This window comes from Leuciscus leuciscus (assembly GCF_965113295.1).
Source record: "Leuciscus leuciscus genome assembly, chromosome: 8".
NCBI lineage: Eukaryota > Metazoa > Chordata > Actinopteri > Cypriniformes > Leuciscidae > Leuciscus > Leuciscus leuciscus.
The window spans coordinates 8654257-8764424 of NC_138732.1; the positions used below are offsets into that span (position 1 = coordinate 8654257).

Here is a 110168-nt window from a genome sequence, read left to right on the forward strand (position 1 = left end):
ATACAGATTGTTTCAAAGCAGCTTTACAGTGTTAACAGGTAAGTTATGCATTTCTGCTGTTTTTTAGCTGAAGACAGCTCAGTTTTGATTCATTTCCGTTGCAAAGTTTAGTTAATAAATCACTTCATCCATCATCTATAATCTATAAAATCTTTATATATAAAGCAGTTCTGCAAAAAAAGATGTCATTGTTTAGCTCAGTTCAGTTCTCATACAACAGTGTCCGTACAGTCAGATCAATAATATTTTTGAATATTAAGTGTCCCCTGCTAAGCAAGCCAGTGGGTGACAGTGACAAGGAACCCAAACTCCATCAGGTGACAGAATGGAGTAAAAAACCTTGGGAGAAACCAGGCTCAGTTGGGGGACCAGTTCTCCTCTGGCCAAAAATGAGGTACCTCAGATGAACAACACCACATGTCATGTCATGGTTTAACAAAAACTAGGCCAAAATGGATAATCCATGTATGACAAACTACACCCTTACTGTTTCTATAGGAATTAAAAGAGTAGCAGTCAGGTGCTTCTAATCAAATGTCTTTGATTAATTGATCAATAGCGAGTGTGATCACCTCTATAAAAGCAGAAGTTTTGTCTGTTTGCTGGTCAGGATCATGCATGTGTGTCTTAACAATGCCAAGGAGGAAAGACGCCGTGATCTTAGAGAAGCAATTGTTGTGGCCATCAATCTGGGAAGGGTTATATGGCCATTTCCAAACAATTTGAAGTCCATTATTCTACAGTGAGGAAGATTATTCACAAGTGGCAGCACAGCTTAGGTTTGCAAAGTTGCATCTGAACACATCTCAAGACTTCTGGAAGAACGTCCTTTGGACAGACGAGACCAATGTGGAGATGTTTGGGCCATAATTTACAGTGCCACGTTAGGCGAAAACCAAATATATCAGCACAAACACCTCATACCAACTGTGAAGCACTGTGGTGGAGGGGTGATGATTTGGGCTTGTTTTGCAGCCACAGGACCTCGCAATCTTTGAGTCGACCATGAACTCCTTTGTATACTAAAGTATTCTAGAGTAAAATGTGAAGCCATCTCTCTGACAGATAAATCTTGGCCAAAATTGGACTTTGCAACAGGACAATGATCCCAAGCACTCCAGCAAATCTACAAAAGAATGGCTGAAAAAGAAAAACATCAAGGTGTTTCAGTGGCCTAGTCAAAGTCCAGACCTCAACTCGATTGAAATGCTGTGGCAGGACCTTAAGAGAGTGTGAGAGACTGATAAAGTCATATGGAAAATGATTACTTCAAGCTATTGCTGCTAAAGGTGGTTCTAAAAGCAATTAAATCATAGGGTGTACTTAGTTTGTCACACATGGCTTCTCCATTATGGCCTATAGTTTTAGTTAAATAAATAATGACACAGTGTAATATGGCATGTGTTGTGTTCATCTGAGGTTGTTTTACCTAATTTTAAGACCTGCTAAAGACCAAATTATTTTTTCTATTATGCCTGATAATTAAAACCATAGAATTCAAAAGGGTGTACTTTCTTTTTCACATGACTATATTTGGGAGAACATGTCTTCTCAATTTCTATGCTCTATCTATGATCTTCTAGCTATTTTATTCTCTCAGTACAAGAATGTAAATAAAACTGTACAATAAATGAGGTCAGACTAGACCTATTTGATGTATTGACCTATTTGACACTTAAAATGATTGAGTGTATGTTCTTAATCCTTTAATCCTTATCTGGAAAATATTTTTTTCCCATAGACCATTTAAGTAATCTCAGCTCTTCAGGTACAAACAAAGCAACAATATTGTGCCATGGCATATGCCAAGAAAGATGTCATTTGTGTGTGTTTGGTGTTTGTCGTGGTGTTGCAATACAGAAGCAACCGATATTGTGAAATTCCGGGAAATCATGGCCTTGTTCTCAAGCCAGATCCCGTATTCTAGCATTGTGAGAAACACAAACACTGTCATCTGAATTCCCCAAAATACTGCACAGCTCATTATCCAAATGAACCTATTAATGATATCTTAATGGACCGTATTTTACAATTTCATAATACTGGCAGAACAAAACAGACTATATTGAAGTTCGCCTAGTGACAACATCAAGCTTTTTAAAGAAGACACAACAGTATCACTGACTGATCTCATGTGACATGTGCTGTATATTCCAGGTGTTCTGAGGCTGTATGATAGGGTTTAGTGGAAAAAAAACGAAATTGAATGTATTATTTAACAAAATTCTTGACCTTGGCCGTTGGTCTTCTGTGCACGGCTATGCGATGTCCGTTCATGAGACTCATTAGCGCCACAGTTCACTACATCTCGCCCAAAGAGAGCACACAAGCTGTGACATGAAATACAACGCATAGAAATCCCCAAAACATTATCAGTCTTCACTGAGTCAAATATCACCAGTCCGGATCTCCTGTTTGTCTAATGACAGTTGACAGATGTGAACGCGATAACCCAAAGACACGAACACACAAGGTAGGCTATTCACCTCAGAGATAAAGGTACATTTTATGTCGCGTTTTCGTAAATCTTGATTCTCACAACTTGTGTGTTTTTTCTGGGTGAGACGGACTGAACCGTTGGACGTCGTGCAGCCGTGCACACAAGACCAACAATAGGCCTACATTAAAAATGTTGTTTGTTTTTCACTAAACCCTGTCATAAACCACCCGCAGAACACTTGGAATATACTGCACATGTCACATGGGATAATTCTGTGATATTTTGCATATTTTTTAAAAGCTTGATGCTGATCACTATGGATGAGCACGAGCGCCCAGCAAACACAGAACGTTGGCACAACGTACCCAACCTACTAACAACGTTTTATCAACATGGCCAAAAGGTTGCTATAACTACGTTGTGTGGTGAAGGTTGTTACAGCGTTGTGCCGTTGTCACAATGTTGACATTGAACCACCGTTCAGGGCCATTGCTTAAAGTTGTGCCTAGGGTGTCTGGACAACCACTGGACGACATAGCCTACTTTTCACTGCCCTGAAGCGCGAAAATCAGCCTTTTAAATTTCAACTGACCATTGGGCCGTCTCTCATTCTTCATCGAGCAATCCTTACGTGAGAATTGCGTTTAATTTACCTCAGCTAAATAAGATACGTAATTATTCAAACGCACAGAGACATTTTTTTTTGTGTATCTGCTCGCACAACTGTTTATTTTTTCCTTTAATTTCTCATCTCATTCGTTTCTTTGCTAAATTTTCTCATGTCTGCTCATGATAGTTAACGTTAACCCACTCCCTGTTTTGTTTTCTCACAAATGTATGACTTTTGGAAGTGCAATTTGATTACCATGTGCAATTTTAATAAAGTTGAATTAGGTAACCATCTATGCCATTTTTACTCTTCAAAGTGTTTTGGCGCGTCTTCTTACAATTCTACGTTGTTACAATGTTGCGAGCACGTAGACAGCGACGTTGCCATTGCAGAAATGCAACGTGCCACAGACGTTGCCACAACGCAAATGTGTTTGCTGGGCGGGACATTTAAAAAACAAAACAAAAAAACAAACTCCTTTTGTGGTCCATAAAAGAAAGAAGGGCTGACGGCAGTAAAACAACACCAGGTTGAGTAAATGATAAGGTTCATTTTAGGGTGAACTATCCCTTTAAGTAACCTGTGTGTGATCTCACTATCTGGAGGAAGGGTCAGCTGATATTACCGGTTCATGTATTGCATCTTCTGCAGTACAACTGTTGGCACGTACAACACACACCGATGTCTGCTCCTCTGCTACGGGAAGCTGCGTAATATTTCTGTCATTTTTAGTGGAAGAGGGTGATGAAATAATGGAATACATTCCCAGAAACTCAGGCAAAACATGTTCTACACTATCTCATTTTAGGCTATGTGAAGTTTCCTAGCAATTGCTAAGTGAAAATTGTTTCAAAGTATGTAAATGCAACACACAAACAAATTCAGTGAACATTTGAGTAATTGAAATCAGATTTTTGGGTAGCCTATACACCTTCGGCGCGCTCTCGTACGGTTTCACGTCCATAAAGAGCAGGACTTATGCTTTCTAGAAGAAGAAACATGGAATGCTATAGATGCACAGAGCTGGTATATGAAACAAATATCACATTCCTCTTTGTCAGAAATAGAGTAAAGGCTCTTGTGGAACAATAATAAAGCTGAGAATGGACTGATAAACAAGGAAAACTGCAAACCTGCTGAATAAGGAAGTGTGTGACAGACACGTCAATGCTGTTTTATCACATTTAAGGGGAAAGTTCAGGCTTCATGGGTTTAAGGAGTAATAGGGCTGATATGTTTATAAGAGCAAAGCAAAATAGCCTCGTTGCAGAGACTTCAAAATCTCTTCTAAAAATGTGTTGAGGCATTCTCTAAAACTGCTGAAGATTGCACATAAACATGAAGTAGGAAAGCAAATTGAATGTTCCACCCAGCTGTGAGAGATAATTTTGGTTATATGGCCCTTGTATTTACTGTGCCACGCACTTAGAGAGAGAAAATAATACCTTCACATACTGACTTTGACTACCCGAAAAAATAAATAATGAATACAAAAATAAAAACCTGAGGTTTAAGAAAACTCTGAATTGTATTATTTTATAATGTACAAAATACTTCATGATATACAATACATCCTAGGTAGGTCCAAAAGTCTAAGATCACACCAAATTTTTTGAAAATCTGGAAATAAACAGAACGCAATGCATGCTATTTTTTCCCACATTTTAAAAACTTTATGATATAAAATGATTAAATATGTAAGATTCTGCACTGTTAAAAGGTTTTTTTTAATGTTTGCTAAAAAATACAGTAAAATTGTGAAATATTAATTTGAAATAACTGTCTTCCATTATATCATATTTATAAATGTAATTTATTCCTGTGATGCAAAGCTGATTTTTCAGCATTATTACTCCAGTCTTCAGTGTCACATGATCCTTCAGAAATCATTCTTATATGCTGATTTACTGCTAAAGAAACAATTTGTGCTGCATATATTATTTTTTATTTTTTGTGAAAACCGTGATACATGTGTACAGGATCTTTAGAGTAATAAAAAGGTAACATAAAGAACAGCATAATCTGAAATCTAAATCGTAACATAAATGTATTTAACGTCTCTTTTAATCAATTTAATACATGCTTGCTGAAAAAAAGATCTTTGTGATCTTAAACTTTTGAACTTTTGTATAAATCTGAAATATAATGATACATGATACAATTATATCTTGAAAGCAATACAGTAGAATTGGTCCGTTTTGACTCATACTGTATTTGTTGTGTCTGAGCTCCCTCTAGTGGACAGACACATTAAAGTACAGTCCGTTTCGACAACCAAATAAATTATGTTGTTTACAGTAATCTGTGAGGAGTTTCCCCCTCCTCTTTCTTTGTCTTTTCTCCCTATCTCTCTCTGTGACACACACACACACACACACACACACACACACACACACACACACACACACACACACACACACACACACACACACACACACACACACACACACACACACACACACACACACACACACACACACACACACACACACACAATAAGTCACTATGTTCACTCTCTCCCTGGTACTACAGAGAACAATGGAACAATGCAGCTGTTCTGTGGCTGAGGCTTTACCCCTCAGACAGAGCGCTGTGATGAGCGAGGTGAGACGGTCAACATCCAGCTCCTATCGCCCGAGCTCCAGCTGGAGGATAAAGGTGGGACAAAGTTGTTATGATTGACCAGTTTAGAACTTCTAAGATTATTAAAACTTCCAAGATTAATAGAGCTTCGAAACAAATAGTTCCTCTCTGTTTTGCACTCGTTTCTTCTAGGGGGAAGGTCTGTCACACAGCAATACAAATGAATATGTATTTGTTTATCTATCTGTTAATCCTGTCACAATAATTTATGTCAGTTCTACTCGATTACGGAATCAATTCAAAGTTGTCAAAAAAGTGTAATGAACTTTCAAAGCATGTTGTGACTTGCATCACTTAGATTTAGTAGAAATTAAGGCAGCAATTTAAAGTGTTGGGAAACTTTGGAAGTTTATATAAAACTTTATTGGCTTTACATTTTCACAACATTAAGAGTTGTGTTTTCAGGAATTCTCAAACTATTCTTAAAAATACTATCAATTATTGCAGTAGGCTAATGGTAATTTACTATTATTCTAATCATGTTTATTGGTGTTCAAAGCCAAAATTGTGATAGGCAGATAATCTCCAGTTAAAGTGTATGAAGAGTTTGGGTGTTAATAGAGTGCCTGTATAAATGTGTGTGTTTTAGGGTAGTTTCTACAGTGACTAGCACACTGAGAGGCAGCAGTGACGCAGATTCCCAACCGGGTGGTGATGATGACCATATGGACTGACGTTTGTGCTTTTGTGCTGCTCATAGTGGTCAAGCAGCAATGAGCTTTTGCTCCTGTTTTTATAGCAATCTGTAGGAAAATGCATTGAGGGTTGGGGCCACAGCCAAATCTTTTTTTCTTTTTTAATTTTCAGCCAAAGAGAAATGTTTATATCACCAGAACCAGAAGATATGAATTCTTATGATTACAGTTTATTTTATTTTTTTGCTTACACTATGGCTCATTTTCTCTAAACTGCAAAAGCAAACACTCCATTCAAAACTATTTTATATCGTCTAAAAGTTTCTTCTAAAACATTGAGTTTTGATTTCTAAGAGATCAATTTATGTTCAAGTGTTTTCACACGTGATCATTGGGTGTAGGTAATCGGGAAATTATTTTGCCATTTAAATGGCAGTGTTTCCTGAATGAAACACAAGAGCTGCTAGTTTTGAATCAGAATCAGAATTGGCTTTATTCGCCAAGTATGCGCAAACACACAGGGAATTTGTTGTGTTTTTCAGGAGCTCTTGGTTCAAAAATACATACATACGTACATATACATAAATGTATGACATGAGAACAGAAAATAAAATAAGATAAGGAAAATAAGAAATAAATAAGAGATAATATATATATATATATATATATATATATATATATAAATAATATATAGAATAATAGAAATAATATATAAAAAATATTGTAATGTGGTATAAATCTGGAACAGAAGACTTATGTACAGATTTGTGCATTATGTACTTTAAATACAGCTGTATAACTAAAAGTGTTTTTCAAAATGATTTATCAGAGATTGCGCTCAAAGATCTGATAGAAATTTTGGTTGCACTTTATTTTACAGTACGTGTACTTACAGTGTACTTACCTAAGGAAGTAATATAAAGTAACAGCATGGGTTAAGGTTAGGGGTACGTTCAGGGTTAGTAGTTATTACCCAGTTATTGTAATTACTATAAGTACATAGCATATACATATACATTTATTTTTCCATATAAAATAAAGTGCTACCGAAATTACAATACCTTTAAATTTCTAAAAAAATGTCCATGAAGAAACCCCTCTATTACCAGGTTTTCAATGTGAGAACCTGTAGTAACTTAACTATAGGCTATTGGAAACATAATTAAAAAGGATGAACAATAATTCTGAATTCATTCTGATATTTTAGTTGTGCTTAAGGTCAGAAATGTTGGCATACAGTTTTGCATAATGTTGAATTATTATTTCTTAAAACTAAGCAGTGAAGCTGTTTTAAAATATGATTAAGCTATTATGTGAATAAGACACCATTAAATAAAAGATTATTAATAAAATACAAATAGCCTACATAAATTTAAAAGCCCATACATTTTTTTCTTTTGTATTCCCGAATGAAAGCAGAGCGGTTTAAAGTTCCCGGGTTCCTCCAGCATCCCTTCATTCAGCGCGCGATCCGCCTCATCCAGCTCGTGCTGTGAATGGACGGCAGCCGTTCTTTTCCGGCTACACCTGCTCAACCCACCAGGAAGTGCTGGGCGATAAATCCTAAAGTAATAATCCCTTTTACCTGGAGCGAGAGGAGCGAACAAACATTATTATGCAGTGTATCCGGGGAAAGCCCTCCGATTAGATTCATGTGATCGACGCGCGCGATTAATGCAGGGTAAAAAACACCGTCAACTCCCTGCAAGTTGGGGTTATTGTTTTCCTGCGGTGTAGCGTTTAGTTTTTTTGCGGTCCTAACCTCCCTCCGGCAATGGGATGCTGTGAAAGCGCAGAGGTAAGCGATGCTGGCCGCGACAATACGCGATACAGTGTGTCGAATCTCGAGAGGATGTGTGGATACATTGTTCCATTGTTTCACGGCTGATCGCCTTTGACGGGCTAGTGAAGTGCTGGACTGTCTCTTGCGCTGCATGTAATCCTATTATTATGTCCTATGCGGCCGCACATAGCGATGAATACATTTGACCATGGCAGTTATATGTTGATATCGCCTGTGCATGAAAAGACGAACCGTTAGACCTTTGTCAGCAGCACACTGATGGTCTTCATGACACTGTGTGTAGTGTGTTAGTAAACATGTTTACAGGGACTGCTGTCCTTTACAACACACTGCTTACACAAAGGTACTTATAATTGGATATATGGCCGAAGCTCGTTTTGTGAAAATGATTTTTGAATATGTACGTTTTGACAGGTTACATTTGTAACGTTTGTTACATTCATATGAAATTACTAATTAACATTTGCAGCGTGTTAAATAGTTAGGTAAAGAAGAGATTTTTTTATGATTCATTTTACGTTTAAATGTTTCATAACCGATATATAATACAGGTTTTATTTATTGTTCTATTATTGTTTTTTGATACAAATATTATTCATTACTAATCTCTGAAGTATAGACAATAATAAGATAATAATAATAATCAAATAATACAATTATTATTAATCCTAAAATAAAAATGTTCTTCCCAGTTTGGTAATGTTTTTTTTTTTTTTTTAAAGACTTACCAAAAGGCATGATTTATTAGTAAACACAATTTTTAAAAACCAATTAATTTAAAGAAATATAAAAAAAATCAGTAGACATTCTTAATCACCTTATGTTTATAATTTATGTGAAGGCATTTCATTTGAATCATATGATAATCAGTTTAAGCGTGACTGAACATGAAGCACTGTGTTTTTGTATTGCAGAGGACAAAAAGAGAATGGAAACCTTTGGAGGACCGAAGCTGCACGGATCTGCCGTGGTTCCTGTTATTTACATTGTTCCTTGTGGGAATGGTAAATCAACAATTCACTTTATTCATAATTTATATACAATATTATGTTCGTATTATGCATGTTATGAAGGTGCTTCTGGTCACACGTGTTCATGTTACTGTGTATTTACGTATATGGGTACTAGTGCTGCACAATTAATAATTAAAAGATTGTGATCTCAATTTAAACACCCACCCAATGTAATTCATAAACGCCAATGATTCGGCTGTTTATTAAACCTTTGACATATAAAACTTTATGTCTATGGTAGCGAGCAAAATGGAGTAAATCACCTTAAAGTAACCTGACGTTTCAAATACAGATTGCATCAATAAAGTTGTTACACCAGTAAGTGGCGACAAGTGGCTGTTAAAAATGCATCTGTCATTGAATCATTCATTCCAAAATGCCGATTCATCCAGTAATGAATCAAGTCTTGATGAGTGACTCATTGAATCATGCATTCAAACCTTCAATCCCAAAAAAATAAAAAATAAAATCAAATGATTTAAATATGTTTTGAATAGACTTCAGCAATTAAGATTTTGTCAGAACCTCAACCTATGTCATTTTGTTTTGGGAGAATCGTGATCTCTATTTTAAACAAAAAAAATCGTTGAACAGTTTAATAGAATAGTTCAACTAGACGGTGTTTTCTGAAGCCACAGTTCCAACGAACATTCTCAAACAGCATTGGTGTGGTTGGAAGTTGGAGTTTCTTGTTTTATGACATGTAATCTTAATAAATCCTTATTCTGAAGCAAAATAAGCAAGCTGAAATTCAGTACAATCTATCTTTCATTTCGAATATACACAAATTTAAATTACGTCTTTTAGTTTGTCAAGAGATTTAAAGAGCCGTTTTTGAATGGTATTAACCTGCGTGACATTATTAACCAACGTGGTTGAACGAAAAAAAATATTGCGACAGTCCGGTTTCGGGAAACAGTCATGACTAGTTGATTTCTTCAACGATGCATCATACTATGGTAGTTAAGCAGCGAGTTACGTCGTTGCACAGGAACCCCTGAATGGCCCTGATCAGTTAGTCATGGCATTCAACAGTCAGATGTTAATGACAGGTGTCCATGGGCAACACTGTATAACTGTATTTTAGAGCTGCATGATTCTGGATAAATTGAGAATCAATTTTTCCAGATTAAAAATAGAGATCACGATTCTCCCACAATTCTGAATAGACAACTAAAAATAACGTAGTTTATTAGAGATTCTGACAAAATGTTAATTGCTGCAGTCTATTTAATAAATGTTAAATTTGTTTTAAATTGATTATTTAAAAAAAAAAATCAGGTTGAATGAATGATTCAATGACTCACTCATAAAGACTTCACTTGTTTCATTGCTAGATGAATCAGTGTTTTTTTATGAATCTCTTGAATGAATAATTCAATGATGAATAAAAATGTTAACAGTAACATGTCGCCACCTACTGGTGTAACAATGTAATCGACAAAATCTTTATTTCAAGCTTCAAGTTTCTTTCAAATGGTCATTTGGTCTATTTTGCCCACTGCCGTAGACATCAGTGTTTATATACAAACTATTCACTTTTATCCCAGTACTTCTGTGATAATGTTTGTTAGACAGAAACAATGAGACTGTGTGGTTGAAAAAACTGTTTGTGAAGCTGTTTCATACCGATATATGTCAACTGTTCTCTCTGGGTCAGCAGCAGCAAACGCAGATTTGAATGTTTGCTGTGATCGTACTTGTCAAAGGTTTAATAGACACAGGCGAATTGTTGTCAATTATAATATCGCGTGGGTGTTTGAATCGAGATTGCAATCTTTTAACAAATAATCGTGCAGTTCTACAGTTCTTATTATTTTTGATATAAGCAGGACAGTGTACAAGCAGATGGTCATTGTAACATAATCAGACAGACAAATCAGGACTATGATGTGAAGCAGAAGTGGAGTTAAATGTTCTTGGACACTGACTCGACAGTCTCTTTCTTCTCTTATAATAAAACAATAAAATTACTTAAAAATAGAATAAATAACTGAAAGCAATAATTAATGGCAATTCATTTATTTAGTAAATAGCCATATAATACAACATTCTACCATACTAATTCATTCAAGACTTTGTTTTCAGGATGGCGCTGCGTAAATATTTAATGGCCCAGCTTTTTTGCTTTAAAAGACCTTTTTGATATGTAGCGTTTTGTCACCTTGTGATTTTTCTTTTTTAATTCATCTGGCCTTGACAAACAATTGGTAACATTATGGAAATTCATTGGGTTAATAGTATGGGAACATTTAGTTTAGCTCTACACGTCCCACATTGACACCGAACTAGATGTCCTAACCAGTGCAATGCAATAAAGCTATTAACGCAACATCTCTTCAAATGAAAATCTTGAGTTTTCATCCAAACCAGCCACGATGAGCGTCACTTGGTTTCTATTTTTGTGGTGTTTTGCAGGGTACCTCCACCCAGTGTGAAATCTCACTGCTTCAAAATCTTGTTCCACATTACTGTATAGTACATCAAATATTTTCTGATTGGTTGCTGACTTTTGACCAAATGAAGAAACTCACTGGAATCTCTTTATTTAGGGGTGAAACTTTTTGTAGGTTTTGATGAATCCTGTACATTTTTTAGCCTTTGTTGCAAAGGAGCTTTTCCCACATCTTTGCCTGTAGTTATTTTAAACAGTCACTTTCCATGATTCCTGCTAATTCACTCTCATTCCAGTGTGGCATCTGTGGGTTTACCATCGCAACTGGAGGGGCGGCGCGGCTTGTCTTCGGATATGACAGCTACGGGAACACGTGCGGCCAACGCAACGAGCCCATCGAAGGGGTCCGGCTGAGCGGTCTCGACCATCTTGACAGAAAGTGAGTCAGCTTGCCTTTCATCCCTCTCTCACCTGTTTTGTACACTTAGCCCGCACACACCATCCCCTCACCTCCTCCTCATCCTCATTGCACAACCGTTTTTCTCCGTCGTAAAGTGGTCAGCATTGAAATCAGAGCGCTCCAGCTCCTTGCCCTTTGATTATCACATCAATGCAAATGTCAAATGGCTGGCGTTTCACCTCGAGATGGCTGAGGACTATCTGAGCTACACACACAGTGCCTTGAATAATTCAGTACTGGCCCTGAGGACGGCTACTGTCACAGTGTGCAGCCCTTAATGGGTGCTAGCCTGCAGGAAAGACAGGTATTGCAGGCTATTTCATTTGTAGAGCTGTCAAATTACGTTTTTTTGGCTCTCCAGTGTGGTTGAACTGAATTGTATGTAGTTTTTTAGAGATGGGTCTGAGATCTGACTCATCACAAGGCAGAGTGATTCATTTGCTGGAGTATTCAGTGGCTTGTCAGAGAAGACGTGAAGTTAATAATGGCTTGAAAATGTCTTGCTGGAGCTGTCAGAGAGATGGCTGTGCTGGTGGAGGGCATGCGGTTTACCTTTGTATTATAAGACGTCAGATGAAATAATTCAATTGTCAACATAAACTTCTATTCAAAAGTTTGGGGTCATCAAGATTTTATTTTATTTTTTATACTTTGTATTATTCAGCAAGGATGCAGTAAAATGTACTTTATTCATGTGATGGCAAATCAGAATTTTCAGCATCATTACTCCAGTCTTCAGTGTCACATGATTCTTCGGAAATCAAAATTCTGAATTCCTTGATGTATAAAAAGTTCAAAAGAACAGCATTTTTTTTAAATCGAATTGTTTTGTAACATTATAAATGTATTTACGGTCACTTTTGATCAATTTAACACATTCTTGCTGAATAAAAGTATTACTTTATTCAAAGAAATAAATCTCACTAACCCCAAACTTTATGAAAACCAAGTTGCAAAAAGTGCTCGTTTTATCATAACTATACCCATATTAACATGTCTTCCCATGTTTACATATTCAGACACTTGGCCCGATATAATGAACTAAAGTGTGGACCGTGCTACACTGGAATTTGCTAACCAGAGGTCTTTTACATATACACTCACCTAAAGGATTATTAGGAACACCTGTTCAATTTCTCATTAATGCAATTATCTAATCAACCAATCACATGGCAGTTGCTTCAATGCATTTAGGGGTGTGGTCCTGGTCAAGACAATCTCCTGAACTCCAAACTGAATGTCAGAATGGGAAAGAAAGGTGATTTAGGCAATTTTGAGCGTGCCATGGTTGTTGGTGCCAGACGGGCCGGTCTGAGTATTTCACAATCTGCCCAGTTACTGGGATTTTCACGTACAACCATTTCTAGGGTTTACAAAGAATGGTGTGAAAAGGGAAAAACATCCAGTATGCGGCAGTCCTGTGGGTGAAAATGCCTTGTTGATGCTAGAGGTCAGAGGAGAATGGGCCGACTGATTCAAGCTGATAGAAGAGCAACTTTGACTGAAATAACCACTCGTTACAACCGAGGTATGCAGCAAAGCATTTGTGAAGCCACAACACGCACAACCTTGAGGCGGATGGGCTACAACAGCAGAAGACCCCACCGGGTACCACTCATCTCCACTACAAATAGGAAAAAGAGGCTACAATTTGCACAAGCTCACCAAAACTGGACAGTTGAAGACTGGAAAAATGTTGCCTGGTCTGATGAGTCTCGATTTCTGTTGAGACATTCAGATGGTAGAGTCAGAATTTAGCGTAAACAGAATGAGAACATGGATCCATCATGCCTTGTTACCACTGTGCAGGCTGGTGGTGGTGGTGTAATGGTGTGGGGGATGTTTTCTTGGCACACTTTAGGCCCCTTAGTGCCAATTGGGCATCGTTTAAATGCCACGGCCTACCTGAGCATTGTTTCTGACCATGTCCATCCCTTTATGACCACCATGTACCCATCCTCTGATGGCTACTTCCAGCAGGATAATGCACCATGTTACAAAGCTCGAATCATTTCAAATTGGTTTCTTGAACATGACAATGAGTTCACTGTACTAAAATGGCCCCCACAGTCACCAGATCTCCAGATCAGATAGAGCATCTTTGGGATGTGGTGGAACGGGAGCTTCGTGCCCTGGATGTGCATCCCACAAATCTCCATCAACTGCAAGATGCTATCCTATCAATATGGGCCAACATTTCTAAAGAATGCTTTCAGCACCTTGTTGAATCAATGCCACGTAGAATTAAGGCAGTTCTGAAGGCGAAAGGGGGTCAAACACAGTATTAGTATGGTGTTTCTAATAATCCTTTAGGTGAGTGTATAAGGCTTATGTACAATTTTTTTTTTTTTTTACTGTACTAAAGCAGAAATGTATCATAATTTGTATGAGATTTAGGAAACATGCTAAGTTCACATACTTGTTTCTCCGAAAAACAATTCAACAGCCAGTTATTCTACTTCGAAATGTGCGTTCCGTGTCGGAATGTCTGTTTTATTTTGAATTGTGTGATCGCTTGTTTCTGCTTCTCTTTCACCTGTGTTTTGACCAGAGATTCTGTACTCTTACTGTTTCACTGCGGTGTAACAGTAAAAACACAGATTGCCAGAAATTTCCGTCAATGGCGGGGAAAGAATGTGTCATAAATTATGGAAGATTCCATAAATGGCGAGAAAGAGCCACTGTGTTACCACACACTATACTTGAGTGCTAGACAGTTGGAACAGTGTAATAAGCAGACTTCCGGGATAAGTACAAAATAGTAGGCCTGTAAAACATATAATTTTCACGTAGACAACATAGGAAACGAAAATAACCACTGAACCTAATCTAACCCAATGCTTGCTGCACAAAAACTACTGACAACCTTTACAGCATGCAATAAACACAATGCGATACATGAGAGGAAAAGATGGACAATAACCCCATTAAACAGAGATGGATAAAATGAGGGATCGTGGGTAGTGGGAGCGGCCTGCTGGATCATGGTATTAGAAGCTGAGAAAGTAAAACTAAGCTAAGTGCATTAACCAGATGAACTTTGCCCTGCTAACAACATTAGCTTGCTAACTCAGTCTGCCTCCTGACACACACAAAGTTACATCCCAAGCATGTACTTTATCCAGTACAGCAATCAAGTAGGGGTGTTTGATGTATTATTATTATAATTTTTTGGGGGAGAACCACTGGCCTAAGGTGTGCAGTGAATTGTATGTATAGGTATGTTAGGTAGAGGCACGTATTTCCAATGAGCCTAGGTTGGAGACGTGCGTGTCTGTGTATAAAGAGAGAATGATATGGAGGGTATGTAGTGCTGCTCAGGGGTGATTGCACATCTCTAGTGGTTCTGTATTTTGAGCCAGAGATAAAGCTGTAATAAGAGGAAGATGAGAAGAAATAAGCAGTCACACCTTCCTGTAGGAATAGCTCACTCTAGGTGGTATTTACCACATCTGTCTCTTTTAAAACAAGAATAAATGAAGCAATTACTCCAAGCTATATGTTGTAATAGGATACGCAAACACCTGGACATGTGTTAAATCACACACAGGCAACATCACCCTCATAAAAAAACGACTAATGTGAAACGCCAACATAAATCGCTGCTTATCACAAAACATATTCTGTAAATGGGCAACTGACATAATTTTACTGTCCTCAAAGGCTATAATTCTTAATTTAAATTTTCATCAAGGCTGAACAGCAAATAACTTTTTTATCATAAACATAAAATGATCTATTCAAACTGTGCTTTGTTTTGTTAGCAATGTGAATTAAGTCAAATGTGAAAATTGTAATTGTACCCCTGATGAACCGTGAAACAGACACATATCAAAATGAGTTTGGGGTCTGTAAAAAAATTATCATGTCTCAAAGTCTCATGTTCACCAAGGCTGCAATAAAAACAGTAATATTGTAAAATATTACAATTTAAAATAACCTTTTTCTATTTGAATGTATTTTAAAATGTAATACATTTTTCAGCATCATTACTCCAGTCTTCAGTGTCACATGAAACATGAAACATTTCTTATTATTGTCATCATTGTTGAAAATAGTTGTTGCTTAATATTTTTGTGGAAACCATGATACATTTTTTCTTTGCTGAATAGAAAGTTTAAAAGAACAGCATTAATAAAAAAATAAAAAAAGTCTTCACTGTCAATTTTGATCAATTTAAAATATTTTCAAATAGAAAACAGTTATTTCAAGTTGTAATAATATTTACTGTATTTTTGATTAATCAATGCAGCTTTGGTAAGCATAAGATACTTATTTGAAAAACATCCAAACTTTTTTTAGTGTATGTCTATGTAGAAAATTAAGCCTTTATTATAAAACAAGAAATTCCGTTTTTTCATGGTGTCCCTGACATTTTTATTTTATTTTCATGATTCTAGAAAAAACCTATAACATTAATTCTGTCTCCATCTATAATCGTATATTGTAAAATCTCAACCTGTTCTAGATGGCTGAAGTTGTAGTTTGCATATCTGAATGCTATTCCTGTCAAATCTTTTCACATTAGACTTCCACTAGGACAGGTCTGGGCTCTGTACAGTAAACCTCTTCTGTGGCCAGGCCGTTTTGACAGGATCTGTGCTGATGCTGAAGTGCTCTTTCCTCAAGCGCGTGCGTCCCCTGCTACTGACAGTCTGTTTTTGTGCTGAGCACACAAGACAATGGGTCCCTCGTCCCCGCGTGGGCACCGTGCCCACTTCACACCACAGGAAAAGATGAAGTAAAGCCACAGCAACTGAGGAGGCTTGGCTCATAAACAAACTCTCAGTTCCCCTCTGCCAAAAAACTGGGCTGAACGGTCCTGTGACCAAAAATATCTGCTGTTCAGAGTTGATCTTTATCACACAATGCTGTGTTTTAAGTCCCACTGTAGTATCAGACTCCATGAAATAAACATCTTGTTTTGGTATTTCATTTGTCATCAGATTTGAGGTTATGTACTTTTCCTGTCTTAAAAATTGAGACTTTGTTGTGGTTTTATTCACAGCTTCGTCTTTTTCCTGGATCCATGCAACATAGACATCATTCAGAGGAAGATTAAATCCATGGCGCTGTGCGTGTCACAGTGTCCTACCGAGGAACTGGCGACTTACTACGACCTCAAGAGGTTTGCCATGATGAATGGTGAGTTGATCACCCAGTTAGCTATTGTGGGCATGTAACGTCATCGTCACAGATGTAATGCCAGGACACTGACTGGACATCTACCCATGGGAAAGACAAAGGCGTTTCTTATATATATATATATGGTCATGACCCCCAGTGTGTGTCTTTTCACATTCTTCTTTTCTCAGGGGCTCCAACAAGAGCAACGCACACACACACACACATAGATTTAGACATATGTTCCTGTCAGGCATAGCCAGTAAGACCCGGTTGAGTTGCCTAAACAAAGATTCCACTGACCCATCTTGCTGTTTACAGTCCAGTCTCTTGCTGTCTGTAGGGTTTGACGCGTTCCATCTGACACCAAGCGGGAATATGAATGACATCATTGTTTCCCACACAGAGACATGGACTTTCTCTGTCCTTTCTGTGCATCTGCTTATGAGGACAGTTCATTATGTATCAGGAGTTCACGTTCTTATTAAATGCGTAGTGAGTTAACTGATTTAATTAGTGACCTTAATATCTCATTTCGCATTCCTGCTGAAAACCAGCTTAAACCAGTGTCTGATGATAGCTGATATTAGTGCTATTTTAGTACTATTGATATACTGTTATATAGCACTTATTATTTTTTGAATTGGAATTTATTTTTATACTTTTCAATTTAGTAATATTGTTCTGCACCAATATTTCTGTTTAGCTTAAATTTATCTTAATTTCAATTTTAGTTTTAGTAATTTGTATACTTATTTCAGTTAAAGTTTAAAAATGTTTTTTCATCTAACATATATTATAAATTTAAGTTAATTACTTTGAACATTATAATGTCTTTACTGTCACTTTTTTTTTCCATTGAATAAAAGTATACATTTCTTTCAAAAAAGAAAATCTTATTGACCCCAAACTTTTGAACAGTATGTGTTACATCACCATATCTATTTTTTTAGAGCTGTTTATAAAAAAATGTTTGCTTGACCATTTCGGTCAACCTGATTAAAACTAGTCGGGTCATCTAGTGAAGCTTGCTTCCTCTTATTGAGAGAAATCTCAATTTATTGTTTCGCCTTATTGTCCACCTTAAAGGTATCGTTCACCCAAAAATAAAAATTCTGTCATTATTTACTCACCCTCAAGTTGTTCTAAAAAATGAATGGAAGTCATTGGGGGCCAGCAACTGTTTGGTTACCAACATCCTTCAAAATATCTTCTTTTGTGCTCAACAGAACAAAGAAATTCATATAGGTTTAGAACAACTTGAGGGTGAGTAAATGACCATTTTTATTTTTGGGTGAACCATCCCTTTAAGTTAGCATGAGCTAGCATTATAGATGTGATGTTGTGTGTATAATGCATCTTTTTGTTCTCTTTTAGGGTCTGAGCTTTGCTCGTATGAGTTACCTGGCCATAAGTACCCACAACTTCCCGAGCGCTTCGAAAAGTGTCCCAAACTTCCAGTACCAGAGAGGTATGAAACAAACTCTTGACAAACCAACTCTCCCTGTAAAGCGCAGCTCTTTTCCCCCTTGATCTGTCCTCTATCCTCTGGCCTTTTCTATCTCTGCAGCAAAGCTCTTCCAGTGTTTAACCGCTGCACGCCTGTGGATATCTCCTGCTATGCTAAGTTTGCTGAAGCGGTGGTCACGTTTGTCAGTGATAACAGCATGTTAAACAGGCTCATTGCCGGGGTGGCGGCCAGCAAAGAGATCATTGTTGGGCTGTGTCTGCTGGCGTTAGGTAAACGTCTACTCTCTCTGGCTGCTGCTGCTGCTCAGATTACATTTTCTTAATATGTTTTTATCTGTAAAATGAGTTGAAATGGATCATTACGGTCCCTGATATCCATATAAAATCAAGGATACTATAGACCTTATGCGCCAGAGAAACGAGGGCGCCGCCATCTTTAGAATATTGTCTTTTAACATCCGTTTTTGCGGTCGCTCTGTATATTTCTATGGCACTGCTGTCCAGGAGTAATTCGCTTTTGAAGTGGATTTACTTAATGTAAAGTTAACGAAAGTTGTCATGAGGGCTGTAATGTATAAAGCAGATGACTTAACAAATGTCAGCCGACCGGGAAGATTTTAAAACGAGCCGTTCATTAATAAACACGCAAAATCGCTGTGAAAATACAGACCGGAAGTCAAAAGACAACGAGCGCAGCGCTGAAAAGGGGCGGGGCAACATAAGGTCTATACTATTAAGCATTAACAAACAAGCATCTAAACATAAGGCTCACTATTGTAATTATTGCAGTGTTCTGAGCCACTATCAGATGAAGGCAACTTGAAACTAATTTTGCAACACTTTTAAATGCCATAATACAATGTTTTTCGATTAAGAATATCTTAATCTGATTTTGTTCCTCTAACGGCTGATCCTGTTTTGTGCATGCTGCAGTTTTGTCTATGATCCTCATGGTGATCATTCGTTACATCTCCGCTGTCCTGGTTTGGATCCTCACTGCAATGGTGGTTCTGGGTTCTTTGGGCAAGTCTGCTTTCTCTGATCTTTTCTCACCTCCTGAGCTGAAAATAACCTTCTTTCTTTCTTCATTTGCACGTACTATTCCTGAGTGCAAAATAGCACAATAGGGCAATCTGATTAATTAAACAGAGCATCACCAAAAGTTAGCAGTTTTTAATGATCATGTCGGTCTGATATTTTATTTTATTTATTGTTTTACTTTGTTCTATTTTATTTTGTTATATATTATTTTTTATTTGATAATTTTGTTATATTTTTATATTTAATATTGCTATTTTACATTGTTCTTTTCTATTGTATTTTGTTTGGATATTCATTTTATTTTATTGTTTTATTATTGTATTTTTGTTACATTTTAATTTGTTTCATTTTATTTTGTTATTGTCTATTTTTAATTTAATTTTATAATTTTGTTCTATTTTATTTTATTTAGTTTTCTTCGGTTTTGTTTTTAGTTATTTTTCTCAAACAATATATTCTTTGTCGGTTTCAAACGTACTATTATCTATATCTATTATAAGTACAATTATCCATCTTAATACTGTAATTTACTTATAATTCTTATAGTTTTTGATGTCTGATTTTACTTCCATTTCCAAAGTTTAGTGCGAGTTGTATTTTTGCTTGAAAAACAGACTAAACGGTATAGATTTATAATATCACTCTTCATGTGATCATATTGACTGTCAGCCAAAATTATTATGATGTATCTGTTCCAAAAGGATACACTGTAATCTAGCCCCAAACAAAGGTGAATCACCATTAACACAGTGTGTTTTATGGTAGGCTTACTCCTGTTTTTGCAGTGTTGAATGTGAATTTGGCATGCGTTCTTTCTCAGGAGGCACCAGCGTTCTGTGGTGGTTATATATAGACTACAGAATGACGATGAATGAGACCATGTCTAAGGACCTGAGGGAAACAGAAGAACCCAACGGTGGCATGAAACCCACCAAAGACCACGCTCAAGGACTGCTCATCTACGCAGTTTCAGCAACTGTGTTCACTGTAAGCTCTCCAAGAAATGAGGATATGGAATATGGCTGGTGTTTTTGGCTGTGTCATGCTGCAAATTTCCCTCTTTCTGCTCCTGTAGGGAATTTTGTTGCTTCTGATGTTGTTTATGAGGAAGAGGGTTGCCCTGACCATCGCCCTGTTCCACGTGGCAGGAAAAGTGTTCATCCACCTGCCACTGTTGGCACTGCAGCCCTTCTGCACCTTCCTCGCTCTTTCTCTTTTTTGGGTTTACTGGATCATGGTCCTCCTCTTTCTCGGCACCACTGGTGAGATGAAGATGTTTGTGGGTTTTAAAGGGATATTTCACAGAAAAAGACATTTAACTACCCTTATTTTGCTCCCAAATTTCTTTTAAATGCTTCTTTCTTCCATAATTTTTCAGTGTTTAGGGAAAAAGCGGCATTAATATTGTTTTAACTTTTTCCATTTTGTTTTCCAAGGAAGAAAGTAAAAACATTTTTTGGCATTTTTTACATTTTGCTCTGCTCTGTTCTGTTTTAATTTTTGTTTCTATTATATTTATTTTGTTCTATTTTGTTGTTTTATTGTTATTTTACTTTTTTATTCTCAAACAATATATTCAAAAAGTTTCAAAAAGAACTAAATCTGATTTCACTTAAACAGATTCCATTTAGTTTAAATTATATTTAAGCTTAAAAACAGATTAAACAGAACAGATTTATACTATCACTCATCATATTATTATACAGGTTATCCCTTTGAAAATGTATTAACGTGTACTTTGAACTGCAGATAGGGGCTTTGCATTTTTACACAATGTGTAAAAGGCCTAAAATAGCCTTCTGTTCAAGTCATTTTGTACAGATAATGTGGGACATTTACGTACTGCTCATCAAATTAGCCGACTTTGCTTGGGCACCTTGTTTTCATTTTGAAGGTGTGTTATTATTGCAGTACGTTCTTTAAAAGCAAAAATCTCTGTCCTGTCCACAGGGAACCCGGAGAAGAATGAGGATACTGGGCTGGTTGAGTTCAGGCTCACAGGAGGGCTGCAGTACATGACCTGGTACCACGCAGTGGGACTGATCTGGATTAGTGAGTTCATCCTGGCCTGTCAGCAGATGACCGTAGCCGGTGCTGTGGTAACCTACTATTTCACAAGGTCTGTATTTTTTGTGGAAAATGTTCTCAAATGCCACTGGTCAACATTTTGATGTTAAAGGTGCAGCAAGCGATTTCTGAAAAACGCTGTTGAAAGTGGATCGGACCGAGCAGCACGACACACTTGTAGCCAATCAGCAGTAGGGGGCGTGTCCAATCATGATGAGGGAGGAGAGAGAGTGAGCAAGAGGGAGATTTGAACTGTAGAAAGAGAGATGGCTGAGAGACATTACAAAAGAGAAAAGCTCAGAGGAATATCACTGGAAAAAGAAGCTTCTTAGAAGAGCTTTTGTACCCGCGTTATTAGAAGAGCTTTCCAGCGCTGGAGAGACCCAAGTGCGAAGGCCTGAAAACAGACGCCGAGGTTGCAACTTAGCCATTAAAACAACAACTATTATTTTGTAATATTATATTGGTTTACATTATTTGAAATTACTTTGAATAATCTGGAATAAGTCTAAGTCTACAAGTGCATTTTTCTTCGACTAATCCTGCATTCATGGTGTTGTTTATTATTGCAGCTCACAGCTATAACCTTGAAAGATGAGTAATTTATTTCATATCCATTCAGGGACAAAACCAAACTCCCGGTGACTCCCATCCTGTCATCAGTGCTGCGCCTGGTGCGGTATCACCTGGGCACTGTGGCCAAGGGCTCCTTCATCATCACCCTTGTCAAGATCCCACGCCTCATTCTCATGTACATCCACAACCAACTCAAAGGCAAGGTAAGGTCACAGCTCACTTTACGTGTCCTTCATCTAAATTGCAAATCTCTGTTGGTGCAAGAATCTTAACTGACGTCATGCATGTTTATGCTTATAGCTGGCAGTTTTCATTAGCACAAGAAAGTGCTTGGGACGATTACATCAGTGATTAACTAACAGTAACGGGTGCACACTGTGCGATTTATTATCATCCTTTATGATTGTTGCTTGTCAGACTGTACGAACATGATCCTCGCTGTAATCCATGTCACACTGTAAGATCTCAGTTGTCTCTGTACGACAGTCAAGACGCGTTGAAAACGGACGCACTCGTCCAGAGTTTTACATCATCAATCAATGACGCGTTCGGTGATGTGAGCTGCATTACACGCGGGATTGAAATGGTTGCTACAAAGAAATCTCAAATGTAAATTTTCGTCACGGCTTATCTTGAAAAATAAAGACAATTTGACGGTCGTCGTAGGAGAAGCCACACTACTGGACTGTGAGTCAAATCTTCTGACACTGCCAGAATTTCGTCAGAGATCAAATTTGATCGCAACGGTCATTAATCGACTGTCGTTGAACATGTCAAACTAACGATCAAAGACTTTTAGCATAGATGATTATTTTAGGATTTGCTAAATTTGTCTCAGACGGCCAAATCGCGGCCAAAATCGCACAGTGTGCACCCGGCTTAAGATGTTGTCTAGGAGTATTATGCTAGTATTAAATACTAAAATTAGTAAAAACACTTTTTTGCATTTAAGTCCTTTCATGGTAGAGACAGTGTTCTTTCAGTTTTATTCATATACTATTATAGTTTTTGTTCATATTATTTTAAATTAGATTTTATTTTTATATTTAAATTTTTTACTTTAATTTGAAAATTTTGTGTTGTGAGTTTTTTTTGTGTCATTTTTAATTAGTTTTTTTTATTTTAGTTTTAAATGTGTATATGGTTTTCGTTAATTATTATGTATTAGTTTTAGTTACTTCAAGTTAAACTAAACAAAAATTAGAAATGTTGCCTTGGCAACTAGCTGAAATAAAATGTGTTTAAAAAAATATTTGTATATTATATTTATTTTTATATAAAATTATATTTTATAATTTAATATTTTGTCATATAAATATTGTATTTCAATTAAAGGGATAGTTCACCAAAATATTTAAATTAAGCCACTATTTAGTACACAAAAGTATAACAAAATGACCCTATGTGACACGTGCTGTATATTCCAAGTGTTGTGGGGTGTCTGAGTGTTAATTTACTGATAAATCGTGCACAATAAAACCACCTTCAGTAAATATGCTCAATTTTGACTTCATGCAGTCTTGAAGAATACTAGTTATATACTGTATATATATATATATAGCCTACTGTAGAATGGCTTAAACTGAAAAAAATTTTTTGCTTTGGCTTTTTGAATCAGACAGATTACTTTTCTTGTCTGAAAATGTTCTTTCTTTGGTTTACTTTGGTATTTTCTAGTGTTTTTGGTGGGTATCTTTTGAAGTTAATGCTGCAAGCTATTTATTAGTGTCATCTCGGGGTCCACTTTGGTGAACTATCATTTACTTGATATATGGCTAGTGATCTTGGGAATATAATGAACTCTAATAGATATCAGCACTAGATTTATAGAGGCAGATTTGGAGCATTAAGGTAGTGGCTGACAAATGTGCAACAGACATGCACTGTGGGTAACATCTGCGCTTGCTCTGATTCTGTTCCATGTTACGCGCCCCACAGGAAAACGCTTGTGCACGCTGCATGCTGAAGGCCTGTATCTGCTGTCTGTGGTGTCTGGAGAAGTGCCTCAACTATCTGAATCAGGTAGGCCAGTTAATGGATTGCTGCAAATTGAGGTAGAAATTGTCTATGTGTTGTTTTTAATATGCTTTAAGACAAACCATGTGCAAATCGGTTTGAAATCGTCCCTGTTCTCTACGTCACAAACTACCTTGTAACCAATCACTTCAACGTGCTGGCGGACTTTAGCATATCTATGATAACTATGATGCGAAGTAGGGGAGTTTCAAGAGAAGTATATTTTTCTGTTGAAATGAAAATCGGGTGAATTATATGTGATGTATATTACGATGTTATGATGATGAACTATATGCCTTTCTCCACTGACTCTCTGAGTTGTTCAAAGTGTTTCTAAGGATGCTGATTGTTAGAAGGCAGCTGTCTGACTCTGAGATGGCAAATTGGAACATGGTTTGTGTAACATTAGCAACACATTATTAGCTGTTTGATAATGTAGTCAAGCCAAAGGCTAATCATACCGTTATGTGTCTGACGTTGTAGAGAGCGATACATAAAACGCATTACTATTCTGATACATCGACTTATAGAAGAGCCTGTATAATTCACTCTTCCACTTCTTCTTCTGAAACAGTTTCTGGTTCAAACATATATGGCTGAATTAAACCAGTATTTCCACATGCCATTGTGCAGCGTTTACTACAGTAAAGTTGACCGAGTGGATCTCTGAGCTCGTGTGAGTGGAGGCGGGGACTAATTTGCATATTCATGGTTCCACGTATACTAAATGAGGCAAGGGTTTAGAGTTACATTTAAGCGAAATTATTTTCACAGGAAAAAACATTTCACTATGTCATTTTAGTGATCAAAGATGAGTTTTAAGGGATACATTTATTGACTCCAGGGGGACTTGAAAAGAAAAGAACTGTGATCTATTCATTCTTGTAATCTGTTTCTAGAATGCTTATGCGGCGACGGCCATAAACAGCACCAGTTTCTGCACGTCGGCCCGGGATGCCTTCATGATCCTGGTGGAAAACGCTCTTAGGGTGGCGACCATCAACACCGTTGGAGATTTCGTTCTCTTCCTGGGCAAGGTGAAAGACAGATGAGTTTTGACAATAGTAGTTGTATATTTTAAGAACTATAAATGATGCAAGATAAACTGTTTCATTCTGTGGTTTGAGGAGTGCCATTTTCTTTTCTATGTTGACATACACTACCATTCAAGTCTGGGGTCAGCAAGATTTTTGAAAAAAACATTTTTGAGTGAAAAAAAAATCTCATTCTCACCAATTTATTATGTATTTGATCAAAAATATGTGTTAAATATGATTACAATTTAAAATAACTGTTTAAAATTTTTTTTATATTATTTTAAAAGGCAATATATTCCTGTGATAAATTATTCCATTTTCAGCATCATTTCTCTAGTCTTCAGTGTCACATGATCCTTCAGAAATCATTCCAAATTTCCGATATGCTGATTTGGTGCCCAAAAAACAGTTCTTCTTCTTATTAATGTTAAAAACAGTTGTGCTGCTTAATATTCTTTTTTTGTGAAAAGTGTGATACATTTTTTTTAATGATTCTTCAATGAATAGAAAGATCAAAAAGGACAGCATTTATTTGAATGCCTTAAAAAAAAAGTCTTTACTGTCACTTTTGATCAATTTAACGTATCCTAGCAGAATTAAAGTGTTAATTTCTTTAAAAAAAAAATCTTACTGACCCCAAACTTTTGAATTGTAGTGTATGTCCTACTGTACATCCAGCATAACTTTTATTTATTAACAATAACAATTCTGTTAAAAAAGTTCACTCATGAAAAGAGTTTTAATAATGAGGCCAGATTTAGTTTAGGTTATATTTCTAATTCATTTAAAATTTTAATTTTTTTTGTTTATTTGTCAACTTTTATGTCCTCAAACAGACATGAACTAAAAGTCACAAGCTTACAAAGTTTAGATCTGCATGAACTCTCATAGTAGTTCAAGCTGGTTATGCTGGATGTGCTGGTGTGGATGGATGTCCAATCCTGCTCCTGGAGGGCCACTGTCCTGCAAAGTTTAGCTCCAACCCCAATTAAACACACCTGAACCAGGTAAACAAGGTCTCATTAGGCATACTAGAAACTTCCAGGCAGGTGTGTTGAGGCAAGTTGGACAGTGGCCCTCCAGGACCGAGTTTGGACACCGATGGGCTGGACAGAACGTTACTGGTTAAGCCGTTTCACCATCATTCTGATGAAGCTGGTTTACCAAGAACGCCTTGATGGTTAAGCAACCCATTCTGTAAACCAAAATATTTCCAGTAGGATTTCTTTCTTGATTGTTATAGCTGCTAATTGAGCGTTTGGGTACCATGCAGATCCTGATCGTGTCGTGCACGGCGTTCGCTGGGGTGTTAGCGCTGAACTATCAGAGGGATTACACCGAGTGGGTCCTGCCGCTCATCATCGTGTGTCTGTTCGCGTTCCTGGTGGCACACTGCTTCCTGTCCATCTTCGAGATCGTAGTGGACGTGCTCTTCCTCTGCTTTGCCATCGACACCAAATACAACAATGGCACACCTGGGAGGGAGTTCTACATGGACAAGGCCCTGATGGTGAGTCGACGCTGAAGAAAAGGTTGCAGACTATCTGTGCAATCTCTCCTTCTGTCACCATAAATAGTCTCAGTGTTGAGAGCGCACTTGCCATCTGAGTCACGTTTCTGATTTGTGTTGTAGCTTGGTTCGTTCTTTTGAATGCAGGCTCTCTGCTGGCCTGGATACGTTAATATTTTAAGATTCAGATGGTGTCCCAGATATTCTCTCTTGGACAACTTTCACCTTTTGTTTTGAAAAGCTGGTTGATTTTGCAAGGGGGGAAAAACTCACACAAGGCTGGTTTCTTGTGCGCTCTTATGAAAGCGTTCTCCTTTTCACATAGTCAGCCAAATCGTGTAGCCAACAGCTTTGTGAAATCAAAAGACAAGGCTTGAGCCTTGAAGTGCTGCACAGAATCACATACCTTCAGATATGCAAAGTCACTAACCGTAAAGGTTGTAGCACAGCAACTGCTTTCCTTCTGAGAGCGGCTTTGGTTAAAAATATGTGTTCAGTCTTTCAATTACTGGCAACAATTCAGAACGTTTTTATCTTTGGCGGGAAAGCTGTTTTCCAACTGCACATTTAGGAACTGTGCCCTAGTCTGCTTGAAAATGGTCTATTGGTGTAAGAAATGTGGAATACTATTTGCAGTTGGTTTGAAAACGATCTGGCAATTCGTGGAAATGATCTGCTATTGGTTAAGCATCATTTACTTCACAAAATCATCATTCAACAAGGTAAAGTGGAAATTATGATTAGTTTTACTGGAATGTAAATGTTTTTTAGAAGCCGAGCTGAGCTGGAAAACAACATTTGAGATTTTCAAAAGTATTCAAAATTGTAAAAAATAAAATAAAAATGTAGGTCCATTATTTTGGTCCCATTTGCATTTGGATAATATTTTCATAATAAAAAGCTTTTTTTAAAAAAATTTTTAGTTGATCATGCATCCATATGTTTTATAATTAAAATGTAATTCATATTATTCTCAGTGGTGATTCTCATTACTGTCATGAAGTAATTTTATTGTATTAAAATACTGTGAAGATTTTTTTTAAATCAGTACAAAAGGCAGAACAACAAATACTGTCTAAATATAATTTATGTGTGTTTGTAGTATTTGTTGTTCTGCATTTAATTTACGCTGATTTAAATACAAAAATATTTTATGACCCTAATATCTATCTATCTATCTATCTATCTATCTATCTATCTATCTATCTATCTATCTATCTATCTATCTATCTATCTATCTATCTATCTATCTATCTATCTATCTATCTATCTATCTATCTATCTATCTATCTATCTATCTATCTATCTATATTTAAAACGTGATTAATTATCATTAGAATGTCTTTATGCTTCTTACATAAATCAAACATGAATTCAGACTGAGAAATCAAACCTAGAGTGAAAAAGCCTCTAGTCTAGGTTTATGGGACTGTAGTTTGACTTCTTTCTTTCATCTCCTGCAGGAGTTTGTGGAGAACAGCAGGAGGTCAATGGCGATGGAGGAGCGGGGGCGCAGCAAGCGCGCCCGTCCCAAGGAAGAGGTAGAGTTGACGGAGGTTAAGGCCATGGTGAGTGGTGACGTGGGTGAGGCAGGGGCGGAGTGGCAGGAGCTCCAGGAGTTCCACCTGTACTATCTGCTGCTGTGTGTGCTGGTGGACTGGGTCCTGACGGAGCACAATCTGGTGCTGTGCCTCACACAAGACATGATCATCTTCCTGTCTGTCTGCCTGCCCACCTCCACCCTCTTCTTCCTGGTCACATTGCTCCAGTACACACCCGTGGCTGTTGCTGCATGCTGACTAACGCTTCCTCCCCTCCTTCTATCATTTCATCCATCTTTCTATGCATCGCACTAACAGAGCATGAGCATCTATTTTTCTATCAGTGGATTATTATTTTAATTTTTTTCCATCTTTTTTTCCATTCCATTTTTGCCTCTTCTTTTTTTTTTACTGACTGTCTTGAACTCGTATGGCGGCTATTAACTCTACTGATATATCCGTGGCCTTAAAAACACCATGTTGCTCTTCGGAGGAAAGATAATTGAAACTGCCAGGCCGGAAAAACAAGAGGAGGAGAGGAAGGGAAAGACTTTATCTCTCACATCGATGGTCATATTATGATCTATAATATAAAAGGATTCTCCACAATTCTTAGTTAGCAATTTAGCTGGTGACACTTAACTCTTGGCTGACTGGATAAACCACTGCAAATCGTGAGTTTAAACACTAAACTATCAACATACTATTGGGTCAGTTTAGTTTGTTTAGTAAGATAATATTGGGACTGACTGTATATGGGTCGTTGACATGAAATGTTAATCCAGGTTCTTTCTTGTGACATGCCATTAAAGATTCTCAAAATCGACTAGTCAATGTGTTGTAGGATGACTAGTTGATGACTATGTTTTTCTAGTATTATTTGACATGCAGTTTTCCAGACACTAATTGAGAGATGGTACAGAATATTTATTTTAAAGTGTTTTATCGGATATTACCTTTTGTGTAGTGTGTAATATAACTGTTCGTGAATGTAAAAGCTCTGCAAAGTTTTAAAGATCAAAGTTATTGCCTCCCAAAAGAAAGAAAAACCGATTCTGAACTGCCTGTAACGAGTCGTCAGTAAATCCAGTCATATTTCCTTCTCGAACTTACAGGTTTGAAACTAATTTGCATAATTCCAGGCTATGGTCTTCATTGGCTGCCCGCCGCGAACCACGTCTACTTTGACCTTCAAACATTGTAGTTGTAGCTGAGACTGGAAGAGTTTGGTGCGTGTTGTCGACATGTTTCCAGCACTGCGAAAGCAAATCCACATTCACTTTCAAAGGATATCTGACCAATCAGAGAAGAGTAGTGTCTCGGTAAGGCGGGTTTAGAGAAACTGAATCCTTTATCGAACCATTTCACTGTGAGATATGTATATTATGAGAAAATTCTATTTATTTAAATTTTTTTTGGATTCATTTTATTGTAGTAGACCTCCAAAACAAAATTAGGAGCCTTTAAAATAGCATTTTAGGGGATCTAAAAAAAAAAAAAAAAAAGAAAAACCTTCCACTAAAATATCGTTTGTCACACCACAAGATTATTTAAAGGGATAGTTGGCCCAAAAATGAAAAATGTATCATGTTGTTCCAAACGTGTTCATAGTATGAAAGTCTCTGGCTGGGCAAAAAAAAAAAAGTACATTCAAAATGTTTGTTTTTGGGTCAAACATCTTTTTACATGAACTGCAAGAAAATTATACGTTTCCTTATAAATGTCTTTATTTAACCCTAAACTCTTCGCATTATATTTAACACTAAAAGTTCACATTATTTGTCAACTACCCATATACTCTCTCTGTGTTCCTGAAATCTGTTGTTATTAATATTGTTGGTGTGTTTTAGAGGGGAGAATCTGGTTTCAAGACAGCCTTTACCATCCATCATAACACCCTCTCAATAAGCATGGCTTCTCAACACCTGCTTTTTGCATTTTGCTCCTTGAAAACTAATGAAGTGGACTAACTCCTCCAGATCCAGATCAGATGAATGGTTGTTGGTTTGTTTGGGACTAATGCCGTCTTTCTTTCCTGTAGGCTCCCGGGACAAGCTCTGCTTGACCAAAATCAGCCCATGGGACTTTTTAAAGACATTCCAAAATGTTTATTTTTACCAATGTGTAACATGTTTACTATGGTTTCACTCCAGGGAATACAATATTTTAATAAGAAACTGTAAAAAAAAAATGAAATAACAATGTAATGAAGCACTTTATATTGGAGCGCTGCATATTTTAAAAAGCCTGATGCATTTTTCGTAGTGATGTCCTTTTTATAAGACTAAAAAAAAAAAAACAGTTGCCATCTAGTGAAACACAGTATTAATAATGTCTAGAATCACTGTTTTTATTGTCAATTTTTTCATAACAAAATTTTCTTTGCGTTTATGAGAAACCCACATACTGCAGTGCAGCACTTGTTTTTTTTTCTTTTAATCCAAATACTGAAGCATCTATGCTTTTTATTTCTTAATTTAAAAAAAAAAAGAAAAAAAAAAAAAGAGAAAATGCTTGGTTGTGTTATTTTACTAAAATAACGTTACCATGCTTGAGAATGAAGTCTGAGGGCCTTTCACTTCTGTGTAAAAAGATTGGTTGGTTGCTTTCCCTCCAATGGTGGTGATTTTTAGTTTGTTTCTGAGTTGTGATAAAACTGGTCAAAAGGTCAATTTTTTCCTGCTGTGTCTGTTAGTACTGGAAGAAACTGGGTTGGGGTTACCTTAAACTGGGAGGAAGATGTTAATGGTTTCTAACTACAATCCACAGTTGCTGTAACTATGAGTATGAGTGACATGTACAACAAAAAGCACATACAAAAACAAATATATTACACAATATGGTGACTTCAGTTACACTACCAGTCAAAATATGTTTTGTTATGTTTTTGAAAAGTCTCTCCAATGTCACATATATTTGAACAAAAAATACAGTACAACAGTAATATTGTGAAATATTATTACAAGTAAAAAAAAAACTGTTTTCTGTTTGAATAGATTTTAAAATGTAATTTATTCCTGTGATGCAAAGCTGAGTTTTCAGCATCATTACTCCAGTCTTCAGTGTCACATGATCCTTCATCATTCCAATATGCTGATTTGATGCTCAAGAAACATTTCTTATTATTATCATCGTTGTTAAAAACAGGTGTGCTTATTAATATTTTTGTGGAAATAGAAACATTTTGTAACATTTTAAATGTCTTTACTGTAACTTTTAATCAATTGAATGCATTCTTAATATGGATCAGAGGCTAATTTCAAAAACATAAAAAAATGGTAATGATTCCAAACTTTTGACCGGTAGTGCACGTAGAAATGGTTTGTTAGCTTAACGGCTAATTCAGAGCAATTCATCCTTCAAAGAAATGCAAGGCTACTCCTGTTTGTAAAGCAGCAGTGGGGCTATTCTGGTGCTGTAATGTGGCTTGGACATTGTCTTTGGTTGTTAAAGTAACTTGACCTTGCCTCATTTGACTGAAATTGAGCGTATGATGGTGATCCACAGCATAAAGCACTGATCTGTCCTTGGGTGCAATTCCTTATCCAACCTGTAGGAGTAAAATGGCACAATGTTGCCTTTTCTACTTTGGGAGATAATACTAATGTTAGCTAATACTAATGTTAGCTTTTACATAGTTTTGTAGATTTATCTTTAGAACAAGTCATTTCAGTTGTTCTCTTTTGCTTTGCAACCCATGGAGAGTTTGGTCGCTTTAAGCTAGTGAGAGTTCTAGGGCCACCGACTTTCATATCTGCATCAAACTTAAGTCTTCCTACTTGTGTATCTAGAAAGGAATCTTGAAAGGAAACGTCATTTTATTTTCTGCTAGACAGTGGGAGAGGAGGAGAGTCACACAAAACTTGTATTTTGCCTTAACCAACTGAGTGAATGTCGCCCCCTGCTGGATCACATAGACTCGGAATTGAAACGGTTCATAAGCCTTAAAAAGATCTAGATCTAACCATTCACAGTAATTTAACTAACCCATCGGATGACAGAACGTGGTAGATGTGGATGAGGATCTGCAGTCTATTGTTTTTTTTTCTAACAAATGTCAGATTTAGCAAAAATGTCTGTGATGTGTGCAGTTTTTGTATGGATGTTTTGAACATGTCATGTTACATATTGATAAATATTGACTGAGGAATAGTTTTTTTTATTTTTTATTATTTTTATTCCATGTTTTTCGTGTCTTGCATTGGAGGGAAATGTTGTGAATTGTGTTCAAATGAAGAGTTGTTTTTTTGGGAGGGTTCAGAAATGTACTTATGAGATATTAAGAGCATGAATTAAGAAAAAAAAAATCTAGGAGATTTAACATTTGCCACACAAAACTTATGCTGAAAGCATGTTAAATATTGCACTAAGATGGCATACATTAAACACGGAGATGAATTAAAGATACCTGTAAAACATTTATAGTTCAAATCGTCTTATAGCGCATTCAATATAGAGATGTTTCATAAATGTTTAAAGAATCTTCTCTGTCAACAAAATTGTCTTTTAATTTGCTTGACGTTGCAGTTTCTGGTTACGCAACCAACCCACAGTTTTATCAGGTAACATTAACTTGATGACTGAACAAGTAGGTTGTGATTAAAGATGAATGGTGGAACTTGCCTTTTAGGGTGAATCTCACAAAAACATCACCCAAAGAAAAAGAAAAGAAAAAAGAAATGATTTTGCATGAAGAACATTAGAACCATTAAGGTTATTTGTAATTGTGACACTATTTTCATGAGAATTCCGGGGGAACGTGCTTAATTTTAATTTCTGTAATGCATCTATATGTTTTATTTTTAAGATTGTTTTTTTATTTTTTATTATTATTTTACAATAAACTTTTATTGAAATCAGCACAAGGGCAGGCATATGTGCCCTTATATGAGGTATAAATGCAATTTAGTAAACTTATTCCATTTTATTATTATTTGTATTAATGATTATCTTGACAATTGTGCTTAATTGTCATACAATAATGTCACAATGCAAAAAAATGTTTTGTTTATGCAAAAAAAAAAAAAAAAAAAAAAAAAAAAAAAAAAAGGTTTTGTGAGATGCGTCTTTTACATTATTTAAAAACATTTTTGGACTCAAAATTATTGAACTTAGGGATTTAGGCCAGAAAACTGACCTTACACTGGGCATTTACTGCCTGAGAAAGGTTTTTTTTTTAATGGATACCAGTGTCAATCACTGGAACAGGATCTTTTTGGCCTCAAACATGGTCTTTGGCTCTCCACTTTATATTGCCAAATGTAAGCAGTGCACAAACTCTCTCTTATGCTTCCTGGTTGAAAACCAGTTAGCTTTTGTTTTTGTCCATAGCCTTTTTCTTTCTTTAAATCACAGAAAGCATCTCAGTAACAGCTGTGACATCGCTAGTCCCGTCAGTGTGTATTAGAAAGAGACAGACGAGCTGTGTTTAGCGGCAAGCTAGTAAAACCCATAACCACTGCGCACACACACACACACACACACACACACACACACACACAAGATGACCTGCATGCTCCTGACAAGGGATTTTTCTAACTCTTTAAAACAATGAGCCATTTTTGTAGGAACGTGAACTGTTTGGCATTAGAATACATGTGACTTAACACTGATAGAACAATAGCTTTATTATGCGACAAGCCACTGTTTTTATTTTTCGAGGTGAGATTGTGAGTCTGTTTCTCCTCTTTATTTTGGGAAACTGTGCTTCTGTTCATGTCACACGGGGGAATAAGCCGATTCTGTTATCAGATACAGTCATGGATAGGCAATACATCAGTTTACTCTTCTGGTGTGATATTAGCTATTAGCTCTTACCTGCAGTAAAGTTGTTTGTAACATTGAACTAAGTTTTTGTTGATTTGTTTGATTTTTATATTTATGATTTCATATGTATCCTGTTTTTTAAAGTAATAAAATGGGGGAAAAAAATGACTGTTTCTTTACACTGAAGACTTTACACTGGGTTTTCACCAAATATACAGACAAACTGGAGTGAAAAACAGTTTTATATTTGTTTATTATGTGCATGTTTTCAGAGATAATATCATTTTGGTTTGTAAGCTATGCGTGAGGATGATAATACTGTATATGCATGCATGTGTTATATACAGTAGCAGCACAGTACAAAATCTTTAAACAAAAAAACATAAAAGCTTCAAATTTAAAAACCATTCTTTGCTGAAGGGGTTACATATACGCTACTGTTCAAAAGTTTGGGGTCACAAGATGTTTTAATTAAAGAAGTCTCTTATGCTCAACAAGGCTGCATTTATTTGATCAAAAACCACAGTAAAAAAGCAATATTGTGAATTATTATCATTACAATTTATTACAACTATTTCCTATTTATTCCTGTGATGCAAAGCTGAATTTTCAGCATCATTACTCCAGTCTTCAGTGTCACATGATCCTTCAGAAATCATTCTAATATGCTGATTTGATGCTCAAGAAACATTTATCATCAATGTTGAATTCTTCAATTATTTGAGGAATTGAAAAAACCCCAGCATTTATTTGAATTTGTATTTATTAAAAAAAATGTAACAAAGTAAAACTCTTTACTGTGACTTTTTATCAATTGAATGCATCCTTGCTAAATTACATTTATATCTGTAAAATTTTGACCCGAATCTTCTGAACAGTGGCATAGTTATACATCTGTGCAAATATGTAGGGCCTGGACATGCCCAATACTGAGGTCAGCTGCTGATTGACTCTTTTGTTCAAGCCATTTGTGCATTGTCATTGTCGCAAAATGAAATTGTCATGATTTACTCACCTTCATGTCATCCCTCATGCAACCTATTATATGACTTTTGAAGACTTGGAATATAGTGCATATAGAGTTTATAGAATAGAGTTTTATGACTACTTGTATAGTGTTTTTTTTTGGACAGAATCTATCTCCATTCACTTTTACTAAATGGAAATGGCTGACCATATGAGTTTGGAGCAAAATGAGGGTGAGTAACTGATGAGTTTTTATGTAGTGTTTCTCATTCAGCATTCAAGGCGTTTGCACATGCATCAAGAGCTTATGTTTGACTACTCTATACCTCCTCTTCATCTTCACTAGCCAGGGTGTCCAGCTCTTTGTCTTTGCACCGGACGTGTTCAGCTTTGTATGCTTTCTGTAAGTTCTCCATCTCTCTAATCTCAGCGCGGAGGTGTTCCAGATGCACGGCGCGACGGTTTCGTAGCAGCTTCATGGGCAGTGGGTTCATGTCATTGAAGGCAATGCTTGTCAGCTTTCTGTGGAAAAGGAAGATGAGGTATATCGACATTATATCGAAGAAAACTATACAGTAATGAACTAGCTGATATGTTTATTTCCTGCTGAAACATGTGATTTGGAAAGACTCTCCCAAAGCAAGCTTTTCTTTGTGTTTTTTTAAAACTATGCCATCCATGCACTAAAAGCAGGAATGAGCAGGAACACGGCAGACATGCATAGTATCAGAGGCGCATGTTTAAAATAGACACACCACAGAAGCATCTGACCCATATTCTGTTTCTATTTGTGTTACTGCTGCTCAGACAGATGCAGGCTGTTTTTATTTTACTATGACTTATATATATGGTGGTGTCTGACTGTGGTGAAAAAAGCTACACTGTCACTGTCTACAATACCAGGAGCTCTTTTGAAATTAAATGGAAGAGAGAAAGAAACAGATTATATACACACTACTGTGCAAAAGTCTTAGGCACATTAGTATTTCACACAAAAATAGTTTTAAGTCAGTCATTTATATATTTTGCTGTAGTGTGTCAGTAGCAAATATCAGTTTACATTTCCAAACATTCATTTTGACATTAATTGTAATAATCCAGTGAGATTTTTGAATGCACAATGAGCCTGACAACAGCAGGTATGATCCTCACGGAGATCTATTGCAATTAATGGAAAAATGTATGTTTGGTATTTCCTACTGACACGTAAAACCATTTTTTTGGGGCCAAAATACTAGCGTGCATAATACTTCTGCACAGTACTATATGTGTAATATATATAGTACAGGCCAAAAGTTTGGAAACATTACTATTTTTTGTTTTTGAAAGAAGTTTCTTCTGCTCATCAAGCCTGCATTTATTTGATCAAAAATACAGACAAAAAATGTAATATTGTGATATATTATTACAATTTAAAATAATTGGTTTTCAATTTATTATACTTTAAATGATCATTTATTTCTGTGATTCAAAGCTGAATTTTTAGGATCAGTACTCCAGTCTATCACATGATCCTTTAGAAATCATTCTAATATGATGATTCATTATCAAAGTTCTGCTGCTTAATATTTTTTCATAACCTGTGATACTTTTTTAGGATACTTTTTATGAAAAAAAAAAAAAAAAAAAAAAAAGAAGCAAATGTTTAAAAAATATAAATCTTTTGTAACAACAATATACACTACTGGTCAGTCATTTGGGGTCAGTAATTTTTTTCTTTCTTTTTTTGAAATAAATCAATACTTTTATTCAGCAAGGATGTGTTAAATTGATCAAAAGTGATAGTAAAGAAGATTAATATTAGAATTTTTTATTTATTTTTATTTTTAAATGCAGTTATTTTTAACCTTTTATTCATCAAATATATTAGGCAGCAGAACTGTTTCCAACACTTATAATAAATCAGAATATTAGAATGATTTCTAAAGGATCATGTGATAGACTGGAGTAATGATCCTGAAAATTCAGCTTTGAATCACAGAAATAAATGATAATTTAAAGTATAATAAATTGAAAACCAATTATTTTAAATTGTAATAATATATCACAATATAACTTTTTTTTTTTTCTGTATTTTTGATCAAATAAATGCAGGCTTGATGAGCAGAAGAAACTTCTTTCAAAAACATTAAAAATAGTGATGTTTCCAAACTTTTGGCCTGTACTGTATATATATATATTAAAAACACAAAATGTAAATGGTATGTCCTGTGTTAAAATTCATCCTTAAAAGGTGTAACCATGAATACTGTTATATGGTATAGTGTAAGGCTTTATGAATACATACATTTATTGTATAATGTCTAAATACATTTAAAATGCATCAACTACAGAACATATTACTATTCTACACTGTAAAAGAACTTCCGTTGCTGTACATTACTCTATATTTACTGTATATATAGTACTTTCTTCTCTATCCTTCATCTCACCTTCCATCTGCAATGGTGATGGGGAAGATGCGGAGATACTGGTACATTTCGACACTGTCTTGAATCTTTAAGATGTCTTCCTCTCTGTATTTGAAAAGAGCCAGTGCATATCGGAATATCACCTATGAAAAAGATGAATGGGGGATTTAGTCCACAAAACTATAGCAGAATGTTCCGCAGCGTATTCAGAAACATCAAACTATTATTAGTTTGTAATCTGTTCAGTAATTCAAGAGAAACCCAGTACTGATCCATTCACTATTTCTAAGAATGCTCTGTCATAGATCCAAGGTACCTTGACTCCCTCATACAGGAAGGTGTCCCATACTTTAAACAGTATGCGGGTGGGCAGACTCTCAACGAACAGCACCAGGAACCATTCAACAGTGATGAGTGATACGTCTACTTTTAGCGCTTCCAGATGGGCTGTGAGTCGAGGTAGTTTCTCTGACATGAGGTCCTTTAGTACACGCTGGTCAGCCTGGATAGATGAGAAGAAGAAAGATGGAAGAAGTGTGTGAGAGAGAGAGTAAAATGAAGACGGGCCATTTTAGAACCATTGGTCATTTAGAGGAATATACATTACTGCTTTGGGGGCAGTTTTTTGTTGTTGTTGAAAGAAAGAAGAAAAGAAATTCAGCAAGGATGAATTACATTGACCCTAAAGATTTTTACATCGTTACAAAAAAAATTCAATAAATGCTGTTCTTTTGAACTTTGTTCATTTATGACTCCTAAAAATAAATAAAAAATAAACATTTAAGAAGCAAACTGTTTTCAATAGTTTTTTTCAACACTGATTATAATTAGAAATGTTTCTTGAGCATCAAATCAGCATATTCGAATGAATGATCTGTGACTCAAGATTGGAGTAATGATGCTTAAAATTCAGCTTGTCATCACAGAAAACATTAAATAAAAATTAAACTTAAAATAGAAAACAGTTGATTCAAATTGCCATACTATTACAGAAAATTACTGGTTTTACATCAAGTTAGGATTAAGTATTAAAGTAAAACAAGCGTATTTTAAGATTCACAAAGATATTTAAGATTTTCCAAGTTCTCACCTGACAGCCCAGCAGGTCTTTAGTGTAGTAGTTGTTAGGCATGATGTACTCCACAACCACTACCAGACACCAGAAGGCATCTTCCTCATCCTGCAGTACCAGCAGAGCAATGGCCGCCAGTCTGAAGACAGTGACATAGATGCTGGTATTTACCTTTCTTTTTGCAAAGACGTGTCATGGTAAACCTACCCCTAATCTGATGAGCCAGTAAGGTGCCCTCTTTAGCAAGTTGTTGATCAACAAATGACCACTAGATGTCAGTATATCACATGACATGGTCAATATAAGGTCAGCATGATGTTAGTTAGATAGCTAGTTGGCACTTAGTCTTCAGCATGGCAGACAAGACAATAAACACTTTATATGCAGATAGGGGTGTTAAAGAGGTGTACTCAATTATGACATTAAATGTAAAATTAAGCCGTTTTTTTTTATAAATGAATAGACATTTTTAAGTAAATCTGGCACTTTTTGGTTTAGTAACGTGTTATACACAATTCCCCATTTATAAAAAATTTTAGTGGCCAATATTCAGCTAAAAAGTTATAGTGATTACTGCAACAATCAAAGCCATTTCTCTCTTTATCATGTCTATTGTGGCTCTGCACCAATTACCAGTGTTCGCTTGGATTGTGATTACCTGTTGAGTCCCTGCACGTAGCCGATGGTGGGGTTCTGCCATGAGAACGCTTGCAGAACTCTCTCCAGCTTCTGAATCAAGGGGCTCGAAGGAGGGGAAAAGTATTGATTGGTGGTCAACGTACGTTCCAGGTCCAGCTGGATTTGTCTGGGCACCAGGTGAGGTGAGGTCCTGCTCTTCTCGCACAGCTCCTGATAGCGGTCGGGATGACGCTCTCTTAACGTCTTGGTTCTAGTCTGTATCATAAAACGCCAAACCCTCACGCGGTACTCGCGTGGCAAGCCTGTCCGGAGTAGACCCTTCAATTCTGTTGATGAAGAGAGATCAGCTTCAGGACATCCGAACAGGAGCTGAGCGCAACGAGCCAACAGCGGCCCATCGCATTCCTCGTGATTCAGCAGGTTTTGAGATCGGATCTCCAGGGCCTGGATCTTAGCAAGGAGCTTCAGGTCCTCAGCTTTGAAGTCTACTGCCATCCTAAATCCATATTCATCGTACTCACTGTAGAATGTTGGGAATTGTGAATTTTTTTCCAACATAAACAGAACTTTGACAAACTGTTTTATGACTGTTTCCTCTAATGCACGTTATTTAATTGAAGCTCTACATTCTTCTTCTACTTTCTTTTAGCAGGGGCCTTATCTAAACAACAACTGAGCTATTTCTTTATAAATCTCAGTATGTCTATGAACCTTGAGTCATTTATTTCCATCCAAGTCTGGAATGGTTTACTATTGCAAGTGTGAATGAGAATTGAGAGCTCCAAAGAAGATATGAACAGGTGAACTAATGGGACTGTGTGTACCTGATGGGGTTTATTTTGATGGCTGCTTTCAGGTCTGCCTGAACTGCATCTTTCAGCACCTTCTTGATTGCTTCCCTCAGCTCCGGATTCAATTCCTCACTCTCCTGGAGTTTCTGGAGGATTCCCAAATATCTGCTTTCCATCTGACAGTTATTGGCCTCTAAAACAGCACACTGACACACACAAAGTAAAGCTATAGTAAATCTGGTTTCAAACACTTTTTTAGTGACATTTACCAAACAATCATAAGATTCATATTCTAAAAATGCAGAGGTGTAAAATACTTGAGTAATTTTACTTGATTACTGTACTTAAGTATTATTTTGGGGGATTTTTACTTTACTTGAGTACAATTAAAAATCAATACTTTTACTTTTACTTAATTACATTTTTTAAGAAAAAAAAAAAAAGTACTTTTTACTCCTTACAATTTTATTTATAGTCAAAAAGTACTTCTTTTTTGGAGGTCACTTCATTCTGTTTTCCCTTGCTATTACCAAACCAATTCAGTTGCGCTCATGCTCAGTTTAATTTAAATGTCATTTATTCTGCCAATGAGATTCGTTTTCACATTCCATGAAATTGGTCAGACATGTTCATTGGTCCTTTGGAAGTGACTTCATGTCGCATCTAAGTCCCTCCCCTTCCGGTTGACCACCATGGGACCATAAAACTCTTCTGTTTTATTACAAACTGCGACTTTCTTGACTTTCATAATTATCTTTTAAATTGACAAATATCATATGTGTAATTCAGGGCACAGTTCAGATGGAATATAAAGATAAGTTGTCTCTCGCCATTGACTACCATACATATATTTTTCGAAATAAGGTCCCATGAGCCGGAAGCGGAGGGGAGGGACTTAGGCTCTCAATGCACAGCACCTTGACCTGGAAATTAGAGAAATTATTACAGTCAATCAGTGGAAGAAAATGGAGGAAGAACGTGATTCAGCTGCGAACCCGTGGCCGTACCGTAGCGAATTCTTTTCTTTTAGTGGGCAAAAGTATGTTTAGTGGATTGTTTAAAGCATGTTGCATACTGGCATTAGATAGTAGTCTTATAGTTTGATAATCAAATACAATTAAATACAAACAGTTCTAAAGCAGGAGATGTTTTTAGAGATTAAAATCTTAAACAAGAATCTCTAGTTTTGCTTTTTGCTTTTACTTCTTTAATACTCAAGTACAATTTTAATGTGGTACTTTTTTACTTTTACTCAAGTACGATTCTGGCCAGATACTTTTACTTTTAATTGAGTAAAATTTTCCCTCAGTACTTGTACTTTCACTTGAGTAACATTTTTGAGTACTTTTTACACCTCTGTAAAAATGGAATTTCCCTTAAAGTTGTATATAGACCTTATGCGCCAGAGAAACGAGGGCGCCGCCATCTTTAGAATATTGTCTTTTAACTTCCGTTTTTGCGGTCGCTCTGTATATTTCTATGGCATTGCTGTCCAGGAGTAATTTGTTTTTGAAGTGGATTTACTTAATGTAAAGTTAACGAAAGTAGTCCTGCTGTTTAAAGCAGATGACTTAACAAATGTCAGTCGACCGGGAAGATTTTAAAACGAGCCGTTCATTAATAAACACGCAAAATCGCTGTGAAAATACAGACCGGAAGTCAAAAGACAACGAGCGCAGCGCTGAAAAGGGGCGGGGCAACATAAGGTCTATAAGCACACTCTAACTTTCAAAACTCAGATCTCTCAGTTCATAAAGACCTATTCAGTGTTCAGATGAAGAGGTTAGCCAAGCAGAACAAAGTTTAAAGATGTCTTTAAAGTACAGCAATAAGAAAATATAGCTGTTTTGGTGCAAGAAAACTTGACAGAAAAAAAATTCACCTTTACTATCAGACTTTGCTCCTGTTCTGAACTTTTTCTCCAAAGAGTCGTCAGCTGGTAGATCTCAGAGTTTAGGTACTGGTTCTGGGTTTTATATGCTTTCAAATCATCCTGAAATAAGAGATATGATCATGATTGTGTTTACAGTAGAGCTGTAATCATGCTTGGCACAGCCATTACAGAATAGGACAAACTATTCATAAATAATGCCTTCAGAAATCATTCTAATATGATTCTTTGATGAATATAAAGTAAAAAACAAACAAAACAAAAAGAAAATTTTTATCAATGTCAAAGTCTTTCCTGTCACTTTTGATCAACCTAATGCATCCTTGCTGAATAAAAGTATTAATTTCTTCAAAAAGAAAAATAACCTCAAAATTTTGATTGCAAGGAAAACAAGACAGAAAATAATTCTGCTTAATATTTTTGTGAAAACCAAAATACATTTTTTCAACATTATTTAATGAATAGAAATATCAAAATAGAAAACTTTTGTTACATTGTAAATGTCTTTACTGTCACTTGTATGTGTGTAAATAAAAAAAATAAAAGTCATATATCATCTATACAGTAAATATAGTAAAAAGTTTATTTTCTCACTTTCAAATGCACATTCTCCAGTGTTAGCTGTTTGAAGGTCTCAGTTTCCAGCCCATTGGTGCAATGCTGGTCTTCCCCACAGGCTGCTAACTTCTCAGATAGCTTCAGTATCACTTCCTGTTTGGCCTGGTTCTTGTGCATCAGGAGCTGGACACTCTCTTGGAGTTCAGCGATATGAGAGTCCCTCTGGGTCAGATCCCTCCGTAGGATCTCGTTCTCCTGCTGCAGGGACTCCAGATGGTTTCTCAGCTCGGCTGCACGCCGTTCACCGTGTCTGAGGAGCTCCAAGCGCTCCTGCTCTCCCTCCGCAGCTAGAAACTGAGCACAGGTTCGTTTCTCCAGCTGAGCATTTTCCAGCACTTTATGTAACAGCAACACCAACTCCTGACAAATGATACAGATGCAGCTTTTAGTAGATTATATGAGTAATAAATAATCCAGCAGGAAGGTGGTGGTTAATGTCCTCACTTTACCTTCTGTGCTTTGACCTCTTCAGCCAGGGAAAGTTTTTCATGTTGAAGTTGAGATCTGTCTAGTTCTAGAGGTTGGAACTTTTCTTTGCAACTCTTACTGGATTGTGACACTGTGGATAGACGATTTTTTTGCAGGTCCACACACCTGGCATTAGAAGGGGATTCTGGGGTTTGAGAAGATCCGGGTGTGGGAACTGATAAAGCTAAGGAGGAAGGTGGTCATGAGCATTTACATTTAAAACAATTGTTTATTATCATTTTTTCTGGTGAGAAAGTAGTAGCGCTTACTGTGCGTCTTCGATGAGGGTGTTTTTGGGGTGTCATTTGGGTCGTCAATATGGAAAACACTTTGTCTAATTTCCTGTGACTGCCGGTTACGGAAACTGTGCATTGTGTTCCTGTTAATCAAACACAGAGACACCTCTGAAGAAATTACTCACAATAACAACTACTTTTCTTTGAAGAAAAAGGCCAGTGTAAACATTGCAACATGAAGCTAAGCGTGTTGTGGATGGTTGCCAGGGCATTGTTATGTGGTTGCTAAGGTGTTCTAAGTCTTCTAAGTGGTTACAAGGATGTTATTAGGTAGTTTAGGGTTCTCCAGGTGGTTGTTTACTGGATCAAATTAACAGAGCCCACTCAAGTATCTAGATACAGCTTTGTCCCTCCAATTTCAGTCTGAAGGGTTTCATTGCTTATTTAAATCAACCATCCGGTGACATTTGTAAGTCAAATAACTTAAAAAAAGTAAAAGCAAAAACCTCATGATTTGGATCATGTCCATAGCACAGTTGGTGCAGGACAAGGTGTGCTGAAGTTTAATACTTAGTATTGATATTGAAACTTAACAATCATAAGTATGAGCAATAGTAAAAAATTGCCTTAGAATTTATTCGGATTCATTTATTAACATCCTCCTTTGTGGGTATATTATGTAATCAATTTAATGATTTTTGACGTTTCAGATGATGATGAAACAGTGTTTGTCATAATGTGTTTTATTCAGAAATAAAAGCAACTTACCACATCCTTATTGAGACAGACGTGAAACTACAATTACTTCCTAATCTCATATTAGATAGACTATATACGTTGCAATGCCTACATAATTCAGCCACCAAACAAGCAGATGTGGACAAAGTACACAACTTCCTTAATTGAGCGAAAGTACAGATACTACTGGTCAAATATTACGCCGTTACAAGTAAAAGTTGTAAAGACCGATTTTTACATAAGTAAAAGTGCAGAAGTGCTTGTTTATAAAAGTACTTAAGTATCAAAAGTATATAAAAGTAAATGTCAATGCATTGTTTTATTATTGTTGCACTGTTGTATGTAATACTTACAGTACCTTATGCCTCTGAATCTATGCCTGCCTGCCTACCCTCATATCAATATCAAATGTATTTCTAGAACACAGTTCCAGTCGTGGGATTGAATGTGAGATTGAATAAGTGCACTCAATAAAGTCCTCAATGGTTTCGGACACCCAAATGGCTGTTCCCTCAAAAAGTCCCCTATTTAAATTTTTTTGGCTTTTAGAATGAATATGTTAGCCTTACTGTTATCTATAAAGGAAGTCCAAAACAATGACAAAATTCACATTTAGAAGATCAAACCCAACGTTGAAAATGAAAATCAGGCTCTGACGTCAACCCGACATTCATTTCCAACCAAAAAGCAACCCCCGCAACCAAAATCATCCCCTGAATGACGTTACTACTTTCTACTCAAGGACCTTGACAGAATTGTAGTGGAGTAAAAAGTACGATATTTGTCTTTCAAATGTAGTGAAGTTAAAGTAAAAAGTTTCCAGAAAAAATAATACTTGAGTGTTCAAAAAGTGTTCTTGAGTACAAAGCTCAAGTAAATGTACTTTGTTACTGTCCACTCTCATATATATAAAATGTCAGGAAGTGTATGTGTGTGACAGAGTAATGATAACTTCCCTAAAATAATTATTCTTGAGAAATTTAGATAACACCGATTTCTTGGAAGGTGCTGACGCAAATTTTCAGTGTGATGTATTTTTCATTTTACCCTAAAAATATGCCATGATGCCAGTGTCCATTTTGTGAATTTTTTAGAACAGACAGAGACAACATAACAAGTACATGTACTCACTGCAGCTCAATTAGCGGATGTTTGATTGACATATTGAGGGGGTTGTTTAATCCTGGAGCGGGCAGACTGGCAGCTTCTTCACCCACCAGGCCAGAAGGAGTCTTCACCATGGGCAAGAAGTTAGCTGTGTAAAAGAAAGTAGAACAAACCCATTGCGTTAAATACATCTGATAGTCCAGTATAACAAGATGCTTTCAGATAATGAAACTTGTTTTTTATTTGTTTTGTAAGAAATTCTTTCTTTCATGTTTTCGAAAGAAGTCTCATACTCAACAAGGCTGCATTTATGTGATCAAAAACAGTAATTTTGTGAAATATTATTACAATTTAAAACAGCTGTTTCCCATTTCAATTATTTGAAAATGTAATTTATTTCTGTGATGCAAAACTGAATTTTCAGCATCATTACTCCAGTCTTCAGGGTCACATGATCCTTCAGAAATCATTCTAATATGCTGATTTGCTGCTTAAAACATTTCTTGTTATTACCAACTGTTGAAATTAGTTGTGCTGCTTAAAGGAAATCACAACATGTAAATAGGAAAATGTTGGCGTTATTTTGTCACTTATTGGGAGCAGTATGCTAGCTGGAGCTGTTTACCTCCAGTCTTTGTGCTAAGCTAGGCTAGCGGTGGGTGCGTCAGACAGAGTTACGGCACGCACGGAGATGAGAAGGGTATGTATGGACTTATCTAACTCTGGGGGATACGGTGAATAAGCTAAAGTCTCAAAAGGTTGGCGTGTTCCTTTAATATCTTTATGGAAACTGTGATATTCTGCTCTTTCTTGCTCCACCTAGTTCTTTTCTAATGACACAACCACACATTGTTGTACGTTTATCGCAGGGTGAGGTACACGTATCAGCATGCCTGAAATTCCTGATAATAAAAGAGGTGCTGTTTAAAAGATCCATATGCTAACCATAGCTAGCACAGAGTGAAACAAACAAATATTATTTCAGTCTCTGAGAATACTTTTAGGTTATATTTGGCTGGTGGTGCAATATTTGGGATTTTCTACAGATTCAGCTGCTCAGACATTCACTTCCTGCATTTGACTCTCATCCCACAGCTGTTTCCTAATGCCTGGATTTCAGAGCTTGAGGTTGGAAGGAATGAACAGTGTCTGTGTAAAAGGAATGAAAGTGCTTTTAGCACAATGACAAGCCCAACCCTACTTGTATTCCTGGAAATAATGCATTTAAGCATTGTAAATTAGAAGAGATGGGGATAAGAAGAGAAGAGAGCAATTTGCAATATTAATAAGTCATATACTGTAGCAGATATACATTTAAAAGCAATTTTCTATCAAATTACTGCTGCCACACTGTGCCTCATAAATCTGTTTAAATTAAATGTCAGACTATAACATATGATATTTTTTGATTAATTTAAATGTTAGTACATAGTAGTTAAAGAGACTTAATGCAAAGCTAGACCACTTTTATTTTTATACTTTCAGTTTTCATTTTAATTGTAACTTTAGTATATTTTGTTATGTGCTTCTGTCATTTATTATTTCATTATTTTATATGTATATATGAATATTTACATATTAATTTATAAATTCTAAATCTTTATATTTTCTTTGATTTATTCTTTATATTTTATATATTAATTTTCATTTTATTCTATTTCTGCTTCATTTCAATAAATGCTAATGAAATCGTTTTAGTTAAAAATGACAATACTCCAGGCAAATATGCCAAAAAGCTAATTTGCATGTGAATAATGTTATAAGTTTGTCACAGGGGTTTTCACACAGCTCTATATTTTTGTAACTCAAGATGTACTAACGTTTCTGGTAATACTTTATAATAATATATAATTAATATATATAAACTTCTATATTTGTGTCATGAATTAGGCCTACTGATCTGTGAAAGCATCGACATAGAAAAGGTTTCTCTCACAGATGAGAGTGGATAATGGCTTTTTGCTCAGCCATTTAAGTGTCTCCTCTTAGGTTAAGTGCACATGGAAACTGAGCTCAGCAGTCATTTTGTGTTCAGTTCACTTCAAACCCCAGATTGTTAGCTAAGTGCCATGCAGCCCTGATATTGGCTGCAGTGCAAACCAGAGTAAGTTGCATAGCTGTCCTGTGACATAGTGAATAAGATGGATATCAACATCCATCCCACCATTTTCCAGAATTACTAAACGTTTAAAACTTGCAGATGATTAACATTTCCTTTCCCGTCACACCCTCATGCTGTGACAGATAACAGAATGATCAGATCTGCCAGACATAGTAAACATGCACAAACATAGTTGGAGACTGTATGAGTCCTGGTTAGCATTCTACAAATAAGCCCCTTAGGCAAATGATGACTAAACTAAAACAATGCAACCAGCTGAGTAACATGCTATCTGATCGGTCGCTCTCAGCTGCTCCCTTCGTGCTAATCTTGTGCTTTCCTCCCTCTATCCTTGGCTTTTCCTTTCTCTGTCTCTGGCCTGTGCTCATGCTGAGAGCCTATGGTTTAGTAACATTGTTTAGAAACAATTGGGATGTTATCTTGAACACCAAATATAGGTAGCATTTAGTAACATATAATAGACTCAGATTATCATCTGACTGAAGGATTTATAATAGTTTGAAGATGAAGAAACTCCTCCGTCAATAAAAAACAGTCAGTTAAAACATTATTTTGATCCACAGATTCCAAGCATTCTGTTCTGACTGGGCTGATCTTTCACTTTCTATTAACTTAGTATCACATGACTGGCCAAACTAGACTTTCCTTTGAAAAACGAAGTAAATTCCCCCCTCAGATCATATTTCATAAACAGTGAAATTTCCAAGGTGCAGTAACTGCTATTTAAATTTAACTGTTTTAAAATAAATGAGGAATGATAGGTTTCGTATGGTCTTCCTCTTACCAGGGCAGTTTGCTGATGGAGTGCTTTCCACAGTTAGGTTGTCTGGTCTTGGCATGGACTGATGTTCAGCATGCTGCTCCCTGAATAGGGCACGCTTCAACTGCAGCTGTTGCAACCAGTACATCTGGGTATCCCTGTTAGCTGCCTGAAAACAGAATGATGTTTGAAGACACACCGTTTGGGCCGGTTGCATAAACCTCTAAGACTAGTCTTTACAAGTTACACATTAAAAAAATTTATTTAAGACTGTTCATAGCTTTTTTAAATCAGTTAAACGTAGATTAGCCTATTTTGATACCGAAAACCAAGACTAACTGCTAGTGGGTCACACTAGAACTTAAGACACTGATATAAAACATAATGGCTGTGTTTATGAAACCAGTCACTATTAAGAGGAGGTTTTCTAAAGCATTGTTGTCTTATTCAAGATACTCAACCGTTATTCCTCCACACTTAACCCCAATGTAAAATAATTAAATGAGGAGGAGAGACCCTTTATGGAAGTACCACATTATGTAATATTCCGGCAGGCCATATTTGAAAGGAATCACTCCGCCCAAGTAGCAGTGCTTCGCCTTCTGAGAACATAGTTCCCAGTATGTATACGGTTAGAAGATGGCTGTGTCTCATGTGACCTTGTTATTTGTACACGCTGTGACTATACACATCACAACATGTAAATAGGAAAATGTTGGCGTTATTTTGTCACTTATTGGGAGCAGTATGCTAGCTGGAGCCATTTACCTCCAGTCTTTGTGCTAAGCTAGGCTAGCGGTGGGTGCGTCAGACAGAGTTACGGCACGCACGGAGATGAGAAGGGTATGTATGGACTTCTCTAACTCTGGGGGATACGACGAATAAGCTAAAGTCACAAAAAGTCGGCGTGTTCCTTTAAATATTTAAAAAATAACATTCTGTTCAGAACACACTTTATCAAGATATGTACAGCAAGCAGCCTTTTCTCTCTGACCTAGTTTCCCTAGGTCTCTCTGACCTACATTGATACTCAAGAATGTGATGTGTAAGGACTGTCTGACTCTACTGATAACAACAACAAGCTTTTTGGAGACAAGAAAAAAAAAAAAAAGAAAGTTATATAAAATAATAATAAGTAAGGCTTTATATTCATCCCTCAGTTGTACGCCTGAAGCTTGTTATTTGAACAGCAATTGACCTTTAGAATCTCCAATGTTTTAAATCATGAACTGTCATTAGACAATGGTTTCACTTTAGTTTTTTTCTTCTTTCATTTTAGTCCAATAGATGTTTTATGAACATTCCCAGGTCCTTAACCTAATAACATTTCATATTTAACAGAAGATAGAACACATGAAAGGCACTGACATTTATTCATTATTTTCACAACCTCATATTCCCTCCAATTTCATATTATTTTCCCCCCTGTATAGTTGCCATGTTCTTCTCATTGATTTGGTCTCAATTACCATCCCATCCCAAGCAGCTCGTCCCCCTTTTTTTGCTTAAAAAAAAAAATCACAGTTTATGGAAGCCCTTTATTTCAAACCAAACCATGTGATAACATTACCTTGAGAATGAAAGTGCGCTCTGGTGTCTGTATATGAAAGGTTCCCTCCTCTCCCTGCAACGGGTAACTGAATGTGGCCCGAGACAGATCCGCCTTACCCAGAGGATTGATATCCTGTGCCATGCGGTAGTAAAACAGCTGACAGCTCTTCTCCTCGTAGGCAAACCAGCGGGACTTCCAGGCTTTGAGAGGTCCACCCTGCTTGTTGAGGTAGCCACATAGTTTACTGCCGGACTGAACGGGTGTCCTTCTGAAGGTGGGAGAGGTCCCATCAGGCTGAGCAGCATGGCTATTGGTGTCCTCTTTAGCCTGTGCCCCATCTGACCGACCCAAACTCTGCTGTTGGTTCTCCTCAGCGCCGACACACTCATCCACAGGAGATACGTACATATCTGGTGGTGGAGGTAGAGTGCTGGAGCTTCCCTTGCTCTCCATCTGCTTATCTCAACAAAGAGAATCAGTGACATCAGACAAAATGTTGTCCAAGTAATTAAATTATGTCCATCAGCATAGCCACACCAGAAGAATATGATCAAATAGAGCTTCAGTAAAATATATGCATACTATACTAATACACTAAACCAGGGGTAGGCAAGTTCGGTCCTAGAGAGCCTTAGTGATCCTGAAGAAGACATTGATTAACTTGTTCAGGTGTGTCTCTGCAAGACAGCGGCTCTCTAGGACCGAACTTGCCTACCCCTAAAGAGTAAGATGTCCGCTTAGGAACAATGTGCATTAAGTGCATTTACTATTAAATTAAACATATTTAGAAGTTCAGCATGTGCTGGATGTTGATATATCAGCCTATTTTTTATTAAGGGAAATACATAGAAACATGTGCTAATTTAGTACTAATAGCACAAAACAAAATGTAAAATTATTATTTTATTATTATTATTATTATTATATCTTACCCCACTGTTGTCATTTATAGATTCTTATTAATATATACTTCAAATATATATAAAGAGATTTTCACATATGCATATGTTTAATTGCCAACATTATCATTGAATATGTCATAATAGCAACACAAATTGAAATTAATTCACTTACCTTAGTCTATAGTCTATAAGTTTTAATTAATTTCAAATATGTACATCCAAGCATGGAATTTAATAATAACAACCCCATTAATAACAAAATCTTTTTACTTCAAAATAAAAACAATATTTTTCTCCATAAATCTTAAAACATTAATGTGTCCATGAATCCCTAATTAATACATAGACACAAAAAACATAATGCAATGTCACAGATCACTATTTTCCAAAGACAAAATAAATTAGAGCAAATAAGCATAAAACGGTTTTGACTGAGTAAGTTAAATCTTTAAAAAAAAAATATATGTATGGTCAAGGGAAAATATTAATGCGAGGAGGTCATCTTGGGACATCTTACCCCCTCTTATCCTACTTCGAAATAATAATACATTTTAAAAAAGCATGGGGAATTGTTCGTCATACAAAATACTATTTTCAAACGAATTGCACAATACAGTATACACAGCTAGGCTATCTCATTCCAGTTTCAACCTAAACAGATTTCACAATTAAATATTACCAGCATTTAACAACTCTAGGTAAAGTAGCCTAAACTGTGTTAATAATTTATTAACAAGCATTATGCTTGATATCAGTAAACCACATTCATATAGAAAATATAGGTTCAAATAGCAAGCTGCATGACATTTCAAATTATTTTAATGTACATTAATAGACTGTTAAACATTATATAATGTATGTTAATATTATTAATGAAACAATACATGAAAATGGTAACCCAGTCTTATCTTAGTCAACACCTGAGGTAACTTAGTTACACGCGCGCATGGTTCGCGCTGTCAGTTGGAATAAATAAACTGGAACAAAACACACACTAACATAACCCAACAATTCATAATAATCACATACCTTGTCTTTATAAAGCTTAAATGTTCTTTAGTCCATGTGTTTGTCCAGGGCGCGTCAATATGGCACTAGTATAGATATAAACAACTCGCACACTGCAACACTTCCTTCGTGAATGATTCATATTTCTCAAAGAGAGTCCCAGCATGAAGGAAAGCAGGAAATGTCACACATCACAATGATGTAAATGTGGGTCGTATTGCGGACGTTAGGCAGGCGTGTCATGAGGCAATAGGCATCGCCTTCATACACTGATTTGAAGCACTACTCCTTTCTAAGCTAGTTTAAAACTCAGGAACTTATAAACTGTTGTAATTACTATTAATAGTCAGGGTTATTTTGATTAGGCCTAAGCCATATAATTATATACAGGAGAATGACCGATGTAACACTTTAAATACAATGTCGTTTGTTTTATTCATAAATTACTATATCATTTTACTCCTAACGATGTCCGTCCGACTCGTAAACGAATCGGTTTGGTCGGATCTTTTCATATTTTTAATGAATCAGTTGAACCAGTTCACAAAACCGCCTTTTCAATCATGTACAATTAGTAATTAATATCCAATTAATCTACCAATAAGTGAGCTCATCGTAAGAGCATTTATATCTACGCCTTGAATGAATGACAGTTTTATCAATATTTATTCACAAACACACACATGATGCAATGCGTTTGCAGCCAAAATAAATAAATAAATGAATTTTAGTATTGTTTAATAATGTAAATGGAAACTGTATTATTTACTAAGATTAATCATGGCTTCAACAAACTGACCTAGGAGTCATGAAATTCATTGTACCCTTATTTTATTACACTAAATCGAATCGCTGGATTGTTTTTTTTAAACGATTCTTTGAAGAGCAGAGTTCAAAAGAACCGATTCAAGGAAATTAATCTTACAACTGACTCTGTGTCCTCCACGCCGCTAGGGCGCGCATCTGTTCATGTCACCGCACAGCGACACTTTTTCTACGATGTCAGACACTGCACTGACAACAACGTGCGTGTGTTGTGAATTGATATTCCACAAATGATAATTTACCTCATATAGAAAGAATAGAAAATACAACAAGGTAAGTGTAACTTTTTTTAGACATACGCTGACTTGATTGTGTGCCATAATAACGACAGACGTTTACTTTACATTTTATAGTCCTATAAGTGATTCTCAAATTGAAATCAGTTATTTATTGGATAAATAAAGAGCCTGTTGTCTAGTTAAACATATCTATTTTATCCAGTTTAGTGACACTGCATTGAGAAATTATGATGCAACCATATCTTGTATTTGCACCATGGCAATAACGTGTTTTTTAGACATATACTATGTTTTTTTGTTTTTTTTTCTCGAGTTACCTTGTAAAATGAATGTAGTAATCACTTACAATGGTATACACTACCAGTCAAAAGTTTGGACAGACTTTATTTTGTTAGTAAAGGGAAGTGACCAACAAATCTCTAGCATAAATAGGAATGTGTTTTAAAAGCATCCCGGGACGTCTTGAAGTTGAGGTGGAGGAGACAGTGCCTTTTCCACTATGTCATGCTAGAACATTTCTTGTTATCAAATGAAATCAATCAGTAATACAAAAAATTTACTATTGTTTCAGATATCATCTTGTTGAAAGCATCCATCCAAAATGAGAAACCTCAGCCTGCTGCAGCGCTTCAGATGTGTGGATCTTCCTATCCCGGGATCCCCGCAGTGTTTCACCATCAGAAGCGAGGATGGAACAGTGCTGGTGGCCTCCGAACTTGCCATCACAGAGTACGACCCACGGACCGGAGAGGTATTTCTAGATTAAATTTAAGTTTCCATATGGGTTCAAAGTAAACCCCAGAAGATTGAGAGACTGACTGACTTAGTGTCTAGTACCAAATAGCTATACATTAATCTTGCTGTATAATGTGCTTTCATAGGTTTATAAAGAGGTTTCACTGACGACAGATGACTATCTCCCAGAGGATGGTAGTGGGCTTGTAGTGGCAATACAAGATCTGCCAGATCAGGAGTCAGTGTGTGTGGCCACTGCCAGTGGTGATGTCATTCTCTGCAACCTCAACACCAGTCAGGTGATCATTCATTTGATCTTAATGCTCTTACATAAAAAAAAAAGATTTTATAAAACATATGTGCTCTAACTGTGCTTTAATAATTTCTCTCTCACAGTTGGAGTGTGTTGGCAGTGTGGACAGTGGTCTAACCGGTATGACTTGGAGCCCAGACCAGGAGTTGGTGACTCTGACCACAGGTCTGTATCTCTAGCAATGTTATTTTAGAATCATTGAAATACTCTAACAATGTTAACTATGGTTTTAGTTAACTATAATAACCCTACCTCTCATCAAATTTCTGTGTAACTCAATTAGTTCGGTTTAGAAGTGCATAATAATGACATTTTGCATTGTGTCCATTTGTGTCTTATATGGCATATCAGGTCAGGAGACCATTATCATGATGACCAAGGACTTTGAGCCAATAACGGAGGTTGCCATCAATCAGGATGACTTTGGCGAAGGTATAGCTAATAAAAGTTTGCATTTAACGCTCAGTATCATTAGGATTGGGTTATCGTTTAAATGTTAACAATCCAAATTCCGATTCTTCTTATCGATTCCTAATTTTGGATGTGAAAACAGCGTGTGGTGTTCACTGCATATGAGCAGATATAGTGCCTGATTGGTTATTTTGCTTCTGTGCATCAGATAAGTTCATCACAGTTGGTTGGGGGAAGAAGGAGACTCAGTTCCATGGCTCTGAGGGCAAGCAAGCCGCCCAACGGAAAGCAGCAGTAAGTTTTTGTTCTGTTTAGTACTTTACCAAACCAACCCACTGCAGCCAGCAAGTATGATACCGAGCTGAGGATCACCAGGAGACCATTGGCATTTCAACCTGGTTTGAATATGATCCTCCTTCTCACCTAGTTCTGATCCACTTTCACAGGAAGTGCAGCCTGCCCTGCCGTGGGACGACAGGAAGCCAAGGGTCACTTGGAGAGGCGATGGGCAGTTCTTTGCGGTCAGTGCTGTTTGTCCCAAGGCTGGTGAGAATTCCCCTTTTTACAGTTGTTGTTACATAAAAAAGTTTGTGACTGTTAAAATATAGCTGCATTTTTGTTTCAGGTGCTCGAAAGGTTCGTATCTGGAACCGAGAATGTGTCCTGCAGGCCACCAGCGAGGTCGTTAACGGTCTGGAACACCCTCTCTGCTGGAAGTAAGACATCCTGAACGTCTTTTAACTTTTCAAACTATTTACAGAAAGTGAAATTATGCCCTTTTACCCGTCATTTCTGTTTCTCTCTGCCTTATCATTATCAATTAAAGTGCTGTTAATATTGAGGTATATTTTTCTTGTAGACCCTCTGGCAGCCTGATCGCTTCCACACAGCGACACCCTAACAAACACAGTGTGGTGTTTATGGAAAAGAACGGACTGATGCATGGAGATTTTACACTGCCTTTTGGAAAGGACCAGGTCAAGGTAGATATTAACTCCTCTAGTGTTGTCAAAAGTACCGACTTCGGTACTAAGTATTTCCCTCTAGCATTTTGAGAGTTGTTGAATGGATTCTTAAACACCTCTGATTGGCCGTTGTGTTCACACACTCAACATGTATATCTCTGATTGGCCACTGAAGTCGGTACTTTTGACAACACGGAACTCCTCTCTATATGAATTTTTTTTTTTTTAAGATTCAAGCTATAAATCATGGGGAATAAATCTAAAAATGGTCTGTGTTTTTCAGGTGAAGGAGCTGCTGTGGAACAGTGACTCTACTGTACTAGGGGTTTGGATGGAAGACTTGAAGCCTGGAGAGATCAACCATCCCAACACATACAGTAAGATGCAAATCAAACTGCTTTGCATATTCAGGGATGGGGTGAGTAATAATCAGTGGTGCTGATTAGGGCTGCATGATTAATCAAAATAAAACTCAAATCGCAATATGGCTTTGTGCAGTTATCAAATCACAAAGGCCGATATAATTAAATAAATATATGTGCTGTTTTTTCATGTTACTCATGATCCGCCAGTGTTTTCATTCTCACATTGTCACTTTTGAGTCACTTTTACATGCATTTGGGAAAACGTGTTCCAACCAATCTTCCCATACTTATTAACAAGAATCAGATGTCCATAACTATTGGTTTTGTAATGTAATATAAAATTATTATTATTATAATATTTTTTTAAATACCGTTTTTTTATTTTACAATAACATATTATAGAAGGTTTTTTTTATATTATATTTCTTATTTTGTTTTTATTTACTATTTTTATATATTCAATAATAATAATAATAATAATTATTAATTTTATATTATTGTATTGTTTCTTTATTATATTGATATATAATCACAAGATTTTGGCCAAATTGTGCAGCCCTAAAAAACAAGCAAAGCATACCTGGAATTTTATTTATTTTTTAAATCGCAATAAAAAAAATTCATCAGGAAAATCACACCTAACCCCCCTCTCCCCCCCCAAAAATGATTAAGTCCTGGTGATGATACTCATTATCAAGGTTAGGGCTTTTGTTTTAAACCTCTGACCTATTTCTTTCACAGTTCAGCTGTGGACTGTTGGGAATTATCACTGGTATCTGAAGCAGAGTTTGCATTTCGGCAATGAGCCCCTCAGGGCTCCGGCGTGTGTGTGTTGGGATCCGGAGAAGCCCTTGCGTCTCCACCTCCTGACTCGAGGATGGGCCAGCTACACCTACGACTGGGGCTGGAGCACTCAGCGCAGCCATGGCAATGATTCCCATGACAACGCCAATGTGGCAGTGATTGATGGAGGTAGGCGTGGCCATTGTCCAACACTTGAATAATTGATGAATCTCTGAAATGTTGTAAACAATGCCCTATCTCTCATTTGTGTTGTAAATATGGCATTTTATCAATTGATGATTGAAGTGAATGGTTTCAGTGTTTAACTAACATGTGTTTTGCAGATAAAATTCTGGTGACAACATTCCGCCAGTGTGTGATCCCTCCACCTATGTGTGCGTTTGAACTTCAACTTCCTGCTCCTGTCAACTTGGTCACGTTCCATTCTCAAGCCCAGAGGACCAATGAGCTCGCAGCTCTCACAGCCGATGGGCATATTTATGTATACGGGGAAGGTGAGTCGCACTCGAATTTAGAAACTTTTATCAGAATTTATAACGTCAATATCATGTTATGTAGGATTTATTCACTTGTGTTTCCTGTATTCAGGTGGTGGAGTTGAAAATGGAGGTGTACCCAGGGTTCTTGGCTTTAATGTCATCTCAGCACCATTAGTCTTAAGAAAGACATACAGGTACAGGATGATTTTGAGTTTCTCCAATCTTTATTTAACAATAAGATGCCACTGAATAAGGAATATTTTTTGATCGTCTTTGATTTCTATGTAGCTGTAAAAATTTGGGGTCGGTAAGCAGAGGTGGACGAAGTACACAACTTCCTTACTTGAGTGAAAGTACAGATACTACTGGTCAAATATTACTCCGTTACAAGTAAAAGTTGTAAAGACCTATTTTTACTTAAGTAAAAGTACAGAAGTACTCGTTTTTAAAAATACTTAAGTATCAAAAGTAAAAAGTAAATGTCAATGCATTGTTTTATTATTGTTGCATTGTTGTATGTAATACTTAAAGTACCGTATGCCTCTGAATCTATGCCTGCATACCTACCCTCATATCAATATCACATTTATTTCTAGAACACAGTTCCAGTAGTGGGATTGAATGTGAGACTGAATAAGTGCACTCAATAACGTCCACAATGGTTTCGGACACCCAAATGGCTGTTCCCTCAAATATTGCCCTATTTAAAGTTTTTTGGCTTTTAGTATGAATATGTTAGCCTTACTGTTATCTATAAGCTAGTGTGCTCCAAAAAAGTGAAAAAATTCGCATTTAGAAAACTAAACCCAACGTTGAAAATGAAAATCAGGTTTATGTCAGAATCCAATGTCAGATTGACGTTGATCTCCAACATTGGACAGACGTTGTATTGTGGTTGAAAATGAAAATCGGGTTGACGTCAGAAACCAACATCAGTCGGGTTCTGACGTCAACCCGACTTTTATTTTCAATCAATATCCAACGTCAATCTGACGTCGGGTTCTGATGTCAATCAGATGTCAATCAGAATTCTGACGTCAACCCGACTTTAATTTCCAACCAAAATGCAACCCCTGCAACCAAAATCATCCACTGACTGGTGTTACTTTCTACTCAAGGACATTGACAGAATTGTAGTGGAGTAAAAAGTACGATATTTGTCTTTCAAATGTAGTGAAGTTAAAGTAAAAAGTTTCCAGAAAAAAATAATACTCAAGTAAAGTACAGATACTCAAAAAGTGTACTTAAGTACAGTACTCAAGTAAATGTACTTTGTTACTGTCCACCTCTGTCGGTAAGATAAAAAAAAACGTTTCAAAAAAAGATTTTGAATGTCTCTTATGTTCAACAAAGCTGCCTTTATTTGATTAAAAATACAGAAAACATACAATTTAAAATATTTAATCATTTCTATTTTAATACATTTTACAATGTAATTTAGTGATGCAAAGCTGAATTCTCAGCATCATTACTCCTTCAGTGTCACATGATCCTTCAAAAATCATTCTTATAGGCTGATTTGGTGCTGAAGAAATATTTATTATTATTATTATTATCAGTGTTAAAAAAAACACTTTCCCTGCTTAATGTTTTTGTGAAAAAATTCTTCAATGAATTCTTTAATGAATAGACAGTTCAAAAGAACTGTCACGTTTTATCAATTGAATGCATGCTTTGTTGAATAAAAGTATTTTTTTCTTTAAAAAAATTTTTTCATGACAAACTTTTGAATGGTGGTGCAAAATATATTGCATTTATTGTATATTTTAATGCAGCTCTAATAATTTTCTTTTGACAAATTTAACCTTTCAGAAATAACCTTTCAGAGCAAAAAAACAAATATATTAAATGTCTTTTTCACTGTTTTCTCAGAGACATGTGCTTGTGTAGAGTTTGAAGTTTTGTCATTTTCTCAGTCAGGCAAGCAGATTGATTGAGCACTACTGTGTGTCTATGACATGCAGCCTGTATTCGGTGTGCTGATGCAGATGTGTGTGCAGGGTCGCCTTGGATCATGGGGAACCTCTAACGCTGCGCTTGCTGCTGTGGTTGAGTGAAGATTTGTTTTTGGCTGTGGCCCACGGAGTGTGCTTGACACGCCTGCTGAAACTGACCCCATCAGACAGCCAGGACCCCAAGGACACACTGGAGATCAGGTACTGGTGCTAAAATAACGAACTCCTCCGGTCTGGTTCACATTTGTATTTAGTGTAGCTCACACAAAGACAGACTGATCTAACGAGCATAGACATGAGCTCAGGGGCTGAGAATTGTTCCAACTTGTGAATTTTTTTAAACTCTGCACTTTTGGCAGTGTCTCTTTTTCTTACATTCTTGGTGTTGGTCATTTCTCAGGTCAGACGTTCCTGTGGATGGTCATGTGATCAGCTTGTGCCACAGCCTCAGAAATGGCACTGTGGCCCTGCAACTTGAAGATGGACAGATCCGGAAACTTCTTATGGGTCAGTCAGTTCATTAATTGTAACAGGAACTGAAAATGGCTTCAACACAATGTATGTTTAATCATGTTTTAAGTCTTTTTTTAATTTTTTTATATGACATATATAAAGGATATTAATGCTAGAATATTCCATACAGACTCTTCAGAGCTCAGTCTAACAGAATGGAAGGATTCAACTGGCAATACCATCAACTTCCCCCGGCCTTGTGTTCAGACGGCACTGTGTTCCCTCAGCGGAGAAGTAAATATCTATTCTCCAGACAGAACTGAGTTGTCGGTCATGCTTTGCCCTTTAATTACAATAAATGCTTCATATGAATTTGTCTTTTAATAGGAATACTTGATAGGCCTCACTGAGAGATCACACCTCTATATCGGTGACTCACTGGTAGGTGTGAGGACCCCAAAAATGAGAACATGGATATAAATGACATTACATTTGTTGTGTTAGTGACAAAATTTTGGCTGTTATGCTCATTAGAGTTTCTCTTCTACAGGTGGCTTCCAATATATCTTCATTTGTAGTTTATGATGACTTCCTCTTGCTCACCACACACTCTCATATGTGCCACTGTCTCAACATCAGCACGCTCTCTGTTAAAGGTACATGTGAACGCATCGAAGACATTAAATATGTAAATATATATCATATAAATATACACTACTGTCCAAAGTTTGGGGTTGGTAAGATGTTTTGTTTTGAAAGAAGTCTCTTATGCTCACCAATGCTGCATTTATTTGATCAAAAAATCAGTTAAACAATAATATTGGGAAATATTATTACAGTTTAAAATATATGTAAATATTTAAAAAAAAACTAAACATTAAAAAAATGTTTTTATTGTAAAATGTTATTATTCCTGTGATGAATTTTTTAGCATCATTACTAAAGTCTTCAGTGTCACATGATCCTTAGAAATCATTCTAATATGCTGATTTGCTGCTCGAGAATCATTTAAAAATATAAATGTTTGGTGGCATTATAGATGTCTTTACTGTCACTTTTGATCAATTTAATGCATCTTTGATGAATAAAAGCATTAAATTAAGACCCCAAAACTTTTGATCAGTGTTTTATCTAAATATAGGTATATATAAATGTAAATATACATGTATGATGTTATTGGTGTCCCTGCATAGGTCTGCAGTCAGCTCTGAGCTCAGATGCCAATCAGAATGATGAGACTGTAAGAAAGGTGGAACGAGGCTCTCGTATTGTTTCTGTGGTTCCCCAGGACACCCGACTCATACTGCAGGTGAACAGAAAGTGATTAAGTAATTATCTTTCTAGGAAAAATAAATAAATTGGGATCTGAGCCACATCCATGCATCAGAATGACAAATGGTGCGTTCAAGTCATGTTGAAAAGATTGTATTTACGAGTTGAACTCACGTAAACGCCGTAAATAAGTCGTAGATACGAGTGGGAAGCTCGGGATTTACTTTAAGCCCTGATGTTTATGAGTTGGGGGCATGTCAGTGAGAAACATGGTGGAATACCACAATATTTATTGGTATTTAGCAGTGAGCCTTTTTTATTTACAACAAAATAAGTCAATTCCATGCATAAAATATAATAGCGTTGTAATATATCAATACAATATGTAACAATAACGTTTATTGTGGCAATGTGGCTTCATAAATTAAAATAGAAAAATTTAAAAGCAGCAGCATCCTGGCATTGTGTTTTTCATAGTTTTCATAGGCAAGCACCATTCACATTATGTCCAAAAAAAAGTCTATTTGTACTGAATTTGTGGTTGTTTATTTCAGAATATTTGGTGGTGTGTGTTTATATATCGTTACCTTCCTAAAATAATTGCCCAAGTCATTTCCTCATGATGCTGGCCACCTCTGGTAAAATGACCCACATCATCCTTAGTAGAACAGATCATGCAATTCTACCCCTGTAGTATATTGGCCTATGTCAAGAGTGTGACTTAGGCCGTTTTATTTTGCCTAAGTCAAAAGACAATGGGACAATTTTACAAGCTTTTCAAGATGGCAGCTGCATCAAGAAGAACGAAAATCTACTCAACCTCAGTTTTTATTTATTTTTTTAGGTTTTTATTTTTCAGTTTTTTGTGTTTTCTGAGAAACCTGAAAAAATGACTTGGCCAATTATTTTAGGAAGGTGACGATATATATATTTTTCGTTGTTGTTTTTTAGATGCCACGAGGGAACCTGGAAACCATCCATCATCGGGCTCTTGTACTTTCTCAGCTCAGAAAATGGCTTGATGGGTATTTTACATTTACAAAAACTTCACACAGTGCTACGTAAACAAAAGGCATACTGATCTTTTTAAATCTTTTTGTATTTAGTATTTAAAATGTAAATATATTTAATTTTACATTTCTTATTCTGCATTTCTTTATTTTCTATAAAAAAAAATACCTTAAGATGAAAAAGATAAAATAAAGTGAACCTGGTTTGAATTGATTTTAATCATTTTAATATGTTGTTTGTTTCAGTCTCAGATTTAAAGATGCTTTCGAGAGTATGAGGAAGCTGAGGATCAACCTCAATCTCATTTATGACCACAATCCCTCTGTGAGTGACCTCACTCTGATTTCATTTCCTTTTACAGTAACATCTAAATGCATTCTTCTACACCAGGGAACGGCAACTGGCGGCCCGCGGGCCAAAACTGGCCCGCCAGCAATATTTTCTGGCCCGCCGGATTATTTTGGTAGTCCTAAATGCTGCACAAAACTCTTCCACTACTTGAGAAAAGCCGTAGTCGCGCGGCGATTTCACCGCCGCATACTGTGTGAAACGCCCTTAGGGAATCATGCGGCGCGGGATTACATTTTAAAGTATAACTGGCGTTCACACCGGACGCGAATAGCGCGTCAAATTCGCGCCTGCCGCGTCTAGTTATACGCTTGACCACTTTGTGTCCGTTCGCGCGTCAAAAGACGGTAGCGGTCAGAACTCTGGTGTACTTTGGACGGAGCGGGCGGTCTGACTGACAATAGCCCACTCGCACTCCCGACATCTTTTGACAGCGTATCCGCACTTAATTCTGACCACCTGTACACCTAGTTCTGAGGAGCTGTTTGGTACTGAAACCATTGTCAGTCAACAACATTATTTTTTTGCAAGGATGTTTGAAATAGTTCGGCAGAAAATAGCCTACTTCATTTCGTCAGTAGGGCAATATGATTTTCGTTTATGTTGCTTAGAAATTTGAGTGATAGGCTTTGTCCTATTTAATTTATGTTATTTATATTTCTTTCTTTTTTTCTGTGGCATTTTTTTTCTCTGCTGACAGTACAATATTGACACGAACACAATTTTTGTATAGCATTTATAATTATTATAGGCTACTTAATCTCCTTCTTTCCGTTAGAGACATTTGAATGTGAGATTATGGAAACGAGATCTAAATTTTGTGGACCCGTCAGGTCGGGAAATAAAGCGGGGGTAACACCGAGTATATTTTAAGCGGTTGCTGAATAGAACCTTGTGGGAGCGGGACGGAAAAAAAAACAGTCCCGCGCAGACCTCCTTAAACCTTAGGTGTGTATGTGTGTGTCCCCGAATAAATAATAATAAAAAAAAAGGAATAAAGTTCAAAAGTCGGACTGTACGGAATGAGGCATGATTGCTATTCACACCTTTATTAAAATGGCTGTAATCTGTTACCACAATAGTACTTGATCTGTTTAAAATGATTTCCTTGATATATGCAAAAATTTAAAATAAAAATAAAAATTTGTCTAATAAATTTTTTCTATTTTTGATCTGAGCACAATCAGAAAATCAGAAAACCCGTCCTTATTCGTTTTTTTTTTCTTTTTCATTTCAGTTCAGGAAATAAATAATGGAAAAACAAGTCGTTTTTCATCTTTTTATTTTTGGTTTTAATTAAAAAAAAAAATAAAATAAAAAGATTGAATGAATGATCCACGGACGGTGACGGACACATCATATTCCACAATTATAGGCCTATATAAGAGTATTTAATTTGTATCCATAGGCCTACTCCGTGTAGCTGGCCCGCCATCTACTGGCTAAAAAAAATATTGGCCCGCGGCCAAAGTTACTTGCCGACCCCTGTTCTACACCATTGATTGCATTTCCTTTCAGAGAATAGTACTAAATGAATAACACCACTGCCGTCCACCTCCATCCCATGAATCCTCTCACAGGTGTTTCTTGACAACATTGAGATGTTCCTGAAACAGATTGACTCCATCAACCACATCAACCTGTTCCTCACTGAACTTAAGTAAGTATTTAATGCAAAGGCATTGATTAAATCTCTGTTGGTGTTTTCATGATTTATCTATTAATTTAAGTATTTTGTCATTCTTAGAGAGGAAGACACCACCACAACAATGTACCCGAGTCCTTCACGCTCAGCCTCCAGTACAGCTTCAGGAAAGAAGGTGGACATCGTCTGTGATGCCTTCCGGTCCACAATGGAGACTCTCGATCCACAGAAGTCAGTTCCTCTGTTATAAACACTGATGGGCAGTAACGCGTTAGAAGTAACGCGTTACTGTAATCCGATTACTTTTTTCAAGTAACGAGTAAAGTAAGGGATTACAATTGCAAAAACAGTAATTAGATTACTGTTACTTCCCCGTAAGCAGGCTGCGTTACTGTGTTATACTGCGAGACTGTCTCGAGACGTGAGTCGTGACTCGTGAGTGACAATGACATGAGCGCCGCAAAGTCAGTGGTAAACACTATGGCAGGCGATCGCGTTCAAAAGTCTTTAAACGAAACACGTGAATTTTGACGCGTCAACACGCACCGTTTGTCCGTGTTCAGACGTCATGTTTATTCATGAACGATGTCGTAATGGTAAACTAGTATGCACGTATGCAAACATCAGACGTTATATTTGTTCATGTGGGATGATGCATTGGTACGTTGTGAGTGATGTCAGTCATATGTCATTTGTCATGCCTTTTTAAGTTGTTCGTTTAACGTTCTTTCTCAAGATAGAAAAGTCAACAGCTTAAATGATGGCTCTTAGAATGGCTCTTTTATTTTAGCAAACTGCCAAAAAACCTTTTCAGACTGTGTACAGCTGAACCAAGAAAAGCTTTGCATGGAGCTGATAAGCATGAATGGCAGAAGAAAAAGACTGCAATTAAAAAACAAAACAAGAGAAAATTATTTTAATGCAAGCAATAAAAAAAATGCACACATCAGCTGTGGAATAAAAGAAAAGAAATTCATGATCAACTAGATTAAGGCATACTCCTGTCTTAATGTAAACCCTGTCCACCACCCACAAAGGTTTCACAAAGGTATTCTTGCCACTGTAACAGGAAAAAAAATTGATATTTTTTTTTGTGTGTGTTGTAAATATGATTTATTATGAATCAGTATTCTCATCAGTTCAGTCAGCTTTAACATATATAAATCGTCATATTTATGATATTTTAACCTTTATAAAGGGTATTTTTCCCTAATCGTTTGCTTCATCTTTCATTTAAAATTCTTAAATTTGATCAATAAATTAAAATAGAATAATAAGATGCTAAAGGGCTCTTACGAATCAAATTAAACTGCATTAAATAATGTAATGAGATTATTTAAAATATTTTTTTGAATATACAAATAAGAAATATTATTTGTACATAGAAATAATATTTAAAAACCGCCAGTAGGAGGCGGCAGTCGACCATCTTAATTGATGCAATGTGCATAAAGTTAAAATACTAAAACTAATAAAACAAGTTTTAAAAAAAGAATGTTTAATTTGATTCAACTTTAGATGATGGAATATGCAGAAAGAATAGAATTAGGCTGAAAGGTCTATTGCTTTATAGCATATTCATTTCGTGCATCATGTTTTTGAAAAGTAACTAGTAAAGTAACTAGTAAAGTAACTAATTACTTTTTAAAATAAGTAATCAGTAAAGTAACTGGATTACTTTCTTGGAGAAGTAATCAGTAATCAGTAACTAATTACTATTTCCAAGTAACTTGACCAACACTGGTTATAAATGATACATATGTTTAAATAAATTTCAGGAAGTATAGTATAGCCCTTCTACTTGCTTTTTTCGATTACAAATAAGATTACCGGTAGATTAAATTTCACACACAGTGTACGCCAAGCCCTTTTCTTCCTCCTCTGACATGCTTTAATCTATACACAGATATTGTTTATGTATTCTTACATCACACGTGAGAAAAACTACACCAGAACTGGAAATCGCTCTACAGAAGGTCCATGAGTTACGAGGTGAGCCTCAATAGACGCATTATCAAACATGTTTGTTTGTTTACTGGGCTTGAGTCAGTTACATCTGTGTGCTTTTGTGCCTAGTGAACCCCCCCAGCGGCTCCAACAGCGTGAGCGCAGAGGAAGCTCTGAAGTATCTTCTCTTCCTCGTCAATGTAAACGAGCTGTATGAGCATTCCCTCGGCACCTACGATTTTGATCTAATGCTCATGGTGGCTGAAAAATCTCAGAAGGTCAGTCAGAAGATTCCCACTCTTGATATATCTCAACTCTTAGTATATATTATATTATATCTTGTTATATTTTTTTATTATATTGTAAAATGAACAAATGCAATTCTTTAAATACATAATGAATAAGATTCAGCTTTTCACAAATAAGCAGCCATTTCAAATATTTGTATTACTACATTACATTATTTTATATTATAAGAACAAATTCAATTATGTAAATACATAATGAATACAATTCATCATTTCACTTTTGATATTTATATTATATTATAGTCTATGATACTACACATAATAAATAGTTTTACCTTTCCATATATTAGCAGCCATTTCAAATATTTGTATTACTATATTGTTTTATATTATATATCAGAAGCCATTTCACATATAATATTTATATTATATAATAGAAAAGAAAAGAACAAGTACAATTCTGTAAACATAATGAATAAAATGAATTTAATATATAAGCAGCCATTTCACATATTTGTATTATATTGCATTATTTTATATTATAAAATGAACTAGTTCAATTTAATTAATTAATAATGAATAATATAATATATAATATAATAATATATAAATACATATTTGTATTCCTATAATGTATCATATTATATAATTTTATATTACATTTTATATTATAAAATGATGTTACACAACAGGCACTTCCAGCATTTTTGATGAGATCTAGTTCTAGTTTCGGCACACGTCTGTTGTAGACGCTGTTTTGCAGTGGTTTATAGGCTTCTTCTCAAACATGTAGGATCCTAAAGAGTACCTGCCCTTCCTGAACATGCTGAAAACCCTGGAGCCAAACTACCAGCGCTACACCATCGATAAACACCTCAAGAGATACAGGAAGGCCTTACATCACCTCAGCAAGTGTGGTAAGGGCCTTGTAGGATGTCCCAAGTGAATACAACACCAAATATTCACTGTTGTCTCCATGTTTATTTCTTCTGTTCTACCTCATGTTTTCCAGATGAAGAACACTTCACAGAGTTGTTAAACATGGTGAAAGATCAGAAACTGTACAGTGATGCTCTTGAGCTCTATCCTTCAGACAGTGAGCAATACAAGGCAAGTTTTATAGATGGTCCATATTTTTATATTTGTAACATTTTATTTTTCCCTGAAGTCCGTTAGTCAAGGTTTGTCTCACCAATATATATTATATATATATACATATACACTGCCGTTCAAAAGTTTGGGATCGGTAACATTTTCTCGGTCTCTTATGCAAGGGTGCATTTATTTGATTAAAAATACCACACACAAAAAAACCCAGTAATATTGTTAAATATTATGACAATTTAAAATAACTGTTTTCTATTTGAATATATTTTAAAATTTAATTTATTCTTGTGATGCAAAGCGGAATTTTTAAACGTTTTAATACATACAAAATGATGTCAAATGCCCATCTTGACAAGTATTTAGGTAAATACAGTCAGTTTTGGAATGTAAATGGAGAAAACGCACGTTGTGTAACAGTATATTAGATCTGTGCATAAGCTCTTAAAGTGACAGCAGCCTAATATACAGAAAATCACTCGCTGCTCTTGACTGAGTAACTTTTGTAACTTTAATTGTAAGCATTATGATTACTTCATTTCTGTAGTATTTCTTATCTGAATACTAATGTTAGACCCACCTGAAAAACTTAAAGCCGTGTTTATTTCATTTGTTTCTTTATTCTATTGTATTTATTTGTGATACTGTTTGCAATTTGTTTATTTGTTCTTATGTTATTACTGACTGTTTACTTTTTCTTTCTATAAAAAAAAAAATTAAAATTAAATGTAGTTCAACGATTCAAATAAAGCCTCCCTGTTCTGTGTGTAAGCTATTACAACAAAAGTACCCAACTTATCCAAAAATTCTGAGATAATAACAAATTATCTGTATGGCGGTATATCTGGCAGTTTTCCCTGTGGTATCGAATATCGATATTTTTTTAAGGTACTGGAAATTCCAGTATCGTGACAACACTAGTCTGTATACTCTATTCTGATTGGCTGGAATGTATGCATTGAAACCCTTTAATACACAGGTAGTTCTAAGTCAGTTGAATCACATGCTGCTTTCATTAAAGCGCACACACACACACACACACACACGTCACTCGCACACAGAGATCGGAGATCGTCAGACAGAAACAGGAGAACAGAAACCCTGTGACTTTCATTAATCAGTTAACTTAAAATAGCAATGCTGACATGATCTTGACCCTCGACCCCTGTGATGTCATCAGACCCTGAGCGTGGCCTATGCAGAGCATCTAGTTGAGCAGCAGCAGGCGGAGCTGGCGGGGCTTCTGCTATGGAGATGTGGAGAGACGGCCCGTGCCCTGCAGGCCTTCGTCAGCTGTACGAGCTGGAGGCATGCCCTCGCCGTGGCAACACACATCCCGTTGCCATCCGAACAGCTGGCACTACTCGCCAGAGACCTGGCAGGTAAGACCTTTCTGTTATGTTTCTATGTTTCCTACTGAGATTACGAATGTCCTTAAGCCATCTTGTATGTGTGATGTTTTCAGAGAAACTTCTAGAGGCCAGAAGGCACACAGAAGCCGCCCTGTGTTTGGAGCAGTATGCTAAGGTACACTGCATATTTCATAGTCGTCATAGTTCTGCTCTCCAAGAATGTGCTGTGCTAATGTCTGTGTGTTGTCAGGACTGTGAGGAGGCGATATCCGCTCTGATACAGGGATCTGCATGGGAAGAAGCGCTGAGATTGGTGAGCCTGTTCTTTAATGTTTCTTTCTTTACCTGTTATTATTATCAAGTTATATAGTTTATTATTGTTGTATTGGATTACTTGATTCTGATTGCAGTATTGTTGCTAAACTGTATAAAATAATCTTTGATTTTCTACATAGCTGTAATTAACAACATACTGTATACCAACAAATAATAAATGAACTACATATATGCTCTATCATTCAAAGGTTTGGGGTCAGTAATTAATAATTCTACAAGTTATTCAGCAAGGATGCATTAAATTGATCACTAAAGATTTCAAATAAATGCTGTCATGGAATCTTGACACTGGATCATGTGACACTGAAGACTGGAGTAATGATGCTGAAAATTCAGCTTTGATCACAGGAATAAATTACTTTTTAAAACATATTCAAAAAATGTAAATTTGAATAATATTTCACAATATTACTGTTTTTGCTGTGTTTTTTTTTTTTTTTATCAAATAAATGCATCCTTGGTGAGACTTTTAAAATATCTTATCGACCATACTCAGTAGTGTACGATGTATGAATTCTATACTGTACACTACTGTTGAAGAGTATGGTCGATAATTTTATTTTATTTTGTTAAGTCTCTCATGTTTCTATGTATCATAACTAATTTTTTTTTTTTTTTTTTCATTTCAGATTTATTTGTACAACAGACAGGACATCATTGAGACAAATCTGAAGTCTGCTCTTTTAGATGGTAAACCATCATATTTTACTTGTCTTGGCATTGACCTGTTTATTTTGTATCATATTTTGTGCTGCATCTTAACTGTACACTTGGTTTGCCTTTAGCTCACAGTAATCAGACGTCCTTCCTGGAGTCCCAGAAGACTTTGTTCATCCGCCACAAAAACCGTCTTGCTGTGGTCCGAGAACTTAAAGCCAAGGCCAGACTTGAGTTATTTGGTAAACAGGAAGTTTTAATTATATCCATTTCACATTTCAGGACCACTGTTGTCAAATACGATTGACCTTTAGCATATAGTTTGGATTGGTGGTATGGTTCTATTCTGGGCAAAACTCCCTGTGCATCCATGCAGCCTAGCATGGATAAGAGCAGGGAGAGCAGCGATAACCCCCCTTAGGGTAAACAGAACAGAACCAACATGAATGTATTGGATGTATTAATTCAAGATTTTAAGTACAACATAATTCAAGAATTTATTCTGTTTCAAAGGGCACTCAGAAGGCTGAATACTGACTGCACGAGAGGAGGAGCTGGGGAGGGAGGAGGGTAATTAGCTCATGAGAAACGCAATAGCTGCTGATAATACTCAAGTCAAGTCACATTTAAATAGCCTTTTTTACAATACAGATGGTTTCAAAGCAGCTTTACAGAGATAACAGGAAATAATGCAACAAAGTTTGTTTCCCGAAGAAAATTGCTTCAGTCAAGCTTAAGTAAGTTCAGTGACGTTTCATTTTGTTGTAAAAAAGTTATTAATTTAGTTCATTTATATATATATATATATATATATATATATATATATAGAAAACCGTGATGTCATCGTTCAGTTCAGTTCTCATATAATGGTGTCAATGCAGGCAGATCAATATTATTGTTGAATATTAAATTAAATGCTACATTTAATGTCTCCGACTAAGCAAGCCAAAAGCCAATGGCAACAAAGGTGAAAAAAGGCGACAGTGGCAAGGAACCAACACTCCATCAGGTGGCAGGATGGAGAAAAAAACCTTGGGAGAACCCAGGCTCAGTCGGGGGGTTCTCCTCTGGCCAACAAACAAACAGTGTGTGATTTTGATTCAGGCAGCATTATAGGTCAGGAGTCAGATTGGATTGGAACAGTCAGAATAAAGGAGCTTGTATACAGTGATAGACGTCGTATTCCTATAGGTAGACGTGGATCAGCTGAGAGTCAGCTGATGCGACCTTGACTAACGTGACCTTCCAGAACTAACGCTACGCTTAATATTCCTTAGTCACATGCAATGTTTATCAGTACACTTGGTTTTAAAGTATTTCCTGTTGCTCACTGACAGTCCCTTCCTGTTCTATTTCAGATGAGGATGGTGCTGACTGTGCAGATGCTGAACTCTACTCTGAGGCCAGCAGCGTCCTGACCGGCAGCCATCTTGGCTCAAAATACTCCCGCAGCAACTCTCGCATTTCATCGTGAGTGACATCACTGCTACCACAAATACAGGTCACTTAAATCAGTGGTCTCAAACTCTGCCCAAACCTAATTAAAGAAACCTGAACCAGCTAATGAAGCTCTTCAGGATTACATGGAACTTCCAATAAAGTTTGAGACCACTGAATGAAATGTTTCAGCAACTCTGTCAGCAACTCAAATGTCAAGCCAAGTCTGATGCAGAGATTGAAATTTGTCTGCAGGAGGTCGTCTAAGAATCGTAGGAAAGCAGAGGGAAAGAAACACAGTCTGAAGGAGGGAAGCCCATTTGAGGACATCGCCCTCCTGAACGCACTTATTCAAATGATCACCATTGTTGATAAGATGAGAGGTGAGCCGAAGAAACAAACATTATACATGCATATATATATGTGCATGGTTCAAGTAAAATCTGCCATAAACTATTGTAAGTCAACAACTGTAAGCAATACTTATGCATATACATAGTTATACATACATGCATAAAAAAAATAAAAAAAACAGCATTCAGTGAGGAATTGTGAATTGTTCAAGTAAAATCAGGCATCAACAAATGTATGGGTAAAAGTTTAATGCTAAGTTTGGCATAGTTTGACTCATTGTATCTTTAAAACTGTAGAGAATTGACATGAATAAGATCATTTTCATTATTAAGCTGTATTCTGTGTGTGTAGAACATGTGATTCACACTGATGATTGTTATTGTCTGACCCTGCAGAGGAAGTTCACAGCCTACTGAAAGCTCTGGTGCTCTTCCAGTTTGACGGTCCGGCCAGCAGCCTGCAGAGAGACTACAGTGTCCTGCTGCAGCTCATGGAGGCGGCCCTTCCAGAGATCTGGAGTGAGAACCTGCAGCAGGGCCAAACTCCAGTGAGTCACACATATGGAAGTAAAATAATGCCAAATGTTCTTGAAACAAAAAAGCCTGTTGAATTGCACTACTTGTAAAAATATGCATTGCATTAACCATGCTTGCATTTTAATGCATTGTATTTTTAGGGCTTGCATTTTTATGGGCTGAAATTTAGCATGGTTGAATATTTAAGCTGTGAATATTTAAATTCAAAACATTTCAAACACATTTTCATTATTAAAAATGCAATAATCCATGTTCACCTTTCATATTTCATTTCCAAAATATTCAAACTGTTTAAAAATTCAACCTAAAATATTCAACAGGCAATTTACGGTCCATTTTATTTCGCTTTGAAAATTCGCTTCCACAAATTCAGTGGTTCAATTTCGACAGAAAATACTACGTTGACATCCAGGAATTGCAGGAAAAGCAGTAGATTACCGAGCATACTCTCCATCTGCTGTTAGTCGACCTCACCAGCAGGGGGTGCAAGCGCGTGTTGTTGACGAAGACCAGCAACAGTTAGAGCAAGCCATTCATTCATAAAACTCATTTACAGCAATGTAAGTGTATTTGTGATTATTATGACGGCTGTTTTATGTTAAATTCAGTGTCTTCACGGTTACTTTTCCTGTGTAGCCTACATGCAATGTTATTCCCCGATGCGGATGTACAGATCCAATGTTAAATTTTTTTAGGTTGACATATATTTCTCTTGGTTGTTTAGTTGCCTTAACTTTATATTGTGGCGATGTGCTGCATGCAGGCTATTAGGGTTTCCCCCAGTACTTCAGGATTCCCATGCTGGACATATAAAACGCTTAATGGACTAATTACAGTGATATAAAAGACCAAACTCGCAGGCAAGCAGATGGACTCAGAATAACACGCAAAGCTTAATGCTGAGCGTTTCCCAGTGATAGACTGGCATAAAGTTGGCTTGACGTTGGACATTCGCACATTTAGGGACCGTCTCTAAAGTGTATATGACTTTGGTGTACACGTTTCTAACTTCAATAGCATTTGAATAGAACGACTTAGTCATAAAACCAACTGTAAAGTGTTCATGTAGTGTCAGGCATAATGCGCACCCTTTGGATTTTTAGAGAGAGAGAGAGAGAGAGAGAGAGAGAGAGAGAGAGGCTCAGCATGAAACTTTGCGCGTTAAGTTCATATTTTGAGTCCATCTGCTTGCCTTTAGCCTATATAGTAACCTACAGCCTACATCCACAATAAGGTGCAAGTTTGGTCTTTTATATCACTGTATTAGTCCATTAAGCCATAATCCCGTTCATGGTAGAGAAAGCTGATGACATGTAGGCTACACAGGGAAAGTAACAATGTTATTGAATGAAACATAAACACAGCTTTTGTGTCTTTATCATCTTTTCCGCATATATACTGACACAGATAATTATTTTCATTTTATGAATGAATGGCTTGTTCTAACTGTTGCTGGTCTTCGTCAACAACACGCGCTTGCACCCCCTGCTGGTGAGGTCGACTAACAGCAGATGGAGAGTATGCTCGGCAATCTACTGCTTTTCCTGCAGTTCCTGGATGTCAATGTTGAATTTACTGTGGAATTTGAACCACTGAATTTGTGGAAGCAAATTTGCAAAGCGAAATAAAATGGACTGAAAATTGGTTGTATTTTTAAACAGTTTTAATATTTTGGAAGTGAAATATGAAAGGTGAGAGATTATTTTTTTATAATGAAAATGTGTTTGAAATGTTTTGAATTGAAACATTCACAGCTTAAATATTCAACCATGTTGAATTTCAGCCTATAAAAATGCAAGCCCTAAAAATACAATGCATTAAAATGCAAGCATGGCTAATGCAATGCATATTTTTTTAGTGCAATTTAGTACATAAGTAGTGCAATTCAACAGGCTTTTTGTTTCAAAAACATTTGGCATTATTTTACTTCCATACACACACAGGCTCTCCTTAACAGCTTTTATTTTTATTTTTATTTTTTATAGCTTAGCTCAGGCTTTGTTTGTTGTGTATTGTTTGAATACAAAATATTTTTGAGATTATTGGAACTTTTATTTTATTTAGAACTTGAGGCTATTGGAATATTCTGATTTCCCTCAAAGAATGTTACATTAAAAAAATATATTATTTTTTCAAATCTATTTACTTTACTTGTTGTTCAAAGTAACGTCTCTCTGACCCTTAGAATTGTGGTCTAAAATGTTATTTTATTTATTTACAAAAGCCCTTTTTTTGCACTTGTGAATCATGTTTCTTCTCTCTCCAGCTCACGGGTCCTAACTCAACAGCCAATAGCATTACGGCATCATTTCAGCAGCAGAGACCCGCTGTGCCTCAGCAAGGTAAAGAGTAACTCTGTACTTTCAGTGAGGATGTTTCATTCATGTCATCTGTTTTAAATCTACAATTATCCTTTTCACTCCTCAGACGCAGAAGCCCTGACTGCTCCCAAGATGAGAAAGACCATCAAGTGGAAACTCAGCATTCTCAAATAGTTTGCATGTGTCTTTAGGCCTTTTTTTGTTTTGTTTTAATTATTGTGTTTTATGGGATTTAATGGATGAATTAAAGATTATAAAATGTTTTTTTGTCTTGTGAGCTTGATTGGATAGCTGTAATTATCATTTAATATAATTATTCATCATTTACAATCAATTATATTTGGTCTTATTTTTGGCATATAGAGAATTAGACATATATTCAGTATAAGAATCGGTGCAAAATTTTTTTTTATCATTAATACAAATCTCTTATTTTAATTTCTTGTTATTAAGACCCATAATCTAACCTAAACTAACCAATGTTACTTTTGTCAAGTTAAAATAAATTTGATTAGTTTGCATTAATCTGAAGAATAATTTAATTTCTGCAATTAATATATAGGCCTGGCTTATAATTTTCCTGTAATGTTGAATGGCTATAATTGCTCATTTTATACCTCAGTATTGCAATCAATGATATTGGCACTTAGATAAACATTCAACAAATTTGATTAAAAATATCAAATATTTAAATTGCTGTCTTTGTGTATTTCAACATGAAAATATTTTTTATGATTACAAATTTTAATGTCACTTGAGATTAATCACAAATATTGGTTAGGCAATTGTTTTAAACAATCTACATCTCTAGCTTTTCAAGTCAACAGATACAACTACTTGCAGTCAAATGTTTTAATGGACAGAGAAAAAAAAATGACAAGAAAAAACAATTGAAAAAATGATCTATTGTTGGATCAAAAAAACGTGTTACTATAAATTACAGATTAATCCATTAGCCAAATCTGACACTGTAGAAAAAAATGAAAAAGTTATCCACTGCACTTAAAAAAAACAGGTATATACACAAAAAGGGTTAAAAATAGGCAACGTATTCTAATTGTATTCTCCCGCCCCATCCAATCAGGATCCGCATATCGATGCCACATCTGTTGTTATGGCTTCCAGAGTTTGAGGAGCCCATCCTCACTGTATGTGGAGATTAAATTCTGGTGTGGGTGGTGGGCAATGCCAATAACATCCTTCTCATGAACCTGTCAAGACACAGATCAAATGATCAGCATCTACAAATCCTTTTGTGCATGTTCAATTTGATTTTTTTGTATAATTTTTTTTAAATATAAAAAAAAAATTATATATATATTAAAAAAAAAATTATACTTTTTTAAATTATTATTTTTTGGGGATGGAAGATAAAAATGAAAAAAAGATTTTAAATAAATATTTTAAAACAATACTAATATACTATTATACATACTATATTATTACTTTATTTTTATGAATGAATGAAGAGAAAGATGGACTGAAAGAGGGCTTACGGTCAAGGTTCTCTCTAGTTTGCCTGTGACTGTGCTGAAACAGTAAAGCACAAAGTCCTCTCCGACACAGTAGATCCACTCGCCACGTGGAGACAGAGTACAGCACACAAAATCACCTCCCTCTCTCTTACCAGAGCTGAAACTCCTCACAATCTGCAACAGGAAAAAACATAAGGAGAGTTCTCAGAGATTCATAATGCGCAGACGGACACATAATTTCCATTCTGTCATCTCTTTCATTAGCATTCATGAGTCTTGACATCCTCACCTGGCCTTGCATGTTCATGATGACAACAGTGTTGGATCGGTTACACACAACAAAATGCTCTGGGTTTTTGGGGAGCTGGATGACATTGTTAACAGTGATGTCTGTTCCCGCAGAGGTGCCTAGAGACTTAAATGTGCTGGTGCATTCTGAGGTCTTCACGTTCCAGATCTGGGAGAGAGGAAATACAAAGCCAGAAGTTAGATATTCACCTTTACTTGAGAGATTTGAGAAAAGACTTGACTAACTAGGTAATAATTTCAACAACATTACCTTCACAGTTCCATCAGATGAGGCGCTAATGACGTGATGTCCGTCAGGAGTAAGTGTGGCTTCATTCACAAATGAAGTATGACCTCTGAACTCCTTCAAAGACTTGCCTGATTTTAACCCATGAATCCTATTCAGAAACAAACGCAAGTTAATTTTGCTGTAGTTTTTGTGAAAGCTGAGGACAGTGATAATAGATGCTCACCTGATAGTCTGGTCGAAGGACGCGGAGAGAATCTGAGTGCTGTCTTTACTGAAGCTGAGACAGGTGACGCCTTTACTGTGAGCGCGCTCAAACCGCCGCAGACACTGACCGCTCTGTATCTTCCATACCTGGACAAACAGCAAAATAATCAATACATCAGCCTTCCTACTGTAAAAACAAATTACATTTTCATCCTGCTCAGAATGGGTTCTTGCGGAAGCTCAAACGTGTTGCGTAACTAGAATGAACCTCATTGGTTCTTGCGGAAGCTCAAACGTGTTGCGTAACACAAGAATAAACTTCATTGGTTCTTGCGGAAGCTCAAACGTGCTGCGTAACTAGAATGAACTTCATTGGTTCTTGCGGAAACTCAAACGTGTTGCGTAACTAGAATGAACCTCATTGGTTCTTGCGGAAGCTCAAACCTGTTGCGTAACTAGAATGAACTTCATTGGTTCTTGCGGAAGCTCAAACGTGTTGCGTAACTAGAATGAACCTCATTGGTTCTTGCGGAAACTCAAACGTGTTGCGTAACTAGAATGAACCTCATTGGTTCTTGCGGAAACTCAAACGTGTTGCGTAACTAGAATGAACCTCATTGGTTCTTGCGGAAACTCAAACGTGTTGCGTAACTAGAATGAACTTCATTGGTTCTTGCGGAAGCTCAAACGTGTTGCGTAACTAGAATGAACCTCATTGGTTCTTGCGGAAACTCAAACGTGTTGCGTAACTAGAATGAACCTCATTGGTTCTTGCGGAAACTCAAACGTGTTGCGTAACTAGAATGAACTTCATTGGTTCTTGCGGAAGCTCAAACGTGTTGCGTAACTAGAATGAACCTCATTGGTTCTTGCGGAAACTCAAACGTGTTGCGTAACTAGAATGAACCTCATTGGTTCTTGCGGAAACTCAAACGTGTTGCGTAACTAGAATGAACCTCATTGGTTCTAGCTGAAGCTCAAACGTGTTGCGTAACTAGAATGAACCTCATTGGTTCTTGCGGAAACTCAAACGTGTTGCGTAACTAGAATGAACCTCATTGGTTCTTGCGGAAACTCAAACGTGTTGCGTAACTAGAATGAACCTCATTGGTTCTTGCGGAAGCTCAAACGTGTTGTGTAACTAGAATGAACCTCATTGGTTCTTGCGGAAGCTCAAACGTGTTGCGAAACTAGAATGAACCTCATTGGTTCTTGCGGAAACTCAAACGTGTTGCGAAACTAGAATGAACCTCATTGGTTCTTGCGGAAGCTCAAACGTGTTGCGTAACTAGAATGAACCTCATTGGTTCTTGCGGAAACTCAAACGTGTTGCGAAACTAGAATGAACCTCATTGGTTCTTGCGGAAACTCAAACGTGTTGCGAAACTAGAATGAACCTCATTGGTTCTTGCGGAAACTCAAACGTGTTGCGAAACTAGAATGAACCTCATTGGTTCTTGCGGAAGCTCAAACGTGTTGCGTAACTAGAATGAACCTCATTGGTTCTTGCGGAAGCTCAAACGTGTTGCGTAACTAGAATGAACCTCATTGGTTCTTGCGGAAGCTCAAACGTGTTGTGTAACTAGAATGAACCTCATTGGTTCTTGCGGAAGCTCAAACGTGTTGCGAAACTAGAATGAACCTCATTGGTTCTTGCGGAAACTCAAACGTGTTGCGAAACTAGAATGAACCTCATTGGTTCTTGCGGAAGCTCAAACGTGTTGCGTAACTAGAATGAACCTCATTGGTTCTTGCGGAAGCTCAAACGTGTTGCGTAACTAGAATGAACCTCATTGGTTCTTGCGGAAACTCAAACGTGTTGCGAAACTAGAATGAACCTCATTGGTTCTTGCGGAAACTCAAACGTGTTGCGTAACTAGAATGAACCTCATTGGTTCTTGCGGAAACTCAAACGTGTTGCGTAACTAGAATGAACCTCATTGGTTCTTGCGGAAGCTCAAACGTGTTGCGTAACTAGAATGAACCTCATTGGTTCTTGCGGAAGCTCAAACGTGTTGCGTAACTAGAATGAACCTCATTGGTTCTTGCGGAAGCTCAAACGTGTTGCGTAACTAGAATGAACCTCATTGGTTCTTGCGGAAGCTCAAACGTGTTGCGTAACTAGAATGAACCTCATTGGTTCTAGCTGAAGCTCAAACGTGCTGCGTAACACAAGATGAACCTCATTGGTTCTTGCGGAAGCTCAAACGTGTTACGTAACAAGAATGAACCTCATTGGTTCTTGCGGAAACTCAAACGTGTTGCGTAACTAGAATGAACCTCATTGGTTCTTGCGGAAGCTCAAACGTGTTGCGTAACTAGAATGAACCTCATTGGTTCTTGCGGAAGCTCAAACGTGTTGCGAAACTAGAATGAACCTCATTGGTTCTTGCGGAAGCTCAAACGTGTTGCGTAACTAGAATGAACCTCATTGGTTCTTGCGGAAACTCAAACGTGTTGCGTAACTAGAATGAACCTCATTGGTTCTTGCGGAAGCTCAAACGTGTTGCGTAACTAGAATGAACCTCATTGGTTCTTGCGGAAGCTCAAACGTGTTGCGTAACTAGAATGAACCTCATTGGTTCTTGCGGAAACTCAAACGTGTTGCGTAACTAGAATGAACCTCATTGGTTCTTGCGGAAGCTCAAACGTGTTGCGTAACTAGAATGAACCTCATTGGTTCTAGCTGAAGCTCAAACGTGCTGCGTAACACAAGATGAACCTCATTGGTTCTTGCGGAAGCTCAAACGTGTTGCGTAACACGAGAATGTCTCGCCTCAAGCAAGCATGTCTCTTAAGACGACTTGGATAACCATTAGATTCATATGGATCTATTTTACAATCTCTTTATGAATATTTTGAACAGTTAGAGTTTTGGGTGAACAGACTTTCAATAGAGGGACAGAAATCTGTCAGATTTCATTACAAATATCTTCATTTGTGTTCTGAAGAAAACTGAAAGTCTTGTGGGTTTGAAACGACATGAGCGTGAGTAATTGATGACAGAATCTTCATTTTTGGGTGAACTAACCATATAATGATGGTTTTATTTATTTGTCCGATTTCAATAAAGTGTGTATGAGACCTTAATCTTGCCGTCTTGGGCTCCTGTGGCCAACATCTCAGTGTCCCGACTGAAAGACATGCACAGCACTGCGTCATCCATCATCATGAAGTTATCCTGAGCCTGATACTTCAGATCCTGTCCAACAGAGACACATGATCCATTATGAAAAACATGTACATAAACCGTTATTACAAACGCAGATGAATAAGTCTCAGGGTAGATTCACAGACCTTTCTGATTTTTCCAGTAGTGAAGTTCCATACTTCAATAAATCCATCCACAGATCCAGTGACCAGATACTGGCCATCAGGAGAGAAGCGCGAACACTCAACATGAGACTTCTGACCAAACTAAAAAAAGAAATAAAAAAAAAGGTGAGAGACAAATTCATCTTTTGTACATGTTGAGGACAGAAGCTGGTCAGTGTACCTTGATGTGTCTGGCCAGCTGTGTGGGGAATCGCTCCTCCTCTACATCCTTCACAGCTGCTTTACCTCTGAACAAATCAATGGTCATACCAGGAGGCAGAAGACCCTGATGCTGCTGCCACTTCAGAGACTTCAGAGAGAGAAACAGACAATTACCATCAAATATAGTAATATAAACTGTTCTTTTAAGTGTAATTCTTAGATCAGTGTATGCACGATGAAGGGAAGTTTTGCTCACCTGTCCAAGCAGAGCCATCAGACGTGACGGCGGTACCACACTGACCTCACCAGCGAGAGCCTGAGCTATGGCTGCTCTACGCTTCTCCTTACTGCTGCCGTCAGGATAGGCCTACAAATAAACATAGCAGGTCACAAATCATCCAGAATGGAGATGACCATTCTTGCTGTCAGGTGGAAACCTTGTATGTTCAAAACTGTTTTTTATACATGGAAAAGTTTCTTTATTTCCATAATTCCATTCAAAACGTTAAACTTCCATAGATTATAGATTCAGGGGCCCACAACTTAAACGATTTCAAGTATTTAGTTGTTTATTTGTACCAAACCTGGTTCAATGACCATGGTATCACTGTGTAATTACTGTGTGATTTCATGTAATATTCAAATTTTTTTGAAATCCTGTTTTCGTGGGTTTTATGAGCTGGAAGCCCAAATTATGTACAAATAAACAACTAAATACTTGAAATCGTTTAAGTTGTGGGCCCTGAATCTATAATCTATGGAACATTTAACGTTTTGAATGGAATTATGGAAATAAAGAAACTTTTCCATGATATTCACATTTTTTGGAAAGGGTCTGTATTTAGTGCTTCTTGAGTAAAAAAAATTGCTGTACTTATTTAGTCTTGCATTGCAAAGCAAAAACGGACCAAAATGTATGCGGCACTTCATTCACAATTGAGGCGGGGTGGAATTATAAGGTTTTACCGACAGTTTGAGGATCCAGTGGGTCACAAGCTCTTTTAAATACTTTTCATTGGTTAGATATTTGCAAAAACCCACAGAAAAACCTAAAGGGTGACCAATAGTAATGATTCATGAAAAAAATAGAAATACGGAGATACAAGGTTTCCGCCCAACAGTGACAATATTATAGTGTACTGAAGAAGCCTGAGGCCCATCGGTTTCATAAAGAACTGAAAATATTTTTACAATTATCATAATATAAAAGCTCTCTAATGTTGTGTTTTTATCTGCTTTTATCTGTCAAAGGAACTAAAATCTAAATCTTGATATGACAGTGATTTTAACAAATTGCAAAAGGCTGTGATTTAATTAAATAATTATATTTTCTGTTGCGTGTTTCAGAGCAAAGTGTGTTCACACGAACAGCTCATGATAGTGTTTTCAGTGCATAGTTTCAGATCCATCACCTCTCTGGGGTCAAAGTATGAGCGAGCCAGAAGGTTCTCCAGGTGGATGTATCGCTCGGGTTGGGTTTGTTTGAGCATGATCATGGGGTCCGTCTGCCTCAACAAAGATCTGGCAGCTCCCAACTCTCGGAGCTCAATCAGCTCAAGAACGACCTGTAAAAAGACCAAAAAAAACACCTATGATGTGTCCAATAATTCACTGATCAATCAAGGTCCCAAACTTATAAAACTGACTTATAAAAGTCCTGTTTTCTCTGTCTCTCACCTGTTCGTAAAGGTCAACGAGGGTCTTGTCAGGGAGTTTGAGGGACTGTATAGCCTGAAGTACAGTGTCCCAGTGACCGCTATTGATATCGGCCACAAAACTCTCAATGCTGTCCACCGTGTTGAGGGACACTGTCGTCTCCTCCTGGAGTGTCACTAAAGTCTTATGCAAGTTGTTTTCCTTCAGGTACTGCATGATCAGACGGATCACGCTGGAGAAACATGACAAAAAGAAGGCATTTCAGTAAGAGTTACTTTGAAAGACAGTAGTGAGTGTATATATTAGGGAATTTTTCACCAAAACATAAATAAATAAAACACCAATGTCTAAGAACATAACACATACATAAATATATATCATATGTGTATTTTTTTGTAATATTACAATACAGAGATGTTATATATATAAACATATCACTGTATTGTAATATTGCAAAAAAAATACACATATGATATCTACAATATAACACTAAATTGTTCTTCTAAAATTGCATAAAATCAAAAGGTATTGCATTTAGTCTGTTTGTTTCTAATTAAATAAAAGCAGAGAAATCTAGAGCTGTTTTTGCTACTAAAACCGGACAAAATACTAAGCAGGCTGAGCTTCTATACTTTAAATACCAAAATATAAAAGAGAAAAACTATCTAATATATAAACTTTGTGCAAAACCTAATCTCCTCATAATGCTAACACAGTTAGCCAGAGAAACAACCCAACACCTAAACGGTGCAAAAATCAGCCTGCAAAAATGGTGCTCGTTTAAATTACACAATTATGCATTCATGTCATGTTTTGAAACACACAATTTTATTTACTTACTCTGCTGACTCTATTTCAATAGACATGATTGACAAATGCTACTATTGCTGTGCGGAAAGAGAGAGGCTGAAGACACAGGAACGACACACACACACGTCTTCTTCTACGGCTCTGAGTTCATCTGAACTGAACACAAACAGCGACACCTAGCGGCTTCAAAAACATCCGTCACCAGATATTCCACAGACGATGACAAACTGTTTGTTTTGAAATTATAAAAAGATACAATTTCATATTCACAAATCTTAATTTGATAATTAAATGTTTTACAGAGCGATTCAGTGAAACCAGGCAGTACATTAACACCGTTGACTCACTTAATAATAAAATAAAAAAATAAAAAAACAGGAATATAGGAAATTTAAAAGAAATAAAGGGAACAGCACTGGTACATGACCCAGCTTGAACCTGAATTTGAACTTGAATCTCAATTTTGCAATTAACAAACAATTTTATCAACAATCTCTTCAACAGACTAAACTAAACTAAACTAAACTAAACTAAACTAAACTAAACTAAACTAAACTAAACTAAACTAAACTAAACTAAACTAAACTAAACAGCCTGTAATTTGATGTGGGGCAAACCAGAGCTGTTTCATGTAAATTTATAAAATTATTTTGTTTATTTTATTTTTAATTAATTAAGTAACTCTCTTTACAATTATTATCTATATACAATAAACAATATTGTTATTATTATTATGTGTTTTTTTTATTTATTTCAAATGATTTTTTTTTTTACCTCAGTATCATCACCACAATATTTGACATATCTCAGTTTGTCCTTTACATACAGTGCGGGTCAAAAGTTTGGAAACATAACTATTTTTAATGTTTTTGAAAGACGTCTCTAATTGCTCACCAAGACTGCATTTATTTGATCAAAAATACAGAAAAAAAAATAAAAAAAATATTGTGAAATATTATTACAATTTAAAACAATGGCTTTCTATTGTATAAGAAAACTTTTGACCTTTAAACTTTGATTAAGGTTAAATGGTTGGGTCATTTTGATGATCAATCCAATCCATGCCATTTAATCTTTCTTCCAAGCATAGTCTAAATTAGTCTGGAGTAAGAGTCCTCTATCTGAACACAGGCTCTAATGATTATAAGCACTTGAAAAATCCTGCTGTGATTGCATGTTTTGTATTCCAGGCTCTGTCTAGGGCCGGTGTGTCATCATCATCCTCTCCACGCATCACTTCTGACTGTTCACGTAATGAGCTGCAGTTCTGTGTTTGTCTGTGGAGGGCGTCAAAGAGACGTCTTTATTCCAGATCGCTCTATGAGTGAAGGTCTCCCAAGGTTAAAGTGTTTATTGCTGCATCAGCCTCATATACTGGTCTCTTATGAGGGCACAACGCCATGGGCATTTAACTGCCCAGATAAAGCAGCTCACTGCTGCAAATCTAATTGCCCACCACGAAACACTTGTTCATTCTTATTAATGTGCATAATTTGGGCCTACCTCAGAAAACAGACCTGCGTGATTTGCACCTAAGTGCATCGGCAATGCGTTCTTCTAACCGATTACAATTTCAATGCTTGCCATTAAACACAGAGACTAAAAGTAACAGGGCTCTGGCATTTTGCAAATAGCAACAATACCTCAATACCATATTATAGTCAATTTGAGGTCAAATAGATTGAGGGCAACAAGCGGGCAGTTTTTTTTATTATGAGCCAACACCAGAGGTATTGTTTCTAGCTAATATGTTATCCTGGAGCTTGTTCATCATTGATAACCACTCACATCCTGAGAAAAGACTAGATGTACCGCATGGCGGTACAAAATATGACCGCCGCTCAGGCCTGCACTGGCTTTCCACAAAAATAAATGACGTGGAGCAATTTGGCTGTATTGCGTGTTTATGTATATATGTATATGTGTGTATGTGTGTGTGTGTGTGTTTGTGTATGTGTGTGTCTGTGTGTGTGTGTGTGTCTGTGCGTGTATGTATGCGTGCGTACATGTGTGTGCGCGTGTGTGTTTGTGTGTGTGTGTCTGTGCATGTGGATTTGTATGTGTGTGTATGGGTGTGTGTCTGTGCGTGTGGATGTCAGTGTGTGTGCATGCTTGCGTTTGTTTGTATTCCTGCATGTGTGTGTGTGACAGTATCATCCTAAACCAGCAACCCTTCGCTCAACACCACCATCTACAGGCCGATGAGTGTACAGTCACTAAATGTGCACATAAATGAATTTATTTTATACCCCCCCATGGATGAAATTCTACGAAACTTAGCATACCCCCAGAGGATGTCAAGTTAATCATACACATGAAATATGGTGCAGTTCTGAACATCTCAACTGAAGATAGGGGCGATTAAAGCAGAATAATATTGCATTTTCATTTTTTATGGGAGGGGCGCAAATCACAAATGAGTGATTATGGGCTAGGTTGATGTGGGCCCTTAAGACCAACATACCATAAAAATTTCTTCATCCTCGGTGCCACGGTTCAGGTAGTTATTTAGGAAAAACTGCATTTTTTGGGTTTGGGGGGGCCCAGCGCGGGGGGCGGGGGGGGGGGGGGGGGGGGAGTGGCCCCCGGGGACCAAACGAAATTTTTCCGTAAAAGTCTAGTGGGGCTACATGCCCACCAAATTTCATGTTCCCCGGTGTTTCGGTGTCCCTGGTATCGTTGACGAAAAATTCAGTAGATGACAAAAAAAAAAAAAAAAAAACTTTGACAATCCCTATATGACCGCTTTTGCTAGCTACGCTAGCGGCGGTCATAATTATGTGTGGGAATGCAGACTCGTATATTATTGAGGGCCTATTGGCAGGTGTATTATTTCCATGGTTCATCAGAAGGAAAAAGAGACATTACATCTTAATTTGCTTCGACTATGAAATTCACTATGTGCTGTTTATGCTAAAAACATGAATGATAACTCAAATAGTGCAGCATCACTCTTAAAGCTTTTTTCAGTTGGGTTCTATATAGAACACTAGGGTTCTTCACTCAATTTTATAGAACCCTTTATGCCAAAAAGGTTCTATAAAAGGAGAAATGTGAATTCGGACATACTTCTTTTGTCCCACACTGTTTTTCACCTACTGTATTATATTATGGAAGAAGTACGCGATTATGGATGTTTAGACTTTTTTTCAATCGACCTTCGCTTTTCTCGTGTAACCGGTCCTACTTAACTCGCCCCGAGTGGTATTCAAACCGGGGTCTCCGGCATGGGAGGCGGGCGCTCCAACAAGGAGGCTAAAGACCGTAGCCTCTAGCATCAGTAGCGAGTGCGCCTCTTGAGATCAGGGGAGTGAGGTTTACATGCACAGCTCTTACTGGCCTACGACAGTTACACATGCAAGTGTAACCAAAAAATCTATCCAGCATCTTATTTTCTAAGAAGGTTTTGTTTGTAAGCGTGTGATAAAGCAGCTGTCTCATTGCACAAAGAGAAAGACAGAACGTGTGTTGATCTTCAACTACAAGCACTATTTTGTCATCTAAACACATACATAAAAGCCTAAAACACTGAGACAAGCAAATGCTTTGCTCATATCAGGATCATTGTCTTGAGTGCTGTTATTCTTTAAAAGCAGGTCATGTGTGAGACTGAAGAGTTTGTGAACGTTACTACACTGTATCAGGTGGTTTACTTGAGGACAATTTGTTCAAGATAAAAATGCTCTTGAAATAATGATTTATACCAGCACTGCATGTTGAATTCTTGATTCTGATTAGCTGCCAGAGCTATTAAGAAATAATTGACGCTGGAACACTGAATTGCTGAAAATTAAGTGCTAATTTAATAATTAAAGATGATTTAAATACTTACAATACAGTCCAGAGTCAGTTATTCCATACATAAGCAGGTTTATCTTTTCTGACCTCACATATTCTTACAAATATCAGATATCACAGTGTGGCATTACAGTGGCACATACTGCAGGACTTTTCTCAGCCAATAACTTTTTTACCTCTCAACCACCATTGAGGGCTATGCTAGTGGTTATAACAACCACCAGAATTTAATTACAGGTAATTGAGTTTGTCCACCAATTATGTCTGCTGCCTTTACACCTTTGTCATGGATATTGAGTTAGTCCTCTTCATAGACCCTGTTTGTCAGCATCTTGAGTCACTGTTTATTCCATTAATATTATAGAAAATGTAATATCCAGCATAAACTCATCAAGCAATTAGCGAACTCTGAAAGTCAGATTTTGAAAGATAATATATATCGAGAAAAAGTTTAAGCTTTGAAATGTGCTACTTAAGAACAGAAGAAACACATCTTGAAGGTCCATAAATTAGCTGATGTCTTCTGGTTTTATTATACATCAGATGTGTTGCCTTTTCCTTTTCCAAAGAGCCCATTGATTTCCCTGAGTCTTTCACACTGCACCGCCAGAAAGGCGATAATAACTTAATCCATCTTCCTCGGGCCTCGGTGGGAGCAGACGCCTCCTCCTAATGGGGCACTAAACAAAGCACAGCAGCCAATCTGGAGTGGAAAGGCTGACACATCACAACACTGCTGAGAGTCATTCAGCGGGGATGTTCAAATTTCAGACTAATCAAAGACCAGCGGTTTTTATTTAAAGGGTTAGTTCACCCAAAACTGAAAATTCTGTCAGTAATTACTCACCCTCATGTTGTTCCAACCCCGTAAGACTTTCGTTCATCTTCGGAACACAAATTAAGATATTTTTGATGAAATCTGAGAGCTGTCTCACTCGTTCATAGGGCTTCTTTGTAATTGAAACTTTTTATGTGCAAAAAAACAAACAAAAATAACGACTTTATTCAACTTTTCATTTTTCTTCTGTGTGGGCCTCTGAGTGAGTTCACGTAGTGTAATAGCGCAGCGCTTCTGGGTTGTACGTCAGAACGTAGGCTCACTATTGGCCAGCATCACACGCATCACACACATGACCAGCGTCGGCCAATAGTGAGCCTACGTTCTGATGTATACCACAGAAGCGCTGCGCTGTTACACTACGTGAACTCACTCAGAGGCCCACATACTATTGGACTATATTAACAACTTTTCTGGGATGGCAGATATCAATTACCTAGAAGCCTATGAAGGAGTGAGACAGCTCTCAGATTTCATCAAGAATATCTTAATTTGTGTTCCTAAGATTAACGAAAGTCTTACGGGGTTGGAACGACATGAGGGTGAGTAATCACTGACAGAATTTTCAGTTTTGGGTGAACTAACCCTTTAAAGGAATAGCTCACATGAAAATGACAATTCTGTTATTTACTCCTCCTCATGTCTTGTTAGTGGCCGTTTACACAGAATGTATTTATTTTGACAGCAGAGACCAACTTAGTTACATCATTTGGGGTTCTTCATGAAGACAAGGGCGATCCCTGTAAGATATTTTGCCCCAATTTGCTCGCCGCAACTTTCTGATTGGTGGAATTTTCTGAACAGCATCATAGGTAATGTAGGGTTTTCATCACAAATTCAGCTGTTAAACACAAAAATAAGTTGAGTTCTGTCATGAAACTCCAGATGGTGCAGGCTGATAGGTCAACTCAACCTGCTTACGTCGTTATAGGGCACTGCTGATTGGTTCCTGTTGTATCAGTAGCCAATGAGCTTGCGTCCTCAACCTTCAAATACTTGGTTAGCATTTGCCTTAGCAGTGCAGCACGCTTTCAGAAACCCTCCACCTTCCCCAGCTCCACCTGTATAGATCTACTACGAGTACTTAATGTACGCTACAGTAGCAGCATTTCTTTACTTGCTCAAAGCAGTGTGTGTATTGGCAGTAGCAAGTCCCGTACTTACTCTGAGCAGCAGCAATAAAAGCAGTTGTAGCAGCGTAGCGTTGTCAGCTAAAAAGTGTTGTCTCAACAAAAGCATATACCATCAATAAATTAACAACTTCAGAACTCACTGTTGGTCTATATATAAAGGTTTATAAGTTATATTAAAAATCTATTTCCCTACAGAGAGGAATGTAGTTTTTACTTGTGGAACCGGAATGTTACACTGTTGTTTTTCTATGTAAACATGAACACGTTTTTGTGTTAAAAAACGAGAGGCTAGCAGTGGAGAGTTAAAAAAGCAAATTCTCCAGATGCGTTTTCTAAAAGTGGGGCGATCATGTTAGAAGAACGATCATGTGCAAGACGTTGCAAAAGATGTGAGATCCAAGTGCAACAGTAAAATATGTCCGTAGCGCATGTTTACATAGGAAAAATGGAATAGCAGGGAAGTGAAATGCACAAATGCAGGTTCTGTGTGAACGGCTCCAGCAGTGTAGCCTATTGTTATGTATAACACACATGATGTGCTCAATTGCAACTTAATACTTTGCATTTGTGTCATTAGCATTGTAATTTCCCATTACTTGGACATTACATCTTAATTGGTCATAACCTGTCCTTGAATATCCTGATTTACTGACACCCTGTCTATCATTATATTGGGCACTATTTGCTTTTGTTGGATAATAGGCCTATTATAAATTATATCTGATTTATGTTTTGAGAATAATCATTGATGAACTGTATCTACATCAATACAAGTGTGATATCCTGATGAGAACAGTAAATGGGTTTCCTGGGTTTAAATATGAATTTAATCTTACTCTTTTTTTTTTTTGTGTGCAATTCTTTGTGCAATTATGGTAATTATACGATCTGGATGTTATATAACTTATTCTTCATGAAAAGGAATTTGCCTTTTTTATTGCTTTGATATTATACAGCTCTCAATAAAAGTATGAAGAACTTGAAAATCAATCTGCCTCCAAAACTTTGAGATTTAATTTCCTCTTCATCCGAGCAGCCGTATCTTTGTTCATGTGCAGCGTCTCCTCAAAATCAGGCCATCCAATCAAATCTGTGCAGGTCCCAATACACTCTGCTGTTGATTCCAGTAAACAGAGGATTGAATAACCACCCATCCCTCAAAACATCTGCTGGTTCTTGTGAATGAGCAAAACATTGGCATGCTGTCTCTGTGCTACAGTGCAGTAAGCAGCCGTATCGATCAGTCTATGGCTTTCTGGTGCCTTCTCACTAACATGCACTTACGATTTCATACTAGGTTATGTTTCCATGTTCCAGACACAACAATTGTGACTTACAGGGTTGTTCCACACTGGCGTAGTCTAGAACCATTGATCCAGTCAATTAAAACCAATATCCTTGTCTGCTTTACTCTGGTGTTTACTTGCACTAAAGTCAGATAGAATTCTTCTAGACATAAGTGAAACTAAATCATCTATTATTTGGAGGTTTCCAAGAACATGTAACGTCAATAAGGGTGGAGAAACCCATTCTTTTAGAGCTGAAATAAAGTCACTGTAAAGTGACATTATTTTCTAGTATAAAGGCATACGATATCAATCATGGGCTGCATGAATAAATCATTTTTTAATGTGGGTTTAAAAATGTCACAAAAGAGAATTATTCTTTGTGAGAGCCAAGGGGATGTGTACATAAAAGATCATAATTGTATCATTAAGTCCCATAACCATGAGACATACAGTATGACTGGGGCTATATTTGGGCTGTATCTCTGTATCTCAAAATGCAAAAATGCAATGGTTTTGCATGTTGGTTTCAAACACCTATAGTGCAAAACGGTCTTTAATTACAATATTTTTTTCAATGCAATTTTAAAAATCCAAACTAAAATTCCAATATTGTCATATTTTTGCTATATCTGCTGAATAACAGGTGAGAAAAAAAGAAAAACTGTAACAGTTTCTATAACTGACAGGTCAGGGCAATTTTATTTAAAGGGGTCATATAATGGTACATGCACTTTTACAAGTTGATTGCACTGAAATGTCTGTTGGCAGTGCCTGTACACAACCATCCTATCATGATTAAAATCCATCCAATGGTTTTGTTTTAATCTCCTTATATGTTTGACCATCTATGAAATCAAGCCGTTCGATATTGTGACGTCATAAGATCGTACGCCCCTCCCGCGATTGTGATTGACAGCCGTGCTTCAACACAAGACCCGCCCTGAGCAAGCTGTGACAGCCGTCGTCATAGTAGTTGGCCATTGTTGATATGCTGGAGTAGAATGGCGTCTACACGATTGTGGTGTTCTGTTCTTAGATGTAATAAGGAACACAGCAGTCATTTGGATGTTCCTAAATCTGAGCCGTTATAGATGCAGTGGCTGAGTTTTGTTTTGGATTGACGCGGGGATTCCCTCACGGGGATTCCCCACGATCGTCCATGCTTTCATGTTTACGCGAATCATTTCACACCAGACAGCTTTACAAACGAGAAAAAACGGATCGGTACCAACGTGTTACTGCTGAACCTCCAGAAGATGTGAGTGTAATGTTTTATTAACCTTTATATTAGTATTTATATTAATCTTTGCGAAATTTGCAAACCTTGCTGCAGGCTTCACGATGAATGCATCTAAGGTTTACACTCAGGGTACATTACAGCATGTTTTCTATGTACGACGTTCTCAATATAATTCATAATCCCACGTTTATAATGAACAACGCGTGGTTATTGTGTTACAAACGGTGTACGCACAGAACAGAGGGGCGGGGTGAGCAAAGCTCATTATCATTTAAAGACACATGCACTGAAACGGCGTGCTGAAAACAGAGCTGTTTTTGACCAGGTAAAATTAGTGTTTTCTTACAATACTAATGAGAATTTTTAATTAAAGTATATTACAAACTTTTAATTTAGACCCTAAAGAATCATATTAGCTTGTACAAAAATGGCATTATATGACCCCTTTAAAACCAACTTATCCCATGAATTTGACCACATATTGTTATTGCCTTTAGTTTATGTGTGTTCAATGAACTGCATCTTTTTTCTTGGACAAGCCAGATTTTAAGGTCTTTCGTGTACAGAAATTGACTATTTGAAATATTAATATGAAATATTCATTGGAGTTAAAAATTGTGGTTTCCCCTTTGGATGCCTTTTGGTTTGTTCCTAACCTCTTTGAAGTGCCACCAAAGACAAAATAATGGCCTTTCATGTTCATTAATTTAGTATTTTAAGTTTGGTGGTGCTACACTAACCACTGGCTCAACTAAACCCAGCAACACTTTAATTGGCATGTTCATGAAATCACAGTGTGGAGATAATTTGTTGCTGCTCTATTGAACCTTCATAGACGAGAGCTCAGTTTCCGCAGCGCTCTTATGTGGCACACATTCATCCCGACTCCTCAGAATAGATTCTACCTGACAAAGTAAATAACAGTCCTCCACTCAAACAGATTAGTTCATGGGACATAAAGAACATCTCCGCTTGAGAAGGCAATGCTCCATACTTAGCATCTCAGCTTCACTTTGTGATAAAGGGTAAAGCAAGCTGCTATAAACTTCATAGCATGTGATGTCTATACCGGGATGTATTACACGTGACTGGGTTAAATCACAGTTTGACAGAAGCTCGATAATTGAATTAGTTGATGGTAATGGCTTCAGTGTGAGAGACACTTTTTTAGAGCCAATGACGATAAATTCATGAGGACGTCATGTGAGGAGAGTCAGATAAAGGAACAGACTGAATAACAGTAATTTTGTTATGCGCTTTCATCATTTAATAATAATAAAAAAGAATATATTTAATGGAAGCTTTTCCACCATGATGAAAAATAAAAGGTAACTGACTTATCCCACAATTCTGAAATTTTTCATAATTATGAATTTATATCTCACAATTAAGGGTGAAAAAAAAAAAAGAGTCAGAATGTTTATAAATGGCAGAAACAAGCTTCCATACTATTTAGCCTTAATTTTTTTTTTTCAATTTAATAGTTTTAGTACAACTTATTTTATTTTAGTTAATTGCCAAGGCAACGTTTAAAATTTACTTTTTTTTATAGCTTGTTTTTATAAGATTTATATTTTTTTCTATTTTATTTCAGATTCATTTAAATTAACAAAAACTATTTTTAATACTTTCTTTTTTTCTTTTTAGTTAACAAAACTCACTGGTTTAGAGGGAAAAAATGGGAAGCAAAAATGATTTGGCTCTTTTATCATAAAGATGTTGCTGCTGTCTTAAAAACATCACTAATAATATTTCTTGCTGTGATATGTGTGGCTACTGGCCATTTTGTAAAAAAAATTAAAATAAAGGGAAAAAAAAAGAATAAAAAAAAAAAGAAAGATAACTGCCGAAGTGGGAAATGAGTGAAAAGTATAACTGCCCCACCTCAAAAACTTATTTTTTTTGCTTGACAAAATGGCACTCAAACCAATCAATTAATCTGAACTGAGTAAACAAGCCATTTTACATTTAAGTTAAGACATTAAGTAAAGTTAACTAAAAAAGTGTTAGTTAGAACAACTGTTGGATTTTATTGCACTTGTAGCATAAAAATTACTGTTATTACGGTTGCACTTTATTTTACAGTATGTGTACAGTGTACTTACCAAAGAAACTACTGTAATATAAGGTAATATAAGGTACATGGGCTAAGGTTAAGTTTAGGGGTAGGTTCAGGGTTAGTACATATAGCTACCAGTTTATTGTAATTACTATAATAAGTACATAGCATGTACATGGGGAACAGGACTGTAAAATAAAGTACTACCATTATTAATATAGTAAGTACATGTAATAACGTGTAATTACGTCACCTTAAAATAAATTGTTACCCTTTGTGCTTATAAAGTGCTTTTTGCTGAACTCTACTCTAAAATCTAATACCTGTCTCATATTCCTTTCTTTTCCATTTGAGACCTTTGAGAGTGTTTTTCATCTGTCTTCCTAAAACATACACCACATTACCTGAAATGTTGTGAGTCCTTCAGTCTCTGTCTAGTCTATCACCTGTATTGCCCTTTGCTTTGCTCTAAGAATGGGCCTATTTCCCACAAGCCTATACCAAAAGATGACAAACAGAATTAAAGCGACTGGAGGGAATTTCGGGACACATTGCTGCTGATATTAAAGGCCACCAAATCTATCTCAGATGATCTCTCGCACTGAGAGAAAAAAAAATAAAAGGAAAAAAAGGAAAAAAAAGAGGGATTCGGAGATATCTGCTGCCCTGGACCAGACAGGTTTTTACCTACAGACTTCTGTCTCTTCTTTGCTTTGATCTTGATGTGTATTTAATTCATGCGTTGTTCTTTGAAGTGAACTTCCAAGTTCTGAGATATTTTGAGGGAAGATGCTGATTATATCCACTACTTTTGGAAGTATTAGAAACAGAATTAGTTTTCAAAAAATCCCTCTTGTTTCATCCCTAAAGGCCGCAGAATGCAACGGGCCAGCCTACGATTTCTTCTGATCCATCCGTGAGATGTGGACTGAATTTTCAGTCCCTCCGTGGAGGAATATTAACAGAACTGTTTATTTCTCGAACATCGACTGCAACACATCGTACATTTACTGGGTTAAATTCCAGTTTTCTCACGGCCTCACAGGAAACAATCAATAGCAATTTCAAGACACCTCAGTTTATGAGAGCAGAGTGAGTTTTCATTGCTTTGACCGCTGAGTTTGTGTTTCAGGAGAGTGTCTGTTTTAGAAAAAAAGAGGATGCTAAAGACTCTAAAATGGATTAGCCTGAGTTTTTCCTACTCTAAAGAAATTAATGCAACTTAAGAGGAATGAAGAAAACGACGCCATGACATTTAAAACAGACGACATTTAGCACACAAAAAAAATAAAAAAATAAAAAATAAATAGAAGATAAAATATTTTACATTTTTGTGAAGAAAATCCAAATGCTTGCTCGTGCAAAACTCACCACCATTGGTAGGTGGTTGCCAGGGTGTTGCGTAGGGTTGCTAGGGTAATCTGGGTGGTTGCTTAATGGACCAAGTTAAAAGAGCTTTGAAGTGGAAATAATAATAATAATCTATAAATGGAACAAAATAATATGCACTTATATTGTCACAGCTGATTTGGTAGTTCTCAGAATGAAGATCAAATGTTAACTTTCTTTAATAAACACTACTCACACGACTACTCACACAAACGAGAACCGACATGAACTGAATGAGACAGGGAATATAAATACACATTGAAACTTAATGAAAGACAGCTGAATGTAATCAGTAACCGAGAAGACTAACTTGGAGGTAATTAAGACTAAAGTGAACTGAAGCACATAAAACAAACATAAAACACAACATAATCCTGACAATAAAGATGATACCGTGTTGCTTGCCTCATGTGAATGCACATGCCGTTCTAGTAACATAAACATATTTAATTTTAAATTTTTTATTTAAATATTTTTAAATTTAAATGAATAACAATGATGATGATAATAATAATAATAATAATAACAATAAAATAGTAAATAAAAAGATTATAACATGAGAAAGAGCTATTAGAATGAACAAACTTTACTGCATCAGATCATTAACACTGTAAATTGCTTAATTTTTCGATTGGAAATTTTGTCTTTCGTTTTAAAAACATACATTGAAACAAAAAAATTTTTTTTGAATGTTTTATGATATTAATAACAATATAGTTGCTACACTGCATAATAATAATAATCCTTTTAATTAATCATTTGATAATAATAATAATTATTATTATTCAGTGTGTCTGAAGGAAAAAATGGCTAATGCTTTAAAAATTAGAGTAACACTATTAACAAGGTTCCATTTGTTAACATTAGTTAAATATATGAGTAAACTTGAATTAAGATGGAAAAATACTTCTGAAACATTTATTAATCAACATTTACTAATACATTATTAAATCAAAAGTTGTATCTGTGAATATTATTTAATAAACCTGAGCCAAAATTAACAATAAATACAATCTACGTTAACAAAGATGAATAAATATTGTAACAAATGTTTTGCTCATAGTTAATTAATGTTAGTTAATGCATTAACATTAACTAATGGAACTTTATTGTAAAGTGTTACCAAAATTAGGCAGCAGTATTTTACCCCGTCAGTGAATGCTATAACCTAAAGTCACGAAGAGATCTGATGCAGAATTGTTAGGTTCATTCTTTGGAAGATGCTGCTTTTCACAGCAGGTCTGTAAATCTGCGGCACATTCTGTTTGTGTTCAGTGTTCCAGCGCTGTGCATTAGCTGAGCTTCTGAGAGCTCTTTCATGTTTCATACGCATCTTTTCAAACTACTCGAGGATGAAACAGCATTCACTAATAACAGTGGACGCCATGATGTCCTTGAAACCCATTTCAGATTTTTGAGTCAATTCTTTTGTGCACTTATTACAGCAAAAAAATACTATAAGAAAGACAAATCTTATAGATGTCTAGGATTGTTGTGTACTTATTCCATTGATCCAAACAGCCCAGAGAACAGAACACATGTCGTATGTTTGAAGAACATTTGAATGTATTGATCATGCTGTTGTCTTTGTATGTGTTTTGTAACCTACATATGGAAGATGGGATGCCGTGGGTAATTCCGCAGGCGTGCAGCAGCTCTATCTGTTCAGATGTACCCGTTTGATTGACAGCTCTTATATAAACAGAGACTCTGTGCATAAGTACCATTTCCCTGAAGACAAAACAAGGGTCTAAATGAATGGTAAAGGTCAGCAGAGGTCAAAGTCATCTTTCAAATGTAGTTTTGCTTCCTAGGCATACATTGCGGTGTGTTGCTGGAAAATAGGATGCCAGAAAGACCTTTTTAAGGGGATATCTGACATTAGACGTGACATTTTGTAACAGGGAAAATAAAAATAAAAATCACATAGACTATTAAGCAAAACTAAAAAATGTAGATTGCACAATAAATTATGCTTCGAATAAATACATGATACAAATTATGAATATATATAAAAAATATAAAAAATATAATTTACATTAAGAATGCATTATGCAACAAAAATAATGATCTGCCACACTCAAAAATAAAGAATGACAAGGAACAAGGGAAACACAAAAGCTATATATGTACACAGAGGAGCTAACAAGACAACAAGGGGCTAACATGAGACAGGTGTAGGTGATTAATCGTCATGTAAACAAACAAGGGTAACTATGGGAACAAACAATACACAAAGCAAACTGGAAAACACAGGAAGTGAACACAGAAAAACACTTCAACATAAAAGTCCTTAAACACAAGAGCATAACCATGACACAAATAAATTGTTAATTTTATATATATATATATATATATATATATATATATACACATACACTGTAAGCTCCACCCACTGGCCCAAAGACGGTCTCCAGTGTCGTGGTCAGAAGGAATTCAGCGTGTAAGTCTTTTCGGGCGCTTCTGGAAAAATCACTTTAATTTATTAAACATTCGATCTCTAATTTTAATTCTGACCCCATAAATTATTTAATCTGACTCCAAATTTAAATGACTCTTTAATTTTTACAGATTTTTTCTCTTAACGGCTCATCAAAAGATGAATTGTGATTTAATTTAGATCTTTTATTATTCTTGACATTCCATACTTTCAGTTATTAATGCATTATGGACCCAATGCCGCATAGAGATCACGTCGGCCGGATCGTGTTTCTCACGGACACAAACTTAGTAATTCTGATTTTAGTCAGTGGATGTAGGGTTTGCTAATACCTCTTAAGTCGGTTGCCTACTGCTCACACGTACAAAAAAGTGTAGTTTATTTGAGCCATTTCCATACAACTTGCTAAATCAGTGATAGACAGAAATCAAAAGGTCTTCAGATGACGTGCCTACTGCTCCGTTCATACATGCGCCTTTAGTTTGACCTACCTTAACTAAGATTTGCGGTAGCATCAGCCTCCTTAATTTACTAAAATAATGATTTCAGAATACTTCAGAATAAATCAAGATGTAACATTTATTTTGCCAGGCAGGGTTAAGCATCAATTAAAAGGATTAAACAGAATACACAATACATAACTGATCAGACAAACATAATTCAAAATGCAATATCTAAAATAGTTTAAAAGAGTCAGCATACCTGGCAATAGAGACACACAGCAACAGTGTGGGAAGTTCTGTTTACAGATGCTTCCTTGAGTGGTTTGCCAATTCCCTTTAAATACCCAAGTGGAACAAAAGAACAATAAACATCTAGCACCCAAGTATTTATTCAGCTTTTGCTGGACCCTTTCTCGTGCCCCAAGTGGTCACGCCTGAGTTTGGGGGATAAACACAAATGGTTATCTATTATCTTTATTGGGGCATCTCTCCACATCAGAAGAACAGGCATTGTTTTCTTTGTTCTGACTGTTCTGCTGCTGCGGGAATGAAACTTCTTTACCATTCGCACCAGAAGTATTTATTTTGACCTCTCATAAAACAACTGGAGACAGTAGGTGTGTGTGTTTTGCATGACTGACTGAGACCTGGAGGGGAGAAGATAGTGTGAGGGGTCAGGAACTCAGCATGGGGGGAAGAGACGAGATTGGAGAAGTTGTGTTGTACTCTCTGCCCCATAGATCTCTTCTTCAGATAAGTGAGTTTTATTGTTTTATTGCAGGTTAGAATTCTTGAATTCAGTCTTAGTAAAAATCCATCCTTACAACACTCACCTAAAGGATTATTAGGAACACCTGTTCAATTTCTCATTAATGCAATTATCTAATCAACCAATCACATGGCAGTTGCTTCAATGCATTTAGGGGTGTGGTCCTGGTCAAGACAATCTCCTGAACTCCAAACTGAATGTCAGAATGGGAAAGAAAGGTGATTTAAGCAATTTTGAGTGTGGCATGGTTGTTGGTGCCAGACGGGCCGGTCTGAGTATTTCACAATCTGCTCAGTTACTGGGATTTTCACGCACAACAATTTCTAGGGTTTACAAAGAATGGTGTGAAAAGGGAAAAACATCCAGTATGCGGCAGTCCTGTGGGCGAAAATGCCTTGTTGATGCTAGAGGTCAGAGGAGAATGGGCCGACTGATTCAAGCTGATAGAAGAGCAACTTTGACTGAAGTAACCACTCGTTACAACCGAGGTATGCAGCAAAGCATTTGTGAAGCCATAACACGCACAACCTTGAGGCGGATGGGCTACAACAGCAGAAGACCCCACCGGGTACCACTCATCTCCACAACTAATAGGAAAAAGAGGCAACAATTTGCACAAGCTCACCAAAATTGGACAGTTGAAGACTGATGAGTCTCGATTTCTGTTGAAACATTCAGATGGTAGAGTCAGAATTTGGCGTAAACAGAATGAGAACATGGATCCATCATGCCTTGTTACCACTGTGCAGGCTGGTGGTGGTGGTGTAATGGTGTGGGGGATGTTTTCTTGGCACACTTTAGGCCCCTTAGTGCCAATTGGGCATCGTTTAAATGCCACGGCCTACCTGAGCATTGTTTCTGACCATGTCCATCCCTTTATGATCACCATGTACCCATCCTCTGATGGCTACTTCCAGCAGGATAATGCACCATGTCACAAAGCTCGAATCATTTTAAATTGGTTTCTTGAACATGACAATGAGTTCACTGTACTAAAATGGCCCCCACAGTCACCAGATCTCAACCCAATAGAGCATCTTTGGGATGTGGTGCAACGGGAGCTTCGTGCCCTGGATGTGCATCACACAAATCTCCATCAACTGCAAGATGCTATCCTATCAATATGGGCCAACATTTCTAAAGAATGCTTTCAGCACCTTGTTGAATCAATGCCACGTAGAATTAAGGCAGTTCTGAAGGTGAAAGGGGGTCAAACACAGTATTAGTATGGTGTTCCTAATAATCCTTTAGATGAGTGTATATATCCTCATTTTTTTCTTCATGTAAACTGAACAAGCAAAAGTTTTGCATCATATCTACTACTGCTGCAGATTATAAAACATGGAACTGACCAATCAGCAACCAGATCCTGTTAATTAGTCCTTTTTTTCAATGGAAGACTTGGACACTTCCATTGTTCCACTTCCACGGGGTTCTGTGTGATTTACAATAAAAAGACAGACTTCACAGATAATTTGATGAGGTCCTAAAAATGACTCTATGCTACCACAGACCAATGATCCTGCCCTGATCTCTAAAAATAAAACCTTCATCAGTCAAAATGATTGAAATTAAGACCTGGCGGAAATTACAGACACAGTTGGACACATTTCCTGAAGAATGTTCTGGAATGTGAAATTCTATTAGCATAATTTAACATGTATTAATAATGGATCTTCTTGGGTACAAATGAGTTCTGATACTCCAGGGGAGAATCTGAGTTTAAGAACAGTTAATCACAGACTTTGGTCCAATCTGTGCCACAGAACTGCTGGCATGGGAACTTTATAACACAACACAGACCTTTGACTGAAATAGTTTGAATGGATGTCACAATACACCATATTAACAGTGAACACAGTGGCCATAAAGCAGTTGGTCCCAGATATCACTGGAGCCAGAGCCAGCGGTGCTCATTCACGTCCTGGAGGAAGAGGTAGAATAATACAAAAGCTCTGTGTGTATGCTTGTGCCAGATCTGCAGTGAAAGGGAAAATGGCATTGTAACAAAGACACTGGTCTGCTTGGTGAGGTCTTTTATAGCTCACTCACTGTCTCTTCCTCTCTCCCCTCGCTGAGTAGTTTCTGCACTGCTCCAGGCTTTGATCAGAGATGCCATGCTGAAGGTATAATGCTGTGTAAAGTCTCTTCTCCTCAGAGTCCAACACTTTCATCTTGTCCTAACCTCCAGATCAGTCTGTCACCCTGCAATGATGCCTTTGCTGTCTGATGAGGGGTCTGATAACATGTACTGGGTCCTGTGATGTGATGACAGTCGGGCCATGTATCTGTTGTATATCAGTTGTCAGTGCTACATATTCCTACGACAGCAGAGTTGAGGGAAAACATATGTGAAGAATTAAATTCAAAAAGCCACATGCAGAGTGAAATGCACATGAAAAGTGTGTCAGAATTAACAAGTTCATTAAAAATGCAAATAACCGTCAGAAAACATTTTCTTTACATTATATAAACAAGGCCATGAAAAAAACCACAGCTTAATTTAGACTGCAAAATTTAAGTAGGCACAATCTTCAAACTATTTTCAAGAATTTAAACATTTAAACCTTTTCAGATCAAAGGGTTTATGTGCAACATACATTGTCAAGCGTGTCTAAACTATTGACCAGAAGAGTATTTGTTAGTAGGCCTTGGTATCAAGATTTGATTTGATTCGATTCTTAGTCTTCCTTCATCTAGATTCTTATTCAATTTGATTGTAGTCTGATATTGATTTGATTAGGAATGTTTCAGCTTTGCTTAGATACAAAATACATTTTATCTGCACAATCAAGTGTGTCCAAACTGGTGGGGTATTTATTAGGGCTGTGACACAAAAATTGCATCTGATTTGTTTCTGGTCAAATCAAAGTGTTAATTTGAGTAGATTTTGATTCAATTTCTTTCAATTCATTAGAATACTGATATTGACTACATTTGCATGCAGCCTCATAATGTGATTATAATAAAATTTAGTTTTTTTAATCAGGGGCAACACACAAAATATATGAAAAGATGTCAAATGTGCCAAATTTAGCCAGATTGGCTTCATTTTCATTAAGCTCATGAACATAGTAAAATATGTTGCGTATGCTGAATTTAAATGACAAAACCCAGGCATGTAAAACACTTATTGCATGCATTCCACTCTGACCAAAGTGCGCATGTGCTTGTGGTGTACATGGATGACGCTGTCAGGCGCAGATTCGAAAACATAGCATTAAAGAAGGCATCACACTTTTGGGTTGTACAACATGAATATAATGCATGGTCAAAAACATCAAAATGAAGAAATTTTTAGGAGCGCCACCCCAAAAAATTCAATACGTCCATAGAAATGGTGGCCAGTAGCACACTTACATGTGAGATCATCCTTTGTCCTGTGCTTTGGGGTATGTGAATAATGGTGGTAAAAAATGACCACAATTCTTAGTGAATAATCAGAATAATGTAAATTATATGGGACTGAAGAGGATTGCTTGTGGCATATAAACATTTTACTGTAATTGAGTCCTTATTCTGATTATAAAAAAAAAAAAAATCACATTATTGATTTCACAGCACCAAAATTTCAGTAGTCTGTAGCAATTCCAGATTGTGAATGGTTAATAAACAGAAAGCTAATAATCACTAAGTCTGTCGATCTCTAAAGCGCAAGCTCACTGAATTTTGCAGTATTGCAAAAACTCGTTATAACAAAAAAGCTGTCTTGATTGTAATAATCTCTAATTTACATCATGTTTACACTTTGTTGGTTATAACGAAAGGATTTGCAAGCGTGCGGCTCGTATTGAACAAAACAAAACCTTTTCAGTGGTATACATGCATGTTCAACTTTTATTGCACCTCTTTGATTTCTCATTATATGATATCATTATATATGTCTCATAAATCCTGCTCACAAAGGTTAAATTCATCCCACATGTCATGTGAGATTAGTTTATACTAATGATCTGGGAATCATTCTGTGAGAATGGATGCGGACGGTTATATAATCTGGTGTGAAGCAATGCAGGGTTAATATTCTCTGTGTAAAGTTATGCACAGTAAGTTCTTTCACGTAAAGTTATGGAAGGTTTCCTCTGCCTGAAGTGATGAAAATATTCTTATGACATTTCTAGATGGGGTTAATTCTATATCCTTTTAGTATTACCTTCTAGGTGCAAAGTTATAGAGCTTTCAATACTCAGTTTCCTCAATACACTTTATGAAATAAGGAGAATCAGGTGACTTATTCTTTTTTTTTTTGCATTACTGAAGAATTATATTGAATAACTCACCATATGTGTATGTAGCACACTGTTGTTGCACAATGTCCATTCATTTCTAACTGAAAAGGAGAAAGAATGGATGATTAGAGAGAGCATTGTAGGATAAATGAAATGAGCTCGCTTAATTAGAATACAATTAACATGCTAATTACTTTGCTTTCATCTGAAGAAGGCACAGTGATATGGAGGGAGAATGGCCAGCAAAAGCCTCACACAAACTCACGCACGCACACAAATAGAGGAGAACAGAGGTGGGTTTTGCTTGTTGGAGGTTCCCTGGTCAATATCTGTGGACACTGCTGGGATAAATAGTCACTCAGCATGGAAAACAAACCCACACATATTCATTCAGTATGCAAGACACATCACACACACTCAACATGCAAGACAAATCGATATGTCAGGAACAGCCTTTAGCAGTGTGCTACATCAGATTCTCTCTCTCTCTCTCTCTCTCTCTCTCTCTCTCTCTCTCTCTCTCTCTCTCTCTCTCTCTCTCTCTCACACACACACACACACACACACACACACACACGTTTGCTCGAGCATGTGGAAGAAATCTTTAAAGGACATGCTGAAACCATGTCAGTTTTGACTGTTGGATGTTTAAGTGCTCCATGCTTTGAACGGACATGTAGTGCATCACCTAAAGAACACACAAAAGAAAACATGCTTTGTTCAGACATGTCAACTAATGATTGGTAGGCTCTACTGAAGTACATGAAAGTAGGTACAGAGTTGGTTCATTAATTCTCTGAATCACTAATGACACACATTTACAGTTAAGATTTAAAAATGTTTAGAATGTTACGTGCACTTAAAGATTAATGAATGTGTCACAACACAGTGTATCGCACTCTTCTGTCTATGGAGCTGCATAGCTGCAGACCAATCAGAGTGCTTAAGATGACCCCTGTCCATCATTGAAAGTGCCTACAATGCAATGCGAGCATCAGAACTAGACTTTGGAGCAGTAGAAGAAGGTTGCCTGAGTACCATTGTCTTGTCCATGGACTGCCGTGTACCTGGAGAAGAGATTGCACCAGGATACACTGTGGGACGATGACAAGCTGTTGGAGGGAGTGTGATGCTCTGGACAATGTTCTGCTGGGAAGTCCCCAGATCTCAATCCAATTGCGCATTTATGGGATGTGCTGGACCAACAAGTTCGATCCTCTGCCACTTCACCCTGCAACCAACAGGACTTTAAGAATCTGCTAATGTCTTTGTGCCAGATACCAAAGGACACCTTCAGGGGTCTTGTAGAGTCCATGCAATTCCAGTTCAGACAAGTCTTTAGAGGGAGAATCAGTTAAAAAATGTGTGTCTCTGAAGTATAAAAAAAATAAACCTGGAGCATTCTGGGAAAAATTGCACAAATCTGCTGAGCAGAAACCAGGAAGCTAGCGGTCACAAAATAAGAAAATCCTTTACACTGCTCTGCTGTCCAGCAAAGAATAAGACCTAAATGCAAGCTGGGTTGATCCCCTGCATATGCTGAAGTAGAGGCAGATAAATGCTTACCCATGCATGCAGCAATAGCAAATATGGTGCGTGGGAGGAGAGGTTCTGGCTGAGCACAAGTGTTTATAACCCAGCGTGGATAAATGGTTTGTGGGATGAATTCTGCATTGAGAAATTCTGCCCTTTGACATCATTTTATATTGCATGTTCCTGGTTAGTTACTCCGGTTTTTCATTTTGGCTGTATACTCTCAGCAATTAAATGTCTGCATACCAAACTACTCAGTACCTAGAGAAGTCTTTGCATAATTTAAATCCCATTTTCAGGCATCCAACCATTTGTGAATTATGTGTCACCTTCAGTTAAATATGATTTGTGGAGATTCCTCTTCAAGAAAACATTTATTCACAAGGACAATTAAGAGCAAATGCACGGATGCACGATCTCTCCTAACACGCAAATGAAACCAAACAGAATGTCATTCTGACAGGCTTCCCGGCATCACCCTCAATCACATCCACAAAGGAAATCAATTTGTTTTTATGCAATATTTTATGACAATGAGACATCAAATGAGCAAGCTCTAGCAATTTGAATATGTAATCTGCTTGTTCTCTTTACACTGGGACTGACTGCAACATCCTAAAATGAAGATCAAACTTGTCAAGTACCTTATTTGCAAGCTGCTTATTGCAAATATGTTACTGATTCTTGGTATTAGTGTTTTGAACAACCCATAAGCCACAAAAAAAGAAAAGAAAAAAAAAGAAATTTTGGTACAGCTATGGACATGTGACACCTCAAACTATGGGTTTGTTGAGCAGAAGTGTGCTATTACATTTCTAAGCAATCTGACTTACATTTTCTGCTTATTGGTCAATAAAATGGGCGAAAGAATCCGTTGGACAGGAAGTTTTTAAAGACTTTTCTGTCAGGACGACTATAGTCAAAGATGATTGACAATTATCATAATGTTTGGATTGGTGGTATGGTTCTATTCTGGGCAAGAACTCCCCGCCCATCCATGCAGTCTATAAGAGCTGGGAGTGCAGCGATAACCCTCTTATGGTAAACAGAACAGAACCAACATAAATGTATTGCTGACATCATTAATGTTCTTAATGTCAACAATTTAATGTAACAAAAAATGTATATCAAAGTATCAGTAGGCCAAATCCTGACTGGACGAGAGGAGGAGCTGGGGATGGAGCGTAATTATCTCCTGAGAAATGCGATAAAGCTGCTGAATAAAACTGCATGGACCTTATTGTCACAGATCACCCTAGCCACCATCCTCTGCACTACACATCCCAGCATCCATCCTGGTTCCCACCTGCACGTCATTCTTCATCACACTCACCTGCATATCATCTTCACCCCTTATCACCTCCTCTATAAATGCACTCATCTCACCTCAGTTCCTGGTCCGACCTTGATTGTTCATGTTTGTTTGTGTTATGTGGACTCCCTGTCTCCAGCACCTTCCTCGATAACCCTTAGGACTCCACTACCCTGCTCACCTCATCTAATCCTTTGTATCCAATGAATATCACCATTCACCATCATTCTTCCTCTTCTATGTCCATATGACCGTGACACTTATATAGGGATGCTGTTAAAGGCATCATATTCCTACAGGTGTAGATCAGCTGATGTGAGCTTGACTGACATGACCTGCCAGAGCTTGAAAAATAACAAGTTGAGTTAACTTAAACAAATAAGGCAATGAAGCCGCAAAGCATTTTTGAGTTTACTCAACTACAGTGTTCAAAGTTGTGCCAATTCATTTTTGAAGTTTGCTAAACTTATTTAAGTTAATTATACCTTCCTCAGTAAGTTCATCTAACTAACAGTCTAAAAAAAAAAAGAAAAAAAAAAAGAAGTTGAGTAAGCCCAACTACAGAGGCCTGAAGTTCAGTAAACTAAAACAAACTTTGCAGCTGGTTGCCTAAATTTTTTAAGTTGATTCAACTTACTTTCTCCAAATATTTTCTCCCAGATATTTCTATAGCTCATCCAAATGGGTGAACAAATCATAATGTAAATACAACACAGTACAAAAGACATTGCCATCATTACTGAAATTATTTAATGACAATTCTGCAAAACAGCACATTTTCTGTCTGCATAAGGTACAGATACTCCTTTAAGATTTATATAAAAAAAAGATTATGCACTTAATTAGAGTACAAACTGGAAGAAATAAGTGCTCAATCTTGGAAGCGGTTAATGTGTCGTCCCTCAGTAAGAATCAATGAGGCCACAATATTGCGCAGCTTCTGGCCGTGAAACCACACAGATTTAAATTCCTGAAGAAATGGTATAACCTTTCACAGGTGAGAATGTGTTGGTTTAAGGTTTTTTATGTATCAAATTTTAGGTTTTTATGGTAACTTTTCAATGTTGTGTTAGCCACGCCTTTGTCTTGTTTATTGTGTAAGTTAAGCAAAATCATCTGCTGAAGTCTATTGTTGGAGACGCACAGTCTTCGACTGTTCCAATATGGCCGACGGCTTACACATATCGTGCAGAAACAGATGCTAATGAGTATATTTCAGCGGTGATTGATTAGTGTGAGCTCTCCAATTGGGTCAGTAACCCAGGTAATGTTCTCAGAAATTTGGGCAAGGTTCTTTTAAAGTTATGAACAAACATTCTTCCAGTAACATTAATAGAATGTTTGGTAAAAGTTATAATAATTATATTTTAATCATTTTAATAATTAGCGATTAGCGCAAAAACATTATTTCTCCATTGTTAATACAATGATTTGTTCTGAAACGTTTAGTAACACTTGTTACTTATTCCAGAATGTTCAGAGAACATTCAAAAGTAACTTTACCATAATGTTTGCATAATAATAAAATGGAACGATTGCATAACCAAGAAAAAAACGTTTTGAACATTAAGAGAACATTCACAAAAAACGTTTTCATTACTTGAACAGTAGCGAAATATTCTTATTTTTGTCAGCTGGGAAGCAATCACTACATCCAACCTGAACATCCTAGCAACCACACAGCACCACGCTTAATCCATGCAAATTAAATATGAATTCATAAAAAATGACAGATGCCTTCCCAAATGTGCAGTGAAACTAAAGAAAAAGAACAAATGTGATGTATTACTGAATCTCAAACAGCCATCATTCACATTTTAAAGCAAAATATCTAGGAAATTTTCGACTCTTCGAGTGCGCAGAGAGTGTGTGCACTGAAGGAGACAAAGGAATTTGTAAATATAAGATTATGCTGTTCCAGTGCTGTATTCAGGTAGAGATGAGATAAGGTAGGTTGACATGTCTAGTATGTTGAGTCTGAGTAGTTTTTATAACAAGGAAAGTACATATAAGATTGTAGTGCTGAATATAGTGTGGGAAAGCATAAGCAGGATAAATCATCAAAGAGCTTTTATATTTTGTACTTATAATAAAAAATGTTTTCAAACAACACCTATTGAATCAAATGTGCACAGAAAATGATAAAATAAATATTTGTAGAGAGCAGTGCTATTTTTCTGCCTCTCCTGTGGTTCAGCGTGCGTCCGGGCATCAGGGCATCAGCAGGATGAGAGATGGCAGATATCCCAGGAGAGCTGCCCTTTAGCAAACATCTCAGCGTCCGTCTGGGTGGACATTCCGCTGATCCTAGACCAGCGTCAGACACCGTTCCACCCGTCTTAAAATATCACCACTGCTATAGTAACAACAGCATAAAACTGATTTCATATCAGCATCAACAACCTCTGCCCACATTGACATGCTGTGACATTCTCTGACCGTACCACTCCTTTCAAAACTGTCACTATGACAAAAACTAAATGTCACTGATGGAGAAAATAAAACAGGAAAGTGACTTTTGTGGCCTGTAGTTCATTTCCGTTAGATTTGAGGTCATCTGTCTGCTAGTGTTCTCCTAAAATTAGACAATTATTTATAGCTGAATTCCACAAGCGTTCAAATAAGATTTTTAGTGTTTGAAAGAAGTCTCTTATATTCACCAATGCTACATTTATTCGAGCAGATTTAAAAAAAAAAATTATTATTGAATTACTATTATACAGTAGTTTTTATTAATATTTTGAATCAGATTTTCTGAGTTTCTGTCATTTTTAATAGTTTTTATTTAAAAAAAAGCTTTTTTTATTTTTATTTTTATTTTATTTTCAGTTTTAGTTCATCAAGTTAAACTAAATTAAAATGAGAAATGTTATCATGGCAAATAGCTGAAATTAAATTTATATTTTATTTTATTTCAGGTAATGTTTATTTTATTTCAAGTATAATTTTTTTTATGGTTTTGCTTTCAGTTTTAGTTCATTAAACTATAATAACCCTTTCAAAAACAAAGTAAAAACAATACAATTGTGAAATATTATTACGATTTAATATAATGTTTTCTATTTTAATTTATTGTAAAAATTTAATTTATTCCTGTGATGGGAACGCGGAATTTTCAGCATCATTACTCATATACACATATTAGACATTATTCTAATATTTTCGAGGAAACTCACATTTTTTTATTAAATGTAAAAAAAAAAAAAAACATTTAATTGAACTAAATATTTTTTAAGCTTTAAATTGAATTTGGCAGCCATTAAAAAAAAACACAGGCCTTCAGAGAAAATGCAAGAACAAATACCATCATACATTATGAACATGTCTCTCTTTCTCTATTGTGATTTTAAGCAGATGTTTGAAAACAATAACTATGACCTCAGCGGGAGCCAGTTCTTCAGGGGATTCAGCGCTGTATATGGTGGACTGTGTCTTTAAAGTGGAGATCTGGATTGAGCAGCTCCTCCATACACACAGTCACAGGAGAGTGAAAGTGGGCCATATAGGCTACGGAGCGGGAACATAACGTTACTGTGCAAAGGGAAAAAATAATGAATTACAGCCCACATGCTTTCTAAAAATAATACGGCTGAGGTGAAGAAGCAAAGAAACAGAAATATTAGTAAATCATGAGAGAATGTAATTACATTTCACCTGTATGAGAGTAAAAAAAAAAAACTGTCTCAGCATATAGAGTATTGAATTTATTACAGCAATAAAAAAAACACTCATAAGATGTAAATTAAGAATGCGGAAAAGGAATATAGACATATGAATTATTTGAAGGAATAAAGAAAGCAGCTGTTCATACACTTTCATGCTGTGAATTAATTAAATGAAAATGTGCCTGCTATGAAAGCACGTCCATAAAAGTCAGCAAACGGAAGTTAAGATACTCCTTTCTTCCCTTTGTGACATAAGTGAAGCGGCTTCTCGAATAAGAAAGAAATCAGGAATAGACTGGATGGTTAATGTAGGCTGTCCCGCCCTCACGCCAGTCAGAGAAGAGATGTCACTGCAAGAGAGAGGGGAAGTTATTTTGATTAAAGATTAAAAGGGCACACACATTTAAAAAATATATATTATGTGCATGGATAAATGATTTTTCGATAAATGCTTCAATATTTCATAACAAACAAGATTTGTCAATTTGGATTTTATGGTGAATTTAACCTAACCTGTATGATAGGACAAAGTGGCACAAGAAAAGAAACCCCTCAAATTGCACGAATGTCATTGTATCAGATAACAGAATACCACAAAAGAAAGATAGCATAATCTTATTTTTCAAGTAACTTTTCCCTAAAATGTGGTTTTAAGTTTTCAATAAGAATTTGACTCATCACAATGGTGGATAATGATGTCAAACTTGCATTGCAAATGCCATATTGCAAAAAACAACAACAACAACAACAACAACAACAAAAAAACTATGTTCTAAGAAAAGATTTTTCATCATTTTTTTTGTTGTTGTTGTATAATGCAATAATTTATTCATATAATTTTAAGTGCAATTATAGTTTTCAAATATTTTTTTGGGGCCACTATGCTTGTAAGCCTTCTTAGTGAAATTCACTTTTGTACACTCTCAATTTTTCCCATAATGTGCATTTAGGTTACATTTTATTTTGCTGTTCATGCCATCATTTTAATTGCGTGTTAAAAGCAGAATTCTCATTCAGACGTGCTCTTCTATAAGCGTGATGCTGAGCTCGAGGGTAAATGCTTGTGTGTGTGTTTTTAGAAAGTCTGCAGACACTAGTAACAAACGTAAAAAGAGGCTAAGGAAAAAAGACAAATGTATTAGGGTGCAGAGATTACTGTTTATAGAAGCTATGAGGAGGTGATGAAAGAAGTAGAAGCAATTGTAGAGGAACGATTCCCGGGCGAGAAACATCTTAGAAGGAGTAGAAGAGATTACTTTGATGCGAGATGCATAGCCTGTTTTATTAATGCATCAAGAATGTGTTTGCATTATTACGTAAATATTCAAAACATGATCTCATTTAATTGCCCTGACCACAATATTTATTTTCCATTTATCGTCAAGCTTCTACTCCAAGGTGTTTTAGTCTTCATCATATTGTCCTTCTTTTATGTAACCGCTGCCACCTGTACAGAGTGAAGTGACCGCTGGTGTAATTAGCGAGCGTATGTATTTTGACAGGTCTCCACAGGTGGTTCTTCTGCTGCTGATGTCCTGTGGGTGTGAATAAAGGCCAGCATATGATCTCTAATTCCCTCCAGCAGACTTTTAATACCCAGCAAATCATTACAAACTTGCACGCGTAAAATTAATGATTCTGCCATTAGAAAAATGGGAAAAAATTACTCTTGTGTTGCGTCTGACACATCATTTTGCTAAAGTGTCAAATCTCTGAAGAAATTAAGCAATTGTTTATAAACGAGAATTACATTTTACTGAAGCATGACAGTGTGCAGATGGTAGAATCAATTTTTGACATTTTCACAAGAAACACTTAATTATTGGAGCTTGCTAAGCGTAAACATCACCATTATTTTAGCTTTAGTCTCCCATAGCCAGACATTTGACTTACAGAACAAAGGTAATCACTGCAGCTTTTTCTAACCAAAAACTGCCCATTTATGTTTGTGTCTTGTTTGGGTTAAACAGACGTTTGATCTAAACCCCAACCCCAAACTTTAATTTGTAATCTGTTCTGCATTTATGGACGTTTATCATGCATCATAAATGCTGTACCTCTCTAAGCAATCTTATATGATGTGACGGGCAACAACAAAAATCTCATAGACTTACACTGAAGGAGGGATCTGAGCCATATCTAGAGACCAGAATATTACAGAGGTATAGCAACACTCTCACAACCAGTGTTGGAGAAAGTTACTTTTAAATGTAATGCATTACAATATTGCGTTGCTCCCTAAAAAAAGTAACTCATTACTTTTTGTGGAAATGTATGCGTTACGTTTCTTTGCGTTACTTTTTCTCATCTGGGTTAGGCTTCCTTGTTTG

General features: G+C 36.6%; 4 protein-coding genes across 13 annotated transcripts; 2 read left to right on the forward strand and 2 right to left on the reverse strand.

The window, feature by feature from the left end:
- Nucleotides 1–5558: 5558 nt before the first annotated feature.
- slc44a1b (solute carrier family 44 member 1b) lies at nucleotides 5559–33062 on the forward strand. 6 transcript variants are annotated; one of them, XM_082177563.1, is made up of 16 exons: nucleotides 5559–5708; nucleotides 9047–9136; nucleotides 11837–11979; nucleotides 17009–17145; nucleotides 18502–18595; nucleotides 18695–18864; nucleotides 19528–19617; nucleotides 20456–20622; nucleotides 20711–20897; nucleotides 21586–21754; nucleotides 22325–22481; nucleotides 24217–24300; nucleotides 25194–25331; nucleotides 26605–26841; nucleotides 28305–28409; nucleotides 30424–33062. In XM_082177563.1, the coding sequence occupies exons 1-16, from the start codon at nucleotides 5589–5591 to the stop codon at nucleotides 30445–30447; spliced, it is 2112 nt and encodes a 703-aa protein (XP_082033689.1). In that variant the 5' UTR covers nucleotides 5559–5588; the 3' UTR covers nucleotides 30448–33062. The 6 variants fall into 6 exon arrangements, with proteins under 6 accessions (XP_082033689.1, XP_082033690.1, XP_082033686.1 ...); XM_082177564.1 differs by having other exon boundaries at nucleotides 28305–28382; XM_082177560.1 differs by having other exon boundaries at nucleotides 28305–33062.
- On the reverse strand, nucleotides 30803–51642 carry tbc1d2 (TBC1 domain family, member 2). Of its 4 annotated transcripts, none has more exons than XM_082177549.1 (14): nucleotides 51451–51642; nucleotides 49538–49975; nucleotides 47992–48136; nucleotides 45110–45233; nucleotides 43274–43383; nucleotides 42986–43179; nucleotides 42513–42896; nucleotides 41910–42020; nucleotides 40061–40233; nucleotides 39256–39756; nucleotides 38616–38736; nucleotides 37842–38027; nucleotides 37547–37668; nucleotides 30803–35636 (listed from the first exon to the last, which is right to left on the reverse strand). In XM_082177549.1, the coding sequence occupies exons 2-14, from the start codon at nucleotides 49970–49972 to the stop codon at nucleotides 35435–35437; spliced, it is 2808 nt and encodes a 935-aa protein (XP_082033675.1). In that variant the 5' UTR covers nucleotides 49973–49975; nucleotides 51451–51642; the 3' UTR covers nucleotides 30803–35434. The 4 variants fall into 4 exon arrangements, with proteins under 4 accessions (XP_082033675.1, XP_082033674.1, XP_082033673.1 ...); XM_082177548.1 differs by having other exon boundaries at nucleotides 42986–43188; nucleotides 49538–49980; nucleotides 51451–51639; XM_082177547.1 differs by having other exon boundaries at nucleotides 42986–43188; nucleotides 49538–49972; nucleotides 51451–51638.
- A 752-nt stretch (nucleotides 51643–52394) lies between these two features.
- Nucleotides 52395–73804, forward strand: elp1 (elongator acetyltransferase complex subunit 1). The gene is made up of 37 exons (XM_082177538.1): nucleotides 52395–52527; nucleotides 53065–53244; nucleotides 53375–53527; nucleotides 53625–53706; nucleotides 53893–53973; nucleotides 54161–54246; nucleotides 54399–54498; nucleotides 54578–54668; nucleotides 54812–54935; nucleotides 55201–55294; nucleotides 56024–56254; nucleotides 56410–56580; nucleotides 56675–56759; nucleotides 58566–58721; nucleotides 58921–59027; nucleotides 59164–59267; nucleotides 59361–59414; nucleotides 59524–59629; nucleotides 60167–60282; nucleotides 61197–61270; nucleotides 61502–61580; nucleotides 63185–63264; nucleotides 63352–63480; nucleotides 65156–65241; nucleotides 65326–65474; nucleotides 66238–66361; nucleotides 66457–66554; nucleotides 67729–67930; nucleotides 68014–68075; nucleotides 68151–68213; nucleotides 68866–68926; nucleotides 69022–69135; nucleotides 70252–70363; nucleotides 70586–70713; nucleotides 71080–71231; nucleotides 73487–73562; nucleotides 73648–73804. The coding sequence occupies exons 2-37, from the start codon at nucleotides 53095–53097 to the stop codon at nucleotides 73713–73715; spliced, it is 3948 nt and encodes a 1315-aa protein (XP_082033664.1). The 5' UTR covers nucleotides 52395–52527; nucleotides 53065–53094; the 3' UTR covers nucleotides 73716–73804.
- A 574-nt stretch (nucleotides 73805–74378) lies between these two features.
- Nucleotides 74379–81849, reverse strand: smu1a (SMU1 DNA replication regulator and spliceosomal factor a). 2 transcript variants are annotated; one of them, XM_082177581.1, is made up of 12 exons: nucleotides 81732–81849; nucleotides 80913–81123; nucleotides 80648–80800; nucleotides 79492–79602; nucleotides 79255–79383; nucleotides 79056–79175; nucleotides 78844–78960; nucleotides 75778–75905; nucleotides 75576–75702; nucleotides 75306–75473; nucleotides 75038–75190; nucleotides 74379–74752 (listed from the first exon to the last, which is right to left on the reverse strand). In XM_082177581.1, the coding sequence occupies exons 1-12, from the start codon at nucleotides 81755–81757 to the stop codon at nucleotides 74654–74656; spliced, it is 1542 nt and encodes a 513-aa protein (XP_082033707.1). In that variant the 5' UTR covers nucleotides 81758–81849; the 3' UTR covers nucleotides 74379–74653. The 2 variants fall into 2 exon arrangements, with proteins under 2 accessions (XP_082033707.1, XP_082033706.1); XM_082177580.1 differs by having other exon boundaries at nucleotides 79255–79602.
- Nucleotides 81850–110168: the final 28319 nt, after the last annotated feature.

Coding starts and splice junctions, on each gene's coding strand:
- slc44a1b (XM_082177560.1), top strand. CDS start 5,589: ATGGAACAATGCAGCTGTTCTGTGGCTGAGGCTTTACCCCTCAGACAG. Junction 11,980..17,008: donor CTCGACCATCTTGACAGAAA/GTGAGTCAGCTT, acceptor TTTTATTCACAG/CTTCGTCTTTTTCCTGGATC. Junction 19,618..20,455: donor GGTGGTTCTGGGTTCTTTGG/GCAAGTCTGCTT, acceptor GTTCTTTCTCAG/GAGGCACCAGCGTTCTGTGG.
- tbc1d2 (XM_082177548.1), bottom strand. CDS start 49,972: ATGGAGAGCAAGGGAAGCTCCAGCACTCTACCTCCACCACCAGATATG. Junction 42,021..42,512: donor TGGAGAATGTGCATTTGAAA/GTGAGAAAATAA, acceptor CTCTTATTTCAG/GATGATTTGAAAGCATATAA. Junction 38,737..39,255: donor TACGTGCAGGGACTCAACAG/GTAATCACAATC, acceptor CACTGTCTTCAG/ACTGGCGGCCATTGCTCTGC.
- elp1 (XM_082177538.1), top strand. CDS start 53,095: ATGAGAAACCTCAGCCTGCTGCAGCGCTTCAGATGTGTGGATCTTCCT. Junction 58,722..58,920: donor AAGGACACACTGGAGATCAG/GTACTGGTGCTA, acceptor GTCATTTCTCAG/GTCAGACGTTCCTGTGGATG. Junction 61,271..61,501: donor CTCAGAAAATGGCTTGATGG/GTATTTTACATT, acceptor TGTTTGTTTCAG/TCTCAGATTTAAAGATGCTT.
- smu1a (XM_082177580.1), bottom strand. CDS start 81,757: ATGTCTATTGAAATAGAGTCAGCAGA. Junction 75,906..78,843: donor CCCAAGACGGCAAGATTAAG/GTCTCATACACA, acceptor CTGTTTGTCCAG/GTATGGAAGATACAGAGCGG. Junction 75,703..75,777: donor TCCTTCGACCAGACTATCAG/GTGAGCATCTAT, acceptor GTTTCTGAATAG/GATTCATGGGTTAAAATCAG.